This window comes from Oncorhynchus mykiss, chromosome 2, assembly GCF_013265735.2.
Source record: "Oncorhynchus mykiss isolate Arlee chromosome 2, USDA_OmykA_1.1, whole genome shotgun sequence".
NCBI lineage: Eukaryota > Metazoa > Chordata > Actinopteri > Salmoniformes > Salmonidae > Oncorhynchus > Oncorhynchus mykiss.
Window position 1 is genome coordinate 85,696,369 of NC_048566.1, and position 115,295 is coordinate 85,811,663.

The window sequence follows — 115,295 nt, forward strand, 5'->3', positions numbered from 1 at the left end:
TGCGCCGCCTCATGGGTCTCCCGGTAGCAGACCAAGAGTTGTCTGGTCGAAATTTTAAAACGTGTATTTTTCCATATATAGACACATCCTATGTTTTAATCAAATCAACAATATCAAATGTATATATTTACTGTATAAAACCCTACAGAAACCCACCCTAAAACCCCAAACAGCAAATAATGCCGATGTACAAGCTCAGTGGCTAGGAAAAACTCCCTAGAAAGGCAAGAGCCTAGGGAAAAACCTAGAGGAATCAGGCCCTGAGGGGTGGCCAGTGCTCTTCTGGTTGTGCCCGGTGGAGATTATAAGAGTACATGGCTTTGTTCTTGTTCTTCAAGATGTTCAAACGTTCATCGATGACCAGCAGGGTCAAATAATAATCACAGTGGTTGTAGAGGGTGCAACAGGTCAGCACCTCAGGAGTAAATGACAGTTAGCTTTTCATAGCCAAGAATTCAGAGGTCGAGACAGCAGGTGCAGTAGAGCGAGAGAGAGAGTCGAAAACAGCGAGAGAGGGAGTGTCGAAAATAGCGAGAGAGAGAGAGAGTCGAAAACAGAGTACACCATGAAAAACTTTCAATATTTACCACTGCTCGACTAAAGAAATCTCTGTTGACCAACAGCATATCGACCAAACAATAGTGCTGGGCAGTGCTGGATAGTGCTGGACAGTGGTGGGCAGTCATGGATAGTGGTGGGCAGTCATGGATAGTGGTGGGCAGTGGTGGGCAGTCATGGATAGTGCTGGACAGTGGTGGGCAGTCATGGATAGTGGTGGGCAGAGGTGGGCAGTCATGAATAGTGCTGGACAGTGGTGGCAGTCATGGATAGTGGTGGGCAGTCATGGATAGTGGTGGGCAGTCGTGGATAGTGGTGGGCAGTGGTGGGCAGTCGTGGATAGTGGTGGGCAGTCGTGGATAGTGGTGGGCAGTCGTGGATTGTGGTGGGCAGTGGTGGGCAGTCGTGGATAGTGGTGGATAGTGGTGGGCAGTGGTGGGCAGTCATGGATAGTGGTGGGCAGTCGTGGATAGTGGTGGGCAGTGGTGGGCAGTCATGGATAGTGCTGGACAGTGGTGGCCGTCATGGATAGTGGTGGGCAGTGGTGGATAGTGGTGGATAGTGGTGGGCAGTGGTGGATAGTGGTGGGCAGTCGTGGATAGTGGTGGGCAGTCGTGGATAGTGATGGGCAGTCGTGGACAGTGGTGGGCAGTCGTGGATAGTGGTGGGAAATGGTGGATAGTGGTGGGCAGTCGTGGATAGCTGTGGGCAGTTGTGGATAGTGGTAGGCAGTCGTGGATAGTGGTGGGAAGTCGTGGATAGTGGTGGGCAGTCGTGGATAGCGGTGGGCAGTCGTGGATAGCGGTGGGCAATGGTGGATAGCGGTGGATAGTGGTGGGCAGTCGTGGATAGTGGTGGGCAGTCGTGGATAGTGGTGGGCAGTCGTGGATAGTGGTGAGCAGTCGTGGATAGCTGTGGGAAGTCGTGGATAGTGGTGGATAGTGGTGGGCAGTGGTGGGCAGTCGTGGATAGTGGTGGGCAGTGGTGGATAGTGGTGGGCAGTGGTGGATAGTGGTGGGCAGTCATGGATAGTGGTGGGCAGTCGTGGATAGTGGTGGGCAGTCGTGGATAGTGGTGGGCAGTCGTGGATAGTGGTGGGCAGTCGTGGATAGTGGTGGGCAGTGGTGGATTGTGTTGGGCAGTGGTGGATTGTGTTGGGCAGTGGTGGATTGTGTTGGGCAGTGGTGGATAATGCTGGATAGTGGTGGGCAGTGGTGGATAGTGGTGGGCAGTGGTGGATTGTGTTGGGCAGTGGTGGATAGCGGTGGGCAGTCGTGGATAGCGGTGGATAGTGGTGGGCAGTCGTGGATAGTGGTGGGCAGTCGTGGATAGTGGTGGGCAGTCGTGGATAGTGATGGGCAGTCGTGGATAGTGGTGGGCAGTCGTGGATTGTGTTGGGCAGTGGTGGATTGTGTTGGGCAGTGGTTGATTGTGTTTGGCAGTGGTGGATAATGCTGGATAGTGGTGGGCAGTGGTGGATAGTGGTGGGCAGTGGTGGATTGTGTTTGGCAGTGGTGGATAATGCTGGATAGTGGTGGGCAGTGGTGGACAGTGGTGGGCAGTGGTGGGCAGTGGTGGATTGTGTTTGGCAGTGGTGGATAATGCTGGATAGCGCTGGGCAGTGGTGGAAAGCGCTGGGCAGTGGTGGACAGCGCTGGGCAGGGGTGCACAGCGCTGGGCAGTGGTGGATAGCGCTGGGCAGTGGTGGATAGCGTTGGGCAGTGGTGGATAGCGTTGGGCAGTGGTGGATAGCGCTGGGCAGTGGTGGATAGCGCTGGGCAGTGGTGGATAGCGTTGGGCAGTGGTGGACAGCGCTGGGCAGTGGTGGATAGCGCTGGGCAGTGGTGTATAGCGCTGGGCAGTGGTGGATAGCGTTGGGCAGTGGTGGATAGCGCTGGGCAGTGGTGGATAGCGCTGGGCAGGGGTGCACAGCGCTGGGCAGTGGTGGATAGCGCTGGGCAGTGGTGGATAGCGTTGGGCAGTGGTGGATAGCGCTGGGCAGTGGTGTATAGCGCTGGGCAGTGGTGTATAGCGCTGGGCAGTGGTGGATAGCGCTGGGCAGTGGTGGATAGCGCTGGGCAGTGGTGGATAATGCTGGATAGTGGTGGGCAGTGGTGGATAGTGGTGGGCAGTGGTGGATTGTGTTTGGCAGTGGTGGATAATGCTGGATAGTGGTGGGCAGTGGTGGATAGTGGTGGGCAGTGGTGGATTGTGTTTGGCAGTGGTGGATAATGCTGGATAGCGCTGGGCAGTGGTGGAAAGCGCTGGGCAGTGGTGGACAGCGCTGGGCAGGGGTGCACAGCGCTGGGCAGTGGTGGATAGCGCTGGGCAGTGGTGGATAGCGTTGGGCAGTGGTGGATAGCGCTGGGCAGTGGTGGATAGCGCTGGGCAGTGGTGTATAGCGCTGGGCAGTGGTGGATAGCGTTGGGCAGTGGTGGATAGCGCTGGGCAGTGGTGGATAGCGCTGGGCAGGGGTGCACAGCGCTGGGCAGTGGTGGATAGCGCTGGGCAGTGGTGGATAGCGTTGGGCAGTGGTGGATAGCGCTGGGCAGTGGTGTATAGCGCTGGGCAGTGGTGTATAGCGCTGGGCAGTGGTGGATAGCGCTGGGCAGTGGTGGATAGCGCTGGGCAGTGGTGGATAGCGCTGGGCAGTGGTGGATAGTGCTGGGCAGTGGTGGATAGCGCTGGGCAGTGGTGGATAGCGCTGGATAGTGGCAGACAGTGCTGGATAGTGGCAGACAGTAGTGGATAGTGGCAGACAGTGCTGGATAGTGCTGGGCAGTCGTGGATAGTGCTGGATAGTGGTGGATGGTGGTGGGCAGTGGTGGATAGTGGTGGATGGTGGTGGGCAGTGGTGGATAGTGCTGGACATTGCAGGTTGAGGGGACTGGAAGGGAAGTGTCTTCTGAGGCCAGGTGGGTCACAGACAGGGAAACGGCTAGACGAGCTGTATGATATGCTAATGCCAGATGGAGGGTTGTGTGTGTGTGTGTGCTTGTGAATGTGTATGTGTGCATTCAGAAGTAGGACAGCAGGTTATCTCTGGGGACTGGTGCTCTACCTTTCCAGTCTTCCTCTTCTCCTCCACTCTTTTCCTCCACTCCTCCCATGCCCTAATCATTCACACCTCCTCTGCACAGCTCACCACAGCCCCGTGTTTTATTTTTAACCTGCGGACATACTTTAATGCTACCGCGCAGTCTCTGTCTCTCTCACTCTTTTACGCCACTCACTAGTCACTACACTTAACAGCAACTGAACTTGCTCTCTCTTCTCATTTCCTGTCATCTTTGGCTTTACCTGTTTATCAGCGGTGGTCTCTGACTTCTTCCTGTTCTGTCCCTCTTCCTCTCCTCTCACAGCCAGTCGGAAACCAAGAGGGAGGGCTCGCCACTGAAGCAGCTTAGTAAGTCCCCCCTCTGCAGTCCGGCTCACTGGTGCTACCAGAGACAGTCTGAGCCCAAACAACAGGACAACAACTTAGGCTCTGTCCCAGGAACGCCACAGGATGCTCACAAACCAGCGGCTAACGGGGTGCTAGCCCAGATGGACAGAGACAGGTACAGGGAGAGTGGATCCCCCCTGAGGACAGACACTGCCCTGGTGAATGGGGACATGGGGGACAGGAGCACAGAGCAGAGTGGGGATAACTCCCCTACAAACACAGAGACAGAGACCAAAACAGAGACAGAGACCAATACAGAGACAGAGACCCATACCGAGACAGAGACCCATACCGAGACAGAGACCCATACCGAGACAGAGACCCATACCGAGACAGAGACCCATACCGAGACAGAGACCCATACCGAGACAGAGACCCTTCCCGAGACAGAGACCCTTCCCAAGACAGAGACCCTTCCCGAGACAGAGACCCATACCGAGACAGAGACCCATACCGAGACAGAGACCCATACCGAGACAGAGACCCATACCGAGACAGAGACCCATACCGAGACAGAAACCCATAACGAGACAGAGACCCATACCGGGGAGGACAGTGAACCTACAGGAGACCCCCAACCGGAACAAAGGAAGGAGGAGGCCATTGTAGAACAGAAGGTACCGGTAAGTGTCTGTGGGGGGGGGGGGGTGGTGTTACTATAAAGCTGTTACACTGAGTGGACAGAGAGTTCATGTCAGTACAGTGTTGGTGTTTCTGCATGTGTTTTCCCTAGCACATTTATGTATATCACCATGTCAGATGTTTCAGGATCTTTGCCCATTAGAGCTATGTGCTGTCTCATTTAACTGACTTCACAGTCTACTGTAACATCACAGCCCCTTTACTACAGTACACACAAGGGTTCTGCGGCTGTCCGCATAGGAGAACCCTTTTTGGTTACAGATCGAACCCGTTTTGGTTCCAGGTAGAACTCTTTTGGGTTCCATGTAGAACCCTTTGTGGAAAGGGTTCTAAATGGAACCAAAAGGGGATTTTCAAAGGGTTCACCTATGGGGACAGATGAAGAACGCTTTTTGGTACTAGATAGCACCTTTTTTTCTAAGAGTGTAGCCTTTGTCTCTGCAGTGTGTCTGGTTCTTACTGACTGAGTCTGCTACTGCTGGGTGTTATTTTCAGGACTGAACTGAACCTCCCTGTGGGAGGCCTTGCTGCTGCCTGGCTGAACGCCTCGTGATTATAAATATCTGTCTCTCAGATTAGTACGTTCACTCAGCAGTGAATGGTAGTGTATGAGACGTGGGCTTTAGCTAGAGTTAAAGTGGATCCTATGCTTCATGGCTTATCAGTCTATACTGTATCTATGTTGGTTACTTGACATACTAAGCTAGCAGAGAGAGAATAGGACCATGGGTGGTAGAAATGTTGTGTCTTTTTGATAAAAGCAGTACAGAACATACAGTAGAGCTGGGGGTGTGTTTTGTCAGTTTTAGCAGGACAGTGTACCTTCAGTAGACCACTATACCTATAACATATACACACACGTAAGTCACTTTGGATAAAAGCGTCAGCTAAATGGCATTTATTATTATTATAAGCAAGCTGAGACAGAGAACCGTTGCAAGTGGTTTCTCAATGTGTGAAACATTCAGCTTGCTTGGATATTCTTCCAGTAAACACACTCAAAGTTATACTTGACTAGTAACCAAATTACAGTCAGTCTATTCGTGTGGATTTTGGGTGGCGAGTTCAAGGAAGCACTGCTTTGAGGTAGAATAATTTGTAATACTCTGGGCATCAAATACAGTAAAGGGTTTGAATGTTAATGAACTACTTTGTATATTGTGATAGGGAAGAATAATACATTCAAGGTAATAAATATGAGAATAAATAGTTGTACAGAGCACCGAGCAAGACAACATTCCTCTCGAACAATACATGTGGGATACACACAAAGAATCCATCTATATCAATGAATAGAGGAAGTGAGCATTCATTCTCTGTTCAGCCCTAACAATCAGAATCCTGCAGAATCTTGATAACTATTTTTTTTTAAAAATAAAATGCTACAAATGTTTACCCCTTTTCCTCCCCAATTTCGTGATATTCAATTGGTAGTTATAGTCTTGCCCATTGATGCAACTCCCGGAAGGACTGGGGAGAGGCGAAGGTCGAGAGCCATGCGTCTTACGAAATACGACCCTGCCAAGCCACACTGTTTCTTGACACACTGCTCGCTTAACCCGGAAGCCAGCCGCACCAATGTGTCGGAGGAAACACCGTACAACTGGCGACCGTGTCAGCGTGCATGTGCCTGGCCCGCCACAAGAGTCGCTAGAGCACGATGGGACAAGGACAACCCGGCTGGCCAAACCCTCCCCTAACCCGGACGATGCTGGGCCAATTGTGCATTGCCTCATGGGTCTCCCGGGCGCGGCCAGCTGCGACACAGCCCAGGATCAAACCCGGATCTGTAGTAACGCCTCAAGCACTGCAGTGCCTTAGGCCACTGCACCACTCGGGAGGTCCAGAATCTTGATTTCTTAAGTATGTGGGAGACACTCGTTGGTCGGTGTTTGACATACTGTTCTGTTACAGTAACACAGTGACAGGTTCCCCTGCACACAAAGCACTCTGACACTGTGAACAGAAGTTCTCTCTTCCAGCCTTTCATTTTCTGTTTTGAGGAGAACCCCCACACCACAGTCACACACACACTCCGCAATAGCCCAATACACACAGGAACACATAGTTCAAGCAGCACTCCTATTTAAAAGGAACATAAAATATAGATTGAACTGAAAGTCTTTGTTGTCTTAATGTTAACATTGCTGTGTTGAAGCACAAGTTTTTTTATTTTTATTATGCTGTTGTAGACCTCTCTGGGGAAGTGTGTTTGTGTCTGCTATAACAAAACGGGATCCTAGCGCAGCATGAGGACAATATGGGAGTGAGCATGACCTTCTTCAGGCTCAGAGTTCAACAGCCCCTTTAGTCCCGATTGTCTAACCTGACTTGAACACAACATATATTATTTGTCAAGGGGCCCTTTTCACCCCCTCTAGCTATAGGAATATGGCCATGTCTATGAACTGTACATGCAGTATGCATCTTCCCAACTTTGGCCCACAGCCAACTGACATACCTCTCTCTTCTGTGTTTCAGGAGACCAACGAACAGAAGCTGCACAAGATTGCCAATGAGCTCCTGAAGACGGAGAGAGCCTACGTCACACGGCTCAACCTGCTGGACCAGGTGAGTGTGTCCCACTGTCCGTCCAGGGTTCTGTCATTTCAGGGTTCTGTTCAGTAGGTAGAAAATGTTTTGATACTGTGAGAAACAGGGAGGTTTTACCTGAACTTATCACACCGACATTCTGTTGTTGGACATGGTGTGTCCTACTGAACACTGACCCGGGTCTACCTCAGCATGAATAGAAGGCAGTGTTCATTATTATGATCAATTCAATGTGTTTAACTCACCTGGCCATGTTGTGCCACCATGCAGGTGTTCTGTGCCAAGCTGATGGAGGAGGCTCTGAAGGGCACGTTCCCTGTGGACGTGGTGAAGAACATCTTCTCCAACATCTCCTCCATCAACACCTTCCACAGCCAGTTCCTGCTGCCTGACCTGGAGAAACGCATGGGAGAATGGTAAGCTCCTCATGACTGACTGGCCACACAGTTATAGACTCTGAACACAGACCCTTTCAAGTGCATGCACTCACAGATTTCACCCCTGAGAATGCATGAAAATACGATAAAAAATAATATTACTAAGATGAGTAACAATTCAGCCTCTGTGACTCATTCAGATTCACTCAGACACAGATGTAATAAAGGGAAGTTGTGGTTTTGAAATGGTCTGTCCATTGAAAAATCATGGTTGAGTCATCCTCCACTTGGAGTTTCAGGGTTAAGGGATGGTTACCTTGAGGTCCCTATCTAACGGTCACCCCTCCCTACAGGGAGTCCACCCCTCGCTTGGGGGACATCCTGCAGAAGCTCACACCCTTCCTGAAGATGTACGCAGAGTATGTGAAGAACTTTGACAAGGCCATGGAGCTGCTGAAACAGTGGACGGACCGCTCTCCACAGTTTAAAGCCATCATCCAGGACATACAGGTACGAGTGTAGATTCTAAACACAAGGCCTGATTCAAAAGTGCACAGGTCTGCTGTTGTGGATTAACCATATATAGGAATTATATAACTCCATAGCAATTCTAGGAATTATATGATCTGAGTTTGGGACTACAGCACTGCGATAATTTACCTGTGTATATACAGATTTCTGCTGCAAGGGGTCTCATTTGGTTTCCAAGGAGAAAGAAATCTATTGATATCTCACTATTGATTTGTACTATGAATAGTCATCATGGAATGGAACAATTGAATAATTTATGGTTGTGTCAACTGGTCCTGTTTAATGGATATTCATCTAACAATTTGTGTGGTTTTACTTTTAAGCCTTGAACCTTGAAGTGATAGTGGACTGTTTTATTTTGTGTGTTTCAGAGTCAGGAGGCATGTGGTTGTTTGACGTTGCAGCACCACATGTTGGAGCCGGTACAGAGAGTTCCCCGTTACGAGATGCTGCTCAAAGACTACCTGAAGAAACTGCCTCAGGACGACCCCGACCACCGAGACGCAGAGAGTGAGTACACTGGAGTGCTTTTACTAGTCCTAATCTGAACACTATAGAGCAGGAGTACATAGAATTTGACAAGACTTTCTTGTGATTATAATCATGTAATTACTTCACACACATTTTTTTTTTTTAAAGTAGAAACATTTGCCTTACATTGAAAACACACAAAACTGTTTATAGTTATAGAACATTTTTATTACACCATTAATTTCATTTTCATAAGGTCAAAGTTCATCATTCCTTCTTTCCATGTTCCTCAGAGTCATTGAACATCATCGCCATGGCAGCCACACACTCCAACAGTGCCATACGAAAATCTGTGAGTATCTGCAGCACACCACTCTTAAAATCTTAAATAAAATCTGGACCTGTATTCAAAAAGTTTCTCAGAGTAGGAGTGCTAATCTAGGATCAATTATGCCTCTATGATTTTTACGAATAAGACAATATGGACAAGGGGGACCTGATCCTAGATCAGCATTTCTACTCATTTGCTTTTTGGCTAGTGCTTGAACCCAACCAAGATTTTTGAATACAACTAAAACCCCTTCCCTGCTCAGGAGAATCTGAAGAAGCTGCTGGAGATCTATGAGATGTTAGGGGAGGAAGAGGATATCGTTAACGCCTCCAATGAGTTCATCAAGGAGGGACACATCCTGAAGCTGGCTGCCAGGAACACCTCGGCTATGGAGAGATACCTCTTCCTGGTGAGAAATCCACACACACATTTCACTTTCTCTGTACTCAACCAAGTCTGGAGCAATATATTAGCAAAACAAGCATTAATCATGGGTCTTTCTTTGTTCCCCGTCAGTTCAACAACATGCTGTTGTACTGCGTGCCCAAGTTCAGCCTGGGAGGGCCCAAGTACACAGTACGCACCCGCATCGGCATCGAGGGCATGAAGGTTCTAGGGACAACCAACGAGGACTACCCCCACACCTTCCAGGTGTCTGGCAAGGAGAGGACCCTGGAGCTGCAGGCCAGGTAAGCTGTTACATCCACACTTAATACACCCTATAGAGCCATACATCCAGGTAACTGCCAAAATAAAGGAAACACCAACATAACAAGCGTCTTAATAGGGTGTTGAGCCACCACAAGCCACCAGAACAGCTTCACGGCACCTTGGTATAGATTCTACGTGTCTGGAACTCTATTGGAGGGATGCGACACAATTTTTCCACAATAAATTCTATAATTGGTGATTTGTTGATGGTGATGGAAAACGCTGTTTCAGGTACCACTCCAGAATCTCCCATAAGTGTTCAATTGTGTTGAGATCTGGTGACTGAGACACACACGGTATTTTGAAACCCCTCTTTCAAAGTCACTGATCTCTTCTTCTGGCCATGGTAGGCGACTGGGTGTTAATCAAGCATGTTCATTGCTTAATTAACTCAGGGACCACACCTGTGTGGAACCACATGCTTTTAATATACTTTGTATCCCTCATTTACTCAAGTGTTATTTTGGTAGTTAGCTGTAGATAACAGCCCTAGGTTTACTCCACCCTATAGCCAAATGTATTAAAAAAAAAACATTTGTTGCCATGATTCTCAAAATAACAGTTAACTGTATACTACAGTCCCACACCCTATTGCTAACTATTTTCACCTTGCACAACCAGAACAGGACGGCCACCCCTCAGAGCCTGGTTCCTGCCTTGTTAGGGAGTTTTTCCTGCATTGCTTGCTCTCTGGGGTTTTAGGCTGGAATTCTGTATAAGCATTTTGTAACAACTGCTGTTGTAAAAAGGGACATTTGATTGATTTGATTGACTATGGATAACCGGCCTCCCGGGTGGCGCAGTGGTTAAGGGCGCTGTACTGCAGCGCCAGCTGTGCCGTCAGAGTCCCTGAGTTCGCGCCCAGGCTCTGTCGTAACCGGCCGCGACTGGGAGGTCCTTGGGGCGACGCACAATTGGCCTAGCGTCGTCCGGGTTAGGGAGGGATTGGTCGGTAGGGATCTCCTTGTCTTATTGTGCACCAGCAACTCCTGTGGCGGGCTGGGCGCAGTGCGCGCTAGCCAAGGTTGCCAGGTGCACGGTGTAGCCTCCGACACATTGGTGCGGCTGGCTTCCGGGTTGGATGCGCGCTGGCGCAGTGCGCTCTAGCCAAGGTTGCCAGGTGCACGGTGTAGCCTCCGACACATTGGTGCGGCTGGCTTCCGGGTTGGATGCGCGCTGTGGGTTGTGTATCGGAGGACGCAGCCTTCGTCTCTCCCGAGCCCGTACGGGAGTTGTAGCAATGAGACAAGATAGTAGCTACTACAACAATTAGATACCACGAAATTGGGGAGAAAAAGGGGTAAATTTTTTTAACAAAAAATAAAAAATAAAAATGGATAACCAACCAAATTCTTATGATAATTTGACCACATCCTTCTACTAATCCTATGGGGGTTGATAAGTGTAAGTACACTACTACAGCTCATCATAGTGTGACTCAGTTGGTAGAGCATGGTGCTTGTGGTTTCGATTCCTATGGGGGACCAGTACAAAAAAAAGTATGAAAATGAATGCACCCACTGCTGTAGTTTGCTCTGGATAAGAGCGTCTGCTAAATGGCGTAAATGTAAATGATAAACAGTAGTGTAACATTCCATACAGATATAGGATCTTCATTTGCACCGCAGGAACTGCAGATGAGCTTTGTGATGTACATACATTTCCTGAAAACCCACACGGTTATATTAGTGTTACACTTTTCATGTAGCCTACTTTTGTCCAGCTAATAGCCTAACCATGTTTTTCATTTTTCAGCTCTGAACCAGACAAGGATAATTGGATAAAGGTACATAAACACGTTCTTATTGATTTACACTTACGTATGTTCAGCAGATTTGGGTGTGTATTGCTGACCATGTTTCTGTCTGTATATGTGTTCTGTCTGTTGTTGTGTTACTGTCTGTGTATGTGTTTCTGTCTGTGTTTGTGTTACTGTCTGTATGTGTTTCTGTCTGTGTTTGTGTTACTGGTTGTGTTTGTGTTACTGGTTGTGTTTGTGTTACTGTCTGTATGTGTTTCTGTCTGTGTATGTGTTTCTGTCTGTGTATGTGTTTCTGTCTGTGTATGTGTGGCCTACAGGCTTTTCAGAAGACCATTGAGATCTTCCATCAGAAGAATGAGACGTTCAAGTCAGCCTCCAAAGATGTGTTGGTGAGTGTCATCACAGTGAACATGACCGCTGACTCTTCTTGTGCACTGTATGTGTCTAAGACCCTCCTGTGTCTGAGCTACGTGCGTCGGTGTGTATTGTTCTCTAGACGGCAGAGCTGGGGAAACGTGCCCCACGCTGGATACGGGACAATGAGGTGACAATGTGTATGAAGTGTAAAGAGTCCTTCAATGCTCTGACACGACGGAGACACCATTGTCGAGCCTGTGGCTATGTGAGTGAAACGTCCGCTCGACACCATGCTCTCCCTCCCTCTAACCCAGCACCCATTATAACATGTTAATTCTATTTGTGATGCTCAACCCATTTGACTGTTGGCTGTTTGGCTAGTTTACACTGTGTTGTTCGTTCAGTGTTAGACTGATGTCTTCTGTTCCTGTATCAGGTTGTTTGTTGGAAGTGCTCAGACAACAAGGTGGCCCTGGAGTACGACAGCAACAAGATCAACAAGGTCTGTAAGGACTGCTACTCCATCCTGACTGGAGAGGAGAAGTCCGAGGGCAAGAAGAAGGGTATTCTGGAGGTGAGGGACACACACACACACACACACCTGCATCGGCATGTCTTCTGTGTCTAAACAGCACTCCTCTGTCCCCAGATCGAGGCGGCCCAGTTCTCCGGCAGCAGCATCATGTGTGGCTTCCTGCAGTACTGTGAGAAGAACAAGCCCTGGGGGAAGGTGTGGTGTCTCATCCCAGAGAAGGAGGCATTAGTTCTCTACCTCTACGGAGCGCCACAGGTCAGTCAAGCACCATGTGGACGGCTCATAATAGTGGCTGGAACGACATAACACCATGTTGTTTGATGTATTTGATACCATTCCACTCATTACGCTCCAGCCATTACCACGAGCCCATCCTCCCCAATTAAGGTGCCACCAACCTCCTGTGATGTGGACATTCTCTATAACCACATTTGTTATGAATGAGGACAGGATTTCCTTCACCCTGTGACCTGATTAGCTGAATAGGAGAAACTCCTCTCCCGAGTTCCGATATAAATGATCTCTACCTTTGCATCTCCCCCTCCTCTCAGGATGTGAAGGCCCAGTCCACTATCCCTCTGCTGGGTTACTCTGTGGAAGACAGCCCCCGGCCTGCTGACCTTCCAGCCAGCTTCCGTTTGTCACAGTCCAAATCAGTCCACAGCTTCGCGGCTGAGAGCGACGAGCTGAAACAGCGCTGGCTCAAGGTGATCCGGGTGGCCGTGACTGGGGAGGTGCCCGAGTGCCCCCCTCCCAACGATGCCAACACCATGGCCATGGATGGCGCCCAGGAGATGAGCTCAGACAGCTGAAGATTGCCAGAGACCTATGTGCATTTATGCACACACCACTCCCATGCTACCCTCATGGACACACAGTGTGGAAACTCAGTGCTAGATAAGCTGCCTTCCCTTGCCAATCCACACCTCTCTTCCTTCCCTGAGTGGATTCTACCAATCGAGCTGTGCATTCCAATCATCATTAGAGTGGAGCAGGGAGGAGGGGACCTCAGGACGGTCTCTGCTTCACTCAGACAGACAGGCACTATTCAGGACAACCTGCCTGGGGCATCTTGTACACTGAGGACACTAAGGTCCTCAGGCTTTACTGGTGATGCCTGCAGGCCCAACAGATATCCTCCAGCTTCATAGACATGAGTCTAATGATGTGAATCAAGAGACTGACTGTCTAGACCAGGGTTGGGGTCAATTCCAGAAGTACACTGAAATTCCAATTGGGAATATTTGGAATTGGACGAACCCTGGTCGGTACATTGCATCAGCCCTGTGTACCTGTACATATGTGTTACTCAGTTTTCCCTGACAGGGGCAAATGCATTTTTATGTACAGAGAAGCAATGCTCTCCATATGTTTTGATATCTGAGATGTTGATCCTGTACAATGTGTACATTGAAGTATTTGCAGTGTTTATGCTTTTAATTGTTTTTATTTAACTTAGAGACATGGGTGGTGTTTCAAACTAAAAAGGGTCCTTGGACAGTATCACTAGGAAAGTTATCAGTCCTCACTTCTCCAATCATGTAGTTTCACATCACAGTAGCCAGGAGCCATGTTCTACTGGCAAGAATAGAATGAGTTCCTCTAGAGCCTGGGTCAATGTCCCAGAAAGACTTCAGCAATTAGCCAGAATAGCAATCGAGAGGATCACTCTACACTTTAATTGCTGTAAGTAACCCCATAAGCAAACAGGAAATGATGCAGAAGTGCTCACCCATCCAGAACAGGCTTCAATCCAAACAGGCTGAGGGATGGCCTCTCCAGCCAGGCTAGGCAGTCGGGGTACTCTGCTGCACTCATTCTAAGCTGGATCAACCTTCCTCGCCTTGGAATCCAAGAGAGTCACAAAGTAACCTCTTAAGCAACCACATCCTGGTCACAATAATGTGTTGAAAAGTGTACTACTGCTGTGATCATTAGAGGGGCCTTTCTACTCTAATGCTGTATAGTATGAATGAAGACAGACATACACACACCCATAGGGCAGTATTGCGGATGAGAATTAATGGTTGTACAGCTGTAGTTACCTAGCCCCACAGCCCTTTTGTAGACATGTATATATCGGAATATAGAATATACGGTGGGGTTTTCTATGTAACTGACCCATAGGGATGACAGACTACCACTGACCCAGATCCTGTCTTCTACATAGCGAAATCACCCCTCGAAGCGGCACAGAGGTAAACATTATGACCAGGTGGGGAAAGAAATGTAAATGTTTTAAATACTGTACCTAATTTTATTTTAAAAAGTAATTTATCAAATATGCACATGATGATTTAAAATAATTAGCACAAAAGTAATATCCCTCAAATTTCCATGTGTTCTGTCTGACACAGCCAAGCCAGGTAGACTAACAGATTCACTAAGGTTTTCTGTCTTGTCCCTCAATGCAAACCATAGATAGCTGTCCCTCGCTCTAGTAAGGTGTCACTCACTCCATCCTGTGATTGCAGAATCCTTTGTATAGAATGGAAGCGGGTAATGTGCCTATAACCTCTGTTCATAGGTTCTACTGTTCCAATCCTCTATTCATGGTCTGAGTGTGACATGGCCTCACTGCACCTCTCCAATCGCAGTTCTGATACAGACAATGCAGAAGAGCACAACAATCCTGTCTTATGAAATCTGAACGTAAAACCAGGTTTTGGACATTTGTCCACTCTCCCGATCCCCCTCCAAGGTTTGAGAATCTACGCACTTTACGGTCTTAATACCTTGTAAGAAAATAAAGTAAGTTTAAGTATTATGGAAGTGTGTCACTGGTTGCTTTGTGAACCAATTCTACTTTCACTACTGGGCATGTTGACCTTTGCAGAAAGTGCAGAGGCCTGTTTTGGTTACCTTTCCTGCTTCCTCTGATCATAAGTCACTCAAATGAGTCCTGTTACAAAAGATGAGACAAACCCTTTGACCTCAAAGCCAGTACCACTTTTTTTATCGTTCCCCTCTAATCATGGACTGATTTACACCAGGTGGGTGCAATTAAGTATCAGGGAGAACAAAACAAAAAAACAGGCTCCAGACCACGAAGAGTTGAATAGCCCTGCAATAAAATCAATAAATCATTGGAAAATCATTACATTATAGAAAAAAAATCCATTATACCAAAAAGTGTGTTTTGTGAAGAAAATTAAAAAATATTGGGCAAACTACATCAGTCAGACTAACATTGCACAGCGCCCGTCTTAGGAGAGACGGAGGACAGTAGAGGCCAGTAGAATAGACTGGAGTGAATAGGGGAAGTCGAGTCTGGTTTAAATAGAATTCTCAAGATCAGGTGTGTCTGGTTCTGGAATGTCCATATCCTTGGCCTGGTGTACTCTTTAGGTGAACATTGTTCCACAGGTTTTAGGTCTTGTTCATTGTATTGGTCGTTGACTGTTTCAGCTCTTGGGCTGGTGGAACAGGCCTTGTATCCTGCGTACCAGGGCCTGGATGAAGGTGGAATGGGAGCGGACCTGGCTGTTCAGTCCCTCCACCTCCTGCAGCTTCCTCTGTAGAGCCTGCCCCCATGTCACTCTGCAGCTTCCTCTGTAGAGCCTGCCCCCATGTCACTCTGCAGCTTCCTCTGTAGAGCCTCCCCAAAGCCGGACCCCATGTCACTCTGCAGCTGGAGACACAGGGTCTTACTGAAAACAAACTCACACATATACAACAATTAAACGGTTTGCCACTGAGGCTAACACAAATCCTACCCTTATAAACTAATCTGTGCAGATTTTCAAAGAACTGTTACACTGTTAGTGTAATCTAGTCTCTTACCTGCTCTTGCTGGCTGACTGGCCAGACCCAGGGCACGTCCAAATGAGTCTGGGGAATTCGAGAAACACCACTAACATCACATTTCCTGCAGTCATCTGGAGTTGGATGATGCCCACTGAAACAGGGTCAGATTTTTCATTCCCCTCATGATCAAGGTTAGGCTAGAGGGTAGCGTTATCGCATTCTAGATCTGTGATTAAGGGTGACTTCTACCAAAACCCAGTCCGATCTCAATCTCCAGACAGGGTTAGCCTGGGGAGAACCTCGCTGGCTCCAGGCATCAGGGAGTCCTTGGGGTCGGTGGGGGTGCAGTACAACAGGTCGAACTCCAGGTGACGCCAAAGTACAAACAGGCAGGTCTCAATCACATCGGAGGTGTGGTTAGGTCAAGGTATTTCTCATTCTCACATGAACTAGCTACAGCTCAGGGCACGTCATTAATCATACATACCCAACAGCACATCATCATCCTACAAAATCCCTAAAATCAAAACCACCCTGAGATGAACCCTAAACCATTAGATCAGTCCCTTTACCTAACCCCTGCACAGAAGTCTGGTGTGACTTCATCTGGTTTATTTTAATATGGTAGGATACAGGAGCAGAAGGCCAGCAGCTTGGCCCTGTTGTTGATAAGCTGGACCAGGAGGCTCCTCTGGACCAAAGAGATTCTCTACTCCAGTACCAAACACAGACACAGCTACACACCAAACAGAGAGACAGGGATAGAGGAGGGTTAGGGCTGAGGCACTATCACCTTGTCAATAGGTTGAATGTGTGTTTCCTCTTTGAGCTCCTCAGGGGGTGGCTGCTCCAGGCACTGCAGCTTTCCCAGAGCTTGTCTGGCTCTGGTGGAAGAAGTATGCAGCGATGTTCTTCAGTAGGAACAGCACCAGGCCCAGGTTGGGCACACGAGAGTACAGGCCCGAGGGCAGGGACAGGTCTTGAGTCAGGGCAGGAGAGGGGCTCTTAGCTTTTGCAACTGCTAATACAGAGGCTCTGTAGCCCTCAAACTCAACTCCAGTTCCACTGCATTTTCTCATTATTCCCCTCTAATATCAGGGACCGATTTAGACCTGGAACCCTAGGTGTGTGCAATTAATGATCAGGTAGAAGAGAAAACCAGCAGGCTCCTGACCTCGAAGGGTCAGAGTTGAGTACCCCTGCTCTATTGTCACAGAATGCATATGATTCATACCAGGATTATTACAGACAGAATGACAGAACGCATTATGATTCACAAATATGTGAAGACTGAAGAACTAGACATAAGTGCAGGAATCAGCTGACAGATTTGGACTCCTCCTCCATGCCCGTCTCCTCATCAGCTAATCAAAGAGGCTAACTGTAAAGGGTTTTGCTTTTTGCACATTTCCTCGTATCCCATTTACATCAGTGAATGACAATACATCCAATGCATCCAACTTTCATAGTGTGTGGGTGCATAGTGAGTGAGTGAGTAGTAGGTCTTATCTGCGTGCCGAGTGTGAGGCTAGTCGTCCAGCAGAAGGTGGAGGAGGCGCTGGGTGTGTGAGTGCTGGCGGTTGAGTGATGTCACTCTGAGCTCGATGCCCGTTGTCTTCATAAGCCAGGATATCTGGGACAGGGTGGAGATCTCATCACATGAGAGCGTAGGGGGAGAGACACGGTTTAGAGAGAAGATTGACACCCGGAGTAGTTTCCTTTCTCTCTGGCAGCTCTGTTAAAAAAGACGACTGGGTTTTTGTAGGAGTATAAATGCTCTGGTTGGCATCTGCCATATTTCTACCACCTATCCTGTGTTTTCAGATCATTGCAGATGACGGAGAGAAGACCAGGATAGGAGCACACTGTATCGATATGACAGTGAAGAGCTCACTTGGTAGAATGAAGGGCAGGTGCTGCAGATGAGAACAGGAAGTCTTGGCTGGTCCTCAGGTATCGCATGGTGGGGCCTGACGTGTCCGAGCACGCACACAGCTGGTAGATGACCTGGTAACAGTGCTCAGCCAGGTGTGGTGCCTGGATGGTGAGCACGGAACCCAAGCGTATCTCACTGCCTCTCTGCAGCAGACTCAGGATGGCATGCAGGCAGCTTTGTGGGCACCTCAGCACACCTGACAGAGAGAGAAGATTTCCTTAGCATCACACAGCCAAATATCAATTAAAAATTCTGTTTCACAGGGGCAAGTTGAGGGAGTCATGAAAGCCACCAAACAGAAGAAAATTAACTGAAACAGGGAGGGACTACCTGAACCTGTCCAAAAACTAACGCTTGTTTTCATTTTCCATTGCAAAAAGTTTTGCTCAGGGCCAGTCCTGGCTGTTCTGCCACCTTAGGCAAGACAATAATAGAATAGTCCCAGTAAGCAAATACGTATTTTCCAGATGTTGAAGTTCAATTTAGGTTCTGAATGAAAAGTGAAGAGATGCCTTTTTGGCCTCCAGTGTGGCACAGCGGTCTAAGGCACTGCATCAGTGTGGCAGCGTCACTACAGCCTGGGGTTCGATCCCAGGCTGTGTCATTACCAGCCGTGACCGAGAGTCCCATAGGGAGGCACACAATTGAGCCAGCATCGTCCGGGTTAGGGGAGGGTTTGGCCAGTGGGGCTTTACTTGGCTCATTGCGCTCTTGTGACTCCTTGTGGCGGGCCGGGCGCCTGCAGGCTGACTTTGGTAGTCAGTTGAGCAGTGTTTCCTCCGACACATTGGTGTAACTGGCTTCCGGATTAAGCGAGCAGGTGTTAAGAAGCGCGGTTAGGCTGGTCATGTTTCGGAGGACGCATAACTCGACCCTAGCCACTCCCCAAGCCTGTTAGGGAGTTACAGCTAATCACAAAATTGTGGTCGAAAAATAAATCAAGTTCATTTTTCTTGTTATGAATGAAAGTTTAAAATATGTATTTTCTGGACGGTGGTTCATTTTCGGTTCTGAATGAAAGTTGAAAGGACTTAATTTATATGTTTGGACCAAATCAAAGCCGGTCCCGAATGGTCCGGAGAGGACTAAAAACCAACGTCTGTGGAAATTAAAGCCGGTCCGGACTACACCATCAGCGTTGGTCCATGCTTACTGATGTGTAACCTAGTGTCACCTAAAGTGACATTTTATGAATGCCCATCTATGTGGTAGGCCTACCATTTGTAAAACACACAAAAAAAGACGTCCGGTCCGGAAAGGAGTGGGGTGGGGTGTACCCTACCATGTCGTCCCGCAATGGAATTTTATGAATGCCCATACATGTGGTAGGCCCACCATTTGTAAAACAGACCTTTGCAGTCCAGAGTCCTGTGACTAATCAATTTGGTAATTTAAGCTCTGAATATCAGCCAATCAACATTGTCAGGAGTTATCCTGAACCTATTTGCAATGGGAAATCATAAGTATTATATTTTTTGCCATGATCAGATTGTCAATATTTTACAGCTACAAACTTGAAACTGCTAATCATGACAATTTACCCCACGGGGTGCAACTCCTGGACAGCAGTTGTGAGTAGCCTGATGTCCATTCCATATTGCCCATTTTACTTTTACCTGTCCTGTTTTTAGGATATGTCAGCGCATTTTTTATTTGATTGGGAGCCATTTAGGTTTGGATATTTGTGCCGAGAAACCTGCATGATGTAAAATATAATACTTCTGATTTCCACTGTTTTTGCTACTGTGAATGCCCTAATGAATACAACCCAGCATGTAAGAGAAGGAGCAGCTGGTGCCAACCTGCAGGTTGGTGGAGGAGATGGGCTTCTTGACCTCGTAGCCCACCAGATAGATGGCCAGGTTGGGGGCCTTTAGCTCCAGGGAAGTGATCAGAAGGTTCAGGATCTGGGTCTCGTGGCGGATCCTCGCCTCCTTCTTAGCCAGCTGAAAGTCTGGCAGGCAGCGAATGAAAGGAGTGGTGGTGAGTTGGAGTGACTAGCCTGGTCATGTGTGAAGTCTCCCACCAGCCAGTTGTAGATGTTGGGGTAGCGGGCGATGCGTCAGAGGATCTTAGTGCTCTGGAAGGCCGCCTCTGGATTGGTGCTGCTGTGATACAGGTACCTGCCAGGGACAAACACAACCAGGGAATAGGAAGTGGAGGTTTAGGAGGTGTATGCCCTGAATTTAACCTCTTGAAGCTAGGGGGCACTATTTTTATGTTTGGAAAAATAACATTCCCAAAGTAAACTGCCTATTTCTCAGGACCAGATGCTAGAATATGCATATAATTGACAGATTAGGATAGAAAACTCTAAAGTTTCCAAAACTGTCCAAATTTTGTCTGTGAGTTAAACAGAACTGATATTGCAGGCTAAAACCTGAGGAAAATCCAATCAGGAACTGCCCCTGTTTTTGAAACCTCTCTGTTGTTATGCATCCCTATTGCCTATTTAAAGGGATATCAACCAGATTCCTATTCCTATTTTTCTATGGCTTCCCTAAGGTGTCAACAGCCTTTAGACATAGTTTCAGGCTTTTATTTTGAAGAATGAGCGTGAACGACCACATTGCGTAAGTGGATAGGTGGGGGCTCTCAGAGTGAGTTGTGCTCAAAAGAGAAAGGCGGCCATTGTTACTCCCGGTCCTAGTGAAAAGCTAACTGTCCCGGTTGATATACACTGCTCAAAAAAATTAAGGGAACACTAAAATAACACATCCTAGATCTGAATGAATGAAATATTCTTATTAAATACTTTTTTCTTTACATAGTTGAATGTGCTGACAACAAAATCACACAAAAATTATCAATGGAAATCAAATTTATCAACCCATGGAGGTCTGGATTTGGAGTCACACTCAAAATTAAAGTGGAAAACCACACTACAGGCTGATCCAACTTTGATGTAATGTCCTTAAAAAACAAGTCAAAATGAGGCTCAGTAGTGTGTGTGGCCTCCACGTGCCTGTATGACCTCCCTACAACGCCTGGGCATGCTCCTGATGAGGTGGCGGATGGTCTCCTGAGGGATCTCCTCCCAAACCTGGACTAAAGCATCTGCCAACTCCTGGACAATCTGTGGTCCAATGTGACGTTGGTGGATGGAGCGAGACATGATGTCCCAGATGTGCTCAATTGGATTCAGGTCTGGGGAACGGGCGGGCCAGTCCATAGCATCAATGCCTTCCTCTTGCAGGAACTGCTGACACACTCCAGCCACATGAGGTCTAGCATTGTCTTGCATTAGGAGGAACCCAGGGCCAACCGCACCAGCATATGGTCTCACAAGGAGTATGAGGATCTCATCTCGGTACCTAATGGCAGTCAGGCTACCTCTGGCGAGCACATGGAGGGCTGTGCGGCCCCCCAAAGAAATGCCACCCCACACCATGACTGACCCACCGCCAAACGGGTCATGCTGGAGGATGTTGCAGGCAGCAGACCGTTCTCCACGGCGTCTCCAGACTGTCACATGTGCTCAGTGTGAACCTGCTTTCGTCTGTGAAGAGCACAGGGCGCCAGTGGCGAATTTGCCAATCTTGGTGTTCTCTGGCAAATGAAAAACGTCCTGCACGGTGTTGGGCTGTGAGCCCAACCCCCACCTGTGGACGTCGGGTCCTCATACCACCCTCATGGAGTCTGTTTCTGACCGTTTGAGCAGACACATGCACATTTGTGGCCTGCTGGAGGTAATTTTGCAGGGCTCTGGCAGTGCTCCTCCTGCTCCTCTTGCACAAAGGCGGAGGTAGCGGTCCTGCTGCTGGGTTGTTGCCCTCCTACGGCCTCCTCCACGTCTCCTGATGTACTGGCCTGTTTCCTGGTAGCGCCTCCATGCTCTGGACACTACCCTGACAGACACAGCAAACCTTCTTGCCACAGCTCGCATTGATGTTCCATCCTGGATGAGCTGCACTACCTGAGCCACTTGTGTGGGTTGTAGACTCCGTCTCATGCTACCACTAGAGTGAAAGCACCGCCAGCATTCAAAAGTAACCAAAACATCAGCCAGGAAGCATAGGAACTGAGAAGTGGTCTGTGGTCCCCACCTGCAGAACCACTCCTTTATTGGGGGTGTCTTGCTAATTGCCTATAATTTCCACCTGTTGTCTATTCCATTTGCACAACAGCATGTGAAATTTATTGTCAATGTTGCTTCCTAAGTGGACAGTTTGATTTCACAGAATTGTGATTGACTTGGAGTTACATTGTGTTGTTTTCCCTTTATTTTTTGAGCAGTGTATTATCTAATAGATATTTGAAAAACACCCTGAGGATTGATTATAAAAAACGTTTGACATTTTTCTGTGGACATTATGGATATAATTTGGAATTTTTGTCTGCGTTGTCATGAACGCTCTTTCCGGTGGATTCCTGGGCATAACGCACCAAACTAACGGAGGTATTTGGATATAAAAAATATGGAACAAAAGGAACAAAAGGAACAAAAGGAACATTATGGAACAAAAGGAACATTTGTTGTCTAACTGGGAGTCTCGTGAGTTAAAACATCCGAAGATCAAAGGTAAACTATTAATTTGATTGCTTTTCTGATTTTCGTGACCAAGTTACCTGATGCTAAGTGTACTTATTGTTTTGTCGAGCGATCGATAAACTTACAGAAACGCTTGTATTGCTTTCGCTGTAAAGCATAATTTCAAAATCTGAGACGACAGGTGGATTAACAAAAGGCTAAGCTGTGTTTTGCAATATTCCACTTGTGATTTCATGAATATGAATATTTTCTAGTAATATTATTTGACTGTGGTGCTATGCTATTCAGTGTTGCTGATGACAATTATACCAGATCCGGGATGTGTGGTTCAGAGGTTAAATCAGTGAATGAATGCTGCATTTATCTTTAGCTAGAGAACAAGAGAGGACCTTGTACCGAGCCCTGGAGAGCACCATTAGTGAGAACATGAGAAAATTCCTTTGTTTATTTACAGATTCCTACAGGGCATTGCAGGTGAGAGTATGTATAGTAACCGTGTGAGGACCCGTTGGTCTTTAGCAGGCTGACGCAGTAGTGGGCACACTGGTGGCCGTTAGCCAGGCCCTTCAGCATGTGTAGGTAGGTATGGGATGTACAGGGTGGGGGCCGGCAGATCCCCCATCTGATGCACAAACTTAAACAGCACCACCTGTGGTACATCACACAAGCGGTTACAAAATGTCCTATTGAAGGATGAATTAAGTATCATGTTAGAGCTGGGCGATAGAGACAAAAATCTACATTGTAATAAATTGATAGCAATAAATCTGAGGGAGCGCTAGAGCTGGGCGAGCAATATGAACAAAGGGGCATATCGTGATGAATGTAACTATTTTGCTTGATAAATACAATGATTTAAAAAATGGCTTAACTTTACATTAGCAGCAGGGCTCTAGACAATTTTCCAGTGTCAAGTAAGACAACTGAGATGGTAGCCTATGATTAAAGTCAGCTATTTCATATAACATATCCAGGGAATGCATGATTGATATTTTGATGTGCAACCTGTCAAAATAGGATCCAGTATTACCAGCTTTATTTTTGGCTCTTCAGAGAATTTGCCCACATCTTTGTGCATATTGGCCTATAGTAGGGTTTACATTAGCCGGTAATAGCAGACTTTTGTTAGATAAAAAAAATTGAAAAGACAAATAAAATTGCCCGCCGGCCAATTGTTGGGGAGAACAAGAAATCCCGTTGTGAAATAATAATTTTTAGCCTATTCATTGATGGAAATACATTTGACTGGTCATGACAGCCTGACAGAGAGATCATCATAATATTTTTTTTTACAAAAGGATAGATTTGGAGTTAGATAAACTTGGACTTTCTGGCAGGTACATACAGTGCCTTGCGAAAGTATTCGGCCCCCTTGAACTTTGCGACCTTTTGCCACATTTCAGGCTTCAAACATAAAGATATAAAACTGTATTTTTTTGTGAAGAATCAACAACAAGTGGGACACAATCATGAAGTGGAACGACATTTATTGGATATTTCAAACTTTTTTAACAAATCAAAAACTGAAAAATTGGGCGAGCAAAATTATTCAGCCCCCTTAAGTTAATACTTTGTAGCGCCACCTTTTGCTGCGATTACAGCTGTAAGTCGCTTGGGTATGTCTCTATCAGTTTTGCACATCGAGAGACTGACATTTTTTCCCATTCCTCCTTGCAAAACAGCTCGAGCTCAGTGAGGTTGGATGGAGAGCATTTGTGAACAGCAGTTTTCAGTTCTTTCCACAGATTCTCGATTGGAGAAAGTCTGGACTTTGACTTGGCCATTCTAACACCTGGATATGTTTATTTTTGAACCATTCCATTGTAGATTTTGCTTTATGTTTTGGATCATTGTCTTGTTGGAAGACAAATCTCCGTCCCAGTCTCAGATCTTTTGCAGACTCCATCAGGTTTTCTTCCAGAATGGTCCTGTATTTGGCTCCATCCATCTTCCCATAAATTTTAACCATCTTCCCTGTCCCTGCTGAAGAAAAGCAGGCACAAACCATGATGCTGCCACCACCATGTTTGACAGTGGGGATGGTGTGTTCAGCTGTGTTGCTTTTACGCCAAACATAACGTTTTGCATTGTTGCCAAAAAGTTCAATTTTGGTTTCATCTGACCAGAGCGCCTTCTTCCACATGTTTGGTGTGTCTCCCAGGTGGCTTGTGGCAAACTTTAAACGACACTTTTTATGGATATCTTTAAGAAATGGCTTTCTTCTTGCCACTCTTCCATAAAGGCCAGATTTGTGCAATATACGACTGATTGTTGTCCTATGGACAGAGTCTCCCACCTCAGCTGTAGATCTCTGCAGTTCATCCAGTTGTGATCATGGGCCTCTTGGCTGCATCTCTGATCATCTCTGATTCTCCTTGTATGAGCTGAAAGTTTAGAGGGACGGCCAGGTCTTGGTAGATTTGCAGTGGTCTGATACTCCTTCCATTTCAATATTATCGCTTGCACAGTGCTCCTTGGGATGTTTAAAGCTTGGGAAATCTTTTTGTATCCAAATCCGGCTTTAAACTTCTTCACAACAGTATCTCGGACCTGCCTGGTGTGTTCCTTGTTCTTCATGATGCTCTCTGCGCTTTTAACGGACCGCTGAGACTATCACAGTGCAGGTGCATTTATACGGAGACTTGATTACACACAGGTGGATTGTATTTATCCTCATTAGTCAGTTAGGTCAACATTGGATCATTCAGAGATCCTCACTGAACTTCTGGAGAGAGTTTGCTGCACTGAAAGTAAAGGGGCTGAATAATTTTGCACGCCCAATTTTTCAGTTTTTGATTTGTTAAAAAAGTTTGAAATATCCAATAAATGTTGTTCCACTTCATGATTGTGTCCCACTTGTTGTTGATTCTTCACAAAAAAATACAGTTTTATATCTTTATTTTTGAAGCCTGAAATGTGGCAAAAGGTCGCAAAGTTCAAGGGGGCCGAATACTTTCGCAAGGCACTGTATGCAGGATGCTAACCTGCACAGCATGGCCTTAGCTCCAGATCAAAACTCTAAACCTACAACCTAATGTTGACCAAAATTAACTAGAGAGATTACTGCTTTCAAGGTTTCCTTTTTCCAGGCTATACGGAGGATGCTCTAGCAAACAAACAGCTGAGGACACCATTCCAACCTGGAACTGAGTGAGTAGTGTTTGGTATGATGCTATTGTGAACGCCATAAAGAAAATAATAAATAAATAAAGTACATTACAATGATATATTTTGCTTTATGGGGACTGAATGCTGAGTTAAGGCTCCCATCTGGAGAGACCAGATACAAATTCAAATTGCTGGTTTTAAGCATTAAACTTTCAAATAGCTCTTTGTTGACTGTTACTGGGTGCTATCGTACTCCATCAGCACCAGCCTGTTCCCTACCTGCTCTAAGCTCTCTCCTGGCCCTTTACACTAAATCTGAATTTGTCCTGCTAGGTGAGCTAAACTTGGACATGCTTAAACCACCTGACCAAGTCCTAAAGCAATGAGACTCCCTAAATCTTTCAGATTATTACCAATCCCACAAGGCATGACTCCAAACACCCAGAAAAGGCTACTCTCCTCGATGTTATCCTCCCAAATAATCCTGATAGGTATCAGTCCGGTGCTTTGTGTAATGACCTTAGTGATCACGGTTTTACAGCCTGTGTTCGTAATGGCTGCTCAGTGAAATGACCTGTCCTGATGTCATAGACACTTGCTAAAAAACTTTCATGAGCAAGCCTTCCTTCATGAACTGGCCTCTAAAATGGTATAGAATCAGCTTGATCCCCTCTGTCAAAGAAGCTTGGACCTTCTTTTTTTTATATTTTCAGTGGTATTTTTAACAAACACGCCCCATAAAGAAAATGAGAATTAAAAACAGGTTCAGGCCCTGGTTCGACCGCGATCTTGCAGAGTTACTCTACCTCAAGAATTGCATTTGGCGAAAGGCTCGGCACACGCATACTCAGGCTGACTGGTTATCGTTCAGGCAAATGAAAAATATGTGCACTTGGGCTATCCGGAAGGCCAAAGTTAGTTACTTTAAGGAGCAGTTCTCTCTCTGTGGGTCTAACCCCAAGAAGTTCTGGAAAACGGTTAAAGACCTGGAGAATAAACCCTCCTCCTCACAGCTACCCATGTCCCTTAAAGTTGATGATGTGGTTGTTACTGACTAGAAGCACATGGCTGAGCTCTTCAATCACCACTTCATTAAGTCAGGATTCCTATTTGACTCAGGCATGCCTCCTTGACGGTCCAACATTTCCTCATCTCCCACCGCTTCTAATGCGACTATTCTAAGCAATATTGTGCTGCTATTTTTTTTTTTACTTGGCCAAAGCTTTTGATATGGTAGACCATTCCATTCTTGTGGGCCGGCTAATGAGTATTGGTGTCTCCGAGGGGTCTTTGGCCTGGTTTGCTAACTACCTCTCTCAAAGGGTGTAGTGTATAAAGTCAGAAAATCTGCTGTCTTAGCCACTGCCTGTCACCAAGGGAGTACCCCATGGCGCGATCCTAGGCTCCACGCACTCCTCAATTTACATCAACAACATAGCTTCCTACTGCCTGAGCTATCTCATCCATTTATATGCAGATGATAGTATGGCTGGGCGGTATTCCGTATTTTATGATATACCGGTATTGATGCAGGGACTGGTTTGGTTTTTCACTTTACCTTCTATACCGGTATTTGAATGTTTGGTTTGTTAAAATGTGATAAGCCATGTGTAATGTCAATTTTTATAGTTTACTTCACTACTTGAGTCATCTCCCTCCGCTCTTTCTCTCCGTGCCACTTTCCACACAAACCTAGCCACGCCCCATCACTCAAAGAGCGCATTTGATGTTCCTCAACCAGGAGACACTCGCATTCAGTCTGCATGGTCAATGCAGCACATGCAACAATGTTGATGACAACAATGCTGTTTTCACTTTGTTTTCACTTTGCTTCTTAATATAAATCCACTAGAGTTCTATAATGACACTATTAGTTTGTGTTTCTTACATCAGCAAACAAACTAGCAAACAGCTAGTTTGTATTTTCTTAGCAAGTTGCCCTAAATCTAGTGAGACGCTAATTGTTAGCTGCTAATGCTAATATCTAGTGTCACGGGAATTTCTATCCCAATGTTCTAACTGAACTATTTTATATCTCTGTCTAATTCCTGAAGGTTGTGAATCTTCAGAGCAAATCGTTTGTACACACACAAAAACAAGTAGAGGTCGACCGATTAATCGGAATGGCCGATTTCAAGTTTTCATAACAATCGCAAATCAGTATTTTTGTCAATTTTTTTTTTTTTACACCTTTATTTAATCTTTATTTAACTTGGCAAGTCAGTTAAGAACAAATTCTTATTTTCAATGACGGCCTAGGTGGGTTAACTGCCTCGCTCAGGGGCAGAATGACAGATTTTCACCTTGTCAGCTCGGGGGATCCAATCTTGCAACCTTACAGTTAACTAGTCCAACGCAATAACGACCTGCCTCTCTCTCGTTGCACTCCACAAGGAGACTGCCTGTTACGCAAATGCAGTAAGCCAAGGTAAGTTGCTAGCTAGCATTAAACTTACCTTATAAAAAAACAATCAATCATAATCAGTAGTTAACTACACATGGTTGATGATATTACTAGATATTATCTAGCGTGTCCTGCATTGCATATAATCTGACTGAGCATACAAGTATCTAAGTATCTGACTGAGCGGTGGAAGGCAGAAGCAGGCGCGTAAACATTCATTCAAACAGCACTTTCGTGCATTTTGCCAGCAGCTCTTCGTTGTGCGTCAAGCATTGCACTGTTTATGACTTCAAGCCTATCAACTCCCAAGATGAGGCTGGTGTAACCGAAGTGAAATGCCTGGCTAGTTAGCGGGCAATAATAGCGTTTCAAACTTCACTCGCTCTGAGCCTTGGGGTGGTTGTTTCCCTTGCTCTGCATGGGTAACCCTGCTTCGATGTGGTGGCTGTTGTCGTTGTGTTGCTGGTTTGAGCCCAGGGAGGAGCGAGGAGAGGGACGGAAGCTATACTGTTACACTGGCAATACTAAAGTGACTATAAGAACATCCAATAGTCAACGGTTAATTAAATACAAATGGTATAGAGGGAAATAGTCCTATAATTCCTATAATAACTACAACCTAAAACTTCTTATCTGGGAATATTGAAGACTCATGTTAAAAGGAAGCACCAGCTTTCATATGTTCTCATGTTCTGAGCAAGGAACTGAAACGTTAGCTTTCTTACAAAGCACATATTGCACTTTTACTTTCTTCTCCAACACTTTGTTTTTGCATTATTTAAACCAAATTGAACATGTTTCATTATTTACTTGAGGCTAAATTGATTTTATTGATGTATTCTATTAAGTTAAAATAAGTGTTCATTCAGTATTGTTGTAATTGTCATTATTACAAATACATTTTATTTTATTATTTTAATATCGGCCGATTAAATCGGTATCGGCTTTTTTGGTCCTCAAATAATCGGTATCGGCGTTGAAAAATCATAATCGGTCGAACTCTACAAACAAGTTCAAATCTTAAATTACGCCTTGCTCAGACAGTTACTTTTCCACTACATTGGAACTACACTACACTACATTGTTTATCATATTCTGCAACATGTTTCATAATTTTCTGCAAGCCTAACAATTTCTCACCTCCTCCTTTCTCACAGCATGTCCTGTTATTGGTTTCACAGTAGCACAACTTATCTGTTGATAGCTCCTCTTATCCTTCACACTTGCACCCTGCTTACATTTTTATTTTATTTTTTATTTTACCAGGCAAGTCAGTTAAGAACAAATTCTTATTTTCAATGACGGCCTAAGAACAGTGGGTTGTTCTGCCCCTGCCTGTTCAGGGGCAGAACGACAGCTCGACAGCTCGACAGAACTTGCAACCTTCCGGTTACTAGTCCAACGCTCTAACCACTAGGCTACCCTGCCGCCCCGGCAGCTAAACAGGAACAAAATGTCCTGGTTCTAAATCTGACAAACTACACACATCATCAGATTATAGTTTTATGATTCTAATACATTTCACAGAATTATATGGTTTCAGAGTGGAACACTTTAGGCATGATCTTAAACATACAAATTATTCTATCACTAGCTAACTAGCTAATAAATGTACTGAGGAAGAGCAAATGTAGCTAGCTAATACGGCCTGATAATACCAGTGATGGTGTAGACCTAAATCAGCATGTTGTTTGTGTGATGATACAATTCCTCTGAGAAGGGCTTCCTCTCACCTCTTTCCTATGTTTCTCGTTTCCCAGGCCACGCTCTTACTGAAGGCGCTCAAACTCCCGCATCACATTGATCTCTGATACCAGCGTCAGTAGGCACGTCGTCAGGCCCTGGCTCATCAGCTCATCTGTGAAATGTGTGGTGAGGGCCAACAGCTCCTCACTGAGGGAGAACACACATAACCAAGTCAACAGAGTGCACAAGAGAACACACAGTCCTCTGCGGTTTAATCATCAAGGCACAGAAATAAGAAAAATGAAAGCAGGAAGTAGATTATACCTTAGTTCCAAGGTGAATGTCTTGCAGTGGAGGCACTGGATGAGCGAGCGCAGGGAGTTGGCCACACAAAGCTTTCCATCCCAGTAGAGCAGCACTGCAACCAGCCCCCAACTCAGACCTGGGAAGTGGTGTTGCTGGTTCTCACCTGAATAAAAATACATATTTAGAAGCAAACATTCTACCAGTGTTTATCTCCATTGGTAACGTGATCCTCGACTTCGGCGATGTCATCTACAAAATAGCTTCCAATACTCTACTCAGCAAACTGGATGCAGTTTATCACAGTGCCATCCATTTTGTACTAAAGCACCTTATACCACCCACCACTGCGACCTGTATGCTCTAGTCGGCTGGCCCTGGTTACATATTCGTCGCCAGACCCACTGGCTCCAGGTCATCTACAAGGCCATGCTAGGTAAAGCTCCGCCTTATCTCAGTTCACTGGTCACGATGGCAACACCCACGATGGTAGCACGCGCTCCAGCAGGTGTATCTCACTGATCATCCCTAAAGCCAACACCTCATTTGGCCGCCTTTCCTTCCAGTTATCTGCTGCCTGTGACTGGAACGAATTGCAAAAAAAAAAAAAAACTTTAAACATCTGCTAACTTTAAACATCTGCTATCTGAGCAGCTAACGATCGCTGCTGCTGTACATAGTCCATCGGTATATAGCCCACCCAATTTACCTACCTCATCCCCATTCTGTTTTTATTTATTTACTTTTCTGCTCTTTTGTACACCAGTATCTCTACCTGCACATATATAGAACATCTGATCATTTATCACTCCAGTGTTAATCTGCAAAATTGTAATTATTCGCCTACCCCCTCATGCCTTTTGCACACAATGTATATAGACTCTTTTTTCTTTTTTTCTACTGTGTTATTGACTTGTTTATTGTTTACTCCATGTGTAACTGTGTTGTTGTCTGTTCACACTGCTATGCTTTATCTTGGCCAGGTCGCAGTTGTAAATGAGAACTTGTTCTCAACTAGCTTACCTGGTTAAATAAAGGTGAAATAAATAAAAACGTACGTTATTGTAACGATTGGCTAACATTGGCTAGCGTTCCTCCTGTCTGAACTTGACACAGTGTTATATAGAATTAAAGTGCTCTTGTAAACAAATATGGATTGTGTTGTAAATAGCCATAAACAACCTCTCACTGCTGTATTATTTGAAATGAAACCCATACCCGAATTTCCCGCCATCTGCGCCACCATGTTGATGTCGAATTCTAGAGAATTGGCCCTGGCTTAGCGCCAGAGTAAAAATACAATAATTAACGTTTAAAAAAATATTTGATTACATATCTCTTCTGTTCACCAGCCATTATACTATTCAGTATATAATGTGACCATTGATATTTTAAAAATGCAGTGGCAAAGTAATAAAACATATATCTTTTTTTTAGACTATTCTTCGGGCGAGGTGTTCTTTTTAGACCTCAGCTAGTGTATGGGAAATGTAGTGTTTCGTCAATAAGCTCTGAGCTAATGACGATTACTTGTTTCTTGAAATTGTGTACCATTATCAATTAGTAAATGTCCCTTATTTTTGTTATTGTTGGTATGTTACGGGAGAACTTATTTCATAACATGTTTAATGAAACTCAACCGGAACTAATACTGAAAGTGTTTGTTTCATAAGACTATTAAGATAGCTGCACCAATGTGTCACATGCAAAATGCTTCTGACAGGGAAAGGACATTAATTGTTATGCTTACACAGATGATACATAGCGTTTTTAAACGGATTTTCTGATAGTGTCGATAATGGCTCGGGTTGTGAAAGTATTTGTAACTCTGCGGAATCATTGGAAGAAGTCCACAGTCGCTGCGTGTGCCCTATCATACGGTGGACACTGGCTGTATGGTAAACACTGGTGCGTAACGTTTCCTTCAGAATTACCGGTATGGTTGTTAGATCAAGTACAGATCATCACTAGCATTAATATCATTGAGCACGCACACAGGAATTGGTAGCCATTGAGAAATCATCAAGGTCTTACAGAACGGTTTTTGTGATTTGAAATCCAACAACATTGAATAATAGGAGGATGTATTTTAATCAGTCGTTTTCTTTGTCAATACATTTTTTTTATTTTGTATTTTATTCACAGCGATAATCTGCTACGAAGAGATGCTTGTCTGGCAGCAAGGGTGAGACATGGCTTATTGTATACTATGTGTCTGCATTCAAGGATTCTGCACTTGAATTTACTGTTTTCCTCTCTAATACAAAATACTCCATTCTCAATTGCAGGAATTTGGACGTCAGCAGATATCACCCCAGGAACAGCTGAAGAAAGCCACAGTCATTCTAAACCCAGCAGCTTGTAGGGGGTAAGTAAGAGATAATCGGCACATTCTCTAAAGTTAAGCAAAGAGAATAAGCATGAGATCCTGCTTATTGCACCACAGCCATTTCCCTTTTATATTGTAATTTGTGTTTGACTAATTTGTCTTGCTGTACTCTTGCAATTCTCTCTGATCATAGGAAAGCCAACAACTTATTTGAGAAGAATGCTGCGCCTATATTACACCTGGCTGGTATGGAGGTAACACTAGTAAAGGTAGGCTTACAATTTTGTTTCCCCATGGCATCTAAGGCCTTATAGTTTATAGTTCTACACAGTGTAACCCTGTACATGTGTCTTCTCTCTTACAGACAGACTATGAGGGCCAAGCAAAGAAATTGATGGAGCTGATGGAGCAAACAGACATGCTGATTGTGGCTGGAGGGGATGGCACTCTGCAGGAGGTTATCACTGGCTTGCTGCGGAGGGCTGATCATGTAAGTTGTGTAGCATTGACTGTTGTATAATCCTTGTTTTACTAATTGTATGTTATAAGTGTTTTGTAATACTGTTTTAGCTAAGCTGTCTCTAACTACCCAGTCCTATGGGTGTTTCTCAAACCCAGGAGTCGTTCAGTAAAACCCCCATAGGATTTATCCCACTGGGCTCCCACAATTCCCTGAGTGAGAGTCTGCACATCCTCAGTGACAATCAGGTGAAGTAAGTATCCCATTGAAACACTGCACTCTTGTTCATTCAGATACAGACCTATACCATCATCTTGTCGTTAGTGTCCTAAAATATCCTCCAATCTTTTTGTCATCCATATTGCTTCTTGTTTTTAGACACATCACATCAGCGACATTGTCTATCCTGCAAGGAGAAACGGTACCTCTGGATGTGCTGCAAATCAAGGTGAGACTAGAAGGGTCTGGGATTCAGGGAGGGGTCAAGATGACACAAACTGATATTACCTTAAATCGACATTGAATAACCATAACTCCATTGAGAGCAAGATAAAAAATGGTATTGTGTTTCTGGTTTTATGTATCCAGGGAGAGAAGGAACAGCCAGTGTTCGCCCTGATTGGTCTACGGTGGGGGGCTTTCAGAGATGTGGCTTCCACCATCAAAAAGTAAGAACCTCACAATTACTAGTCAAACTTCAGAGCTTATGGTAAACACGTTTCCCACATATTATACTTTTACGTGCATTACATTATAATAATATGAAGTTGTGTTTCTTCTCTAAAAATACATTTCTCATATTGCTGTGCTTTCTATCTTAGATATTGGTACCTTGGCCCATTGAAGATAAAAGCAGCTCATTGGTTCAGTACGTTACGGGTGAGAAACATGACTGTTTCCATTCAAAGTCCATGGTCTGCCGTTCCTCCATGCATTTGTACCATGCTGTCTTCTTGTATCTGCCAGGAATGGCCCCAGGTTCACGAGGCATCTGTGTCCTACATAGCCCCGACCCTTCGCCCTCCTGACCTGCCGGAACAAAAGCCCCAGCGCCCCAACCTAATGTACCGCATTGCCCGCAGATTGAAAAATTACTGGTACCCACCTATTCCAGGTAACACTATATTTGTGTTAGTGTTTGTTTGTATGTCTGTACATAACACCCTTTAAATGTCCTTGTGTATCTTCTATTTAACAAAGCATGATTGGCATTGGTTTTCTGTTTGTGCAGAGTCTCCCAAAGTGGAGGAGCCAGAGAGGTGGGATGAGAGAACGCTGTCTACTTTGGAGCTGTCAATCCAAACTCAGAACAAAAACCCTGTCCAGACGGTCAGCACATTTTATTTATTTTTTAATATATATACAGTGGGGCAAAAAAGTATTTAGTCAGCCACGAATTGTGCAAGTTCTCCCACTTAAAAAGATGAGAGGCCTGTAATTTTCATCATAGGTACACTTCAACTATGACAGACAAAATGAGGGGGAAAAAATCCAGAAAATCACATTGTAGGATTTTTAATGAATTTATTTGCAAATTATGGTGGAAAATAAGTATTTGGTCAATAACAAAAGTTCATCTCAATGCTTTGTTATATTTTCACTCAAAATCTCACGATACATGGCCCCATTCTTTCCTTTACACCGATCAGTCGTCCTGGTCCCTTTGCAGAAAAACAGCCCCAAAGCATGATGTTTCCACCCCCATGCTTCACAGTAGGTATGGTGTTCTTTGGATGCAACTCAGCATTCTTTGTCCTCCAAACACGACGAGTTGAGTTTTTACCAAAAAGTTATATTTTGGTTTCATCTGACCATATGACATTCTCCCAATCTTCTTCTGGATCATCCAAATGCTCTCTAGCAAACTTCAGACGGGCCTGGACATGTACTGGCTTAAGCAGGGGGACACGTCTGGCACTGCAGGATTTGAGTCCCTGGCGGCGTAGTGTGTTACTGATGGTAGGCTTTGTTACTTTGGTCCCAGCTCTCTGCAGGTCATTCACTAGGTCCCCCCCCCCCCCCCCCCCCCGTGTGGTTCTGGGATTTTTGCTCACTGTTCTTGTGATCATTTTGACCCCATGGGGTGAGATCTTGCGTGGAGCCCCAGATCGAGGGAGATTATCAGTGGTCTTGTATGTCTTCCATTTCCTAATAATTGCTCCCACAGTTGATTTCTTCAAACCAAGCTGCTTACCTATTGCAGATTCAGTCTTCCCAGCCTGATGCAGGTCTACAATTTTGCTTCTGGTGTCCTTTGACAGCTCTTTGGTCTTGGCCATAGTGGAGTTTGGAGTGTGACTGTTTGAGGTTGTGGACAGGTGTCTTTTATACTGATAACAAGTTCAAACAGGTGCCATTAATACAGGTAACGAGTGGAGGACAGAGGATTCTCTTAAAGAAGAAGTTACAGGTCTGTGAGAGCCAGAAATCTTGCTTGTTTGTAGGTGACCAAATACTTATTTTCCACCATAATTTGCAAATAAATTCATTAAAAATCCTATAATGTGATTTTCTGGATTTTTTTTTCTCCTTTTGTCTGTCATAGTTGAAGTGTACCTATGATGAAAATGACAGGCCTCTCGTATTTTTAAGTGGGAGAACTTGGACAATTGGTGGCTGACTAAATACTTTTTTGCCCCACTATATATATAGATTTTTTTTTTTTTACTACTAAAACAAAAGTGACAGGATGTTTAAACTGCCTGTTGTCTTGTTTGTCCTTCAGCGTATTGATGACTCCCTGCTGGTGTGTGTGGAGCCGGACTCCTTCACTGTGGGAGATTTTATCACTGTTGGGTAAGTTGTGGAGATTTACAGTACCAGTCAACATTTGGACACCTCCTCATTCAAGGGTTTTTCTTTATTTGTACTATTTTCTACATTGTAGAATAATAGTGAAGACATCAAAACTATGAAATAACACACATGGAATCATGCAGTAACCAAAAATGTGTTAAACAAATTAAAATATAGATTCTTCAAATAGCCACCCTTTGCCTTGATGACAGCTTTGCACACGCTTGGCATTCAGCCAGCTTCACCTGGAATGCTTTTCCAAGCGTCATGAAGGAGTTCCCACATTCGCTGAGCACTTGTTGTCTGCTTTTCTTTCACTCTGCGGTCCAACTCATCCCAAACCATCTCAATTGGGTTGAGGTCAGGTGATCGTTTAGGCCAGGTCATCTGATGCAGCACTCCATCACTCTCCTTGGTCAAATGCCCTTAAACAGCCTGGAGATGTTTTGGGTCATTGTCCGGTTGAAAAACAAATGATAGTTCCACTAATCCCAAACCAGATGGGATGGTGTATCGCTGCAGAAAGCTGTGGTAGCCATGCTGTTCTTGTCATAATATGGACTTGGTCTTTTACCAAATAGGGCTGTCATCTGTATACCACCCCAACATAACTGATTGGCTCAAACGCATTAAGAAGAAAATAAATTCCACAAATTAACTTTTAACAAGGCACACCTGTTAATTGAAATGTATTCCATGAAGCTGGGTGAGAGAAGCTGTCATCAAGGCAAAGTGTGGCTACTTGGAAGAATCTCATATAAAATATATTTTGATTTGTTTGGCACTTTTTTTGGTTACTACATGATTCCATATGTGTTATTTCATAGTTTTGATGTCTTCACTATTATTCTATAATGTTAAAATAAAGAAACCCTTGAATGAGTTGGTGTCCAACCTTTGGACTGGTACTGTACTTTCTCACATTATTAGTGTAATACCTGAGTAAAATAAATTATTGCTTACTCATGTAGCATGTGTCAAGGCTGTTGCATTTTCTGCATTGCAGAGAGAAGAAAGCGGCGGACTCAACTGCATTCACAAGACAATCACTGAAGCTGGAGGCTAGTGCATGTCGACTCAATCTGCCCGAGGTCTAATACTCCCTCATCTGTCTTAAGCCTATACATTTCAGAGACGAGACCAATGAGCCACCGTGCATCCATCTTGGCACTTCCCCACCGTTATGAAAAGATTTTGGAAGCTATGGAAATGCATTTCTTAATGTCTGCATATCTTTTTGCCACATGTATTTTTTTACAGACACCTTCATTTAGAAGAATGCATTATATTGTGAGCTAAACATAAAAATGAACAATTATTTTAAACAAAATTCCTTAAACTATCATTTCTGTCCCCACTACAACAAAAAATACTTAAATACCTTGAAACATTTAATTTAAATACTGTAGAATTCCATTCATTCTTATTCTTACTGTGGAGTGTCAATATGGCCGACAATATGGCTTCAAAGCCTATCAATGACCAAAACATTGCATCAGCTATCCAAGGTTTACATAAATCATTGGACAAGATGCATTACGGTCTTTGATAATTACAACCTTCAAACAAATGACATGTATTCTTGTATAAATTGGTTTATTTTAGTATGTGTGCGATATTCTTTTTGCTCCATGACCTCTCCCTACTGTCCTGTCCCATTTCCTCTCCCACAGGAAGGTGCTGGCTTCTACAACATCGACAACGAGGAGTACGAGGCTATGTCGGTGGAGGTGAGGCTGTTGCCACGGAAACTGCGCTTCTTCTGCAGCGCTGAACGCAGAGAGCAGCTCCTCACACAAGTCCTGTAAGGGAAGCGCTGCAGTGACCATATGCAGGACACAGAAATAGGGAGGAGGGTCAAGGCTAGGGGTCATTAGTGGCTGTACTGGGACTATACCTCTACTGTATCTGGGTGTGTTTTTCTTTATTTCTGGAGTATGTCCTTAAACAGCCATAACACACAGCTGGACCAGTCTACAGTGAGGTCTCATTGTTACAGTACATTGACATGTTCAGTTGAAATATTTTCACAATTATGGAAGATGACAATATGATGCAGTAACAAGGACCAAGCATTTTGGTTTCTATTTTCAAACCAATTAGCTTAGAAGTCTGCTCGGCAGGACTATTGGCGTAACTGACTGGTTTACTATTGTATATTGTCATGTATTGCTAAATGTGTAATAAGAGTCTTATTCAATAATTCAGTTATGATGCACACAGTTCTGTCACTTTTTAAAACCAATGAAAAGTGCAGACTGTCCTCCATGTACAGTACTCTATGATAAGATGATACATTGGTATGAGAATCACTCTCCCTTGGCAACACTTATCACAAATACAATCCAACAAGTATCAGAGAAAACCAATGTTTTATTGTTTTATAGTGGCAGTACTGTGTAATGTCACCAGCTTGAAAACAAGAGTGGCTCATGCGATCAAGTTACTAAATGTGTATTCATCACTAAAGTCTCTTTCCTTGTTTAATAGTAGTACAGGTACTGGATGTAGCTGTGTAGTTAACCAATGTTTTAAATATAGGTTTACATTACAGTTGCTGTGATCAAGGATTAACAGTTAGCTATATGAGTTGTTAAAGTACTTGAAGCATATTAGTGCCTCAGTAATACAGATTAAGCTTTCTGTTGACATTCAGTGGGGTGACATACTGTACAAATAAATTCAAATGAGCCAATGCTGGTACAGGTCTGAACAATTTCCACAAAGAAGGCATTTGATACATTTATTTGTGTGTCGTGTGCATTTTCTACTACGTTTACATGATACACCTGTAAAACAAACAGTTGCATGCCCAGGATGTGCTGAAAAGAACAGGGTGGGACAGGTCAAAACAAACAGAAGGGAAAAGGGGCTAAGTCAACATGGGTGTGAACTACATTTAATCAGATTACCAAACACCAATATCAGTAGTGTCAATTGACATGTTGATAAAGTAGTTGGAAGTGTTTAAAATCTAAAACATTTCATCTATGCCTCTTCCTGTGGTCTTAATTGAGTGCCTGCACTTAACACAAAGATTACCCACTAATTAGGCTTTATAACTCACTGAAGGACATAACTGTCCCCAGCTAAACCTCAATGAACAGTGCCACTATTGCCGACATCTACTGACCAGTCGAACCCAATGAAAGCAGTTCGCAGTCTTCATACAAACTATTTGATGCGTCATTGAACTCACATCTATTGGATGACTGCTTCATACATTGATTTAAATTAGTCACCCAGGACTATTGAACAAAAGAACATCTCCAGGGCCTGTTTTCAAAAAGGGTCTCACAGTAGGAGTGCTGATCTATGATCAAGTTCCCCTGTCCATGTTATCTTATTTTGATAAAAATCTAAATGTATCCTATATCAGGGTCTGTCTGTCTGTGCAGAGAGGGGAGTATTCCCTCTGTGAACCTCAAGCATACAAATGGAGTCATTGTAACAGTGACGGGCACAACGATCTCCTTAAGGCAGCTGACAAGCTCCAACAAGAAAGAAAGTTGTATCTGCCCTCTCATAGACCACCCGTGGATCTAATTTAATCTGCAACAAATCTCATTGATAAATGGGCTGTACAGTTTGAAGTACACAACACACAAAGCTTCCTGCTGGCTCCGAGGCAGACAGACTGTTACATCACTGACTGCACTTTTAGTAATAGTGTCTCTGCTGACATTGGGCCATTAAATCAGAACACAAACAAGTTGACCCATAATCATGTGGTCATAAAACAAGAGTACAGAGGTTGTGGTGTGGTGCAGCATTCATGATAAGTTAGTGTCATAGAAACACATTCATTTAAGTTTCAGGTTCACAATTTTAAAACGTCTAAATTTGATAAAACACTACACAAAACATTATCCAAAAGTCACCATACACATGTGCAATGTGACCAGGGAACAAGAAAAACATAAGTGACTGGAGTCTGCCTGTATGGGTGTCAGTATTGGACCAAGTCAGACAAACATGTGCAGTCTAATGAAATGTTACAGTATTTAACAAATATTCAACCTCAGCTCCATAATAAATACCTCCTTGGATGAGGGCATTATATCAAATAAATACATCTGGCATGACTCGTCTTTCCCTTTTAATGTGTATGATTAGCTGACATCATGAAAAACACTGTATTCCTATTTGAACCAAAAGAGGTCTTCTTGTTTATGTGAAGCAGATTCATGGAATTAGTCTTGATGTGTGAATCTTTCTTGATTATTGACTTTTATCAAACACACAAATATTCACATTGCTCCCCTTTTTCATTCTGAAAAATACAAGTTTGATCAACTTCAGCACAATTTGCTTTTTAAGAGGAAATCCGAGTGAAAACACTTTACTCTCAGCTCTAGCAAACCTGATGTAGAAGTTTGGGAAACAACATCATGGTAAAGTTATTCAGCAGAAGGATTTAGATCCATAAAATAAAAGCCCTGACAATCACATGAATATTTAGTATTACACTATACATGGTTAGGTAGAATCCTCTGTAAAGACGTAAGAAAAAAGGGCTTGGTGCCATGGCTGAATTTGGAGTTAAGGTTCCAAGTGAGAGGAACAATCGATTATCCATCCCCAAACAGGATGCTACTGTAGATACATGGCGCTGTTGGTCAAAGTCAGCAGTGCTCCATAGTATTGGGAGCAGTACAACGAGGCACATTGATCAAAGGTTCCGTGGAACTTCCACTTCCAGTGACTAGGGCTGGTGATCCAAGCAGAAATCCAAGTGAGAAGAGAACAGATGCCAAGCGAAAAGACAAACAAGACGAGTGGTTGTTGAATGTGAAACGGACTTTAGCGAGAGAACTGCAGAGTCCAGGCAGTGTCTATTATCGTGGCCCAATTGGCCAAGTGAGCTGTCTCTAAGTTAACACTGGCCAAAGATGGCTGTATCCCGGAGCATGGTGAGAGACCAAGAGAAATCGGCAGGCATTTGACTGGGCAGGAGGCCAGGGGACGAAGAGTAGGAGGCAGTGTATTCAGGGGACAAGGAGAGAGGAGCACAAGCCACACAGGGTTCAGGGGCAGCAGGGGTTATCGATGACCAGCATGGCATCAATGCCATAGAGCTCCAGCAGGTCCACCAGGAAAGTGCGGTCTGCCTGAGGGTCCAGCCCCATGGCCCTCACGTGCTCTGCCGTCAGGGTGGGGTCCGCACTCGCCGCCACCTCCGATAGAGTCTGGAAGATACGGTTATTCTGCTCCATGAAAAATCTAGCGGAGAGAACAGAGGACATTCTGTAAGAAAGTTTGATAAACACTCCAGATTGAGCCCAACCAAAAGATACTGTTGTGTAAACAAACTCACAGGATAAAGAGGTCCTCCTCATTTGATGTGCAGTCTCCATCCACCTCCTGAGTGTAAAGTAGCAGTTGCCTGAAAAGACAGTAACATAATCATCATCATCTCTTCAAAATGGCTTCCACCATTTATCAGTTTCTGTGTACCTCTGTTCGCTGAGTTTCCTATACTTCTCCCGGTCCACCCCATTCAGCCGGAGTAGTGGCTGAAGGCTATCTCTGTGTGTCTTCACATTCTGGTTGTCAACATACACATCATACAGCTCCTTCTTCTCCTCAAAGATCTTCTCTGTCGTACCTACACACACACACACACACACACACACACACACACACACACCCCTTTATCAATCTTAGCATAATGTATAGTGAACCAAAATATAAACGCAACATGCAATCATTTCAAAGATTGAACTGAGTTACAGTTCATACAAATTCATTAGGCCTTAATCTATGGATTTCACATGACTAGGAATACAGATATGCATCTGTTGGTCACAGATGGGGAGTAACGGATTACATGTAATCCGCTACATGTAAGGGAATACAAAAACCGGTAACTGTAATCCGTTACCAGCAACAATATTGTAATCAGATTACAGATACTTTTGAAAAACTAGATGATTACTTTTAAATTCAGAAAGGATGTTCGAGAAGAAAAATACATGTTTGACACTTCTGTTCTCAATGACATCCAAATAAGCATTGAAAAAAGGCACAAGTTTAAATTTGTTGCACCTGAGCGTCTGACCACAAGTCAGAGACCACTATGATGATACACCAAATGTGTTTGATGGATCACGGGAAAAGAGCAGGAATAGGGTTTTGTCGGCTACAGTCTAAGCTTTGTCTTCCAATGGTGCCACTGCTGTCGGCATCCAAAGATTATCCAACTTGAATCCCAGCCTATGGAATAAAAGTGGGGCATTTATTGCTCAGTCTAATTTGTGCTGATAAAAAATAAATAAAAACATAGGCCTAATGGACACATGCTCAAACTCGCACACTTTTGATAGACTTAAAGAGGAAATCTGTAGTTGCTACATACATTTTTGGACTTGTTTTTTCCCCAACGTTTGTAAACATTGTAAATGTAAAACACTGTAAAGCCTCTAACATGGTTAAAACATTAATGTTGATATCATGGATGGTCAGTCCTTGCATCCATAGCTCTGTCTATTTATCTGAGAGTGGTTACATTTCTCCAGGCCCATCCCTCAGCTTTTTTACCAAAACAGAGGTGGGGTGACCATTTTATCTGTGGATTTGCCTTTAAAAACCATTGCATATTATCAAGATATCAAAGTGTCACCAATAACAAAGTAAACAATAGGCCTATAGCAAATGCAGCATATGGCATTCATTTTTAACATGTAAATAGCACTTTTCAGTAGTGCTCAAAGCATGCCATTCAATGAGCACAGAATTTCTTTTTCAACTCGAATCAATGAGCCCACTCAGTCCTTATTGACTCACAAACAAAGTAGGGCTGGCTAATAAGTGCTTCATTTTGGGGTTATGCTCAGGTAAAACAATTTGGCTAATCTATTCTTCCATATTTCATATTCTTGAAGATCAAGGGGTATATCATTTATTGGAATTCTGATACACTTTGGTTTTTAATGTAAAGATATAATTTTATCGTATTATATGTAGTAAAAGCGATGGGTTAGAAGAAGCCTACATAACCAACCCATAAAGTCAAATTTGACATCCATATACAGTCAGCTATGTAAACTTTAACATTAATTAATCCTGCAATAGATGTTATTTAATTGGTAACATGCATTAGAAGAAGACACAAATGTATCTTAAGGGGAAAGTAATCTAAAAGTAACTGAAAGTAATCAAATTACGTTACTGAGTTTGGGTAATCCAAAAGTTACGTTACTGATTACAAATTTGGGAAAGTAACTAGTAACGGATTGCTTTTAGGAAGTAACCTACCCTGACTATATATACAAAGGTATGTGGAGACCACTTCAAATTAGTGGATTTGGCTACTTCAGCCACACCCATTGCTGACATGTGTATAAAATCGAGCACACAGCCATGCAATCTCCATAGACAAAAATTGGCAGTAGAATGGCCTTAAGAGCTCAGGGACTTTCAATGTGGAGTTCCAAACTGCCTCTGCAAGCAACGTCAGCACAAAAACTGTTAATCAGGAGCATAATGAGCAGCTGCACAAAAGCCTAAGTTCACCATGCGCAGTGTCACGCAACGGCTGGAGTGGTGTGAAGCTCGCCGCCATTGGACACTGGAGCAGTGGAAATGTGTTCTCTGGATTGATGAATCACGCTTCACCATCTGGCAGTCCGACAGATTAATCTGTATTTGGCGGATGCCAGGAGAATGCTACCTGCCCCAATGCATAGTGCCAACTGTAAAGTTTGGTGTAGGAGGAATAATGGTCTGGGGCTGTTTTTCATGGTTTGGGCTAGGCCCCTTAGTTCCAGTGAAGGGGAAACTTAATGCTACAGCATACAATGACATTCTAGACGATTCTGTGTTTACAACTTTGTGGCAACAGTTTCAGGAAGGCCCTTTCCTGTTCCAGCATGACAATGTCCCGTGCACAAAGCGAGGTCCAAACAGAAATGGATTGTTGAGATCGGTGTGGAAGAACTTGACTGGCCTACACAGTGCCCTGACCACAACCCAATCGAACACCTTTGGGATGAATTGGAACGCCGACTGCGAGCCAGGCCTAATCATCCAACATCAGTGCCCAATCTCACTAAGGCTCGTGGCTGAATGGAATCACAATGTTCCAACATCTAGTAGACGGCCTTCAAAGAGTGGAGACTGTTATAACGCGAAAAGGGGGGACCAAATCCATATCAATGCCCATGATTTTGGAATGAGATGTTCGACGAGCAGGTGTCCACATACTTTTTGTCATGTAGTGTACCTTAAAAAAAAAAGTAGGGGCATGGAACAGAAAACCAGTCAGTATCTAGTGTGGCTACCATTTGCCTCATGCAGCGTGACACATAGTCCTTTGCAAAGAGTTGATCAGGCTGTTGATTGTGGCTTGTGGAATGTTGTCCCACTCCTCTTCAATAACTGTGTGAAGTTGCTGGATATTGGCGTGAACTGGAACACACTGTCATACACGTTGATCCAGAGCATACCAAGCATGCTCAATGGGTGACATGTCTGGTGAATATGGAGGCCATGGAAAAATTGGGACATTTTCAGCTTCCAGGAATTGTGTACAGATCCTTGCAACATGGGGCTGTGCATTATCATAATGAAACATAAGGTGATGGCGGCAAATGAATGGCACGACAATGGGTCTCAGGATCTCGTTATTGTATCTCTAGGCATTCAAGTTGCCATCGATATAATGCAATTGTGTTCGTTGTCCATAGCTTATGCCTGCCCATACCATAACCCCAGCATGGGACACTCTGTTCACATCAGCAAACCGCTTGCCCACATAACGCCGCCATACACGTGGTTGGACGTACTGCCAAATTCTCTAAAACGGCGTTGGAGGTTTCTTATTGTAGAGAAATTAAATCTGGCAACAGGTGGACATTCCTGCAGCCAGCATGCCAATTGCACGCTCCATCAAAACTTGAGACATCTGTGGCATTGTGTTGTGTGACAAAATTGCACATTTCAGTTTAACGACCATGCTGTTTAAAATCAGTTTCTTGATATGCCACATTTTGTCAAGTGGATGGATTATCTTGGCAAAGGAGAAATGCTCAGTAACAGAGATGTAAACATATTTGTGCACACAATTTGAGAGAAATATGCTTTTTGTGCGTATGGAAAATGTATGGGATATTTTATTTCAGCTCATGAAACCAACACTTTACATGTTGCATTTATATTTTTGTTCAGTGTATTAACTGTGGATTCAAAAGCCCCAGGTAAACACTCACAAGCCACGTATGACATCTCTGTTGCCAGGGCAGCAATGTCTGCCACATTGATGTAGAAGAAGGGGCGGAACTCAGGCACAGACACACCTATCCCAGGTATAGAGATGTTGGCCAGAGAGCAACAGCAGTACACTGTGGGGAGTACAGAGCAACATGAAAAACCACTACAGAGACAGGAGTACTCAGTGACAGAATTCTGTAATAAAATCTGAAAAACAAATATGTGGGGGTTTGTAAAGGTGACTGTGTGTGGGTGTGTGTCAGCTGCTCCCTCTCACCCCTGTAGCACACGACACCCACAGGTGGTGGGGAGAAGATAAGGATTCGTTTTCGGAGCAGGGCAAACTTCCACAGCACCATGATCTGCTCCCCAAAGAAGTGGATGAACTGGGACATGCAGCCGGCTGGGTGGGTGATCTGGAGGGGACAGAGATAGACTGTCAGGCTGTCTGATACGGTAAAGCATTTTCAGTCTGGATAAGCTTGCTCACCAAAATCTCTCCTTGACATCAGGAGTTACATGGACATACAGCACCTCGTCTTAAGCTACGTCTGGTAAGAAGCTACGTCTGGTAAGACGAAAGGGTGGGGGTGTGTGTCTATTTGTCAATAACAGCTGGTGCTAATATTGTCTCATTTTAAAGAGGTATTGCTCGCCTGAGGTAGTGTATCTTATGATAAGCTGTAGACCACACTATCTATATTATTCGTAGCCGTCTATTTACCACCATAGACCGATGCTGGCATTAAGACCGCACTCAACCAACTCGATAAGGCCATAAACAAACAAGAAAATGCTCATCCAGAAGCGGCGCTCCTAGTGGCTGAGGACTTAAATGCAGGAAAACTTAAATCAGAAATAACCAAAGTTTTACCAGCTTGTCACATGTGCAACCAGAGGGGGAAAAACCTCTAGACCACCTTTAATCCACACACAGAGATGAATACAAAGCTCTTCCCCCACACTCCCTTTGGCAAATCTGACCATAATTCTATCCTCCTGATTCCTGCTTATAAGCAAAATCTAAAGCAGGAAGTACCAGTGACTCGCTCAATATGCAACTGGTCAGATGACCCGGATGCTACGCAACAGGACTGTTTTGCTAGCACAGACTGGAATATGTTCCGGGATTCATCCAATGGCATTGAGGAGTATACCACTTCAGTCATTGGCTTCATCAATAAGTGCAACGACGACATTGTACCTACAGTGACCGTACATATATCCCAACCAGAAGCCATGGATTAAAGGCAACATCCGCATCGAGCTAAAAGGCTAGAGCTGCCACTTTCAAGGAGCGGGACACTAATCCAGACGCTTATAAGAAATCCCATTATGCCCTCTGGAGAACCATCAAACAAGCAAAGCGTCAATATAGGATTATGATTGAATCCCACCACACCTGCTCTGATGCTTGTCGGATGTGGCAGGGCTTGAAAACTATTACAGACAACAAAGGGAAACCCAGACGCAAGCTGCCCAGTGACACGAGCCTACCAGACAAGCCAAATGCCTTTTATGCTAGCTTCGAGGCAAGCAACACTGAAGCATGCACGAGAACACCAGCTGTTCTGGATGACTGTGTTATTACGCTCTCGGTAGCCGATGTGAGCAAGACCTTTAAACAGGTCAACATTCACAAAGCCGCGGGGCCAGACGGATTACCAGGACGTGTACTCAAAGAATGTGTGGACCAACTGGCAAGTGTCTTCACTGACAATTTCAACCTGTCCCTGACTGAGTCTGTAACACCAACATGTTTCAAGCAGACCACCCTAATCCCTGTGCCCAAGTAAGCGAAGGTAACCCGCCTAAGTGATTACTGCCCCATAGCACTCACGTCAGTAGCCTTGAAGTGCTTTGAAAGGCTGGTCATGGCTCACATCAACAGCATCCTCCCTGATACCCTAGACCCACTCCAATTCACATACCGCCAACAGATCCACAGCTGATGCAATCTCAATCGCACTCCACACTGCCCTTTCCCACCTGGACAAAAGGAACACCTATGTGAGAATGCTGTTCATTGACTACAGTTCAGCGTTCAAGACCATAGTGCCCACGAAGCTCATCACTAAGCTAAGGACCCTGGGACTAAACACCTCCCTCTGCAACTGGATCCCGGACTTCCTGATGGCCCGCCCCCAAGTGATCCTCAACACTGGGGCCCCTCAGGGGTGTGTACTTAGTCCCCTCCTGTACTCCCTGTTCACCCACGACTGCTTGTGGGTGAACTCCAACACCATCATTAAGTATGCTGACGTCAACAGTGGTAGGCCTGATCGCCGACAACGATAAGACAGCCTATAGGGAGGAGGTCAGAGAACTGGAAGTGTGGTGCCAGGACAACAACCTCTCCCTCAATGTGAGCAAGACAAAGGAGCTGATGGTGGACGACAGGAAAAGGTGGGCCAAACAGGCCCGCGTTAGCATCGACAGGGCCGTAGTGGAGCAGGTCGAGAGTTAAGTTCCTTGGTGTCTACATCCCCAACGAACTATCATGGTCCAAACACACCAAGACAGCCGTTAAGAGGACACGACAAAACCTATTCCCCCTCAGGAGACTGAAAATATTTGGTCTGACCGTATGGCGCTACAGAGGGTAGTGCGTATGGCCCAGTACATCACTGGGGCCAAGCTTCCTGCCATCCAGGACATATAAAAGACAGTGTCAGAGGAAAGCCCATAAAATTGACACCCCCATCCCCACATTGGTTTTGTACACCGGTGCTACTTCCTGTTTATTATCTATGCATAGTCACTTCACCCCTACCTACATGTACAAATTACCTCAACTAACCTGTACACCCGCACACTGACTTGGTACCGGTACCCCCTGTATATAGCCTCGTTATTGAATTGTGCTACCATTTCGTAAATATATTCTTAACTCTTTTTGAACTGCACTGTTAGTTAACGGCTAGTAAGTAAGCATTTCACAGTAAGGTCTACACTTGTTGTATTCGGCACATGTGACAAATAAAGTTTGATTTGAAGTTATCACATATCTCAAAATGAACAAACACACTTAAACCAAAACATTTAATTGCCAATTATCCACAACTAACACAAACAACAGCCACACAGTAACATTAGTGACTGGTGCAGGTGGCCATAGGTGCTCACCTTCATCTCTGGGTGCATGCAGCGGTTGATGGCTGGGACCCAAGCACTGGTCGGACAAGCAGTGACAAGGCCGTTCCCTGCTGGGGGCAGCACAGCTTTCTTATCTTCATAGAAGGCCTCCAGAGGAGAATACGAGCCAGGGCACTGGAGCTGGTGTCTGCATGGAGAGACACTATACACTTTCTATATGCTGACTGCAGTTGGCATCTCAGTGATAACACTGGTAAGAAAGAGACTGTTATCGAAGACTCATTACAGCATGGTTTGATTGGATTAAACCTGGGATAATCCCTCCCTGGGAACTGGAAGTGGAGTAGTACTTTCAATGGATCCACATAAAGTAGCTGTACTGTATACAGTCAAGATTAACCCCCCAAGCATACACCTCTACCATGAGCTGGATGTGTTACTTCTTTATGCATAGTTAATGAGATAAGAGATACTATTTGAAGATTCAAGCATAAAGACAAGATTTACTGAGGGAAACTGTTTGGGTTTCTTCCATTCCAATGATTACATACAAATACTTCATGTGATATAAATGGCTTCTAGTGACGGTGGTGGCACTGACTCAGGGCTTATTTTTAATAGATGAGGAGACTGAAAATACAGACGAAGGAGAGGAGGAAGGAAATAAGGGGTGAAATGTGAAACAGGACGGATAAGAAAGAGAGTGACAAAGAGAGAGAATGGACAGACCGTGACACAGACAGTGAGAGCGAGCGACAGACAGACCAGACAGTAGGGTTGAATGGTATCCAAATATTCATACCGTCGTAACGTTTCTGTACCATACCAAGGTATACAATATTACCGAATGTGCACAGAAGGGGCACCATTTCTAAAATGTATATATTTAATGATTATTATTTATTTATTTACGCACAAAACAATTTAGGCAACAGGGATCTTGATCCAGGAGGGAATTGAATGGCTCTTCTGTAACCAAGAAGCTTGATCTTGACATCGGGCCGATGCTAGCAAGTTAGCGAACCAAATGAATAGCTGGAGCCCTGAGCTGGATATAATTTATTTAGCATCTTAGATTTTTTTATAGTTGTACTTAACCTATGTAGGTAGAAGCAGTGGCATAGCTACCATTAAAAATAAATAAATACACACACACACACATACATATATACACATATACATATATATATATATATATATATTTTAAATACTGTATTCAAAATCATACTGTCGGTATTTCAAAATATACCATTTATACCTGTGATGCACCGATGACATGTTTGGTCAATACCGATATCCTATATTTTCCTTGCCAAAAAACAGATATCGATAACCAATATTTAACATTTTAGCAGCCTTTTAAGCATTCTAGTACAGTTAAATAGTTAACACACGCACGGATGCAGAGGTCTAAGGCACTGCATCTCAGTGCAAGAGGCATCACTACAGTCCCTGGTTCGAATCCAGGCTGTATCACACACACACACACACACACACGTTATTTTGTTGGCATTTACGTATGTCCCCATTACCAGTAAAACATAATCAAAACCTATTTCTATCACTTACTTGCTGTGCTGTTTCGTTGTTCATTTGTTCAGTCATTTCATTCTCAACCAGGATTTCATCATACATATCAAGCAGTGAAGTTTCAACTCTCTGTCCGTGGCCTCTCTTCCTCCGTGCGCACTGTCACTGTGTCTGTCACTGTGTCCGTCACTGTGTCCATCTGTCTATGTAACATTTTACGTAAACCCTGTTTCTTGTCTGCATAGAAGTAGCGGTCCTTGTACTTAGCATCAAGCATGGCGACGACACAGTAGAGAGAATGCCACCGAATCGCTTGTTCACAGTCTGTGTTGGCAGTTCTGTTGAGCAGACGTTTCAATGCCATGACAAAGGGTATCACGTCTGCTGCAGGCGCAGGTGATGAGCTAATTTCTCGAGCCAGTTGTTTGAATGGAACTAGCATGTTCATGTTTCCAAGTTTCAAACATGTTCTCAAAAGCCATTGAAATTGCAGCAGCGGTATGACAACCAGCATATTGATGAGCATGCAATACAACTTTCTTCAGTAAGAAATCCTTGATGACCCACTGTGCTGTCAGAGTCAGCATGCTCCTGGGGCTGATATCACCGGTTCAAATGTCAGTCGTGAAGCTAATAGCAGTGACGCTATTACTGTGTAACTCCGGTAGGGCAACATCTGAAAAATAGCTCACTTGGTAGTGTGTACCGGTGCTCGACCAGTCGGCGATGGCCAACATCACCTACGACAGAAAACGTTTGATTGTCAAGGGCAATGAATTCCATTATCTTGGCGTTAATGGATTTTGACTTGTTCTTACTCTTTCAAATGACTGCTCGACTTGTTGACTGCTCGATCCACACAGCAGACATTGGTATGCGCGTCAGCTTTGACATCAGTTTTGCACATCGGCGTTAAACTAGAAAAATCGGGCCAATGCCGATGTCGGCATTTTTAGCTAATATCGTCCGATTCCGATATGTTCACCGATATATTGTGCATCCTTAGGGTATTGCCCAAGCCTAACTAACAAACAGACAAACAGACAGCCAGACAAGTACTTACCTAACCTGGTTCTCCAGGAAGTGCATGTAGCGATATAGGAGGGTGTAAGAGGGAGACAGAATACCCACAGATTTCATCCGCGCCCCTCTCTCCGATTCACTCTCAACAGGCATGTTAGCAAAACAAGCCAGCCCAAAGTAGCAGCCTTTACGGAAATATCTGCAAAAATGAAAGACATGAATGAATCTAGTGAATGTATACAACATCGTACAGATTATTGATAGGGTTCTGATGGTCCTCTGCCAATAACACTGTGCATTCAGTTGGGGGAATAGTCTTACATGAAGTCCTTGGCGATTCTGTGTGATCCGCTCGCCATTGACTTGAATTCCACTCCGTCAAGATTCACGTCTTGGGGTAAGCACCATTCCACCATGTTACCTGCCATTGACACACACAAACACATACACTTGATTTTCCATACTGTTCACTTCACTGTGAGAGAATGAAATTCATCCACCATGTCCCCAGTTTTTTCCTTACACATTCTATCTTACTATAAAACTCTGCGTACCATAAAAGGGAAGTTGGGGAGGGTAAGTAGTAACACTGGTTTTCCAGGACTCTCTGAAAGCTTTCCCTTCTTAGTGATACTGGTGTAACAGAGGAACACACAAACTGCCCCAGGTCAAGAGATGCTTGCAGTAACCAGAATATTATCCAAGCTGTACAAGGGGGGGGGGTTGAATTATCAAATTAGAAAGTAATGTAACAGTAGGTTACTGCATTACTCTTATTATTCACATATAAAGAGAGCTTATTGAACCTTGCGATGGCAGAAGAAATTAATAATTTGACGAACTGCTTTCCCTGCTCAACAAATGCTTACCACAAATGATTTGGGTCTCTACATATTGGTTCATATTTGAATAGCGTAGATAAGCAAAGCTAGCGGGAAGAAAAGAACAGTAGACATTTCTTGCAACGTCATCTTTCAGTGTGTGCGCACTTCCATGGAATGAGTCAGTCCCCCACTGTGCCCAGTAAGGTAAATGACACTGTCTTCATACTGTATTGCTCTTGCTCACCTGATCTTGTGTCAAAGGTTACCACAAACACAGCCACTATTTGGTCCTTTTCCTCCCATCCCAGCCGTTCTTTCAGAGATATTCTAGAGTCGGCATGGATGGGGCTTGGAACACCCCATGGGCCAGGGTAGTCAAGGTGAGGGCTCCTGTTCAAGCTGGGAATGGTTGTTACACTTACTGGACCCCCAGAGCTAGTGTTCCACCCGATGGCGAGCGCGGTGCTACCCAGAGAGCGGCCGTCTGGCGGATTTGATTCCGATCCATTTTCTTTTGCTGGAGCGGGAACCGCCTGGGTCAGTTCGTTTGGTGGAATCTCCTCCCAGTCGAGCAGTGGAGCGCGATCCGACTGCTCGACCATATTGCTTCCTAAATAGAGATGAACAACGCGGAACTATGGAGAAAATAATTCCACTAGATAAAGTCAGTAGGCTACTGCTTCAACAGACCCTTATGTGTTTCACTCCTCCCTGCCGTTTTCTTGCTATTTGTAAGCGTGTCACATGCGCCGATAAATAGTCTTCTGCCAGCTCCAGTGCCAGCGCACACAGTGTTTTGGTGATGATGTCACACACTTCCGCTCACGTGGATTGATCAATATTTGATAGGTGGCCTATTTACATACCGGTATTTGTGATAAAGTGTGTTCATAAAGCTCCCTTGCTTTTCATGAATGTTATATTTGTAATCTAATGATAGACTGGCCAGAAGTTGTGTTGTTGATGAGTCCATAAATCATTTTAATCGTTGAGAAATATGTTCATCAATAGGACACAGACATTATGTCATTATATGCATTATTTAGAATCATAAAATAAATTGTTTACGCTAAAAATGTTCATACTACTGTGCCTTTAAAATAAGGTGTGTTTATTTATGACATACATTACATTCAGCCAATAGGATGCAGTAAAGAGGTCAACTTGATAGATGACGTTTCTAATTAGTTTAAATATAATCTGCTTATTAACATACTCAGCTAAATTCAAACCTGGTGTTCTGGTAGGCAACTTGATCGTAAGTAATTCAGAAGTGTATTCATTCAAACTTTCAAAGCATTGGAAAATATTTAAAAGTAAGGAATACATTATACATTTAGTGCTATTGGAACTTTGTATGATCCAAGCGCCTGTCTCCCATTCCCAAACATGAATTTGTTAGTAGGCCATGCGTGTAACCATGTGAGAACTACAAGGGATTTGGGTGTTTTAGTTAAATTATCCCTTTAACAGAAATTAACTAATTTTTAAAAAATAAATGTGTTACCTTGAAAGCAGCCTCCTCCATATTGCTTTCAAGGTAAGGAACAAGTCATTTTCACTAGGTTATCCCTTTATTGACCCTTTGTTTCATCATGGAAGAATCACTTTACTATCAATGCCTGTCTTCTAGAACTCCTTGAGTCAGGGATGGCCATGGGAAGTGACTGGACGGTGCAAAACTTGGACTTCTCAAGCTGTGGCGAGGAAGAGGGTAGTGACAGCAGTTTGGATGAATGGAGCTCCATAAATCCTCAGATCCTAAGTCCCAACTCTGTGTGCAGGACACCCATAGTGCAGCGTCATTGCACCAGGAGCTTCACCATATCCCCATCCATCCCAGTTTCACCGACCACCCCCATTCCCTATGCCGCCTGGAGGAAACTGAGGCTCTGTGACTCCCCCAGTACTCCCAAGGTGTGTGGACATTTATCATATGTATAATATATGCCATTTAGCAGATGCTTTTATCCAAAGCGACTTAGTCATGTGTGCATACATTTTACGTCTGGGTATTCCCAAGAATCAAACCTGCTATCCTGACGTTGCAAACGCCATGCTCTATCAACTTAGCTACAGAGGACCGTGCCCTCGTGGATCACTTTCTTGATTTCTTTCATCTGAAACTATTCAAATCATCACACATTACAATGTGTAGCTACCTCCAACGTAAAATCCTGGAATTCAGTGCATTTTTACATGTCAGAAGTATTTATTTCTCCACATCCCTCTTCACCCAAGAGTCTGCTATCCAAGTCAGCTCTGCCCAGTTTCAGCACCAAGATATGCCGCAGTCAGAGGGCTCTGCGTTTCGCCACTTCCACTGACCCTGCCCAGTGCAGCCGCATGCCCTCTGTCAATGTGAACCCCTTCACCCCCGACACGTTCCGCAGGACCAGGGAGCACTACAAGAGGAAGAGTCGGAGGAGTGACGATGACGACTATGGATGCAGGTAACCCAACTAAGGGTTTGGTTGTGATTGTAAATGGTATTGTTTTCTGCGTTTTGGTGATTGTGTAATAGCACATGGTAGCAAGGCCATCTGAGTCTCTACAGTGTTTTGAGACTGAGTGGGTTTTGTGAAGTTATCATCTCATCTTTTAGAATGAAACCGAGCCATACGTCATCAGAGGAGGATGATGATGCATTTCTCCCGTCCAAGGTACAAACTATCTTTGTCCATTGAACAGTTGGCTCTCCCTCTCCCCTGCCTGTCCACGGCTCATTTAGTCACTAAGCTCATCTCTTTTGGCCGTTTCCTCTGTCCCTCCTAATTCTGCCATTCACACTCCCACTTCCTGCTTTTGTCCTCCGTCTGTCTGTGCAGAGGCAGGCTGTCCAGGCTTTCATGTTGTCTAGGTATGAGAGTGAATTTCTGGAGCTTGGACATATTGGTGCGGGGGAGTTTGGAGTGGTGTGCAAGTGTGTGAAGAGGCTGGACGGCTGCTTGTACGCCATCAAGCGCTCTCGCCGACCACTTGCCGGGTCTGCCAATGAGTGAGTCAGCACCAGCGGCCTCACACTGTTTAAGAATAGCCTGGGCCTTATGATTATCTTGATGATAATTGGCCAGGTATCTTGATGATTATCTTGGCCAGGTCGCAGTTGCAAATGAGAACTTGTTCTCAACTAGCCTACCTGGTTAAATAAAGGTGAAATAAAAAAAAATAAAAATAAAATGATCAGCGTGAGAATAGGAAAACGATAATCTACAACACATGTCAAACTCATTCCACGGAGGGCCGAGTGTCTGCAGGATTTCGCTCCTCCCTTGTACTTGATTGATGAATTTAAGGTCAATAATTAGTGAAGATCTCCCCTCATCTGGTTGTTTAAGTCTTAATTGAAAGGCGGAAAAACCTGCAGACGCTAGGCCCTCTATGGAATGAGTTTCAAACCCCTGATCTCAAATGTTGAGGGTCGTTGAAATGTTGTATTTTATTATTTGCAGTATGTAATGTTTGTAAATGATGTCTCCTTTTGACCTCAGGCAGCTGGCCTTAAAGGAGGTGTATGCACATGCTGTACTTGGGCATCACCCCCATGTCGTCCGCTATTACTCAGCATGGGCTGAAGATGATCACATGATCATACAGAATGAGTATTGTGATGGTAGACTGGATATTAATTTTTTAAAGTTGTGTTTCATTCTCACCTGCACAATTGGGAAGGAACACTGACTTTTTGGTTGAATAAGTGTTTGTCAGTAAGATGGCTGGATTGATGTATGAGACTTTTTGTTTGTGCGCGCATCTCGATGTACTGTGTTGTAAACACTGCAGGTGGGAGTCTCCACGATGCCATATTAAAGAAGGAGGCAAGTGGAGAGCTGTTTCCAGAGCTGGAGTTGAGGGATCTACTTCTGCACGTTTCCATGGGTCTCAAGTATATTCACAGCTCTGGCCTTGTGCACCTAGACATTAAACCCAGTAGGTCTCCTCTTTATTTATTCTCATTCTCAGCAATGTATACTCCTCACTTCCACCGTTTCTCACTCTGCTCTTATTTGTATGCTCTTATTTGTAGGTAATATCTTCATATGCCAATGCTCGAGCGCAGGTGGAGCGGGTGAGAGTGAGGAGGAAGAGGACGGAGGCCTTTCAACAGGGGTGGTTTATAAAATTGGTAGTAGTTTTTCACTAAATATCACATTTTCTCTCCTAGCTTTGGTGCACTGCGTCATTGAGATGCCATCTATGATTCCTGTTTGTCTTTGCAGGTGACCTGGGCCATGTGACGTCCAGCAGCAGTCCACAAGTAGAGGAGGGGGACAGCCGCTTCCTCGCCAGCGAGGTCCTGCATGAGGTACGGTAAAAGTTCTCTCTATTGACTACTTATGTTTGTTTGAATGTACACCTTGTATCCCCTGCTTCTCCCTGCTGCCCAGGACTACAGCAACCTGCCTAAGGCGGACATATTTGCACTAGGCCTGACTGTGCTGCTGGCAGCAGGGTCACCCCCTCTCCCTCAGAATGGAGATGAATGGCACAGTCTCAGACGGGCACAGTTACCCAGCCTGCCCCAGGAGCTCTCCCCTGCTTTCAGAAGTCTCATTCAGGTACCACATGTACCCATAATTTACTTAACTGTACTTGTTTTGGTCATGTCTGCACTCTTCAACCTTTTTTCTTTTACACCATCTTGTTTTGTTTTCTCCTTGGCGTGCTTTGTATGTGATCTATGGAGCTTCTTATGAAATGCCAGCTGAATATATTTTTTTGTAATCCAAATTAAATCACATTTTATTGATCATGTGCTGAATGCAGCTGGTGTAGACTTTATAGTGAAATAATTGCTTATGAACCTTTCCCAATAATGCAGAGTCTTTAAAATAGTAACTAACATGATGAATAAAATACAGAAGAATGGAGCTATGTACAGGGAGTACCAGATCAATGTAGGCCATCATTGTAAATAAGAAATTGTTCTTAATTGACTTGCCTAGTCAAAATAAATGTGCAGAGGTATTCACAGTTTAGGAAGGGACAGATATTAACCAGTACCACACAAAGCTAAGTCAACACACTGATTTTGCTTTTCATTCTAGATCAACAAATGTTCCAAGGTTTATCTCTTGCCTTTGCTACATTAGCAGCTGTTTGGGATAAGCTGTCTTTGTGTATCTGTCAGACTCTGCTGGATCCGGAGCCATCTCAACGACCCTCTGCGTCAGCGCTATGCAGACAACCTGTTTTGAGGAAGGAGAGGACTGGGAAGCTTGCTGCTCAACTGCGCAGAGAGCTCAATGTGGAGAGGTTCAGGACAGCCATGCTGGAAAAGTGAGAGCAGAGATGTCGTTTGCATAGAAGTTGGTTGAACTCTCCATTAGGGGGCGCAGTTAATATGAAACAGAAAAAAATGTATTTCTCCCCTGTGGCACAAAAGCAGTGGTGGAAAAAGTACCCAATTGTCATACATTAGTAAAAGTAAAGATGGTTTAACAGAAAATGACTCAAGTAAAACTCACCCAGTAAAATACTACCTGAGTAAAAGTATTTGATTTGGAAATACATTTAAGTACCAAAAGTGTAAATAATTTAAAATTCCTTATGGCAAACCAGATGGCATGATTTTGTTTTTTGTTCACGGATAGTCTGGGGCACACTCCAACACGACAATTTACAAATTAAGCATTTGTGTTTAATGAGTGCCAAATCAGAGGCAGTAGGGATGTTCTCTTGATACGTGTGTGAATTGGACCATTTTTCCTGTCCTGCTTAGTATTCAAAAAAGTACTTCTGGGTGTCAGGGGAAAATGTATGGAATAAAAATAATGTATTTTCTTTAGGAATGTAATGGCGTTAAGTTGTCAAATGTAAAGTACTGAACCCCAAAATGACTTAAGTAGTATTTGAAGTTCTTTACACCACTGCACAAAATGTCTGCTGGTTGTTTATATAATGACTTGATCAGTAAGGCTGGGGTACATAAAGTATGAGACTGAATAAATTATTTATGCTTTCAAACTATTAAAGTGACTTATTCCATGTACATAAACACCCTCTCTCGATTCCTCCACAGAGAGCTGCAGGAGGCTCGTTTGTCAACACTGTCCCCACAGCAGGCTTTTCCCCCTAGTCTACAGCATCCCATTAATACAGGGTCTTTGCCCAAAGCTGGGCGGAGGCTGGTCGGTAGGAATGCTGCCCGGTCCATGAGCTTTGGATGCCCAGGGTATGGAGTGTGAAAGGTGATCACATGCTGGGCCTTATTGGAAGTACCAGAACACTGATTCTCCTTGCTGCAAAGTCTTGGACTTTCCCCTGACTCAAGGGACTTCTTAGACTGGCTCAATGTAACTTGGTGAGCAGCAAGGTAAAAAGTTACCTAGAAGAGCCTGTGGTGGTTTTATGTTGTGCATTAGTGTCGTAGAATCGCAGTATGTTGGACTAATTTATATCAAAGCGGGGAGGATTTGATGCAAAACTCCATTAATTCCTTGTGTAGCACTTCTGCCGTTCAGTGTTTAACTTTTGTGGAGAAGTAGGTTTTACTTTGCAATAATTTGGGCCATTGAGAACTGCTGCAGACACCAGTGAGTGCAATGCCAAGTCAGCAATGTTTTATTAACATCAGTGATTTGTTGCTTTTTACAATGTAAATAAACTTTTAAGGTCTTATGAAATGGCCCTCGGGCTTGAGTTCTTTGTAGTATGTTTGGCTTTGAAAGTGTAGACCACTGAAACATCTAAAGAGTATTTCATCATAAGGACACTAGAAACAAATGCAGTTTAGCTGCTTTACATGTTTGTCTTTCATTAAAGTCACACTTTAATTGTTTATCAAAGGGCATTGGAATTACAGAAACCACATTAACTGTGGGACTTTCCAGAGGATTAGAGGAGTTTATCTATTGGTACAGAACTGTGTTAATATAACTGGTGGAAGGACAGATTTTATTTCAAGGGGTAGCCACTTGCATGTTTATTACTCATATGCATGTTCATTTCTCTGACCGTAAACCACCATAGAGTTAACAATTTATATGATCAGACCTAAACCAATAACCTTGTTTGGGGTCAGTATTTTACATTTGACCTAAAATGTCGTTCAACATTAAATGCAAGGATAAAGCAGTCACTCATCACACTTAACCATATTTGCAATTGCTTATTTTTTTTTTGCGTAATTTTACAATTGAGACCAATGTTTTGCTCAGTAAAAAGTTTGGTCCCGACTCCTAGCATGACTTTACTTCCTTATCTTGCAGTCACAGCACTGGGTTGAAGGGAAAACCCCACAAGTATATCACGTGTGCGAATGGAAGATTCAAAACAATTTGGGTTCCATCATCCTTCCATTAAAATCGAGTTTTTGTTAATTGGTCAGCGCAAGTCATGAAATGGGAGAAGTATTGTATGCTACTGTAAATCCTTGTTTTTGGACCAGCTATTTCGTGTGGTTAGGGCATGTCACTTTTTTATTACAGCATGCAAACTCGCGTATTTTTCTTGTTGAAAGAAACCTGGTATTATTGATCTGAGGATAGCCTGTATGTATGCAATCTGGTTTAGGATTTAGAAAACGTTGTCGCAGGGCTGGAATGGTTCACAATCACGTTTTGCCCTATTTAATAAGTAGCCCATTTCAATGGAGTCTTCAAAAATTAGCTTCGCAATTAGTTTGGATCTTCCGAGAAATGGCGCACACACGCTATAGTAGTTACAATGACGGAGTTAGGTTAATCCCGCCTGGACGCCCGTGTAGGCGTGTTTTGCATCGAAACTGAGGGTATTCGATTTGGAACCGGTTAGCCTCCCGGGGTAAATCAGTTGCCCCGTTTAAAGCCCACGGTGGCGTCGGCATAAAACAAAAGTGACTTAATTAAGCACATGTAATTAGTAGGATTCGGTGTTTTCCAATGCAAAAGTGATAACGCTTTATCTGCCTTCCCAATTAAAATAAAACATGTATTTAATAGAAAATAGATGTTTCTGGATAATGCACCATGCTTTGACAAATGACCAAGCGGCGCAGATAGTGTTATATTTCAGAAAGAGCGCCTCCCTCACCGTTTTTGATCTCATGTCACGGGCCATTGGCGGTACTCCACGACCCAGCGTAATCGAATCAGCCCAATGTAGCCACATATGTAGTAAAAACCAGTCCGCGGCGGGGGGGGGGGTGTCCCAAACCCCCAATTTTCCCAAACTGATGGGGTGCGTGTGTGTTGTCTGGCAAGCAAGGCGAACAGCTCTGACTCGGCGGTGTCAATCAGCGTGTGTTGTTAGCTATTTCAAGTTGTAATAAGCAAGCTGAACTTTACCAGCTAATATATTTACTGTTTTTAGACGGTGAGTGAACAGAGAAAATGTTAGTATTGAGTGTATTGCTATTTGCTAGCATCAACACGGGCAAACGTTACGTTAAATAGCTAGCTAACGTTAGCTAGCTAGACTTGTTTTGTTCGCACACCATTGAATCGAATGTAGCGCGCTTCTACAGGTTAACTACTTAGCTGCTGACTGTGTCCTCTTGGTAACGTTCAGCTAGCTAGTAAATACTTTGGTGAAAATGCATTCGTTGGAAACTCTAACTTTAGAGCTAGTTTATATCTGATGAAATTGCAATGGATATACTATGTTATGCTTTTCCCTGTAGAAGAACAGCGATGGACTGTGGGGATGTTCAGTGCACTCCCCTGGTCTTTCTGACTTTCCTTCAACAGCAGAGCTGCAGCAGTGCGGAGCTCCGCATAGAGCTGGACTCATTGGCCCGGGAGCTGAAGCTAACCCAGGACATAAACGCCAATGGTCTGGGTCTTAACATCCACGAGGAGGGCGAGCTTCAGACAGATGGACACTTCTGCAGCAGCAGTAGTATCTTACTGGAGGGGCTTGAGCCTCAGGCTGCGCAGGCATGGCCCGGTGAGTTGGTTTGTTTTCGTTTTTCTTTTATAGTATGATTGAAATTCCATCAGTCACATTCACTTAGTTTTGACAAGTCAAGACCTGCAGACTGTAAGGTTCTGACATTTCTGTCAAAAAATAGTTAGTCACATATATTTGATCTTCATATGTATGTGAAGTAAATTTTAAAGCTGCGATATGTAACTGTCAGGCGGCTAGACCAAATTCACATAGAACAGTCTGTTATAGAGCTGTTATTCTCATTGAAAGCAAGTCTTAGAAGCGGTAAATCTGTTTTAGGTGTGCTATTTCTATGATTCCCGTTGTCAAGTTTCGTTTTTGCTTATTTTACTTTTGTTTTTGTACTTTTGTAACAACTGTAAATACTATTTTTGGTTATGGGTAAGATCTCACAGCAGTTTAGATGGTACAATGATTCTCTACGCCAGGAAATGGCGGAGTGATTTCTGCATAGTACATCGTAAAGTGAAAAAAAACGGAAAGCTCTATCTGTATAAACCAATTTGAACTTGGTGCTTTTAGGTTCTATCTTTAATCACAAGCCTGTACAAATACACATGTATTTGCCATCTCTCTCTATGTATGGTCTAGGGCAGGCTAGTCAAGCCAGCAATAATGCCACTCAAGCAAAAAACAGTCAGTAATCTTAAAGTAAATGATGTTGTCACATCATTGTTCAGTGACCGTAATTCAGCGGATGATCATAATACATTTCTTAATGTATTTAATAGTGTTATTCTATTTTACTAAGATATAACACTATCATTTATGTATTCAAATAGCTATAGTATTCTTAACTCAACATGTCTAATTCAGAAGTGTCAGAACCTCAAACCCAGATTGACATTTCAGAACCATAAGGTTCTATCTACAATTGCATCCCCTAAAAAACAGATTTACAAATGTCTCAGGATTTTGATACTCTGCACTTTAGGTACCTTTTTAAAGTAAGGACCTTAATGGGTTATGAATGAGGAATTCTCTACAAAACAGTTCTGAGATGTGGGATGTGAAATCTTTGATGCTCAATATCTCAGAACTATGCTATGTGCAGATTGAACCTTAATCCCAAGGTCACAAAGTGTCTTTCTGAATGAATGACACTACTGGTGACAGGTTTCAAATGCACCTTGGTAAATGAGTTACCTTAACATAAGTATGGGCTTGATTGACCCATACAAGTTTGATTCTATATTGTTTTGTGCTTAAATCCAGATTAAACAAGCAGAATATGGGTAACTGGAAGGTCATGAGTTGTTGGTCTGTGTGCTTTGCAAACATGGTAGCAGAATTAATCCCTAGCCTTACACTAATTTCAGACAGACGATGTAAGACAATGTTTTTATGACCGCCTACAAACAGACCCTTATTGATCACGTATTTGCTGGTATACCCCTTTTATACATTAAGTGCGTAACTGGCAAATTGGGAGGTTTGGCGGGTGTTGTTAAACGATGGGGTCTGTTTGCATTACAAATTAGGGAGGTGTTAAAGGCCCAATGCCGCTGTTTTTATATACATATCAAAACATTTATGGGTAACAATTAAGTACCTTACTATAATACATTAGCAGAGAGCTTTGGAACTCTTTTTGTTATTGGTCTATTAACCAATTTACCACATGGTGATGTCACCATGGAAAGCCAAAACTTCCGCCCATGTGAACCTGCTGATTAGAAGATCCTGTGTAGATTGTATTCAACCAGCAACTATCAGGAAATAACACTTGTGAAAGAAATGTATCATTTTATAGCTTTAGTTTAATCAGCTGTTGTACAATATGATACAAAACACGGGGAAACCTAATTTTGACTACACTGGACCTTTAAAAAATGGTATGTTAATGAGTTTACCTACAAAAAAGCAGAGAACCATTCACACAGACCTGATACCTGTATTTGGTTACAGGGCCTGTGAAAATGCAGATCATGACTAGATCTTTGTGGGTTTTATTTTACCATGGGGCAATTTCATGGTAAAATAATGATTCCTGAGACTATGCCAAAAAAAAACAATGATTACAAAGTTCAACAAACCATACAACTCTATGCACAAGGATGACTTGTATGGTTTGTTTAACTTTGCAATCATTAGTTTTTGTTTGGCATACATTTTAAAGTGAAACATCTGAGTTCCAGCATTCTGTTACTGTGGAATTGCCCCATGGTTTTTGCCCCCTACCCCTTTCAGATATGGAAAAAACCTGGCATGGTAAAATAGTGGGATTTTTGTCTGTATATGAAAAGGATATTAGAAAAGGGGCAGTATATATATACTGCTGTACATCTTAGCTTTATTGTACTATGTGACAGGGATCTGGCACATCTGGGTTGAACTGTTGTGTAAGTGATTGAAAATGATACTGTGTTGACATCAAATTGTGGATACTTTAGCTGTTCATATTCAATATGATTTTGACTAACATGCTCTTTGCCCTCCAGATAACCCTGCCAATGAAGAAGCCCTGAGAGGTGTCGCCGCAGGGCTGATTGAAATAGCTGATCAGCTTGAGCGTAGTGTGATGGCCCAGGCTGCTGAGAATCTGACCAAGAAACTGCAGAAGTATTCCATTGGGGTAAGTTTCTGGAATCCTTGTTACTTGGATTGCTCAGAACTTTATTGAACAAAATAATAAGGGCAACATGTAAAGTGTTGGTTCCATGTTTCATGAGCTGAAATAAAAGATCCTAGATTTTTTCCATATGCACAAAAGGCTTATTTCTCTCACATTTTGTGCACAAATTTGATTACATTTTTGTTAGTGAGCATTTCTCATTTTCCAAGATAATCCACCCACCTAACAGGTGTGGCATATCAAGAAGCTGGCAAATCCCCCTGGATAGATGACAAATTAAAAAATTATATGGTTGAGGGATGAGGCAAATAAGTCTGACAACACAGCAGACTGGCAAACATACAGTAAATTTAGAAATCACTAAACAAAAAGAATATACTATACTATGTAACAGTTAAATTATATACAAAATGATAGTAAAAAGCGGTGGAGAACTTTAAATTAAATCCTAGGCAAGAAAGCTAACTCTGTTCCATCCTTCATTGAGGCAGATGGCTTGTTCATAACAAAACCCTTTGATATTGCCAACTACTTTAATAACTTTTTTGTTGACAAGATTAGCAAATTTAGTTATGACATGCAAACAACAAATGACATGCCTTCATATTCATGTATGATGGAACAAATAATGAAAGACAAGCACTGTAGTTTTGATTTCCACAAAGTGGGTGTGGAAGAAGCAAAAAAAATGTATTGCCATCTATAAATAAGGACAAACCACCCGGTACTGAAAACCTGGATGGTAAATTGTTGAGGTTGGTTGTGGAATACTTTGACTCCTGTTTGCCACATCTTCAATTTTAGTCTAGAAAACAGTGTGTACCCTCCGACATGGGGGAGGCAAAGGTCATTACGCTGCCCAAGAATAGCAGAGCACCCTTTAATGGTTCAAACAGCCGACCAATCAGCCTGTTAAGTGTTTAGCAAACTTTTGGAAAAAAATTGTTTGATCAAAGTTATTTTACAGAAAACAAGTTAACAGACTTTCAGCATGCTTAATGGGAAGGGCTCAACATGCTCGGCACTGACACAAATGACATATTTTTTTTATACTTCAGTGCAGCTTTTGATGTAATTGATCCTAACATATTGCTGAAAAAACTTAGGTGTTATGGATTTGCGTCCTCTGCCTTATAATGGATCTAGTTACCTATCTAATAGAAAACAGAGGGTGTTCGTTAATGGAAGCTTCTCTCATGCAAATTCAGTTGAGTGTGGTGTACCGCAGGGCAGCCGAGCCGGCTAGGGCCATTATTGTTTTCTGTTTTTACCATTGACCTTCCACCGACCTTGAATAAAGCCTGTGTGTCTATGTAGGCTGATGACTCAACAGTATACATGTCAGCAGCAACCAATTACCTTCAGAAGTCACATAATTAGTTTGATTGCACACAGGTGGACTTTATTTAAGTGTCACATGATCTAAGTGTGTATATATACACCTGTTCTGAAAGGCCCCAGAGTCTGCAACACCACTAAGCAAGGGGCACCATGAAGACCAAGGAGCTCTCCAAACAGGTCAGGGACAAAGTTGTGGAGAAGTACAGATCAGGGTTGGGTTATAAAAAAATATCTGAAACTTTGAACATCCCACGGAGCACCATTCAATCGACTGGTCTATCGACGTCACCGCACGAAGAGGCAAAAACAGACTTACACCACCCCCCCTCAAAGGCTAACTTTCTAGCTAACCCGGTCTGCTAACTGCTAAACTGCCAGGCCCTGGTCTGCTAACTGCTAGCTTGCCTGCCCGGTCTGCTAACTGCTAGCCCTTGCTAAATGCTTGCTTGCTAACCCGGCCTGCTAACTGCCGGGCCCTGGTCTGCTAACTGCTAGCTTGCCTGCCCGGTCTGCTAACGGCTAGCCCTTGCTAAATGCTTGCTTGCTAACCCGGTCTGCTAACTACTAGCTTGCCCTGGTCTACTAACTGCTAGCTTGCCCTGGTCTATTAACTGCTAGCCCATGCTAACTGCTTGCTTGCTAACCCGGCCTGCTAACTGCTAGCTTGTCCTGGTCTACTAGCTGCTAGCTTGTTTAGCTCCGGCCTACTAACTGTTAGCCTGCTAACTGTCAATTGCCATGTCCCCAGCCAGCCCAACCACTCACTGGACCCATATGTTCACTTGCCTACGCATGCTTCTCTCTAATCAATATGCCTTGTCCATTACTGTCCTGGTTAGCGATTGCTGTCTTATTTCACTGTAGAGCCTCTAGCCCTGCTCAATATGCCTTAACCAACCATGTTGTTCCACCTCCTACATATGCAATGACATTAAACATCTCTAGAGACTATCTCTCTTCATTACTCAATGCCTAGGTTTACCTCCAATGTACTCACATCCTACCATACCTTTGTCTGTACACTATGCCTTGAATCTATGCTATCCTGCCCAGAACCCCAAACTCTCTGTTCTGAACGTGCTAGACGGCCAGTTCGTATAGACTTTAGCCGTACCCATATCCTACTTCTCCTCTGTTCCTCTGGTGATGTGGAGGTTAATCCAGGTCCTGCAGTGCCTAGCTCCACTCCCACCCCCCAGGTGCCCTCATTTGTTGACTTCTGTAAACGTAAAAGCCTTGGTTTCATGCATGTTAACATTAGAAGCCTACTCCCTAAGTTTGTTTTACTCTCTGCTTTAGCACACTCTGCCAAGGAAAACCACCAAAAACCCTGAACTCCATTGCTAACTATAACGTTTTCCGCCAAGATAGAACTGCAAAGATGTTCTGTATTACTTTCTAAGTCTGTACCCAAACAATTTGAGCTTCTACTTCTAAAAATTCACCTTTCCAGAAACACGTCTCTCACTGTTGCCGCTTGCTATAGACCTCCCTCGGCCCCCAGCTGTGCCCTCGATACTATATGTGAACTGATTGCCCCCCCATCTATCTTCTGAGCTCGTGCTACTAGGTGACCTAAACTGGGACATGCTTAACACCCCGGCCATCCTACAAACTAAGCTTGATGCCCTCAATCTCATACAAATGATCAATTAACCTACGAGGTACAACCCCAAATCAGTAAACACGGGCACCCTCATAGATGTAATCTTAACTAATTCGCCCTCCAAATACACCTCTGCTGTTTTCAATCAAGATCTCAGCGATCACTGCCTCATTGCCTGCATCCGTAATGGGTCTGCGACCAAACGACCACCCCTCATCACTGTCAAACACTCCCTGAAACACTTCTGCGAGCAGGCCTTTCTAATCAACCTGGCCGGGGTATCCTGGAATGACATTGATCTCATCCCGTTAGTAGATGATGCCTGGCTATTCTTTAAAAGTGCCTTCCTCACCATCTTAAATAAGCATGCCCCTCTCAAAAAATGTAGAACTAGGAATTGATATAGTCCTTGGTTCACGCCAGACCTGTCTGCCCTTGACCAGCACAAAAAACATCCTGTGGCGTTCTGCATTAGCATCGAATAGCCCCCGTGATATGCAACTTTTCAGGGAAGTTAGGAACAAATATACACCGGCAGTTAGAAAAGCTAAGGCAAGCTTTTTCAAACAAATTTGCATCCTGTAGTACTAACTCAAAAAAGTTCTGGGACACTAAAGTCCATGGAGAATAAGAGCACCTCCTCCCAGCTGCCCACTGCTCTGAGGCTAGGAAACATTGTCACCACCGATAAATCCACTATAATTGAGAATTTCAATAAGCATTTCTCTACGGCTGGCCATGCTTTCCACATGGCTACCCCTACCCTGGTCAACTGCCCGGCACCCTCCACAGCAACCCGCCAAAGCCCCCACCATTTCTCCTGCAAAAGTTCAGCTGCAAAATCTGGACCACTACAAATCAGCCGGGCTAGACAATCTGGACCCTCTCTTTCTAAAATTATCTGCCGAAATTGTTGCAACCCCTATTACTAGCCTGTTCAACCTATCTTTCGTATCTTCTGAGATTCCCAAAGATTGGAAAGCTGCCGTGGTCATCCCCCTTTTCAAAGGGGGTGACACTCTAGACCCAAACTGCTACATACCTATATCTATCCTACCCTGTCTTTCTAAGGTCTTCGAAAGCCAAGTTAACAGATTACTGACCATTTCGAATCCCACCATACCTTCTCCGCTATGTAATCTGGTTTCAGAGCTGGTCATGGGTGCACCTCAGCCACGCTCAAGGTTCTAAACGACATCATAACCGCCATCGATAAGAGACATTACTGTGCAGTCGTATTCATCGACCTGGCCTCAACATTCTTATTGGCAGACTCGACAGCCTTGGTTTCTCAAATTATTGCCTCGCCTGGTTTACCAACTACTTCTCTGATAGAGTTCAGTGTGTCAAATCGGAGGGCCTGTTGTCAATCCAATTGAGAATCTGTGGTATGACTTAAAGATTGCTGTACACCAGCGGAACCAATCCAACTTGAAGGTGCCGGAGCAGTTCGCTTTGAAGAATGGACAAAAATCCCAGTGGCTAGATGTGCCAAGCTTCTATTGACATACCTCAAGATACTTGCAGCTGTAATTGCTGCAAAAATTGGCTCAACAAAGTACTGACTTTTGGGGGGGGGTACTTTGTACTTTGTTGAGCCCCCCCCCCCAAAAAAAAATCCAGGTTGTAAAGCAACAAAATAGGAAAAATGCCAAGGGGATGAATACTTTTGCAAGCCACTGTAAACCGCATCATTACACAGGTACACCACCCCTTCTGCTGGGAACAATAAAAGGCCTCTAAAATGTGCAGTTTGTCACACAACACAATGCCACAGATGTCTCGTATTATAAGAGAGCGTGCAATTGGCATGCTGACTGCAGGAACGTCCACTAGAGCTGTTGCCAGAGAACTTAATGTTAATTTATCTACAATAAGCTACCTCCAATGTCATTTTTAGAGAATTTGGCAGTACATCCAACCATCTCAGACCACGTGTAACCATGCCAGCCCAGGATCTCAACATCCGGCTTCTTCTTGGGATTGTCTGAGACCAGCCACCTGGGCAACTGATGAAACTGGAGTATTTCTGTCTGTAGTAAAGCCCTTTTTGTGAGGGAATAACACATTGGCTGGGCCTGGCTTCCCAGTGGGTGACTGTTCCCGGCTCCCCTGCCTGGTCATGTGAAATCCAATTGATTTCAATTGACTGATTTCCTTATGAACTGTAACTGAGTAAAACCATACATTTTTGCATGTTGCATTTAGATTTTTGTTCAGTGTAGATGTATAATGTTTGTGTTTAGGAATGTATGTCCAAATCATGGTGTTGCTGCTGTGAATTGAAACCACAGGGGTTATAAAATATAAATCTAGTAACGGGTATAAATTCAATCCATAAGTATGTCACGAGTCTGTCTGTGTTTCCCCAGCTATGGAAGCACCACCTAGCCCTGGAAGTGGAGTGGGTGAAGAAGCAGGGCCTGGGCCCCGTGCTGGACTATCTACCCCAGGAGAAGGTGATCATGGCCCTCACTCTGACCTTGGTGAAGGGGGTGTGTGAGCACGCCCCCCTACTGCTCCGTAATCTGTTCAGCACAGCAGTTCAGTTCATAAACCCGACCGTGGCCAGGTGACTTCAAAACAGACCCCAAACTCTACGGACTCCCCACTCAGGACGTACACTGAGCCTGATGCTTGATTACCAATCAGTAGTGAGTGGGCCATTTAGTTTAGTTCAGGGGCACATTCATTTTCTTAACAAGCTGCTCCGTAAATGTAGAACTTTCAATCATTTTTGTGAAAAGATAGTGTTTGCCGCTGGATTTGGAAACTTCAGTGCTTTATTTTACCAGTTCTGATACTGAAAGGGATGTAGAAGTGTCATGCATCGTCTGCTGTTTTCACTTCCACATTGTGCTTGAAAATTATTTCTGTAACAAGTTTTTTTTCTCCCCCAACAGTTTTGTAACAATACATGGCTTCCTCACAGGGGATGAATCCCCTTTTGTTTCAAAGTCCATGTTAGTGTTTGTTAAATGCCTTTGTTTGTTGTATGCATAGAGATCCATTTAAAAATAAACTTAAGAGTAATAAAATGTAAGGGAGAACCATTTTATTAACTTGTTCATGTGTCCAAAACCACAATGCAGTTTACATTATGTATTCTGGTCTCGAACTGCACATATGGGGATTTGACATCCATACTGTACTTTCCAAATACTCAGTTTCCAGGTACATTTCAGACAATTTGCATACCTATTTTCTAACTGACGTACATTTGCATTCAATGGAACGAGGAACAAAACCATTTCTCTCCCACACAACTACCCCAAACCACACATGGTTGTATTTACACTTGGCTAAACAGAAGTCAGTTGTGTGCATCTTTAGTTTTGACATTGACCAAGTTAGCTGTGGGAATCCACTGACCAGTGAACACAAAGCTGGAACCACTACTACTTTTTAACTTGGATCAAGTGTTTGCATTTCATGCTCCAGACCTAAGTGCCCAGTAAAAAAAATGTTATTTTTTTGTACTCTTGACACCTGAGGCCTACAGTGTAGATTTTATTTTTAGATTTACATTGTACCCAACTAACAGGAAGATATGTTTCCCTTAGTGGGAATGTTGCATATGTTGATTGTCTGTGGCAGGGCTGGCATGTGTCATTCCTACTCTTCAAGTTGTGGACAGACCTCCACTCTGACTTGAGAAATGGAGGGAGCTGAACCCTTCAAGAAAAGGTTAGGTAGTAGTGGGAAGAAGCCAGCACACGCAGCTGTTAAGCTTTGTAAGTCTCTGTACTGTACAAGGTAGGCACGCTATGGGGTTACAGCGGAATGGGAAGGCAGTGCTGTTTGGGCCAGCCGAGGGGACAAACGGTACCTAGCAAAACATAGGGGTCTGACAGGGTAGCTGAAGAAAGGCAGTCCCTGTGAAGTTAGACTGGGGGAGTTGGGAATGAGAGCATAAATTGATTCAAGATTAAACTAATTTCTACTTTTGATTTTAGTCTCACAACATCAGATGAAAGATGACTAGTTGATTTCAAGTTTTATATTTAAATCTTGTATCCGTGTTGAACAAATAAATATGAAATTCTGTCTTGGTGCAGTCATTCCGAATCCTCCATTCCCTGTCACAGAACATGGGACAGTACATGGAACATGGTGCCATCATGGTTAAGCTGGCTTTAATTTCACTCACACAAACACAATAGTTAACACACACAAGGTTGATAGTGACCATTGACAGTTCTATACCAGATAATCTAAATGCCTATTTTCAAGGAGATAGTAATCAAACGCAACAGTGTATGCCACTGGCTGTGAACTGCGGTAGTCTTTATCCTCTTTTTTTACATTCAAAATCAATTTGATTGACAAATCGTAACTATGAGACACAGGAGTCTGTTTACTAAATGACTGAAATTAGTTAGTGAAAAATGAATTGAGTTATGGCATCCTATTCACATCTTAAAGTGGAATCCCTCAATTTCCAAAAACGTAACAAAATAACTTAGGTGATGTAAGTGACTGGAAAGAAGTAGATAAACACACCATGTGGACACCCCTTCAAATGAGTGGATTCGGGCACATCCGTTGCAATGCTAAGCGTTGGCTGGAGTGGTGTAAAGCTCGACGCCATTGGACACGAGCGATGAATCACGGTTCATCATCTGGCAGTCCTGACAGACAAATCTGGGTTTGGTTGATGGCAGGAGAACGCTACCTGCCCCAATGCATAGTGCCAACTGTAAAGTTAGGTGGAAGAGGAATAATGATCTGGGGCTGTATTTCATGGTTCGGGCTAGGCCCCTTAGTTCCAGTGAAGGGAAATCTTAATGATAAAGCATACAATGACATTCTAGACAATTCTGTGTTTCTAACTTTGTGGCAACAGTTTGGGGAAGGCCCTTTCCTGTCTCAGCATGACAATGCCCCCGTGCACAAAGCAAGGTCCAAACAGAAATGGTTTGTCGAGATCGGTGTGGAAAAACTTGACTGGCTTGCACAGAGCCCTGAACTCAATCCCATCGAACACCTTTGGGATGTATTGGAACGCTGACTGCGAGCCAGGTCTAATCGCCCAACATCAGTGTCTGACCTCACAAATGCTCTTGTGACTGAATGGACGCATATCCTTGCAGCAATATTCCAACTTCTAGTGGAAAGCCTTCCCAGAAGAGTAGAGGCTGTTATAGCAGCAAAGAGGGGACCAACTCCATATTAATGCCCTTGATTTTGGAATGAGATGTTCGACAAGCATGTGTCCACATACTTTTGGTCATGTGTATCTACTTTCCATTTAAGTGCGATATTATTAATCCCTATCAAGTGCTTTATGAAAAATAGTCTCTTTATGGGGCTCAATTCTGCAGACAAATGTTATAGATACACAGTAGTGTCTCCAGTACAGTGAATTCTAAAAACAAATCAAGTCTAATCATGATGAGTTAATTGCCATAAAAAACAAACATGCCCATCTAATCCTTGAAGACAGGTTTGCTTTTCAGAGGACATAATGTAATCAGAACTTACATTTTTGTATATGAAAATATTGGAATAGCTTCCCTTTTCCCTGCAGTAGAACAGGGAATTCTGACTTCTGCGCTACACCCACTAGGCTCTGAGGACAAAGAGGTACCCCGAGCTCCAGCCGAGAGAGTAACATACAAACAGGGTGTGTCTGTGACGTGCATCCGCATGGCATCGAACAGAACCAAGCACCCGGAAAACATAGAAACCGCTAGAAAATTATACAAATGTCCTTTCCAGTTTGAGACATGATGGGTTGGAGGCAGCAACTGAAGAAAAACATATCAAATTGCCAGATGAGCAGAGAGGAGAATGGGGGAAAACAAAAATGGAGAGAAGGAAAATAAGTAATTGTTCACATGGTGTGTCCACCTGGTAGTGGCAGGCCCAGCAGCCCAGATTAGCATCAGGGACCAGGGAGGAGGTGAGGTCTGCAACCCGGTTCAGGAGCACTGCTAGCAGCAGGGACCAGGGAGGTGGTGAGGTCTGCAACCCGGTTCAGGAGCACTGCTAGGCTACTTCTTCCGGTGGGTCATGACTCCCCAGGTCACCACAGCAGCTAGAGCCACCAGAGCAGCTCCACCATACAGCAGCACTGGGATCTCTGACTTGGGTTCTGGTTCCGTCTGCACCGGGGGCTCCTCGGCTGGGGCCACAGGAGCTGGGAGTGCCTCCAGGAGGGGCGCTGCAGCCGTCTCCAGCACAGTCTCTGACTGAGGTTCAGGCTGGGACTCCTCTGGCTCTGGCGGTGCTGCGACTGGCTCTGGAACAGGCTCTGGTTCTAGAACTGGCTTTGCTGATGGGGGAGTAGAGGGTGCCTTGGCGGGGGATGGTGGTGCTGCCTCCACAACAGGGGCAGGCTCAGGCTCAATCATAGGGTCTGGAGCAGAGGGCTCGGGCTCTGACACGGGGACAGACGAATGCAGCTCTGATAGAACCGCCGAAAGGGGAGCAGGCGTCTCTATGATGACCGGCTCCTCCAGATATACCACCACCGGCACTGGGGCTGCTGGGACAGGAAGCGGGGTGTCATCCCTAAACTCCGCCCTCAGCTCAGCCAGCTCGCTCTCCGTCCCCAGCACACTCAGCATGCTCTCCTGCAACTCGGCCCCGGCCTCACCCTCCTCTGCGTCCTCTCGCTCCACGTGCACAATGTCAGAGTTGGAGGAGTTGTTCTCACTGCGCTCCTCAGCCAGGGTGCCCTCGTTGCTGTCCAGACTCTTAACATCTTCGGGGTGGTCCATCATGCTCACCTGTGCCCAGGAATCGTTGCCTGCCAGAGACACGGGTAAGCTCTCTGTCTGCCAGCTGCCCGGCCCACTGCTGTCTCCGGTGCCCAGCAGTGACGCGGGGGGACTGAGCTGGCCAGGAAGCTGTTCTCCAGACAGGATGTAGATGTCGTTGCTGTCCTCGGCTATGGTCACGCCCTGCTCCTCCTCTTCCTCCAGGCTAAACACTGTACCCTAAAGAGAGGAGAGAGGTCAGTGTGGAACCAAACAATTACAAGTTAGTGCTTTATTAAAAGTGAAAATGGCTAATGGGTTATAATAAGCATATTACATTTCAATTAGTAAAAAAACGTATGCCAGTGGCACTACATAGCCCACTATTTAAAAAATAAAGTGTCAATCAAAATTCTACAATTTGTTGTAAATTTCCAAGCAACATTACAAAAATGTGTGACGCACATCTGAGAAACATCCGTCACCACCTGAAACCCCAACATCAGCTCATCGGAGGCTACTGTACAGTTCTCTTGAAACTACAGAAGTAGCCAAACTGCATTATCGTAATTACCAAAGACCTGCTGTGTTGACTTCCTGCTGATCATTCTCAGGAAGACACAGAGGATATCACAACACTTCTTGTATATTTCTGTGGTTTCTTGTCAACTGCTTTGTGAAGAGGTAGAGTGTTACCCTCCCCTTGATGAATACAACTCCCATAAATAAAATACACACCCATGACAAGTTACATACAAGCATACACCACTGACAAAGGGCCATAGCCCATGGGAGTGATCGACTAGTGTAAAACCTCAAGAGCAGCTGCATCTATTATTCACTGTGGCATAAATAATTCTGACAGTGGTGAAACAGACTTCTAAAAAGGTCTCAGAGAGGTGCAGGTCCGTAGCTGTTCTTGGGTGACTGACTATAGGGCAATGGAAACAAGCTTGAAGACAATCAAACCAAGCTTGTGTGTAGATATATATTTTAAAAAATAAACCCTTGGACCGCTGATGTTATGTATGGTTCAATTAGTACTCCCTTTAAATAAATAACCAGTCAAAAGTTTGGACACACCTACTCATGCAAGGGTTTTTCTTTATTTTTCCTATTTTCTACATTGTAGAATAAAAGTGAAGACATCAAAACTATTAAGTAACACATATGGAATCATGTAGCAAGCAAAAGTGTTAAACAAATCAAAATATATTTTATATTTGAGATTCTTCAAAATAGCCACCCTTTGCCTTGATGACAGCTTTGCACACGCTTTGCATTCTCTCAACCAACTTCATGAGGTAGTCACCTGGAATGCATTTCAATTAACAGTAGTGCCTTGTTAAACGATTGTTTGTGGAATTTCTTTCCTCAACGAGTTTGAGCTAAATCAGATGTGTTGTGACAAGGTAGGGTGAGGGGTATACAGAAGATGGTCTTTAACCAAATAAGGCTGTCCATATTATGGCAAGAACAGCTCAAATAAGCAAGGAGAAATGAAAGTCCATCATTACTTTAAGACACGGAGGTCAGTCAATCCGGAACATGTCAAGAAACTTGAATGTTTCTTCAAGTGCAGTCGCAAAAACCCATCAAGTACTATGAAACTGGCTCTCATGAAGACCGCCACAGGAAAGGAAGACCCAGAGTTAACTCTGCTGCAGAGGATAAGGTATTTAACAGACACGTCAACATCAACTGTTCAGAGGAGACTGTGTGAATCAGGCCTTCATGATTGAATTGCAGCAAAGAAACCACTACTAAAGGACACCAATAAGCAGAAGAGACTTGCTTGGGCCAACAACACGAACAAATGGACATTAGACCGGTGGAAATCTGTCCTTTGGTCTGATGAGTCCAAATTTGATAGTGAGACGCAGAGTAGGTGAACAGATGATCTCAGCATGTGTGGTTCCCACCATGAAGCATGGAGGAGGAGCTGTGATGGTACAAGGGTGCTTTTCTGGTGACACTGTCAGTGATTTATTTTTGAATTCAAGGCACACAACCAGCATGGCTACCACAGCATTTTGCAGCGATACACCATCACATCTGGTTTGCGCTTAGTGGGACTATCATTTGTTTTCAACAGGACAATAACGCAACACACCTCCAGGCTGTGTAAGGGCTATTTGACCAAGAAGGAGAGTGATGGAGTGCTGCATCAGATGACCTGACCTCAACCCAATTGAGATGGTTTGGGATGAGTTGGACAGCAGAGTGAAGGAAAAGCAGCCAACAAGTGCTCAGCATATGTGGGAACTCCTTCAAGACTGTTGGAAAAGCATTCCAGGTGAAGCTGGTTGAGAGAATGCCAAGTGTGCAAAGCTGTCATCAAGGCAAAGGATGGCTACTTTGAAGAATCTCAAATATAAAATATTTTGATTTGTTTAACACTTTTTTGGTTACTACATTATTGCATATATGTTATTTCATAGTTTTAATGTCTTCACTGTTATTCTACAATAGAATATAGTAAAAATAAAGAAAAATCCTGGAATGAGTAGGTGTCCCCAAACTTTGACAACTACTGTATATATTTTTATGTTCAGTTCACATATAATTTATAAGTATGCATTAAGGTGACTGTAATAGAATATACTTTCTAAAAACTCATGTTGATGTTAAATTTCTATAGCTTCCGAAATATATTTTACAATGCAGGAGTACCAAAATGGCTGTGCGGTCACTTCAATACAGCACCCCCTGTCAGTCATCCAAGGTTTATACACATCATTGATGTGACAAGTATGTGTTTGTATGCACAACAACTTTATGGTTCATGCCACCTAGTGGTATGGATGAGAACTAACAGGGTCAAAAGCCTGACATTATGTAATCTGACACTCACATGGCTGTTGAGTGAATCTGGATATTAAAAAGGTGTCATGGCTGTCCTGTGAGGATCAGAATGCATCAGATCAGACGGGTGGGGGGGCTGCTGGACCCGGTCGTGTAGAGACAGAGACACTCCCTCTTGCTCTTTAGTATCAACCAAACGCAGGCCTGGGAACCTCCAGCCCTCGGGGGCCTGATTGGTGTCACACTTTTGCTCCAGCTAACAAACCTAAACTAAATCATGATCTTCAGTTAAAAATGCTATTAGTTTAAATCAGGTGAGTTTGCTAGTGATGGGGGGGAAAGTGCGACACCAATCAGGCCCCCGAGGACTGGAATTGCCCAGGCCTGAAGCAAAGGAATGACATTGTTCACAGACACTTTTGTCCGCCCAAAAAGTGAATAATAGAACAATATTTCTAACGTAACGATGTGGGAAATGGTCAGTGGGGAGATGTAGAAAACAAATGTCATATTGTTTTTCATTTTGTGATGTTATTAAACTGTGGACCAAATACTGTGGGATGGGAAAGGATACCCCCTTTATCTGTCAAGTTTTCATCCAATATGTTGTGAATACAAAATGAAAAAAGTGATGAAGACGTGTGATTTTAGTTTTCTAATGAGATAGTTTTTGATATCCTTTGCACATTAAGTAGGGCACGCCCCGAGTGAGGTCAGAGAGCTTGTCAGCATGACAGAACGCCCCTTTTGACCAAGAGTGTATAAAGGCTTGGAAGAGGAATCAACCTTTAGACCAGGAAATGTGAGGCGAGAGCGATATGTTTTAAATGGTTGAAACTCTGAACCTCAACACGAGGTGAAGAAATAAACTCACCTTCTTTTAGACCAGCGAGACGAAGAGCTGCAGCTCATGTCCATCATGGTCCGAATCCTGAAATACCAACACGAGGAAGAGGCGAGAAGCTCACTTCAGACCATCACTGGTACAGCTGATTAGCCGTCTTAAGTCAAGATATCGAGAAAAGCGAATCTAAGTGAGACTATCCTACTACGCTCATCACCGAATGGGAACCGTTGACATGGCTGGTTATCTTCCAGAGTGAACAACATTAGACAGGAAAGGGGAGACCCCTTTTGGACAATTAAAGCCATACAGCTGGAAGGCCAACAACTTTCCGAGAAGGCTTGGTTCCGACCAAGATAAACAACGAACGAAGGCATTTCACACAAATACATTTTTGCAAATCCAAGGTTACGATCGTTCAGAATGAGTATTTGATAAGAGGTAATGATTAATAAGATGACTGTTTATTGATTAAATACATAAAAGACCTTAGAGTTTAATTCGGGAGATGGTAACTCTCTAAACAACTTCTTCAGTGATGCCCTAAAATCCTAATGAGTGAATTGTTACATGATTAATACATTTAATTTTTTTTTTTTAAATATCAATTGGGTAACAATTTAACATAGTGGATTAAATAAATAAGTCACCAGATTAATGAAAGTAAAGTCACGACAAAGGGTATGAATGCCTACTACTCCACTAACACAGATGTCTACTCCAACTGCAACAAAATAAAACACCCCAACTCCTGCAGGCTAAAAACGTCCCTGAACGGTGTCTGTGTCTCAGTGCCAGTGTTCCCATCTCCCCTTTCAACAAAATTATACTCCCTCATTCCTACAGCCCCATAGGATCCCATATAGGAGAATTTAAGGTTAGGGAACTATGGCACATCCTTGGCATTCACACAACAGTACACCAGACTGCAAACTTCTACTTTAAAACACTTTCTGTAAGAGTTTCCTAGTATTAATCCATGAGTTCCCCTCTAGCGTCTCTCCAAGCCTCCCATCCTTTAATCCCAGTCATATCTGCCCTCAGATTTGAGCAAGCAGATGCAAAGAGATTAATATTTCAAATCTGTAATCCGCCAGGGCTTACTTGGATCCCTGTTCACATGTAATCCACGCTCAGATCCAGAGATCAGGGCAGAACAGTTGGATCTTCCATAGCTGCAGCTAGCACAGCAGAAGTGGCTAGGATCAGGTTGGGCTGGGTTGGGCTGGGTTAGGGTGGCTGGCTGCATCACATGTCAGATGGTGTGAAAATGGCTGCCTCAGGGATCAGACTGAACTCCTTCAGTAGGGGCAGCAGGTAGCCCTGGACCTGACAGCACTTGCTGACACAGCCTAAATCGCATCTCCCCCATGAAAAGAAAAAAGGTTAGACTTTTACGGTTCATTCAGGTAGGCTACATAACTGCTCTGGTTGACTCCTCTTCCATTCAAACAGGCTTGCAAATGACTACTTATTTGCATCAGACTCACAGCCCATTTTCCTAACTAATGGGGCCCCTACTGTATCCATGTAAAATAGTTGTTTACCCTATTGGCCTACGGCGTCACTGAAGGTTATGTTCTCCTTACAAGGACATTCTGTCAGAGAGGCCAGGCTGCATCCCCGGAGGCCAGGCAGGGGATTAAAACGAACGCCAGCCCTTTGTAGCATTTACTCTGGCTGGCTATAAGCTGATTTGCGTGTGGGACAGTGGTTTAAATACATTTTCTAAAAACCCTCCTCTCTGGGTAGAGGTTGCAGTGGTTTGATAAAGCAGCCATGTTGTGTGAGAACCAAGGGGAAAGGTCTCGATCTGTTGGGAGTAACATCCGTTGGTTTTATACGCGAGTCAAGTCAATATGCATCTTAGGTTATAATATGTAGTAGACCCTCACTGGAGTTACTGAAGCTATACAACTCTTTTCATTCTACATCTATTTTCTCAAAATAACATATGGTAAAGCACTAATAAAAGTCATCTCCAGCATCAGGCAAAGTAGATCACCTTCAGAAGCTAGCAGCTAAAACACCTTGAAACGTTGTCATAAGACTAAGTGCATGACCAAAAGTGAACAGTGATTTCTGCAACTCACAAGAACAGAGCATCAGCAGACAACACTGAAATAGATATTTCTAGTCTAAATATTTAGGCTACTTCATATAAAAATACAAAAACACCAAACCTGAGACACCAAACTGTCCAAACCTGTAGTTCTCACCTTCACTCCCTGTGTGAAAACCGAAAACACCAATTTATCCTGTAGAGACCAGAACTTCCCAATAACCTGCACCCGTCACGTTGAAACTAAGACCATAGCTGTAGAGCTTTGAGGTGTTGTGATCTGTTGTCAGGCGTGTTATACAGCTCTTCACCCTCACCGCAGGACAAACACACCAACAGACACACCCACATTCCTCTGAGGGGAAGGCAGGCCTCCCCTCCTCACAGGAAAAGGGTGGAAAAGGTAGAACAGCTATTTAGCAACCCTTCCCTCTAGGTAGTTCCCATTATGCACTCAACAATGCGGTGTTAAAACCCCTGAACAAACCAAGAGGTAAGTGATACCACCACACCCACTGGGCTCCCTAGTGGCGTATCGGTCTAAGACACTGCATCTCAGTGCTAGAGGCGTCACTACAGACCCTGGTTCGATAAATACCTCTAACAGTGTCAGGTAGAGATGAGATCCTTCAGAAACGGAATCATGCATTTCTTGGACCAAGCTCGTACACTAGTGTAAAACACACATCTCCTCTTCTCCCTGCAGAGTCTCAGTCAAATGTGACTTGCTGCCACCCAACATTGTCTGTAGAGGTCAACATGACACAGCTCTTTGCCAATACAAATACTAGAACTAGGAACTCAAGTCATGTCACAGGCTGGCTGACTTTGCTTCATTTGTCTTTTTAGCGCCATAAAAGTGAAAGAATAATTGTTTTTTGTCCTCTTATCCGAAGTTAACGCTTTGCATAAATGTATGCACTGGCCTGTACAGATTTTCCAATATGTCCATGGACACTGGACTGGGTGTTCTGCAGATAACCTAATAATGTAAAGTCTGCTTATGAAACATTAACAGAGACGTTCCTGGTAGTCAAACACTGAAGGGTTCACACTGACATCAGGCTCCATGCTGAGCCAGCCAGCCCAGAGCTGCCTGAGGGATTGAGCCAGTTAATGACATTACTATTCATCACCTCTCCATTACCAAATGAAAAAGTCCTTCCTGACAAGAGAAAGACATTTACAGAAATCTGATGCATTTAGATTGTCACATTGAAAGTCTGTACATAGAACACGTACTGTAGTAGTGTTACAGTTCTAATGTTCATCTAACCTTCCTCAGTCTACTCATTAGTTTCTGAAAAACAGAAGCTGACCTATAAAAAAAGAACACCTGCACTTTCCATGACCTATACTGACCAGGTAAATGCGATCATCTTGAACATATTGCACACACACACACACATCACTTCCTGTTGAACGTGTGAGAGCTCGGTTTGTTGTTTTGGAAAGTTGAGTCTATTGAAAAAGTTTAGTTAATAGCCAACTACCTTTTGAATTTGGATCCCGCGACACAGTTGGTATCAGTTGCTGGGATCGCTACCATCTATCCAGTGATCCTGCCGACCAAAGCCGGGTCTGAGGAGCTGTTTGGCGTAGCAGCTAGCATAGCTGCGTTTTCTTGAGGGCTTGAATGCAGCCTGTGACGCAGTTAGGCATTGTAGCTGGGACAGTGGATTGCCACGGGCTTGAGGCTGGCTGTCTAAATCCCTGTCATTTGTTGTTTCCAATTTTCCAGTGACCTGCCCTGTCTGGAACTATGAGGAGTAACAGCATAACGTACGTTGCTACCATGACAACGACCAAAGCAGGCGGGAGTAGCGGAGAGGACAGTGGCGTCTCACAGGTGAAGGATCTCTTTAAAAACAAAAATAGTTGCTGGTGACACTGTCAGTGATTTATTTAGAATTCAAGGCACTGTTGACCAGCATGGCAACCACAGCCTTCTGTAGTGATAGTCCCACTAAGCCTAAACCAGATGGAATGGCCTATCATTTGTTTATCAACAGGACAATGACCCAACACACCTCCAGGCTGTGTAAGGGCTATTTGACCAAGAAGGATAGTGATGTAGTGCTGCATCAGATGACCTGGCCTCCACAATCACCCGACTTATACCCAATTGAGATGGTTTGGGATGAGTCGGACTGCAGAGTGAAGGAAAAGCAGCCAACAAGTGCTCAGCATATGTGGGAACTCCTTCAAGACTGTTGGAAAAGCATTCCTGGTGAAGTTGGTTGAGAGAATGTCAAGAGTGTGCAAAGCTGTCATCAAGGCAAAGTGTGGCTACTTTGAAGAATCTCATGTATTTTGATTTGTTTAACTCTTTTTGATTACTACAGGATTCCATACATGTTATTTCATATTTTTGTTATTCTACAATGTAGAAAATAGTTAAAATAAAGAAAAAGCATTGAATGAGTAGGTGTCCAAACATTTGACTGGTTAACCTGCAAGTAGCAGGTAGCCTAGTGGTTAGAGCATTGGGCTAGTAACCGAAAGTTTCTGGATCGAATCCTCGGGCGGACAAGGTAAAAATCTGTCATTCTGCCCCTGAACAAGGCAGTTAGCACACTCGCTGGTAGGCTGTCATTGTAAATAAGAATTTGTTCTTAACTTGCCTAGTTAGATAAAGGTTACATTTAAAAATATATATATAAAAAATAAATAAAAAACACACCATTCTTCAATAACACTTGACATAATATCTCCTCTAAGCATTACAGGGATAGTGCAAACAGTCCGTATCTAAATAATGTGTGAAATTCTTGATAGTGTATGTGATGTAAACAGAGGTCTACTTTCTTGGGGACCTGAATATTGACTTCTTTTTTTTTATTTTTTAAGTCAAACTGTCCCCTCAAGAGGAAGCTTCTCACTGTAACCCTATCGACATCGATGAGACTGCTGTAGAGAAGGTGGAAAGCTTCAAGTTCCTCGGTGTACACATCACGGACGATCTGAAATGGTCCACCACACAGACAGTGTGGTGAAGAAGGCACAACAGGAGGCTGAAGAAATTTGGCTTGGCCTCTAAGACCTTCAGAAACTTTTACAGATGCACAATTGTGGGTATCCTGTCGGGCTGTACAACCGCCTGGAACAGCAACTGCACCACGCGCAAGGCACTCCAGAGAGCGGTACGGTCTGCTCACATTTTTACTAATACTGTAACTTTGTTGTTAAGCTGTATCCGTACCCATTGGATGCAGTGATCACAATATAGTGGCTATATCCAAGAAATCCAAAGTTCCAAAAGCTGGGCCTAAAATAAGAATAAATACAAAAGATTTTGCTGTGACTTATGTGGATGATGTAAAAAAATATTTGTTGGTCTGATGTGATTAATGAGCATCCAGATGCTGTACTTGATGAATTTATGAAATTGCTTCTTCCAATTATTGATAAACATGCACATGTTAAGAAACTGACTGTTAAGGCTCCATGTATTGATAAAGAATTGAAAAACTATTGTTGAAAGATGGTGCAAAAGGAGTGGCTAATAAGACTGGCTGTAAATTGAGAAATGTGACTAAACTCAACAAAAAATGAACTGTATTATGAAGCTGAGAATTTTTTTTTTTTTTTTTTAAATGGGAAAAAATGTATTTTAAAGTATTGAAGTTATGGGCAGAAAGACAAATTTAACTCCATCTTTCATCGAATCAGATGGCTTATTGATCCCAAAACTGTTGCCAATTATTTTAATGATTCCTTCATTGGCAAAGTGGGCAAACTTAGGCAGGAAATGCAGACAATGAACAGTGAGCCATCATACTCATGCATTAAAAAAATAAAAAATAAAGAAAAGCATTTTAAGTTTACATTTTGTGAAGTTAGTGTGGGAGACGTGGAAACATTATTGTTACCGATCAATAATGACAAACCTACTGGCATTAACAACTTAGATGGAAAGCTACTGAGGATGGTAGCTGACCTTTGCCACTCCCATCTGTCATATCTTTAATCTGAGCCTAGAGGAAAGTCTTTGTCCACAGGCCTGAAACCAAAGTCATTCCTCTACCCAAGAGTTGTAATGCGGCCTTTACTGGTTCTAACAGCAGACATATCAGCTTGTTCCCAGCGCTTTGCAAACTGTTGGGAAAAAATGGTGTTTGACCAAATTCAATGCTATTTCTCTAAACAAATTGACAGACTTTCAGCATGCTTATAGAGAAGGACACTATGTACTGCACCGACACAAATGACTGCTGATTGGTTGAAATAATTGATAAGAAGAATGTGGAAGCTGTACTGTTAGATTTCAGTGCAGCCTTTGATTTATTGTCCATAACCGGTTGTTGAAAAAACGTGCGTTATGGCTTTTCAACTTCTGCCATATCGTGGATTCAGAGCTATCATTAATGGAAGCTTCTCTAATGTCAAACATGTAAAGTGTGGTGTACCACAAGGAAGCTCTCTAGGCACTCATTTCTATTTTTACCAATGACCTGCCACTAGAATTAAACAAAGCATCTGTGTCTATATATATATATATATGTTGATGATTCAACCACATAAGCATCAGCAAATGAAGTCCCTGAAACCCTTAAAGAATTGCAGTCGGTTTTGGAATGGATGGCCAGTAATAAACTGGTCCTGAACATCTCTAAATCTAACTGCATTGTATTTGGTACAAATCATTCCCTAAGTTCTAGACCTCAGCTGAATCTGGTTGTTGAACAAGTTGAGACTAAATTACTTGGTGTTACCTTGGATTGTAAACTGTCATGGTCAAAACATATAGATTCAATGGTTGTAAAGATGGGGAGAGGTCTGTCCGAAACAAAGATATGCTCTGCTTTTTTGACACCACACAAGTCCTGAAGGCTCTAGTTTTAACCCATCTTGATTATTGTCCAGTCATATGGTCAAGTGCTGCAGAGAAATACTTAGCTAAGCTGCAGCTGGCCCAGAAAAGAGCGGCACATTTTCTCTTCATTGTAATCAGAGGGCTAATATAAATACTCTGTATGCCTGTCTCTCTTGGCTAAGAGTTAAGGAAAGACTGACTGGCACTTCCTGTTTTTATAAGAAACATTGTGTTGGAAATTCCAAAATGTTTGCACAGTCAACTTACACACAGCACTCACATACACTTACCCCACCAGACATGCCACCTCGCCATCTTTTCATAGTCCCCAGGTCCAGAACAAATTCAAGGAAACACATTATTATACAGAGACATGAGTACATGGAACTTCACTTAAACACTGCACCTGTACATAGCCCATCTGTAAACAGCCCATCTACCTACCTCATCCCCATACTGGTATTTATTTATTTTGCTCCTTTGCACCCCAGTATCTCAACCGGCACATTCATCTTCTGCCGATCTACCATTCCAGTGTTTTATTCCTATATTGTAATTACTTCGCCACAATGGCCTATTTATTTCCTTAACATCTCATTTGCACTCACTGTATATAGACTTTTTGTTTTCTTTTGTTCTACTGTATTATTGACTATGTTTTGTTTATTCCATGTGTAACTCTGTGTAGTTGTATGTGTTGAATTGCTACGCTTTATCTTGGCCAGGTCGCAGTTGCAAATGAGAACTTGTTCTCAACTAGCCTACCTGGTTAAATAAAGGTGAAATAAATAAAATAAATAAAGCAACACCAATAAGACCTCTCCCCATGTGATATACTTGTGTGTGTGTACTGACAAGTATGTGTAACAGATATGCACACACTACAATGTTAATGTTTTAAAATGTATGTAAAATTGTAAAAGTCTTGTCTGTAATATATTTTTTGTTAAGTGTCGGATCACAGTAAGACTAGCTGTCGCCATAAATCAAATTGCCATAATAGTGAGTCTGGCTGAAACAGAGGAGCCCCATCCAAACAATACCTCTCATTTGGTGCCGTGTGATGAGGTGCAGACTGGGATTGACAAGAGTGCCTCACTGCCTGGAGTGACAATGGCCCACAGTAACACAACGACCATCAATGGATTAACCATGGATTAACCATAATGAGGACCAAACCCAGTGGTGAGACAGTTGTCAGTGACATAAGATCTCCCAGTCAGTATTCCCCCATTTCCTCCCTCATCCAATTCATCCACTACTGCTGAAGAGCAACAATGCAATTCTAACCTAAAGGAATAAGACCGTTTAAATGTAGTTTTCATTCAGATGTATAAAAAGGATCCAGATAGCGGGACTGTGCTTGGCCCTGAAGCATCTTACAGAGGTACTTCAGACCAGGCATCCAAAAGGTGTCCCGCACCAAAGGTAGTGTTACTCTGTCAGTGTATGTGACGCAGGTTGCATCAGACAGCAGCGGTAGACACTGACCTGGGTTCAACCATTAGCAGCGACACCACAGAAGACTGACGCAGGGATGATATTGTAACCGTCCCTTTCCTCCACTAGGGGATCTGATCTGGGTTTAGTTTTTAGCAGGGGACAAAGGTGGCACTGCTCTGGGAGGCTATAAGTAGGCCAGTCTGGCCTCCGGTGATTTTTCAGAGGATTTATGAGGTTTATTTCAGGGCTTCCTCTGCTCTGCCGCACAGCCAGTCACTGTAGGACGAAGAGATGCACGCAGCATTCCAACACAACAGAAGAAAAACATCTCTTACATAACATGGCGGAGGGCTGTCAAGCCTGACGTGTCCCGACTAAGACCAGAATGCTCTCAGCACCCCCACCCCCCGAATAGGGTTGCAAAATGACTTTCCTTAAATTCCCCAGTTTTCCAAAAATCCTGGTTGGCGTATTCCGGATTTCCAGTTTATTTCATCCATATTCCAGGAAACTCCAAGTGAGATTTCTAGAAAACCAGGACATTTGGGGAAAGTTACCGGAATTTTGCAACCCTACCCTCAAATATGATTTGTGCCTGTGTTTCTATGCAAATTCTTACCAACATCAAACAGTAAAATGTGAAATTATATGGGCTTTAGCCTGACTGAGTTGCCCAGTTTGAGCATATTTGGCAAGCAACTTTACAATTGTGTGCTGTAACTAAGGTGTCAAGCACTATTTGGGTGAGCAACATAAAGAAACTAGTCACATGAGCAGTTTGAGGTAGACACACCAAAATAAAAATACAACTTTAATATTACTGCATTCAGTGTCTGACCATTTTAGCCCCCGACAACCTTTTTTTGTCTTGTCACTTCCTAGCGACAGTTATATTAAACCGTCGACAAGGTATGTAATACAACATGGCTGAAGTGCACCGTCAGAACACACACAGCAGTTTTCATTGTGCCCTGAAGGACAGCAGTTAGTGTAGTCTGAAGAACAGGACTGTGTCAGACAGAAGAGAACAAGAGAGACTGGGAGAGAGAGGGTAGGTGTGGGGTGGGGGGGGGGTTCTCAAGGGCAAAGTTCAGATAGCGACCTTTCCACCAGCCAAGTTTAATACAGAAACACCTCCTCACTCTTTGACCAGCTACATAGGGTATTAAGCTCTCACACAGTTAGTTACAGCATGTCCCAGACTCAAACCCTTCATAGGGAACAGCTTCAAATGCAGTCATACCATGCTAGTTCATTTTGTGTTGGAAGCTGTCTTTATTCAAAATGTCTCCCTAGTGTATTGGATTTCCCTTACTTACTCAATCTTCCCCTCCCCCTCACATGGCTGGGTCAGATTTATGAGATGCTGGTGTTGTTGCCCAATGAAGTGAGCACAACATAATCCTTTTTGTTTCCTCATGTAATTAAACAGAAGGCATGGTCAAGGTCAGAGACACCAATCACAGCAGGAGGGGCAACTGTCACAAGGAGGGCATGACGTACCTGTCCTCTATATCAAATCTGCCTCCTATCAGATTTAGTGATAACTTCGACCAATCAATCGCTCAATAAGACTCAAGAGGCAGTTTGAGTTAGAGATGATTTCCTCTGAGTTATAAAAAGGTGCAAGATTGATGATTTTTTCCTCCATCTTTCGGACACTTTCTGTTCCAAGTACTCCGTCAGAGGACAGTGGATGGTTCTCGTGTTCTAGGCACTGTGCTCAAAATGTCAACTCCGATGTCCACACACCCTTCACGGTCAAGCGAGCTGAAACCAGATCCAGAAACGGGAGCCCTTCTCTGCGGTCCAGAGTTCATCAATCCTCTGGACCACCTCTTACTATGATCAAATGTTCTATACAAACATGCACCACCAAAAACCACAAGATAAATGTCCTACCTGAAAGTGACTCGGCTCACGCAGCAACTACACAAGGACTGCTTCCCTGAGCACGGCAGAAGCGCAGACAGGGTCCAAAAGAGAGGAGAGAAAGAAGAGAAGGGAGGACCCAGCTGTCGAGAAGTGGACCCACACACCGCTGTCAGAGTAATGAAGCTTCATCTGCGCTGCACAGGAGACCTCACTGGCGTGTCATACAAACCCCCACCCCCCCTCTTTTTCACTTCCCCTCTCCCTTGCTGCTGTCCCAGCCTATGGTCTATCCCTGACGTAACATTTCAATCATTTAGCAGATGCTCTTATCTAGAGCAACTTACAGGAGCAATTAGGATTGCGTGCCTTGCTCGAGGGGATTCGGCTCGGGGATTCGAACCAGCGACCTTTTCGGTTACTGGCCCAATGCTCTTAACCGCTAGGCAGACTGAACCCATATGGAAACAAGAGATAATGGTTACCCTAGCAGTTTATCATCATCAGGTCATGTGACCTTGCCACGGTGCCCTCATTCATGGTGGTAGAACGAAGCCATCTGTGGCGCAGTAGTGCTCTACTATAAGACAAGCTCAGGCCTCCACAATATATAAACAGAAAATGTCTGTAAAACATATTTCCCCCCCCCTTCTGCTTCCTGATATTATGTTCAAATGATTACAATGAGGATGTCTTCAATTTCTTTCTTAAAGGAGATCGGTTCTACCAACCTTAGGTATGAGTATTGTTTACGATAGGACATCAAGAAATAAAATGTACTGTTGTTGACAGTACAATAGGGAGAAAAACAGAGGGACATAGATAGGAAAGTGGCCAAGACTACTCAAACCCCCATCGCCAGGGGGATGTGGTCTGGAGTCGGGAGCTTTGTCTGCCACACAAGACTCTGGCACACGCTCTAAGGGTTTCTTAAAAGCCTGCACACGTCGCACTGAATGTGGATCTAGCGTTTATCTGTCGATCATTTAGCGCGCTGTTTTTAGGGACCACCCGCTGTAGACGTCTGAATTTAGACATTTTTAAAGCCATTCTACATGTAAAATCAGTGCGCACTCGGTTTGAAAATTACATTGAGGTGCTAAGTATTCTCGGATAGCAAACCCTATTGATGTGTAAGCCCTTAGATCTCAGTCAGCAAGTAAGACCGCCTAACACACACAATTACATTGTATTAACACAAAACTATGCATTTCTCCTGACAAATCATTACTCAGACTGGAAATGCTGCCATGTAGTCAAGTCATCAAAGGGTGTTTAAGTGAATGTTTATTTTCTGAGCAGAGTTGAGTCGGTATTGTAGTTAGTACTTTATCATCTTAGTTAACTACATTACCGACTCAACTGCCCTGTGTGTGAGAAAAGCAAAGTGTTATTCATACACATAACGTTGACCGCAGTCATTTGGCTGACCAATAACAGTCATTCAAAATTCCATGACTGTCACAGCCCAAGTAATCATCACACACACAGCTATTTGTATTGACAGCAGAACTACGTTCTACAGGACTGGTCAGACTTCTGGGTTGTTTCATTTCATTTCATTCACTTTTTGACGGCACCCTTGATTACGAACAAAACTTTTCATACATACACTACATTCCCAAAAGTATGTGGGCACCTGCTTGTAGAACATCTAAGTTCAAGTTGGTCCCCTCTTTGCTGCGATCGCCTCTCAATCTTCTGCGAAGGTGTTCCACTAGATGTTGGAGCATTGCTGCGGGGACGTGGCTCGCAGTCTACATTCCAATTCACCCCAAAGGTGTTCAATGGGGTTGAGGTCAGGCCTCTGTGCAGGCCAGTCAAGTTCGTGAGAATATTTCAAAGATAAATACACAACGCAGAGGACGAGAGTTCAATAGAGTACTAACGATTAATGGAAAGTGTTTTTTCTGTAATAGGGGATTCATGATCAATGGGTCAGAGACATGGGGGGAATTTCCGTCCAGGACTCATAGCAAGTTCTCCTTGGTCCAAATTGTTTATACATTGAACCTGAAATAGGATACTTGTTATTTGGCCAGTGGCCCAGTTCTATTGCAAGGAATTCTAATTGGTCACCCACAGGCTAGGGCTGGGTTATAAAGCACATCCTGTCCCTTTGTTCTGGGAGAGAATCACAGAAGAGAATCACTGAGGACAGGGAAGAATGGACATCTACCTCCCCGCATGATTTGTTCTCTTTGAATAAACCTATTTTCCTCCCTCTGATTTGCATTGGGGTTATTGAAGAGTAACATCAACTGCTAACAAGTTCTTCCATACCGATCTCAACAAACCATTTCTCTATGGACCTCGCTTGTGCATCGGGGCATTGTCATGTAAAACCGCAAAGGGACTTCCCCAACCTGTTGCCACAAAGATGGAATCATAGAATTGTGTTGAATGTTGTATGCTGTAGCGTGAAGATTTACCTTCACTGGAACTAAGGGGCATAGCCCAAACCATAAAAAACAGCAGTCAGGCACCACTATGCAGTCGGGCAGGTAGTCTTCTCCTGGCTTCTCCAGAGTCCAATGGCTGCGAACTTCACACCACTCCAGCTGATGCTTGGTATGTTGCATGATGATCTTAGGCTTGTGTGCGGCTGCTCTGCCATGGAAACCTATTTCATGAAGCTGTTGTGCCGACAGTTGTTGTGCCGACGTTGCTTCCAGAGACAGTTTGGAACTCGGTAGTGAGTGTTGCAACTGAGGACAGGCGCTTCAGCAATCCCGTTCTGTGAGCTTGTGTGGCCTACCACTTCGCGGCTGAACCGCTGTTGCTCCTAGACGTTTCCACTTCACAATAACAGCACTTACAGTTACCCGGGAAACTAGCAGGGCAGAAATTTGGAGAACTGACTTGATGGAATGGTGCCATTCAATGATGGTGCTACATTCAAAGAAACGGAGATCTTCAGTAAGGCCAACATTTAACTATGGAGATTCCGTCGCTGTGTGCTCGATTTTATACACCTGTCTGCAAAGGATGTGGCTGACACAGCCGAAATCCACCAATTTGAAAGGGTGTCCACATCCTTTTGGCCATGTATTGCATTTTCCCATGGTCGAAGTGGTCAGAAACGGAGTTTTTGGACCTGAATGCCAAAACATTTAGGAGATAGAGGGGCTTAAAGTCGATGCATTTTGCATACCTCACCCAACCATGAGACATCCATGTTTTCCCTCACTGGAAAAGATAAACGGTTGAGTTTGATATCATTTTAAAGTTTACAAAAGCAGGGTTGTCAAACCACTTAATTTCTTGGAGAATTGTTTTTTCTTTCTTAATGTCGATCAGATATGTTGTAGTTTAGACCCTACTATACATAATCTGAGTTTTCACAGCATACAGCATACTGAAATGCAGGGTGGGTGGCATTTCAAGCATAGAAATAGAATTTGTAGACTAGCCATATCCCTTCAGACCATAGTGTTAACTTCATATTACTACCACAAAGCTGGCCGCTGGTCCACCCACCGTCGAATGTCAACTTAAATGGGGAAAGTATATTCCATCTATACTTCTATGATTTCAATAGATTTCCTATGTAAGATTTACAGAATAATTTAAAACTGATATTCCCATTAATGTCAACATTCTCTGATGTGTGTAACCATGTGAAAAATGGACATTTCAATTTTATGCCAAAACATGACACTACACTACTGTTTTCAAGAGTATTCTGAACAGCAGTTAAAACTGATGGCGGGTAGAACACAAAAACCTACGATTATGTAAAATAGGGTCTAAGTTTCAACATGTGCAAAAATACAAAAGTCGGATGACGTCTTTAGATAATGACTATTTGAGATCCCCATTTGTAAACTTTTAAAATGACAACTCAAACAGTTTATATTTCCATTGATAAAGACATGTCTCATAGTAGGGTATGTAAAATGGGTCAATTTTGAGAACCTCCATCTCCTAAATGTTTTGGCATTCTGACCACTTCTACCATGGGTGAATATGTATAGACCGTTTCGTTCAAAATATAAATGAAAGGGTGCATGCGGTCAAAAAGTGATTGAAATCAAATGGAACGACCCTTCTATCAGTTCCAATTTACATAATGAGAAAATCTGGTGCATTTACAGAGGCAGCAATTATTACCTCGTCTTTTGACCAATCAGATAATAGCTCTTGCCCATAATTGGGCAAAAGATGAGAATTGGGCTGCCTGTCTAAACACTGCATATTTAGACTACATTTCACTTACACTAGGTTCACTTAGGATTGCCGGAGTTTTAAATGAGTCCCGGGTTTATTAAATGCTGGGTGGATTAGAGGACAGGTGTCAAAGCAGCCTCTCAGCACAGGGGCACTTCACAATTGTGAGCCCAATCTACACAGAACAAAAATATTTAAAAAACACAACAATTTCAAAGATTTTACTGAGTTACAGTTCATATAAGGAAATCAGTCAATTTAAATAAATTCATTAGACCCTAATCTATGGATTTCACGACTGGGAATACAGACATGCATCCAATGGTCCCAGTCACATAGGGCGACGCACAATTGGCCCACTGTAGGCTGGGTTTGGCTGGGGTAGGCATTCATTGTCAATAAGAATTTTGTCTTAACGGACTTGCCTAGTTAAATCAAAAAAAGAAGGTAAAAAACAAATACGATTGCAAAAACATTTTCAAAGTAGGGCCGTGGATCAGAAACCCAGTCAGTATCTGGTGTTACCACCATTTGCCTCATGCAGCGCAACATCTCCTTCACATAGAGTTGATCGGGCTGTTGATTGTGGCCTGTGGAACGTTGTCCCACTCCTCTTCAATGGCTGCGTGAAGTTGCTGGATATTGGCAGGAACTGGAACACGCTGTTGAACACGTTGATCCAGAGCATCCCAAACATGCTCAATGGGTGACATGTCTGGAAGAACTGGGGCATTTTCAGCTTCCAGGAATTGTGTACAGATCCTTGCAACATGCGGCCATGCATAATCATGCTGAAACATGACGTGATGGGCAGTGGATGAATGGCACGACAATGGGTCTCAGGATCTCGTCATGGTATCTCTGTGCAGTCAAATTGCCATCGATAAAATGCAATGGTGTTCGTTGTCCGTAGCTTATGCCTGCCCATACCATAACCCCAGCATGGGGCACTCTGTTCACAAAGTTGATATCAGCAAACCACTCACCCACATGATGTGTCCCCAGCACAAGGTGCACCTGTCTAATGATCTTGCGGTTTAATCAGCTTCTTTATATGCCACACCTGTCAGGTGGATGGATTATCTTGGCAAAGGAGAAAATGCTCACTAACAGGGATGTAAACTAATTTGAGCACAATATTTGAGAGAAATAACCTATTTGTGCCAACCTTTTTTCTGGGATCTTTTATTTCAGCACTTTACATGTTGCGTTTATATTTTTGTTCAGTGTAGAATGGTGATAAACCAAGCACCTTTACAACAATTCTTTACCTACAAGAACATTCACGTTAACATATTATGCACTTAGGTTTTATCGTTATGTTCTAGTTTATCAAAATTCATTACCAACAAAGACAAAATGTACAGTGGATATCTGGCGCCCTACTCTGGCTATACTGTGTACAGCAGCCAACAGGTCAAGGCTGAAACATTTATCTGCTTGAACTTCGTATGAGAAATTAATAAGTGGTTCATTCTTGGTCCGTCCCCTGTCCCATCCTACCAATATGTACCACCCATCCCCAGTCCAGTGTCCACTCACCCATCCTCCCTGCTGGATGATGTAGTCTGCCTCAGCCTCCTCCAGGAAACGGACCCCCAGAGGTAGCAGGTGGGCCAGGATCTGTCCTTCTCCCTGAAGGGCCTGCAGCAGCACCAATGGCACCAGCACCTGGGGACCGGGGAAGGCAGTGTCCCGTTCAAGACACTGTCCAAAAGCAACCAGGATAGGTAGCCACAAAGGTTTCCCGAGTGGCACAGCGGCACTGCATCTCAGTGCAAGAGGCATCACTATAGTCCCTGGTTCGAATCCAGGCTGTATCACATCCGGCCGTGATTGGGAGTCCCATAGTGCGGCGCACAATTTGCCCAGTGTCGTCCGGGTTTGGCCGGGGTAGACCGTCATTGTAAATAAGAATTTGTTCTTAACTGACTTTCCTGGTTAAATAAAATAATTTTAAATTAAAAAAAAACAGGCAAAGGGGAGCTTCCACCATAACGTTTACACCTATCAGATTCTTCAGATCGGCAAATTCCATAGGCCAAAGAGCTAGGGGGAAAATCGTATGGGTTGTTTCTGAGCTAGACCTCATAGGTTGTTAGTCAGAGTCAGTAACTGCAGGTGAACAGTAGAGAGATCCCTCACCTTGCTCCAGCCACTCTGCGTGTGGCAGGAGATGTCTTGTGCTGCTTCTCTGAAATGCTCGTAGTCCAGCGGGCTGTCAAACAAACACACAGGGGCTCAGGCTGGAAACATAACAGGGTTGGTTTATACAAGTTCACAACCTGCACGCACACAGAAACACCCCTCAGTGATCATTCACCAGTGACCTTGAAAGTAATTTGAGAAATTGAAATGCATGTGCCACTGAGAGCTGGTTTATAAATAAGACTAACCTAGATTAGACACACACCTAGCCTTCGTGATATATGAGTAACGTCCTTGCATTTCTGTAACTTGAGAAAATGAATGGTAGCCTAGCCTATCTAATGGTTGTGTGCCATTGACTAAACCTATGTTAGGGATTCTTGGAATCGAATGTCATCATTAAAAAGATTGAAAATAAACCTCGGAGTAGTCATGCAATACAACCTTTCATAAGGTCTGTGTGCTGTTCTGAACTTGCTACACAGGAACATTTTCCCTACGGCGGTATGAAAGACACAATCAACCTAGAGTTTGACAGGCCTACAGTACAGGTGAGCCACCCAGGACCTGCTGAGCAGACTGTATTTCAAGGACTGAAAGGGACTGAAACGTATACCCTTTCACAACTCAGACATACACCGAGTTTACAAATGTGTTATCTTTTTAAAAGGGTGAATAGTGAACAACACTACAACTGGCTGCTCATTGACTGACACACACAATATTAGGCTGGGTGTACACTGCTGAACAGATACTCACGCACTGAGGAGTGTGTGTACAGTAGAGGCCAGGTGTGTGTCCAGGTCTCTGGCCACCCGGTCACCCAGAACAGCCAGGCAGTCCTCGATGGAGCTCTCTGGGTTGGCTGGGCTAAACACTGGAGATGTATGGCAGTCGAAGCCTGTACTGGAGAAGGCTGCACACAAACACACATATTTATTTGACAGTCCCAGACCCAGTTGTACAAGAACAGAGACCCAACTATTAGCATGGTCAGACTTGTCGGTGTTGTGATGGCATACAATATATGGTATCTGTGTTTTTATTTTATTTTTAATTATTGCAGAAAAACCTGCATACATACAAGAAGTATACAAACAGACTATATGGTATATGTGTTTGTGCTTCCTCTTACAGTCTGAGACCTCATCTTCCAGTTGCTTCAGCTCTTCCTCTATCTGTGCCTTCATTACTCTGTTCCTCTCTCTGTCCACAGCATAATGGCCATCTCCTGGAAGGGAACACAACATCCCATGACGCTCAGCTAACAGTCACACATGACATATTTAGAATCAATGACAATGTTTAAGTGGCTTTACAACTTTGAAGTGGATCAATTAATGATGCACACAAGCATGAATAGCCTACACATTCTAAAGGGCTAGGTCATGAAGACGAGGTGTGTTACCTACTAAGAAGATCACACATGACAAACTGGGGCGGCATAATTAGTGTTTTATATTTTAAACTCTTAATTGATCGACACATTAGAACCAAGCCTCTTTAGCTCTAAGCTTCTTGACCAAAACATAATAGCTTCAACTTGGCAACCAGACAAGGCATTTTCCCTGAAGTAATCTCTAGGGACTCAGTCTAGTAATTCTCTGATCAGTACTAAATGAGAAGTAAAATCAACAGTTACACTATAAACCACGTTGGCAAATGTATTTCTAAATCAATTCTCCCAAAAGTGTCTTTACCTCTGATGTAACTGACTGTATGATGTAATAACTACAGGTCACAAATTTACACATATTGTATGTAAAGGTTTACAGGGAGGTTAGGTTAAGAAGGTAACAAAAAAAATAACATTGCGTAAAGTGTGTAGCAGCCTTTAGAAGTCAAAGCAGCAGTAATGCACCCCAACTCCCGAGTGTAGGCCCCTCTTTTAATTTGCATTTACCCGGCATTCAGAAAGTATTTAGACCCCTTGACTACCTCCACATTGTTACTTTACAGCCTTATTCTAAAATGGATTAAATATTACACACTAAAATGTTTTATGTAATTATATTTAAAAAATAAATATAAATGAAATATGACATTTACATAAGTATTCAGACCCTTTACTCAGTACTTTGTTGAAGCACCTTTGGCAGCGATTACAGCCTCAAGTCTTCTTGGGTATGACGCTACAAGCTTGGCACACCTGCATTTGTGGAGTTTCTCCAATTCTTCTCTGCAGATCCTATCAAGATCTGTCAGGTTGGATGGGGAGCGTCGCTGCACAGCTATTTTCAGGTCTTCAGAGATGTTTGATCGGGATCAAGTCCGGGCTCTGGCTGGGACACTCAATGACATTCAGAGACTTGTTGCGAAGCTACTCCTGCATTTTCTTGGCTGTGCTTAGGGTTGTTGTCCTGTTGGAAGGTGAAGCAGTGCCCAAGTCTGAGGTCCTGATTGCTCTGGAGCAATTTCTTTTATATCAAGGATCTCCCTGTACTTTGCTCCGTTTATCTTTCCCTTGATCCTGACTAGTCTCCCAGTCCCTGCCACTGAAAACTATTCCCACAGCATGATGCTGCCACCACAATGCTTAACCGTAGGGATGGTGCCAGATTTCCTCCAGACGTGACGCTTGGCATTCAGGCCAAAGAGTTTAATCTTGGCTTCATCAGACCAGAAAACTTTGTTTCCCATGGTCTAAGAGTCCTTTAGGTGCCTTTTGGCAAACTACAAGCGTGCTGTCATGTGCCTTTTACTGAGGAGTGGCTTCCGTCTGGCTACTCTACCATAAAGGCCTGATTGTTGGAGTGCTGTAGAGATGGTTGTCCTTCTGGAAGGGTCTCCAATCTCCACAGAGAAACTCTGGAGCTCTATCAGAGTGACCATTGGGTTCTTGATCACCTCCCTGACCATGGCCCTTCTCCCTCGATTGCTCAGTTTGGCCGGGCGGCCAGCTCTAGGAAGAGTCTTGGTGGTTCCAAACTTCTTCCATTTAAAAATGATGGAGGCCACTGTGTTCATTGGGGACCTTCAGTGCTGCCGATATTTTTTGGTACCCTTCCCCAGATCTGTGCCTCGGCACAATCCTGTCTCAGAGCTCTACGGACAATTCCTTTAACCTCATGGCTTGGTTTTTGTTCTGACATGCACGGTCAACTGTGGGACCTTATATAGACAGTTATGTGCCTTCCAAATCATGTCCAAACAATTGAATTTGCCACAGGTGGACTCCAAGTTGAAGAAACATCTCAATGATGATCAATGGACAGCATGCACCTGAGCTCAATTTTGAGCCTCATAGCAAAGGGTCTGAATATTTATGTCAATAAGGTATTTCAGTTTTTTTTATATACACATTTGCAAACATTTCTAAAAACCTGTTTGTGCTTTGTCGTTATGGGGTAATGTGTGTCAATTGATGAGGGGAAAACTATATCTAATCAATTTTTGAATAAGGCTGTAACGTAACAAAATGTGGAAAAAGTCAAAGGGTCTGAATACTTTCCCAAAGCACAGTAAACTTTAGTTAACTAGGCAAGTCAATTAAGATACAATTCTTATTTACAAGGACGGCCTACCAAGAGGCAATAGGCCTCCTGCTGGAACGGGGGTTAGGATAATAATAATTATTTTTTGAATAGGAAAAAACACAAATCACAACAGGGTCACCAACACTACATACAGAGAGACCTAAGACAACAGCACAGCATGGTAGCAATACAATATGGCAGCAGCACAGCATGGTAGCAGCACAAACAAAGTGTCAATAAAACTGTCCAGTTTTTTTTGCAGCTCGTTCCAGTAGCTAACTGCAGCGAACTGAAAAGATGAGCGACCCAGGGATGTGTTTGCAGAGGGATGGACTAATCTGTACCCAGGTAACGCCTAGTACAACAGCCAATTTCCACACATCAATCGCCTCACCCATAGACCCTCTCCTGGTCGTTCACACATTAACTCACTCAGTGAGACACAGTGAGGCTCAGTGCTGGTTCAGCAGGCTGTCCAGCCTGCCTGCGCCTGTCTTTGCTCTGGCCCAGTAACGTGTGAGTAATCCTACAGTGATTGCACACGACAGGCTGTCAGAACGAGGAGTGGGCCAAGCGGAAAGCAGGGATCAGGCATTTGTCTTTACTAGGGCTGTGACGATACCAGCGCCACAATATTTCAATATTTTTTCCATGGTAAAAATGAAAACACGAAGCAGATCAAACTATTTAGTCCTTTAAAAACCTGCTGTATGGAAAATATTGTGCTATAGCTTGGAAAATAAATACATGTGACAACTTGATGTTCATTTCCAACATTAGGTTTGTTTTCCTAATGAAGTTAAATCCTTTGCCTGCTTTGTATCTTTGCCACAATTCTAACAAGTTTTGTGACACTGGTCTCTACTCCCTTCACTTATCCCTTCACCCATTCCGGACCTACCCGATGGCAAAACAGTTTTGCTCTTCCTGTCTGAAAGCCAAAAGGCATTTTCCTTTCAAAAGCGGACAGTCAAAATCATTCATAGTCCATGGAAATCACATGGGACACATGACAGCCCTTGGAGAACCCCGGACTACTGCTCATGCAAGACGGTCATGACCTCTCTAGTTAGGAGAGCAGGTCAGGCCATGCTAACATGAACTAGCTGGACTCCCTGGCATGGTGAGACACTGATAACCCTAAACCAATATAGGCTAGTGAATGGAGTCGTCCGGGTTAGGGTTGCCAAGGTTGCCAGGTAGCCAAGGTTGCCAGGTGCACAGTGTTTCCTTCCTCTTCCTCCGGCAGCTGGCTTCCGGGTTGGATGCGCGCTGTGTTAAGAAGCAGTGCGGCTTGGTTGGGTTGTGTATCGGAGGACACATCTACTTTCAACCTTCGTCTCTCCCGAGCCCGTACAGGAGTTGTAGCGATGAGACAAGATAGTAGCTACTAAAACAATTGGATACCACGAAATTGGGGAGAAAAGGGGGTAAAAAAATAAATTAAAACACACAAAAAACATTACTAGGCGCTGTTCAGCCTCTGCACAACTAGGTTAGAGATACCAACGCGCTTGGAGGTAGAGGGCTGCATTCCAGCGCGGTCTGCATTTTTCATGTTGCGATTGGAAGCAGGGGGTCAGACGGACGACTTTGGAATGAAAATATTTGTTGTCCTGCAGATTATTTGGAAACTGTCGTCTTTCTGATTTGTATGTATTAGCCTACATTTTGTATTAAAAGGACATCTGTCACATTACTCACACACTCTCATAATTCGCTGCTTTAACTTAAGTAGCCTACTTCTCTTCTAGTTGGGCGTGTGAGATCAAGTGTGCCTAGTATGTGTGGTCTCATTGAAATAGAGTAGGCTGCCTATGCATGGGCGGAGAATCAGTTATCTTTCCAAGGAAATGGACTTCCTAAATAGGATATAGTTTACTACATTGCCTTGAAATAAATATTGACCACCCATATTTGTCTCGGTCAGAAAATCGTCCCAGTCCTAAAAAGGTAGGCTATAAAAATAGCTCAAGAGAAAGTCTCTCCAACGCTGTTCTCTTCCACTACATTTTGGCTGATATAGCCCGTTAATACCACGTGAGAATCTCTGGCAATGTAACCTAGGCTATTTCTTTGGTTATTTTTGCGCATTTAGATATTGCCTATAGGGAGCAACATTGCTGGAACCATGGCTGGCAAGTGAGCTGCGTCACATACTCTTAAAATAACATTGCGGGACTGCGGTTGGGTTCGGGACCAGTTCTTGCGGTAGTTGGACAGAAAGCCAGCGGGTGCGGCATGTAAAGCTGAAGAAATCAGTCCACCGCAGACCTCTACTTGGAGGGGGTGCCAGCACAAGCTGCCCATACATTCTTTGATTGACACGTGGTTCTCACCATTTGTGTGAGAGCTTCCAGAAGTAGGAAAAGAAAAGACAAACAGTGCACTAGCTCAACCCAGGAACAACACAAAACAGCCTCTGGACTGCACTACACCTACTGGGCAGGTTTTCATGCCAGGGACAAATACACTGCTCAAAAAAATAAAGGGAACACTTAATCAACACAAATACACCAAGTCAATCACACTTCTGTGAAATCAAACTGTCCACTTAGGAAGCAACACTGATTGACAATAAATTTCACATGCTGTTGTGCAAATGGAATAGACAACAGGTGGAAATTATAGGCAATTAGCAAGAGACCCCCAATAAAGGAGTGGTTCTGCAGGTGGTGACCACAGACCCCTTCTCAGTTCCTATGCTTCCTGGCTGATGTTTTGGTCACTTTTGAATGCTGGCGGTGCTTTCACTCTAGTGGTAGCATGAGACGGAGTCTACAACCCACACAAGTGACTCAGGTAGTGCAGCTCATCCAGGATGGAACATCAATGCGAGCTGTGGCAAGAAGGTTTGCTGTGTCTGTCAGGGTAGTGTCCAGAGCATGGAGGCGCTACCAGGAAACAGGCCAGTACATCAGGAGACGTGGAGGAGGCCGTAGGAGGGCAACAACCCAGCAGCAGGACCGCTACCTCCGCCTTTGTGCAAGGAGGAGCAGGAGGAGCACTGCCAGAGCCCTGCAAAATTACCTCCAGCAGGCCACAAATGTGCATGTGTCTGCTCAAACGGTCAGAAACAGACTCCATGAGGGTGGTATGAGGGATTGGCAAATTCGCCACTGGCGCCCTGTGCTCTTCACAGGTGAAAGCAGGTTCACACTGAGCACATGTGACAGACGTGACAGTCTGGAGACGCCGTGGAGAACGTTCTGCTGCCTGCAACATCCTCCAGCATGACCGGTTTGGCGGTGGGTCAGTCATGGTGTGGGGTGGCATTTCTTTGGGGGGCCGCACAACCCTCCATGTGTTCGCCAGAGGTAGCCTGACTACCATTAGGTACCGAGATGAGATCCTCAAACCCCTTGTGAGACCATATGCTGGTGCGGTAGGCCCTGGGTTCCTCCTAATGCAAGACAATGCTAGACCTCATGTGGCTGGAGTGTGTCAGCAGTTCCTGCAAGAGGAAGGCATTGATACTATGGACTGGCCCGCCCGTTCCCCAGACCTGAATCCAATTGAGCACATCTGGGACATCATGTCTCGCTCCATCCACCAACGCCACGTTGCAACACAGACTGTCCAGGAGTTCACCTCATCAGGAGCATGCCCAGGCATTGTAGGGAGGTCATATAGGCACGTGGAGGCCACACACACTACTGAGCCTCATTTTGACTTGTTTTAAGGACATTACATCAAAGTTGGATCAGCCTGTAGTGTGGTTTTCCACTTTAAATTTTGAGTGTGACTCCAAATACAGACCTCCGTGGGTTGATACATTTGATTTCCATTGATAATTTGTGTGATTTTGTTGTCAGCACATTCAACTATGTAAAGAAAAAAGTTTTTAATAAGAATATTTCATTCATTCAGATCTAGGATGTGTTATTTTAGTGTTCCCTTTTTTTTTTGAGCAGTGTAGTAATCACAGCATAGTTCTATTGAGAGACGATGAAAGGGAGGATAGGCACCGGCAGGCAATCTGGCTAGACGCTGTCTGCACCCCAATTCTTTACCCTTCACCAGAAGTGTGCACCGGTACACTCTCGCATGGATTTAACTCTGTCCAGGCAATGGTTAAACCATGGTGAGGAGTGTGCAGTGCTAGTGCTGACTTGGATGAGGGTGGAGAATCAGGAAAGGGAAGTGGCCGCTCTCTCCTCTCCATCTTCCTCCATCTCCATTTAGTGTGAGTTAAGGGGGTGCAGTTTCCCTTACCTCCGCCAGCGGTGGCCTGCAGCCGGGAGGGGGGCAGGAGTCCCAGGTAGTTGAGGACGATGTACTTGGTCTCGTAGTGGAAACCCTCAGGCACAGAGGTGGAGGAAGAGCACGAGGCAGCCATTGAAGAGATGCAGCGTCAGACTCTCAGGCACATGCAGTCAAATGTGGAAAAAGTTCAAACTCCTGAAAGTATAAAGGAAAGCATACTGGTTATTACAGTTATCAAAGTACCTAGTAAGAGCATTGATGTGTGTACAGTGAGAAACAAAGTGTGAAATGTATGCTGAATACAAGCCTTACACACATTTATGCCGTTTATGAACAGCACAGTCTGGCCACATTATCTCATCATTCCATTCATATCATGGTGCAATAGCAATGATGCACTGCAACTGCAAACTCTGTGGCAGCTGTTTCCATGAGTGATATCATAGCCAGCTACATTTTCAGTAGAGCATTTGAATAGAAAGCCATGTGCTAGTGGAAGGAGCAAGCCCCTTTTCACACAGGGTTGCCATGTTCACGGTTTTCCAGAAAAATTGGGCTACTTTGAAAATATTTTGAGTTGCAAGGTTTTTGGGCTACTTCTAAGTTGCACTGCGGCCACCATGCCTTTCCTCTTTAAAAAAAAATACATGTATTTCACTATGACCTGCTGCTGACTATCAGGAAATGAGGCGGGCTTGTTGCTGAGTGAGTGAGTGGTGGGAAGGGCCAGAGGGGGAGTGTGTGTGTGTGTGTGTGTTGAGAAAGCACTGCCGCATGCAGTTTAGTCCACTATTGGCTGAGTCAAGTGAGTGAGGAGACAGAGCAGCACACATGCACATCGTGACATCTTTTTACCAGTTGTAGTAAGGCTATTTAAATTGTCATTATGCAAGAGTGGAAATTTGAAATGGAAGTTATGGAACTCCCTCGCATGCTTCTGTTATGGGGGGGGGGGGGGGAGTACTCAATGAAACAGACAAAATGTGGAGAATGATACATTTGCATCTGCTGGTCATCAAGTAGCCTATTAATGTATATGCCATTGTAGGCTACCATTTGGTACAATTAATATGTTGAAATGACTATCACTGGAGTCATTTCAAATAAATTTGTGCCAGTTGTGTAGCCTACCTGGAGCTGGCAAACGTATTTAATAAATAGCCTATAACTTCAGTGTAGTGTTGTTGCAGCCTTGTGTTATTATGCAATTATTAAAATGGCCATGTTTAGTTAATTACATTTGAAGTTATCAAAGCTCTATAGCAATTGCCGATCAGTTGTTAGAACGCATTATATTGATGGTAACCGTCAGTCACATTAGGCTACAGGTAAAAGAAACTGTCTGTTGTTGACAAGCATATTCAGTTAATAAAAATATGATTCATATTTAATTCAGTGATTGAAATCCATCCTCAGTAGCCTATTCCAGCAGGCTATGGGGAAACACAAGCACTTCTTACCTCGAAATTGCCAAACTATTCATGATGAATAAATTAGTCTTAATTTGAACTAAACAAGTTGCTAAATTGTTCAATTTACATCTTGTCCACATTTAGCCTAGGCTACTGTAGACTATCTGAAATAAGATGTAGGCCTATCAGGGGCTATAGACTACCTGCATCTAGTGCCTTCGGAAAGTATTCAGACTAGAGGTCGACCGATTATGATTTTTCAACGCCGATACTGATTATTGGAGGACCAAAACAAGCAGATACCGATTAAATAAATAAATGTTTTTTTAAAAATGTTTATATATATATATATATATAAAATGACAAATACAACAATACTGAATGAACAATGAACACTTATTTTAACTTAATATAATACAGAACTAAAATCTATTTAGTCTCAAATAATTAATGAAACATGTTCAATTTGATTTAAATAATGCAAAAACAGTGGTGGAGAAGAAAGTAAAAGTGCAATATGTGCCATGTATAAAAGCTAACGTTTAAGTTCCTTGCTCAGAACATGAGAACATATAAAAGCTGGTGGTTCAATATTCCCAGTTCCCAGTTAAGAAGTTTTAGGTTGTAGTTATTATAGGAATTATGACGCGTCGACTATTTCTCTCTATACCATTTATATTTCATATACCTTTGACTATTGGATGTTCTTATAGGCACTTTAGTATTTCCAGCCTAATCTCGGGAGTTGATAGGCTTGAAGTCATAAAAAGCACTGTGCTTCAAGCATTGCTAAGAGCTGCTGGCAAACACAGTAAAGTGCTGTTTGAATTAATGCTTACGAGCCAGCTGCTGCCTACCACCACTCAGTCAGACTGCTCTATCAAATCATAGACTTAATTATAATAAACTGACAGAAATACGAGCCTTTGATCATTTATATGGTCAAATCCGGAAAATATCATTTTGAAAACAAAACGTTAATTCTTTCATTGAAATACGGAACCGTTCTGTATTTTATCGAATGGGTGGCAACCATAAGTCTAAATATTGCTGTTACATTGCACAACCTTCAATGTTATGTCATAATTATGTAAAAATCTGGAAAATGAATTAGTCTTTGTTAGGAAGAAATGGTCTTAACACAGTTCGTACTGAGCTAGGTGGGCCAAACTGTTGAACATACCTTGACTGCTTGCACTGAACGCAAGATAAGTGACAAAATTTCCCTAGTTAAAAGAAATTCATGTTAGCAGGCGATATTAACTAAATATGCAGTTTTAAAAATATATATACTTCTGTGTATTGATTTTAAGAAAGGCATTGAGGTTTATGGTTAGGTACATTTGTGCAACGATTGTGCTTTTTTCGCAAATGCGATTCTGTTAAATCATCACCCATATGGCAAAGTTGAAGTAGGCTGTGATTCGATGATAAATTAGCAGGCACAGCATTGATTATATGCAAACTCAGGACAAGCTAGTCAACATAGTAATATCGTCAACCATGTGTAGTTAACTAGTGATTATGTGAAGATTGATTGTTTTTTAGAAGATAAGTTTAATGCTAGCTAGCAACTTACCGTGGCTCCTTGCAGCCACAATGTCCTATTGATGCTGCACTCGCGTAACAGGTGGTTAGCCTGCCACCCAGTTTCCTCGTGGATTGCAATGTAATCGGCCATAATCGGCATCCAAAAAGGACGATTACCGACTGTTATGAAAACTTGAAATCGGCCCTAATTAAATCGGCCATGCCGATTAATCGGTCGACCTCTAATTCAGACCCCTTGACTTTTTCCACATTTCGTTATGTTACAGCCTTATCCTAAAATTGATTAAATATTATTATTTTTCAGCAATCTACACACAATACCCCATAATGATGTTAGTTTTTAGTATGTTTTTTATTTAGAACCTAACGGACAACTATGAAAAACCCAAACCAAGTCCATTCACCTAATGGGTCAGACAGCTGAACAGACAAAGACTTGTTCCCACCAGCACAAGTATATATGCCCTACTTTAGGTGAAGTCTCCTCCTTTTCCCAAACATTACATCTTTATTGCTAGGCAGGAAATTAAGTGATGTGGGTAATAAACTGTTCCTTCTCCCTTAATGTGACCTGACCTCGGCCCCCATTCCTCACTAATCCACAGCTCTCCTCACTAATCCACAGCTCTCCACCCTTATCAGTGACTGCAACCATGAGATTGCCTTTCCCTTACTCAGTAACATTCCAAGCTTTTGGCTCATATTCAACCTTAATTGACTGATAACTCGTACTTGGCTGCCAAATGTATAGGTCTCCCCATAATTGTAAATATTATGAAGAGTGATCATAATCATTATTTTAGAAATTCATCCATGGTACAGATCCTTCCTAATAACAATGCCCCACATCCTGCTGATTTGAGCTGCTGAACTGTATTTGCACTTGATTGTGTTTATTATGGATGAGAAAGTGAACTTGCCATTTCCAAAAAGTTTAATGGGGATGCTGGTTTGTTATCTGTTGCCTAGGACAGGGCTCTCTTCGTGGAGAGCTACCATCCTGTAGGTTTTCACTCCTATAGGAACAGGGTTGGAGAGCCCTAACCTATGACATCAACAGCCAGCCAGGGTTTCATTAAATAAACTAGAAGCAATACGTTTTATTGCACATTTAGGCCTAATTAAAATTATGCATTTGGCGATGTTCAACGAAATTCACTGGCACTATGAAGAACAGATTAGCCATACTCATACTCCTTACGCAATTTGCACACACTGTATACAGGTTTTTCTATTGTGTTATTGACTGTACTTTTGTTTATCCCACGTGTAACTCTGTGTTGTTTTTTGTCGCACTGCTTTGCTTCATCTTGGCCAGGTCGCAGTTGTAAATGAGAACTTGTTCTCAACTGGCCTACCGGGTTAAATAAAGGTGAAATAAAATTGCCTAATATATAGCCTACTTTTATATAATGTTGGTAAATTTACGAGGCATTACTAGATTACCAAAATATAGCCTATACGCACGGTTCTGACTGTCTCTCTGCCTGCAACGATCCTCCCTCGTCTGCTCCCCTTTCACTTCGCTATGAAAAACGCTAGTGTGTTTGCTCTTCGGTCTGTACTCACAGATAGCCCTTAATTTAGTGAACCTGCGAGAGACATTGCAAGACAGGAAATTGCGAAATACAGTATTGCGATAGCCTACACATTTTGATTACCGATTAACGGTTCTGTCTGACTGGTGGCCGACATGCCTACCTATCACTGCTGTGAAAGATGCGAGAGTTTGTGTTCTCGAAGTAGACTACGGGAAATTGTTTGATCCATTGCAAAAATACAGAATCTTAGGAGTCGATTCCGCAACCTTGACACCCAAAAATAGGAGTCGACGTGCAAAGAGTCGAGGAATCGATTATTTTGGAGTCGACTCCACACCACTACATCCACTGATGTTAAATGATCTGGCGAGTTTAATAAGGGAGAATTATATTTTATCTAGCGACATATCCAAATGTATTTAAGTAATCACATAGTTCGCAATAATAATTGTTGCTTCTAACGTAGTTAGTTACAAGTTACTCGATATTCCTTAATTGTGTTGATAACATTATCTCATGGGGGGTGGGGGTATTGTATAAATGTGACAACTCCTTTCTTGGGCTAGTTTTCAGGCATTTTGTTCGGGTTTTGAGTTGTCATTGAACTAGACCTGGCAACCCTGCTTTCACCACATTATTACACAACACATCATCGGCATGAACCATGAAGTTGTTGGAGTAATCGACCAACATTTGAGTACTGTAACGTTAGTACTAACAGTGTACTAAACCACACAGGAAAATAGCGTCCGTTCATGATCAATATGCCACTACAACCGGAGAGAAACCCAAGTTCATAACCGTAGAGATCCACATTGTTCAGTGGCATTACGCCATTGTACGCGATGCATTAACGTAGCTAGTTCAGTACAAGCTAGATCGATGAGATTGTCTAGCGTACACACCCCCTCAACTGTCCATTTCGCCTCTACGATAAACGTTATAACTAGCTAGCCTGCTAACTCGTGCTACTAAATACTGTTAAGATAGTAATATTGGCTCATCCTGAAGATCGATTGTCAAATAGCAGCTAGCTAAGTGTAGGACACATGACGTACCCGTTTCCAGAGGCAAATTCGGTCCGGACGACGTTTTGCTGCGTGTTGAGAAGCAACACGTGAAACACGCTCCCCACACTAGTACCAGCAGCCGCAAACCAGTTGTCAGCAGGGTACGCCGTGTGTGTTTTATCTCGACCCTTTCCAACCAAAGCCCACAAAACGTGTCCAATGTAGGGACTGGGCAGCCATCATGCGGACGACATGCACCTCAGTTAGGGGAGTTTAAAGGACATTTTCATTTATTTAGCTAATTAATTAATTGCATAAGCACACCCACATCAAGGTGTAAAACGAATTGCATGTTGCATTTATATTATGTAATAAAAATGAGTATCATGCATTTTGATAACTGCTTGAATTCTAATTGTTTATTAATTTCGCAGTTAAAATTAAATTAAATTGTGCAAAACTACTAAATATAAAAACAAATACAAATAATGTAGCTTGACAAATACAACATAAAGAACAATAGCAAGATACAGTTAACATCAATGAAACAATGCACGTGCTGCCACCACGCGGAGAAAAATAGTTGATTTAAAGACATTATATTGTGGTAATAATGTTTGGAAGAAGTAAGCAATCATAAACTATTATCATCTTAAACTGTTTATACATTAAGAAAACAAGTCAAACATGCTCAAATCGCATGCTTTCAAGGTCACGGGCACGTCCATTGACTGTATAGGGCACATCGGACACAAATTGGATGTACACTTATCACATGACGGGAAACACTATTTAAACGCCACTTGGATTACCGAAGTGACATTTACGCAGCAGGTTAGGAGACTGAGGTTAAGGTTATGAAAAGAGGTAGGGTTAGCGAAAATGCCCTTCTAACCTGCTAAGAAAATCACTTTGTATCGAAGTGGCGTGAAGAGTCTGTTCCATTACATGAAAGGTCTGTGCATGGTCATCGTGGTCAGCCCATGGCGCTGCACACATCTGATGTATATTTAAATCTGTGTACTATGGCTGCGTTTAGACAGCCTGTCCAATTCTTTTTTTCCACTAATAATTGTCTTTTGTCCAATCAGATCAGCTCTGATGTGAAAATACCCGACGTGATTGGTCAAAATACCAATTAGTGGGGAAAATATCATAATTGGGCTGCCTTTGTAAACAAGGCCTATGTGCTCTGGGTTTATGGTTTTCACAAAGTCATAATTATTGCTAAAACCCGCCTATTTCTACAATTTATCTTCTTAAAATCGGGGTTTAAAACTAACCCTAACCTTAAATGAAGACCAAAAAGCTCATTTTTGTTTAGAAAAATGTTGATGATATAGCCTATTTTGACTGTGGCTATAGAATCTACTAGAAACCCAGGTTTACTTGTGGGGGCGAGACAACCTATTTGAATAACATTTATTTCATGTGATGTAATAAATCATTTTTACAATGTGATGTAATAATAGAAAATACAATTTGTTCATGTAACAGAATGTTTGATCATTTTGAGACTACAGAAACAGACCTAAAATGTAGCGTTGACATCCTCGTCATCAAACACAGACACCAGGCTTTGGCAAGCTTTACTGTGTGCTGCAGTGTGTGTGAGGGTGTACATTGTTTGTGTTTCAGACTATGTGTGTGCCTTCTTGGAGAAACAGAAGGCTATAGCAGAGAAGTGGACCTCCCCCTCCACTCTCTCCACAAACTCCTGACAAACACGAGCCGCATCCCAGATGAAGGAGTTGTCCTGGGTGTCTCCATGGTTTACTGGCCCCTCCATCCTAGGATCCAGCTCATAAAGTATTCTGTTCACCTTGACAAAGGTAGTTAAATGGAAGTTGACGTGATCTGCTTCGACCCGGCATTGGCCCTGTGCTGCCACGTCATAATAGGCCTCTCTGGTGGCCTGGTTCATCTCTAGGTGGGCAGCTTTGTTAAGGGGGGTCATCCAATATGTCTCGTCCAACTTCTTCACAGGCGAGTCACCATGGTACTACCATGTGGGTGGAGTTTTCGGCAAATGCGTGCAGCAGAGCTACGGTGCCACAGGAGTTGACCACTTTGTTTCTCAGGAAGAAAACAGTCAGACCCCCAAACACCAGCTCTCCTTCCTCTTCCCGGAACAACTCATGCTGTTCCGTTAGCAGGAACCGCAGAATGACGGTGCCGCATGGAATCGGTACAGACGACAAATCCTCCTCGTCCAGACCTAACATGTCCATGAAACGCCAGCTACCACACACACCCAGCTTAGTAAGCAGTTTGTTGAACATCAAGGGGTTCATCTTCATAGGTTTCCACTACATCCTACTCGACTCGTTTAGGTCCCAACTGTTGGTAAATGTTGCAGCCTGTGAACAGCCCAACTTTGCCCTGAAGTTGATAAATACAGTGCCTTGCGAAAGTATTCGGCCCCCTTGAACTTTGCGACCTTTTGCCACATTTCAAGCTTCAAACATAAAGGTATAAAACTGTATTTTTTTGTGAAGAATCAACAACAAGTGGGACACAAAGCGTAGTGAAGTGAAGCGGAATGAAATTAAGTGGAACGACATTTATTGGATATTTCAAACTTTTTTAACAAATCAAAAACTGAAAAATTGGGCGTGCAAACTTATTCAGCCCCCTTAAGTTAATACTTTGTAGCGCCACCTTTTGCTGCGATTACAGCTGTAAGTCGCTTGGGGTATGTCTATCAGTTTTGCACATCGAGAGACTGAATTTTTTTCCCATTCCTCCTTGCAAAACAGCTCGAGCTCAGTGAGGTTGGATGGAGAGCATTTGGGAACAGCAGTTTTCAGTTCTTTCCACAGATTCTCGATTGGATTCAGGTCTGGACTTTGACTTGGCCATTCTAACACCTGGATATGTTTATTTTTGAACCATTCCATTGTAGATTTTGCTTTATGTTTTGGATCATTGTCTTGTTGGAAGACAAATCTCCGTCCCAGTCTCAGGTCTTTTGCAGACTCCATCAGGTTTTCTTCCAGAATGGTCCTGTATTTGGCTCCATCCATCTTCCCATCAATTTTAACCATCTTCCCTGTCCCTGCTGAAGAAAAGCAGGCCCAAACCATGATGCTGCCACCACCATGTTTGACAGTGGAGATGGTGTGTTCAGGGTGATGAGCTGTGTTGCTTTTATGCCAAACATAATGTTTTGCATTGTTGCCAAAAAGTTCAATTTTGGTTTCATCTGACCAGAGCACCTTCTTCCACATGTTTGGTGTGTCTCCCAGGTGGCTTGTGGCAAACTTTAAACAACACTTTTTATGGATATCTTTAAGAAATGGCTTTCTTCTTGCCACTCTTCCATAAAGGCCAGATTTGTGCAATATACGACTGATTGTTGTCCTATGGACAGAGTCTCCCACCTCAGCTGTAGATCTCTGCAGTTCATCCAGAGTGATCATGGGCCTCTTGGCTGCATCTCTGATCAGTCTTCTCCTTGTATGAGCTGAAAGTTTAGAGGGACGGCCAGGTCTTGGTAGATTTGCAGTGGTCTGATACTCCTTCCATTTCAATATTATCGCTTGCACAGTGCTCCTTGGGATGTTTAAAGCTTGGGAAATCTTTTGGTATCCAAATCCGGCTTTAAACTTCTTCACAACAGTATCTCGGACCTGCCTGGTGTGTTCCTTGTTCGTCATGATGCTCTCTGCGCTTTTAACGGACCTCTGAGACTATCATAGTGCAGGTGCATTTATACGGAGACTTGATTACACACAGGTGGATTGTATTTATCTTCATTAGTCATTTAGGTCAACATTGGATCATTCAGAGATCCTCACTGAACTTCTGGAGAGAGTTTGCTGCACTGAAAGTAAAGGGGCTGAATAATTTTGCACGCCCAATTTTTCAGTTTTTGATTTGTTAAAAAAGTTTGAAATATCCAATAAATGTCGTTCCACTTCATGATTGTGTCCCACTTGTTGTTGATTCTTCACAAAAAAATACAGTTTTATATCTTTATGTTTGAAGCCTGAAATGTGGCAAAAGGTCACAAAGTTCAAGGGGGCCGAATACTTTCGCAAGGCACTGTATATTGATAAAAGTCACCTTCTCAGATAGAGATTTACACAGTTATCAAAATGTCATGCCAGGGTAAGCCTACACGAAACACAGACCTTATTTTAGGTGTTTCTAAAATCCCCTATGGAAAAAATGAATGTTGGGAAAATTATTTCCATGTTTGACCTCTACGTTTTATAGAGCGTGTGGAAAGGAGTGAATGTCGTAGCTGGCACTAAGACCGCAATCAACGAGCTGTATAAAGCCATAAGCAAACAAGAAAATGCTCATCCAGAGGTGGTGCTCCTAGTGGCCGGGGACTTTAATGCAGGGAAACTTAAATATGTTTTACCTCATTTCTACCAGCATGTTACATGTGCAACAGAGGAAGAAAAAAACTCTAAACCATCTTTACTCCACACACAGAGACGCATACAAAGCTCTCCCTCGCCCTCATTTTGACAAATCTGACCATACTTCAATCCTTCTGATTCCTGCTTACAAGCTAAAACTAAAGCAGGAAGAACCAGTCACTCGCTCAATATGGAAGTGGTCAGATGATGCAGATGCTAAGCTACAGGACCGTTTTCCTAGCACAGACTGGAATACGTTCCCGGGGCTCATCCGATGGCAATGAGGATTATACCACATCAGTTACCGGCTTCATCAATAAGTGCATCAATGACGTTGTCCCCACATTGACCTTACGTACAACCCCAATCAGACGCCATGGATTACAGGCAACATCTGCACTGAGCTAAAGGGTAGAGCTGCCTCTTTCAAGGAGCGGGACACTAACCCGGACGCTTATAAGAAATTCTGCTATGCCCTCAGACGAACCATCAAACAGGCAAAGCGTTAATACAGGACTAAGATTGAATCCTACTACACGGGCTCCGACGCTCGTCGAGTGTGGCAGGGCTTGCAAACTATTACTGACTACAAAGGGAAGCCCAGCCGCGAGCTGCCCAGTGACACAAGCCTACCAGACGAGCTAAATGACTTTGATGCGCGCTTCGAGGTATGCAACACTGAATAATGTATGAGAGCACCAGTTGTTCTGGACGACAGTGTGATCAGTGTAGCCGATGTGAATAAGACCTTTAAACAGGTCAACATTCACAAGGCAGCAGGGCCAGACGGATTACCAGGACATGTACTCAGAGCATGCGCTGACCAATTGGCAAGTGTCTTCACTGATATTTTCAACCTGTCCCTGGCCGTTTGTAATACCTACATATTTCATGCAGATCACCATGGTCCCTGTGCCCAAGAACACCAAGGTAACCTACCTAAATGACTACCGAACCGTAGCACTCACATCTATAGCCATGAAGTGCTTTGAAAGGCTGGTCATGGCTCACAACAACACCATCATCCCAGAAACCCTAGACCCACTCCAATTTGCATACCGCCCCAACAGATCCACAGATGACACAATCTCTATTGCACTCAACACTGCCCTTTCCCACATGGACAGAAGGAACACCTAGGTGAGAATGCTGTTTATTGACTACAGCTCAGCGTTCAACACCATAGTGGCCTCAAAGCTCATCACTAACCTAAGGACCATGGGACTAATCACCTCCATCTGCAACTGGATCCTGGACTTCCTGCGGGCCGCCCCCAAGTGGTAAGGGTAGGCAACAACATGTCTGCCACACTGATCCTCAACACGGGTGACCCTCAGGAGTGCGTGCTTAATATCATCCTGTACTCCCTGTTCACCCGTGACTGCGTGGCCAAGCACAACTCCAACACCATCATTAAGTTTGTCAACGACACAACAGTGGTAGGCCTGATCACCCACAACGATGAGTCCTATAAGGAGGTCAGAGGCCTGGTTTTGCCCTTGCACTATACAGTTGATTAAAATAATCAACTAATCATCAAGTTTTGATCACCTGTGTTGTGTTAGGGGGGAAAAAATCCAAATGTGCACCGAGTTTGGGAAACCCTGTGTTAGACGGTTTTGATTGAGCAGTGTTTAATTTTTTTTACCACGCAACTACCGTACATTGACCTTTAAATGGCTAAATATGCCGAGAGTTTGAGACCTGAGCCAGGCACCTTGTTATTCAAAGATGCACAGTGTCTCCAGTGCGCTATTCTAGTCCGGTGCGCTCTATTCCAACTCCTCGCATTTGCGGGGCTAGAATGGGCATCCAGCCAGGACGCATTGTGCCTGCTCTATGTTCTGGATCTCCAATGCGTCTCCACGCCGAGAGTTTGAACTTCTGTCTTTAAGCCATAGAATAAGTCTGAGTCTGTCACATTCGTCATAACGAGGAGACCAAGGCGCAGTGTGAGATGAATACATTCTTCTTTATTTAAACGAAGAACACTACACAAACTAACAAAAACGTAACGCTTTAAGCTATAAACACGCGTGGTGACATGCAACTACACATAGACAATGACCCACAAACTATCCAAGGCATATGGCTACCTAAATATGGTCCCCAATCAGAGACAACGATAAACAGCTGCCTCTGATTGAGAACCAATCTAGGCAACCATAGACATAAAAACACCTAGACTGGAAAAACCCCATAAACATACAAAAACCCTAGACAGACTCTAGACTGGCTCTGGACACCGCCCCCCTTCTTTACATTGAGCCCTCCACCCTTGTAGCTCTAACCCGTGGATCATCGCCGGAGGCTCATTACTGCGGATCATCACTGGCGACCCCGGACTGGGGACCTTCACTGGAGACCCCGGGCTGGGGACCATCACTGCATGGATCATCACCGGAGGCCCCGGGCTGGGGATAGCCGCTGGAGGCCCCGGGCTGGGGATCGTCGCTGGAGACCCCGGGCTGGGGACCGGCGCTGGAGACCCCGGGCTGGGGACCGTCGTTGGAGGTTCCGGACTGTGGCACGTCGTTGGAGGTTCCGGACTGTGGCCCGTCGTTGGAGGTTCCGGTCTATGAACAGTCGCCGGACGCTCCGGACTGGGTACTGTCGCCAGACACTCTGGACTGGGTACTGTCGCCAGACGTTCTGGACTGCCGAGGCGCACTGTAGGCCTGGTGCGTGGTGCCGGCACTGGTGGTTCCGGGCTGGTGACATGCACCTCAGGGCAAGAGCGAAGAGCAAGAACAGGGCGTACTGGACTGCCGAGGTGCACTATAGGCCTGGTGCGTGGTGCCGGCACTGGTGGTACCGGGTTGGGGACACGCACCTCAGGGCGAGTGCGGGGAAGAGGAACAGGGCGTACTGGACTCTGGAGGCGCACGGGAAGCCTGGTGCGTGGTGTTGGCACTGGTGGTACTGGGCTGGTGACACGCACCTCAGGGTGAGTGCGGGGAGGAGGCGCAGGATAAACTGGACCGTGGAGACGCATTGGAGATCCAGAACATAGAGCAGGCACAATGCGTCCTGGCTGGATGCCCATTCTAGCCCCGCAAATGCGAGTAGTTGGAATAGAGCGCACCGGACTAGAATAGCGCACTGGAGACACGCATATTGTGCATCTTTGAATAACAAGGTGCCTGGCTCAGGTCTCCTACCTGACTCAGCCAATCTCCTCGTGTCCCCCCCCAAAAAAATCTTGGGGCTGCCTCTCAGGCTTCCGTGCCAGCCGTGTACCTTCGTATAGTCACTGTTCCTCTATTCTCCTGTATTTCCCCTCGTAGTATCACTGTTCCACTTTCGCTGCCTCTAACTCCTCCTTAGGACAGCGATACTCTCCCGGCTGTGTCCAGGGTCCTGCTCCATCTAATACCTCCTCCATTTCCCCATTAATCGCTGTTCCTCCTTTTCACGCTGCTTGGTCCTGGTTTGGTGGGTTATTCTTTCACGTTCGTCATAACGAGGAGACCAAGGCGCAGCGTGAGATGAATACATTCTTCTTTATTTAAAACGAAGAACACTAAACAAACTAACACAAATAACAAAAATGAACGTGAAGCTATAAACTCGAGTGTGTAACGGTTTTCTTCGTGAGAAGGAGAGTCGGACCAAAATGCAGCGTGTAGATTGCGATCCATGTTTTAATGAACAAACGTAAAACACGAATCAATGCAAACACTACAAAATAAAGAACGTGAATGAACGTAACGAAAACCTAAACAGCCTATCTGGTGAAAAAACACATAGACAGGAACAATCACCCACAAACACACAGTGAAACCCAGGCTATCTAAATATGGTTCCCAATCAGAGACAATGACGAACACCTGCCTCTGATTGAGAACCATATCAGGCCGAACATAGAACTAGACAAACTAGACATGTAACATAGAATGCCCACTCAGATCACACCCTGACCAATCAAAACATAGAAAATACAAAGTAAACTATGGTCAGGGCGTGACAGTACCCCCCCCCCCAAGGTGCGGACTCCGGCCGCAAAACCTGAACCTATAGGGGAGGGTCTGGGTGGGCATCTGTCCGCGGTGGCGGCTCTGGCGCTGGACGTGGACCCCACTCCATGACAGTTTTAATCCCCCTCCTAAACGTCCCTAAATAGGTTACCCACCACAATGATAACATGGGACAGAGGGACAGCTCGGGACAGAGGTAACTCGGGACAGATGGGTAGCTCAGCACTGAGAGGAAGCTCAGCACTGAGAAGAAGCCCAGGCAGGTAGTAGAAACTACCAGAACCTGGCTGGCTGGCGGTTTCAGCAGATCCTGGTCGACTAGCAGATCTGGAAGAATCTGGTCGACTGGCGGATCTGGGAGAATCTGGTCGACTGGCGGATCTGGGAGAATCTGGTCGACTGGCGGATCTGGGAGAATCTGGTCGACTGGCGGATCTGGGAGAATCTGGTCGACTGGCGGATCTGGGAGAATCTGGTCGACTGGCGGATCTGGGAGAATCTGGTCGACTGGCGGATCTGGAAGAGTCTGGTCGACTGGCGGATCTGGAAGAGTCTGGTCGACTGGCAGATCTGGAAGAGTCTGGTCGACTGGCAGATCTGGAAGAGTCTGGTCGACTGGCAGATCTGGAAGAGTCTGGTCGACTGGCAGATCTGGAAGAGTCTGGTCGACTGGCAGATCTGGAAGAGTCTGGTCGACTGGCAGATCTGGAAGAGTCTGGTCGACTGGCAGATCTGGAAGAGTCTGGTCGACTGGCAGATCTGGAAGAGTCTGGTCGACTGGCAGATCTGGAAGAGTCTGGTCGACTGGCAGATCTGGAAGAGTCTGGTCGACTGGCAGATCTGGAAGAGTCTGGTCGACTGGCAGATCTGGAAGAGTCTGGTCGACTGGCAGATCTGGAAGAGTCTGGACGACTGGCAGATCTGGAAGAGTCTGGACGACTGGCAGATCTGGAAGAGTCTGGTCGACTGGCAGCTCTGGCTGCTCCATGCTGACTGGCTGCTCCATGATGACTGGCAGCTCTGGCTGCTCCATGCTGACTGGCTGCTCCATGCTGACTGGCAGCTCTGGCTGCTCCATGCTGACTGGCTGCTCCATGCTGACTGGCAGCTCTGGCTGCTCCATGCTGACTGGCTGCTCTGGCTGCTCCATGCTGACTGGCTGCTCCATGCTGACTGGCTGCTCCATGCTGACTGGCGGCCCTGGCTGCTCCATGCTGACTGGCGGCCCTGGCTGCTCCATGCTGACTGGCGGCCCTGGCTGCTCCATGCTGACTG

The 115,295-nt window shown here is 43.9% G+C and overlaps 7 protein-coding genes, 1 long non-coding RNA gene and 1 pseudogene across 14 annotated transcripts; 4 read left to right on the top strand and 5 right to left on the bottom strand.

Moving 5' to 3' along the window:
- Nucleotides 1-1,051: 1,051 nt before the first annotated feature.
- On the bottom strand, nt 1,052-3,430 carry LOC118936851 (leucine-rich repeat extensin-like protein 5). Its single transcript, XM_036934325.1, has one exon. It carries the CDS (start codon nt 3,428-3,430, stop codon nt 1,052-1,054), a length of 2,379 nt encoding a protein of 792 aa, XP_036790220.1.
- A 971-nt stretch (nt 3,431-4,401) lies between these two features.
- LOC110498123 (FYVE, RhoGEF and PH domain-containing protein 4) lies at nt 4,402-15,040 on the top strand. Its single transcript, XM_021574732.2, has 14 exons — nt 4,402-4,626; nt 7,127-7,216; nt 7,469-7,614; nt 7,929-8,085; nt 8,478-8,616; nt 8,871-8,929; nt 9,171-9,317; nt 9,425-9,597; nt 11,375-11,405; nt 11,699-11,770; nt 11,878-12,003; nt 12,175-12,312; nt 12,388-12,528; nt 12,825-15,040. The coding sequence occupies exons 3-14, from the start codon at nt 7,487-7,489 to the stop codon at nt 13,083-13,085; spliced, it is 1,572 nt and encodes a 523-aa protein (XP_021430407.2). The 5' UTR covers nt 4,402-4,626; nt 7,127-7,216; nt 7,469-7,486; the 3' UTR covers nt 13,086-15,040.
- A 130-nt stretch (nt 15,041-15,170) lies between these two features.
- LOC110502240 lies at nt 15,171-30,110 on the bottom strand. Of its 3 annotated transcripts, XR_005038565.1 has the most exons (6): nt 29,971-30,110; nt 29,694-29,853; nt 19,759-20,079; nt 16,654-18,152; nt 16,057-16,415; nt 15,171-15,923 (listed from the first exon to the last, which is right to left on the bottom strand). It is a non-coding gene; the product is annotated as an uncharacterized LOC110502240 (long non-coding RNA). The 3 variants fall into 3 exon arrangements; XR_005038566.1 differs by having other exon boundaries at nt 15,171-15,904; nt 16,057-18,152; XR_005038562.1 differs by having other exon boundaries at nt 16,057-18,152.
- Nucleotides 30,111-31,615: 1,505 nt separating this feature from the next.
- agk (acylglycerol kinase) lies at nt 31,616-38,260 on the top strand. Of its 2 annotated transcripts, XM_021574765.2 has the most exons (14): nt 31,617-31,857; nt 32,095-32,134; nt 32,238-32,317; nt 32,472-32,547; nt 32,643-32,768; nt 32,897-32,991; nt 33,117-33,186; nt 33,327-33,406; nt 33,560-33,617; nt 33,705-33,852; nt 33,970-34,067; nt 35,464-35,534; nt 36,541-36,625; nt 37,208-38,260. In XM_021574765.2, exons 1-14 carry the CDS (start codon nt 31,748-31,750, stop codon nt 37,340-37,342), a joined length of 1,272 nt encoding a protein of 423 aa, XP_021430440.1. In that variant the 5' UTR covers nt 31,617-31,747; the 3' UTR covers nt 37,343-38,260. The 2 variants fall into 2 exon arrangements, with proteins under 2 accessions (XP_036813463.1, XP_021430440.1); XM_036957568.1 differs by lacking the exons at nt 36,541-36,625; nt 37,208-38,260 and having other exon boundaries at nt 31,616-31,857; nt 35,464-35,538.
- dennd11 (DENN domain containing 11) lies at nt 37,891-52,031 on the bottom strand. The gene is made up of 9 exons (XM_021574752.2): nt 51,462-52,031; nt 50,715-50,814; nt 50,434-50,592; nt 47,871-48,027; nt 45,022-45,160; nt 44,744-44,875; nt 40,992-41,142; nt 40,852-40,920; nt 37,891-40,757 (listed from the first exon to the last, which is right to left on the bottom strand). The coding sequence occupies exons 1-9, from the start codon at nt 51,817-51,819 to the stop codon at nt 40,562-40,564; spliced, it is 1,461 nt and encodes a 486-aa protein (XP_021430427.1). The 5' UTR covers nt 51,820-52,031; the 3' UTR covers nt 37,891-40,561.
- A 361-nt stretch (nt 52,032-52,392) lies between these two features.
- wee2 (WEE2 oocyte meiosis inhibiting kinase) lies at nt 52,393-57,843 on the top strand. Of its 2 annotated transcripts, none has more exons than XM_021574777.2 (12): nt 52,393-52,475; nt 52,851-53,134; nt 53,459-53,670; nt 53,823-53,880; nt 54,046-54,215; nt 54,709-54,830; nt 55,001-55,147; nt 55,245-55,343; nt 55,438-55,523; nt 55,606-55,776; nt 56,349-56,497; nt 57,240-57,843. In XM_021574777.2, the coding sequence occupies exons 2-12, from the start codon at nt 52,868-52,870 to the stop codon at nt 57,403-57,405; spliced, it is 1,647 nt and encodes a 548-aa protein (XP_021430452.2). In that variant the 5' UTR covers nt 52,393-52,475; nt 52,851-52,867; the 3' UTR covers nt 57,406-57,843. The 2 variants fall into 2 exon arrangements, with proteins under 2 accessions (XP_021430452.2, XP_021430448.2); XM_021574773.2 differs by lacking the exon at nt 52,393-52,475 and adding an exon at nt 52,517-52,533.
- Nucleotides 57,844-59,256: 1,413 nt separating this feature from the next.
- On the top strand, nt 59,257-68,663 carry bida (BH3 interacting domain death agonist). Of its 2 annotated transcripts, none has more exons than XM_036957605.1 (4): nt 59,257-59,512; nt 59,823-60,085; nt 62,530-62,663; nt 67,983-68,663. In XM_036957605.1, exons 2-4 carry the CDS (start codon nt 59,830-59,832, stop codon nt 68,184-68,186), a joined length of 594 nt encoding a protein of 197 aa, XP_036813500.1. In that variant the 5' UTR covers nt 59,257-59,512; nt 59,823-59,829; the 3' UTR covers nt 68,187-68,663. The 2 variants fall into 2 exon arrangements, with proteins under 2 accessions (XP_036813500.1, XP_021430481.1); XM_021574806.2 differs by having other exon boundaries at nt 59,272-59,512; nt 59,820-60,085; nt 67,983-68,651.
- Nucleotides 68,664-69,719: 1,056 nt separating this feature from the next.
- bcl2l13 (BCL2 like 13) lies at nt 69,720-106,584 on the bottom strand. Of its 2 annotated transcripts, none has more exons than XM_036957590.1 (7): nt 106,566-106,584; nt 100,166-100,351; nt 93,610-93,705; nt 93,234-93,390; nt 92,472-92,544; nt 91,869-91,997; nt 69,720-72,554 (listed from the first exon to the last, which is right to left on the bottom strand). In XM_036957590.1, exons 2-7 carry the CDS (start codon nt 100,287-100,289, stop codon nt 71,607-71,609), a joined length of 1,527 nt encoding a protein of 508 aa, XP_036813485.1. In that variant the 5' UTR covers nt 100,290-100,351; nt 106,566-106,584; the 3' UTR covers nt 69,720-71,606. The 2 variants fall into 2 exon arrangements, with proteins under 2 accessions (XP_036813485.1, XP_021430460.2); XM_021574785.2 differs by lacking the exon at nt 106,566-106,584 and adding an exon at nt 105,719-105,925.
- A 725-nt stretch (nt 106,585-107,309) lies between these two features.
- LOC110502245 lies at nt 107,310-107,985 on the bottom strand (annotated as a pseudogene).
- Between the last annotated feature and the right edge of the window lie 7,310 nt (nt 107,986-115,295).

Bases quoted from the DNA above. Each gene is read 5' to 3' on its own strand.
- LOC118936851 (XM_036934325.1), bottom strand. From the start codon at position 3,430: ATGTCCAGCACTATCCACCACTGCCCACCACCATCCACCACTATCCAC.
- LOC110498123 (XM_021574732.2), top strand. From the start codon at position 7,487: ATGGAGGAGGCTCTGAAGGGCACGTTCCCTGTGGACGTGGTGAAGAAC. The intron at 9,318-9,424 runs GTGAGAAATCCA...GTTCCCCGTCAG, and splicing joins TGGAGAGATACCTCTTCCTG to TTCAACAACATGCTGTTGTA. The intron at 9,598-11,374 runs GTAAGCTGTTAC...TTCATTTTTCAG, and splicing joins ACCCTGGAGCTGCAGGCCAG to CTCTGAACCAGACAAGGATA.
- agk (XM_021574765.2), top strand. From the start codon at position 31,748: ATGGCTCGGGTTGTGAAAGTATTTGTAACTCTGCGGAATCATTGGAAG. The intron at 33,407-33,559 runs GTAAGAACCTCA...TTTCTATCTTAG, and splicing joins GTGGCTTCCACCATCAAAAA to ATATTGGTACCTTGGCCCAT. The intron at 33,853-33,969 runs GTAACACTATAT...CTGTTTGTGCAG, and splicing joins CTGGTACCCACCTATTCCAG to AGTCTCCCAAAGTGGAGGAG.
- dennd11 (XM_021574752.2), bottom strand. From the start codon at position 51,819: ATGGTCGAGCAGTCGGATCGCGCTCCACTGCTCGACTGGGAGGAGATT. The intron at 44,876-45,021 runs GTGAGAGGGAGC...TACTCCCCACAG, and splicing joins GGGTGTCGTGTGCTACAGGG to TGTACTGCTGTTGCTCTCTG. The intron at 40,921-40,991 runs GTACACAGAAAC...CTGTCTTTTCAG, and splicing joins AGGAAACTCAGCGAACAGAG to GCAACTGCTACTTTACACTC.
- wee2 (XM_021574777.2), top strand. From the start codon at position 52,868: ATGGCCATGGGAAGTGACTGGACGGTGCAAAACTTGGACTTCTCAAGC. The intron at 53,671-53,822 runs GTAACCCAACTA...CTCATCTTTTAG, and splicing joins GATGACGACTATGGATGCAG to AATGAAACCGAGCCATACGT. The intron at 55,148-55,244 runs GTAGGTCTCCTC...TCTTATTTGTAG, and splicing joins GCACCTAGACATTAAACCCA to GTAATATCTTCATATGCCAA.
- bida (XM_036957605.1), top strand. From the start codon at position 59,830: ATGGACTGTGGGGATGTTCAGTGCACTCCCCTGGTCTTTCTGACTTTC. The intron at 60,086-62,529 runs GTGAGTTGGTTT...TTTGCCCTCCAG, and splicing joins GGCTGCGCAGGCATGGCCCG to ATAACCCTGCCAATGAAGAA. The intron at 62,664-67,982 runs GTAAGTTTCTGG...GTGTTTCCCCAG, and splicing joins TGCAGAAGTATTCCATTGGG to CTATGGAAGCACCACCTAGC.
- bcl2l13 (XM_036957590.1), bottom strand. From the start codon at position 100,289: ATGGCTGCCTCGTGCTCTTCCTCCACCTCTGTGCCTGAGGGTTTCCAC. The intron at 93,391-93,609 runs GTAAGAGGAAGC...GTTTGTGTGCAG, and splicing joins GGAAGATGAGGTCTCAGACT to CCTTCTCCAGTACAGGCTTC. The intron at 91,998-92,471 runs GTGAGGGATCTC...CCCGGTCCCCAG, and splicing joins CGCAGAGTGGCTGGAGCAAG to GTGCTGGTGCCATTGGTGCT.